At 32.4% G+C, this 121,896-nt stretch overlaps 4 protein-coding genes across 12 annotated transcripts; 3 read left to right on the top strand and 1 right to left on the bottom strand.

Annotated features, from left to right (window-relative positions):
* The first annotated feature begins 2,310 nt into the window (after positions 1 to 2,310).
* LOC143236708 (cyclin-G1-like) lies at positions 2,311 to 24,866 on the top strand. The gene is made up of 7 exons (XM_076475127.1): positions 2,311 to 2,449; positions 8,491 to 8,751; positions 14,349 to 14,486; positions 15,066 to 15,401; positions 19,129 to 19,233; positions 20,412 to 20,632; positions 22,260 to 24,866. Exons 2-7 carry the CDS (start codon positions 8,617 to 8,619, stop codon positions 22,405 to 22,407), a joined length of 1,083 nt encoding a protein of 360 aa, XP_076331242.1. The 5' UTR covers positions 2,311 to 2,449; positions 8,491 to 8,616; the 3' UTR covers positions 22,408 to 24,866.
* A 15,119-nt stretch (positions 24,867 to 39,985) lies between these two features.
* Positions 39,986 to 61,402, top strand: LOC143239142 (uncharacterized). Of its 4 annotated transcripts, none has more exons than XM_076479987.1 (5): positions 39,986 to 40,215; positions 41,935 to 42,100; positions 56,040 to 56,211; positions 56,885 to 57,096; positions 57,992 to 61,402. In XM_076479987.1, the coding sequence occupies exons 1-5, from the start codon at positions 40,127 to 40,129 to the stop codon at positions 58,604 to 58,606; spliced, it is 1,254 nt and encodes a 417-aa protein (XP_076336102.1). In that variant the 5' UTR covers positions 39,986 to 40,126; the 3' UTR covers positions 58,607 to 61,402. The 4 variants fall into 4 exon arrangements, with proteins under 4 accessions (XP_076336102.1, XP_076336101.1, XP_076336104.1 ...); XM_076479986.1 differs by having other exon boundaries at positions 56,882 to 57,096; XM_076479989.1 differs by lacking the exon at positions 39,986 to 40,215 and adding an exon at positions 41,288 to 41,437 and having other exon boundaries at positions 56,882 to 57,096.
* Positions 61,403 to 67,573: 6,171 nt separating this feature from the next.
* LOC143239139 (uncharacterized) lies at positions 67,574 to 100,574 on the top strand. Of its 5 annotated transcripts, none has more exons than XM_076479982.1 (7): positions 67,574 to 67,688; positions 71,279 to 71,365; positions 76,905 to 77,152; positions 77,816 to 78,021; positions 81,743 to 81,858; positions 82,162 to 82,464; positions 96,813 to 100,574. In XM_076479982.1, exons 2-7 carry the CDS (start codon positions 71,341 to 71,343, stop codon positions 96,851 to 96,853), a joined length of 939 nt encoding a protein of 312 aa, XP_076336097.1. In that variant the 5' UTR covers positions 67,574 to 67,688; positions 71,279 to 71,340; the 3' UTR covers positions 96,854 to 100,574. The 5 variants fall into 5 exon arrangements, with proteins under 5 accessions (XP_076336097.1, XP_076336096.1, XP_076336095.1 ...); XM_076479981.1 differs by having other exon boundaries at positions 76,896 to 77,152; XM_076479980.1 differs by having other exon boundaries at positions 76,884 to 77,152; positions 96,854 to 100,574.
* Positions 100,575 to 108,108: 7,534 nt separating this feature from the next.
* LOC143239141 (uncharacterized) lies at positions 108,109 to 113,493 on the bottom strand. Of its 2 annotated transcripts, XM_076479985.1 has the most exons (3): positions 113,298 to 113,493; positions 109,964 to 110,820; positions 108,109 to 109,174 (listed from the first exon to the last, which is right to left on the bottom strand). In XM_076479985.1, exons 1-2 carry the CDS (start codon positions 113,404 to 113,406, stop codon positions 109,988 to 109,990), a joined length of 942 nt encoding a protein of 313 aa, XP_076336100.1. In that variant the 5' UTR covers positions 113,407 to 113,493; the 3' UTR covers positions 108,109 to 109,174; positions 109,964 to 109,987. The 2 variants fall into 2 exon arrangements, with proteins under 2 accessions (XP_076336100.1, XP_076336099.1); XM_076479984.1 differs by lacking the exon at positions 108,109 to 109,174 and having other exon boundaries at positions 109,189 to 110,820.
* Positions 113,494 to 121,896: the final 8,403 nt, after the last annotated feature.

Genomic DNA, 121,896 nt, shown 5'->3' with positions numbered 1-121,896 from the left:
TCAGAGCTTCAACTTATTTTTTAACTGAAAAAGAAAATATTCTGATCTCGCCCGCTCGCCCCTATATTCGACCTTGATACCAATTTACTAGGTATATTTATGCAAATAACTTTTCTTTTACGACAAGCTTTATGTTTGCTCAAACGCCCTATGCTAATTTTCTACATTTCTTACTGCTCTCATGGTTATCTCCAGCCTCCCCGCCCTCTCGCTGATCTTAATGGACAGAATCACTCGAAATTAAGTGGTTATTTTAAGGAGTTCTTCCTCAATGATAAAGTAACAGTTGTCACTTGCTTCACATAATAGATAGCTTAGAGGTGTAAAAAACAGTTCTGACCTTCGAATCAGTACGACGAAGTACTAGTGGAAGACTCGCATATATCAATAGAACAATGCGTACTCAAGGTTGTTAGAAGTGTTTGAAGGACACAATTTTGAAAGACATTATCCCTAGGGATACAACAATCATGACATGAGTTAAAATCCTTCAACATTATTGTTCTCATTTTAGATAAGTGTTTATTAAAAATTAAATAAAAGCTTTGGTGCGGTGATAATCATTAAATTATTTCCAAACAGTCACATAAAAAATTACAAACATCATACGTATCTGATTATTACTGGTTTTATCAAATGTTATAATACACCTAGGACAGATAGATAATTGTATGTAGAACAATTTTTGTAAGGATAATTACAGTGGACGAATAAATGAAGTTTAACATGAGATCCACATTCAATTTAACAAAACATCTAAAATAGTTATGACACAGTTTCTTCATCGATTCTCAGTGAAAACCATTCAATTTTCCATTCGCAACACAGTGTTAGAAGTACAATCATAATGTGACTTATGTTTAAAAGCATACTACTCATCTCGAAGCTTTAACCACTTGACTATTTTGACAAATAATATAAACAGATAGTCAAATTTCAGCGTATAAACATTTTCTGCGTACGTCAGTGTGCATGTATATGAATTATACATTGATAATAAGAACCTGTTATATTATGTTAAAAAAAAACTGTTACAGCAAAACAAGCAAGACCAATGGAAGCATTCGTCATAGCATGAGACAAAACAAAGTTGTTAAACCGAGTGCATAATTTACCATCACTGCAGTGTATGCACAATCAAAACAGCAACAGTTTATCTACTACGTCTGTTGTGAATCTGCATCAAACATAATTGCATTATTTGAAAAACAGTCAGTGGCGGATTTAAAGTTGTATGGACCCAGAGGCTAATAAGTTTGGGGCTTTACAACCCAAGTAATTTTACATAGAATGAAATTATTAATGGGCCCCCCTTAAGACCATGAGTCGATCCCCCTTCTAGTCCCTACCTAAATACGGCCCTGAAAACGACTATGTAATGCTATGAATCCAAAATAATATCGTGTAACCGTAGAATTTGTACACCGACAGTTACAGATCCACATTTAAGGCAACTGCAGATTTGGAACTATGACAGCTTTGATCATATTCTGTCACTACTTTTGACAGGGCCTTTAATCTCTGAACATCTTAACTACTTTATAACACAAATTTGAGGAAATTTGTAACACTAACATCGTAATTTTGTTTTACTTTATACAGATTTATATTTCAAGGAGATACAACACTAACATTAATAAGTTCGCTAACACAAGTCAGTTGCAATAAATAAATTCATAAATAAATAAGTTTGTAAATGAATCTCGGACACTTGTCTTTAGATATTTTACCAGTTAATGAAGACTATTATAATAAACTATTTCAGATCCTGTAGTGTTCAGCAGATAGCGCTAAATTTGGTAATCAGTATTTACATCTTGTTGTTATTCGTAAAGAATCAAAAAGGTTGATAGATATGACTTAGGTGTTACGTTATTCTGATTGAACAGCAACCAAGAATGGAGAGCTAACAACAAATTCCAAGTGACTATTACTATGTTATTACGCAACATTTCAAGGAAGAATTCTATCATAATCTGCGTTCAATACCACCACCAACACAAAAATGATAAGTGTAATTCAAACACACCCTTAACGAAAAATTATTATAGAAGTTACTATCTACAGCAAAAATCTGCATGCCAAGTTTGTAACTAGTAACTAGTTTGTACGCATGTGCACAATGAGTAAAAATTACGTCAGCTCTCGTGACTACCAGCTCGTTGCATATTTTGTTTATTTGTCTATTTTATCAATAATATTGTGAAACAGTTATGTTCTTCTACAATTTAGATATGATTACTTAATTTCTTCTTAACTGCTAAGTATTATATTATTGGTGAAGTATATGGTTTTACAATAATGTTATTAATTATGCACTATATTTTGACGCAGTTATCTGTCGAATAACTCAACTATTGGTACCAGCGGAATGGGATTCTATGTTTAAGGTGACTTTATTGTCAAACTCGAACGTAGAGGACACAACAAGTAGGAATGAGATATTATCGTAAGTAGAATATTTAAGAAATAAACCTCGTCGATGTATTTTGTTTCTGTAATTAAGTGGACGGTATATGTTTTAATTACGTTTAAAGCCGTTTTGACTTTTTTTAAATTAAATGTTTAGTTTTTATTCCAAGATTTGGGTTGTACAATAGTCTTAACAGTTTGACAGCTGTGATTAAGGCCTAGGTTCTGGAGAGAAGCTGGTTGGTAAATTCAAAATATTTCTCAACGTCCAATCAGAATAAGAGATCCCTGCGCTTATTTCAAATCTCGAGTGTTGTAGAATTTAAAGTGAAAGGTTGCAAGAATTATTATTAATAGTACTACTATTATTGTAATGGGAGATATGTTCATCTTGCATAAAAATTGCTCTGAGTACTACTACTGCTTATAGTAGACATTATAGCTATCTGACTGGTAATGGGTGGGTAAAATAAAAAGGTATCAAAACTACTGTTTTTGGAATTTTTAAAGTTTTTATTGAATGTTTAGAAAGTATTAGCTATTGATAAACTCAATTCAAGCCTACAACTGAATCAGATTTCAAGGTAATACAAGAGTAGAAATGGGTAGAATAATGGCCATATCCATCTTCAAGTTACATCATGTCAAGAAACAGTGTTGTGATTTTACCCATACATTCCTACCTTGTTTCCTTAATGTTGGTGCTTTTATTCCCATTTCATAATTTTTTATTTAATATTATTTACACTTGTAAATTGTATTGATTCATCACACGATTTTATATAAATATAGTCAACTACAGAATCCTTAAGTCAAATGTAGGTCTAGAGAATTTATATAGTCAGTGCTTTTTCTGTTTATCTGATACAGCTGCAGGCTGATTGCAGTGTATGGCAGTAAGTAACTGTGCACCTACACATTATGTAAAAGCTGGTTGTTATTTTGCAATTCATAGATCATACTTGTAATCATACAATATGGCTATTAGTGTATTATGAGCTCATTAGTAGTGTTGTAAAATGATTGTTATCAAAGTTTTAAGTAAAACTGAGAAAAAATGTTTAAGCCAAGATAGCATAATTCAGTTATGTTCATTTAGATTTATACAAGGTGAAGCAGGAGAAATTTTTACCTTCCAAACAAAGTTAGTTAAGTCAGGTTAACAAATTTGAGGTTTTGTAAAAGTTGTTTTTACTCTACTTTGTTTGATACTCAGTAGTGTGTATAAATTGTTTATGGAGTTTCATTTACATGCTATTTACAGTCTGTTTGAAATTTTAATTTGTAATGCACATCTGGCCCATTTCTACCAACATACTTACGGATAACTCGGTGTGACATCTCACATTTTCAGGGTCAAAAGAATTATCAAACACATTCAGCACTTTCAGTCTGGACTCCTGATTGCAAAAGATGGAAGTAGTAACATTTACAAGTGACTGATCATCAAAACTTACTGATTAAATATCAGGATCATTAATGAACTACATTCAACTAATTGATTGATCTTGCTCAAAACGGATCTTATTTTCAAATTTTCTTTTAAAGACATGAAAGGTTGTCAATGAGATGTTCAAGATTATTAAGAGCATTACTAGTATTGTCATATTGTTTTCATATTAAATTATGATAATGGTAGAATAATGGGATATAAAGATAATTCTAGCAGTGTAGAAGTGTTTTGCTTAAACAGTTGTACTTTACTAGTAAAGCTAGTCAATAAATGTAATTTGTTAATAAATCAATAAGCTAATAAACAGATTATATTTGACTAATTTATTATTCCAAAGAAATGCCTTAATTTACAAATTACATTTTGATACTCAAAGATGACAGCACAGATAACCCTTTGTGTAGTTTTGTGTTTGACAAACAAAGACATTATTTCAATTCCTTGAATAGTTGGAATAGTCACAGATAGTACTACTAAGAAACCCTAATTTTGATAAGTTAGTTATTTTCATGAGTTGACACTGTTTAAGTTGAACAAATGAGTTAATTTTGCAACACAATCTTTACAGGGTCGGTCAAAATGACTGACTTGATAACCACAAGCAACCATGAAAGTGTACGTGTAACTTTTAATCTCACAAGTATATTTTCAACAAATTTGGATAACTTAGTAAATATGTCAAGCATTTTGTGTACATAAAAAAGCAAACAATATTTAAGTACGTTTACTGAAGATTTGTGGGTGAATTTAAGTAGTCAGTTTCATGCCACACTTACTAGGTTAAATGCAGAATCATTTTGTAAAAATAAATTTTTCATCTATAGTCTTTAAATTTCATATCTTACCATAAACCCACTAAATACATTTTTTTTCCTTTGTAAAACTAAATTTCATTTTCTCTATCCAAACACTATAGGCTTGGCCTATTTGACCGATCTTGTTCCCACACCAGAAAGTATGAAATAAATTTGAATTACACATTTTTTTCATTTTAGAATGTGCACAATGTATAAATTACATTTTTAACTTTAAAACTTAATAGTTTTTAGTGTCTTTTTTTAATTTAAAGTTGAAACTTACCTTCCAAGATTAGAGAAATAGCTATTCATTACATTGGACAACTGTGTGTGAAAAATGGATGTTCTTTTGCATTACATAACCACACTCATGCTTGGCATGTGATTATCAATTATCATAAATATTTTATTTATTTCATTTAAAATTATTTAAGTTTCTAATTTTTACATTTTAGCTATCTTTACCATGACAGATAAAAATTTATGTTAGAACAAGTGAGTTAGTAATACTGTATGAGCTCAGTTATGGATTGATCTCATATAAGGTGACCCCCATTTTGAGAAGAGAAGAGAAGAAAAAAAATCAAGTGCCTTAGCATCCTTTTTAAAGGTTGTCATATCAGTACTATAATTGAACTGCATGCAGCTGGATTAGTATTAGTGATGACCTTGAGTGAGTATCTGACACTTGTACATGCAAACTTGCATGTATGCAGTCAAATGCCATATGAATATTCAGGAATGTAGTAGGCTAGTGTAGGAAGAAGTAGCCTATGGTTGACTGCAATTATAAGGTGACTATGAAACTTGCAGCTTCATTATTAATCAGAAGTGTCACCTTATAATTGGATCAATACTTTGTGTGTGTGTGTGTGTATTTTGCACTTGTACACCCCAAAATAACATCAAAGCTTAGTCTTGATTCAAAGTTATAATAGGATCTCATTTTTTAACAATTTGAATATTCAGTTTTAAACATGAAATACTTTCATGCACATAAAATGTCTTAAAATAATTAAGATAGAAAGAAGGACTTAACATAATTCCCATACCTGGTTAAGTAGAACTCTAACAGTGGCAAGGAAAAAAATTATACTAAAATATTAAATTTCACTTAGTTCAAGACCTTTAGAAACCACAACTTTCTTCACTTTTTACTGGTTACAAGTCACAGAAAAATGTGGTGAATATATGACAATTTTTGAAAGCAAGATATGGTAAGTGGAGGTTTGGCAGTTTTATTGTCACAAAATGCTTAAGCAAACAATTTCAAACTTTAGGAAATCATACAACTGTAGTTTTTGGTACTTGTGTCTAAACTGTAATATATGTTTAACTGCTATATTGTTATGTATGTGAAAGTTTCTTAGCTGAATGCAGTAGAACAAACAAGTAGTAAATTCTGTCAAACCCTCATGAATGCTTTGCCCACTTTCTATATTTAGCCTTGAGCTTTGCACAAACTACATGTATTTACTAGACACATTTATAATCATTAGAAAGATCTAATTTTACACTGTGATCCAACAATAGTTATTTTGAAATTGGCATCAAGTTGTCATTACTAGATAGATGCAACTACTTATACTATTGTTGGCTGCTTTGTTCATGATAGAGCTATAGTTCTTTTAAACCTAAATATGGTATAGTTATTGAGACAATTAAGTTGTTTTCAGATTTTTCTTTTATACTTTAGTTGGGTATGCATTTTTTGTTTTAAAATTCATATTTTAAAGGTTTGGTAATTATCTAAATATATTGTAATGTAATCTTTTTACTCCACAAGTCTTAGAACACAAAACATGTACAAACTGATTTTTCCAGAGGCTACAGTTTTCCTGCAGGGAAAATTGCTAAAACCAAATGTTAAATTGTGTGTTGTGTATGTATATATATACAATGGATTTGAAACTTGAGTTATATTAAATAAAACCTATGGATTAACAATTTCAAAAAATTCAGCTTCATTACAGTTTGATATTAAAATATTTCGTGCCAGTGGTTTTAAAAATTGTAAAACTACATTCATTATTTTTCAAATCAAAAAAATTAAGTTTATAAAATAAACTTAACAGAAAATTTCTTGGAGAACAATCATAAAAGAACACCGTAGCAACAGTAAAAAACTACAGTAAACAGAGCAAATCAGGGATCATGTAGACATTTGTTGACCAGTTTGTTTTCCTGTCAGAAGACAAGATGAGACTGAACAGGCCACACATGTCAGGATTTAGTTTCCTTATAGATTTCTGACAGTTTGCTTCATTTACTGCAGATTTTGAGTATTCTTAAAGAATACAGGAAAGCACAAAATCATAAGTAAATTGTACAATAAAGGTAAGCAGTTTGAGTTGGTTCTTAAAAAACATTCACAATACATTCTATATTTCAAAGCTATAAATTTGAACAAATATCACATAAAAGAAATAATATTTACATGATCTGTAGAAATATTCCAAAACTTCATACAATTTCATCCCTTTTCACAGTTTAATAAAACAAACTATACAACAGATGTTTTGAATCAATATAGTTAAACAATGTGATCAAATCAGAACTAAAAACCTAAACCTTTGGGAAATCAGTCCAATAAAAATTAATTAAAATAACTTCAGTTAATACACAAAAATATAAAATCAATAAATAAAATACTTTAGATTGTGTTGAGTTCCATCACTGTTAATATTTTCAGAAATAACCAAAAGGCAACATATCTTATGGTTGTTTGTCCAACTCCTGAGATTCAAGGTAGTCCAAAATCCATATCATATGCAACACTAACAATGCAAAATAATGTTTAAGTGTAAAACTATCTAAATATACAATATAAGAACTATTCCAAGCACTGTAACATAATGAAATTATAAAAACTGGAACATACTATTTATAAAATGGGAAAACCGTGTTATTTGCTTATAGTTTTATATTGATACATCTTCGACCTAACCAATATATACACAAATCATACAAGTGTCATGTATTTGCATTCTGAACTATGGCACATTCATCAAGCAATTACAAGAGCTTTTACAACAAAAAATTTAGTAATTACAACAATAATCATAAAAGCTGTTTCACTCTGTTACAACTTTAGTCAGAGTAGACATAGTAGGTTTGAAAACTTAAATTAATGGATTACAAATGCCTGTGGAAAGAAAAGTAGACAACATTGCAACTTCTATACAGTCTTTCTTCAGATCTACACAAACAAAAGTACATTAAATGGTAAATGCCACTGATTTTTCAAGTTTTAAACTAGAGCCTTATACTATTATAATCTATAGTAGCACAGAAAATTAAATTTAGTTTATAATATTTATCAATAATGTACTGTAATTAAAAGTATTCAAACTTTCAGGTCCTTTTTTTTTTTTTTGTTTGTTACATTATCACTGTCAATTATGTCTCACTTCTGGCATATACTCTCCCCTTATGGTATCACAGGTTATTAGTAAAAGCAGTGTAGTAGTAAAAAATTATAGATGGATATGTTTCCACTATTGCATTTAATTTGGATTATGTGCAGTGGAATACAATTTTGCTGAAAATAATGGTTGTATGATGCATGACTTTATTAGTAAGAATATTTTTCTAAAGTTGATTTCTAATAGCATGATGTATGAGATAATTTTAATTGAAAAAAAGCAGCAGTACATATTAGTTTAGTCTACAGAAATGCATTATTGCTTTTATGAATGTTTGAAAATCAGTTATCTGCTAAGGCTATGACACGAAGTAATTTAACACTACAAATACTACGTAATTGTGATTTACAGTATTAAACTTTATTTTGTCCAAAGTGAAATAATTTTTTTTCATTTCATCTAGATTTTAAATTGTCTAAATATTAGAAAAGTGAGATTTTACCATAAAGAGTACCATGTACAGAAGATTGGTGTGAGAGTATGGCTTGTGAGGCACTTGAGAGGGTGGAAGGCCCAGAATCTCTAAGGAATGGAGTGGAAAGAGATGTGTGGAGGAGTGAAGATTTGTGGAAGAACAGTTGGACAGACATGGAGTTTATTAGACAAGATTCTGAAGGAGGATGAGCATGTTTGCCACCAGTCATGCAGGTTTCAGGCAGAAAAGGTTTGTGCATAAATTACAATATTTTGACAATCCTTTAGGTACATAAGTAAGCCATTTACTTGTTTGGCAAATCCATACAGTAGTTTCTTCATATGCTCAAGGTTGTTCAATATGTATTTTATAGAGAAAGCCCACAACTTGATACCTTACTTGTTCTTATATTATTTAAAGGTCTGTTGTAACAATGGAGTGCAAGTTTTATATGGTTAACCCCATTCACTTGGGGAACAGTGGGTTAAAGTGCACGTCACAAGCTTTTACCGAGTTGCATTCATAATTTCATTAAACAGCTTTATTATAAACATGTCAGTTAATTGGCATCAAAGCCTAGTTCCTGGTGCACGTTTTAAATACCAAGTTTGTCTTTTAGTTCAAAAGGAGTATGTGAAAATCTAAATCTTTACTTTTCTGTCATGTGTTTGGTTTGCACTCTAATCACTTTTGGTTCAGTCATACAGCTTCTTTAGTACTTAATTTGTTAACCACTATCAAAATGCCTATTGCCATAGAGCAACTACATAATGGAGTTTGAATATCCTGCTGGAAATCAGAATTGAGCACACATGATCAATAGACTAAGCCTAATCTGCATAGATGATGATCTCAGCTACTGATTCGTATCCAGCCTGACATAAGCTGCCACACAAAACATCTGTATAGTTAGTTGGAATTTGTTTAATTTTATGAGAAAATGGACCCAGTATGGTTGTGTTTCACTGTTTTCACACTTGAAAAGACAATTTAATTTTTGTAAGTTGATGATGTTTCTAAATCTGAATTACTTGATGATTTAATTCTGATATGACTGGAAAAAGTATATGCCTAAAGAGTTAGGCACAGATTAAATGTATTGACAAGAAAAATTAATTTGATAGTGAAAGATGATAGGTTAGAAGAAAACATTTGTTTTGTAAAGTCAGTATTTGAATGGTATTGGGATTTTTTTGTTTATAGCTTATTTATAAAGCCAGATAAAGTTTAGTAATGTATGGGGATTCTATTTTTGTACCTTTTTTTCTTTTTTTTTTTTTTAACATATTTGAAAGCTCCATGAATAATTGTTTGGTCTATCAACATATTGAGAAAAAAGGTAGGGTTATTAAAGCATGACATCAGAGTACAAGGAGCCTCAAACTGAAGTCAGTACTCAACTTCTTGTAAATAAAATTAAATCAAATGGGGAAAATTATAAACTTTAAGTTAGGTAGTTGTTGTTGTTTTTTTAAAAGAATTTTCCTCCTTGATCTAAAGGATAACAAGTTCTTAGTAATAATAATCACTTCCTTGAGAGTGTATTATTCATTCTTTGATTTTGAAGCCTTAGTTTTGTACATTTTTAGTTTAAATCTTAATATGATGCCACATCAAGTAATTTGCTTACTAATTGGTTGTATTTTTAACGTATCAGACACAAATACATTGTCCCCTCAAAAATAAGTGAGGCAAAAGCTGTGTATGCACAGCCCAAAGATTTTGTGTAAAAGTATATTCTATAATGAGTGGAAAATAACTTGCAAAATTTAAGATTTAATTTAAGACAAAAAAAATAAAGCAAATTTAAAAAAACTGTCATGAACGCTCACAAAATGCGCATTTTAGGTCACCTTATCCCTGCTGTCCCGGATAGTCACATGGCTGCCAAACATTCGCAATGATCTGACCATTGTGTCTGAGAGTAAAAATATGGGAAAGTCTCACGATCTATTTTAGTTTGGCTTCACGAGCAAGACTAATGAATCAGAAGACAATATTATGGAATTCTGAGTGAAAAAACCCAAGCTTGTTGATCCAAGCCCAAGTGTTAAAGCAAAATCTGTTACTGTTGGTACTGGCACTAAGCCTACTCGTCGTTTCCAGGATGAATGGAATAGAGGCCGACCATGGCTGGAGTATAATAATGCTACCGGACTTATGTTTTGCTCAATTTGTTGGGAATATGACCAAAGTAGTGGAAGGCAGAAGAACACCTTCATAACAGGATCTCCCAACCTGAGAGCAAGTTAAGGAGCATGAAAACAGTCATGCCCACAATCTAAGTTGTCAAGCTAAGACAGCAAAAGAAACACCTGATTTTACTCCCATGATGAAAGAATTGAGCGAACTTAACCAGACTGAGAAAGATCTTTTGCTTGTGCTGTTCAGGACTGCCCTTTATATGGCTTTGAATGCCAAACCATTCAGCGATCTTCAAGAGCTTCTGTTGCTGCAGGAGCACAACTTTGGTATGAACTTGACAGAACATTATGCCAATGACAAACAAGCAGTTATCTTTAAGAAATATATTGCAGAAACAATTAGAATTAATGTCAGATCTCGTCTGCACACCTCATTCTTTGGCATTATGACAGACGGCTCAACAGGCACTGCCAACATTAAGTAGGAGATAGTCTATGTAAGATACTTGGACAGTGACTGTTTCCCAGTAATCCACTTCTTGTGTCTGCAGTCAGTTGAGAGGGCTGATTCTGAAGACTTGCTACAGGCACTTAGTTCAGGTAAAGGTTTCTTAATTACTTTGGGATGAGAATTTTCTGGATTTATCCTGAATTCCTAATTAAGAAAAATTAAAATGTACATTTGTGTTTTAATTCAGGGTTACATAGTCATTCCATTATTAATCTACATCAGTGAAAACTCAAGCATTTTTCAATTGATTTAAACCAAGAAGAACCATGTATTTACCACTGACAGAATTGGAGCTTAACCTAGCACAACTAGCATAATAGATAATGGAGCAATTGAATTTTCCAAAGTACAAATTTACATTTTGTTGTTTTTTTTACAGAAAGTAACTAATATTGGATACTAATTTTTGTACTTGCAGCATTGTCCATATATGGCAAGTTTCCCAACTGGCTTCAATCAATTGTATGCCTGACAGCTGATGGGGCAGCTGTCAATTTTGGCACAAATAAAGGACTTGTCAACAGATTGAAGGTGCAAAAACCTTATTTATAGGGATCCACTGTGTTAGTCACAGATTGGAACTTCCAATTGAGAAGGCCATCAAGGACATCCCTTACCTTGACAGTTTCCAAACCTTTTTAGAAAACCTATGGAAGTATTATGACAACTCGCCACAGACTGGGCTGGCCTCAAAGAAGCTGGTAAAGCCAACAAAAGGGGCAGGAACCCAGTGAGTTGCCTACAAAGAGTTCACTCTGGAGTCAGTTTCTCATAACTGGCCAGCTTTAGCAGAGCATTTGTATCAAGTAAAGCTGCATGACAAAGGGGAATGTGAACAAAAAGCTGCAGGATTATACAGTACTTTGACAAGCCTTAAATTCATCCTGTACATGGACATACTCTTGGCAGTTCTGCCTGTTTTGATATCTCTTAGTCTCAAAATGCAAGACAATTCTGCTACTGTGGACATTGTTTCTGACAAACTCGCTGTTTGCAGAGAGAAGCTTGGCAATCTGAATCATCTTGAGAGATCCCAGAAAATTGTTAAAGAGCTCACAATATGTGAACAAACTGGCAAGTGGTTACTTAGAGGAAAGGTGATTACTATTAGTTGTCAGACAAGGGCTCAAAAAATGCCACAAAAGATTTGTGACTGAAGAAACTGCCATCTTCATAGCTAAAATTGTCTCATATCCGAATAAAATATTTGAAGAATTTCATAAGGATTTTATTCATGCCTTTCAAATCTTTGAACCAAGCAACTGGCCTAAAAGCAAGGAAGCATTGTCATCTTATGGCCATAATAAGCTCCAGACACTATTGGACCACTTTGCTCTGCTAGAAGCTAAGGGTTTCAACATTGCAGCTGATATTTGCCAAGCTGACTCACATGAGACACTGCTCAAAGCCACAAGATTTGCCAAATCAAGTGAGTCCCTGGCTAGTAGTGCAAGTGGATTGTGGGCCCACGTGTTAAGTCAAATTACTGTTGAAAATGGTAAACCTTTCCCTGGATCAACAGTGTTGGCCTTGGTATGCCTCATGCAGGTCATTTCCATGTCATCTGCTAAACCAGAACGTGGATTTTCCCAGATGGCAGTTATTAAGGATGACTGGTGGTCCGAACTAATAAATGATTCTCTTCATGACTTGATGACAATAAAATTAGCTAAGAATAAGACCTGTGATCTTGCAAGCACAGAATTACTGTGCAAGTCTGTAGAATCCTGGTGGAAGGACAATAAAAAAAACCAGACAGTTTGTGAGTCCACATAGAACTTGCACACGTAGAGACAATAGAGATACTGAATCTACATCAGCCGATGTCTTAGTGCTGGATGAGTAAATCTACCAGTTTGATTGATGTCATTTTTAATGGATACAAGGCTTGTTGCCACTTGCTTTGAAATAATGCTTCAGTACCATAAATAAAATAATTGTTTTATATAATAATTTTCTCCACTTGATTTCTTGTTTTGGGTAATGTCTGGTGAGAATTTTGAGGTGTCTTGCTAAAATTTCAAATGTCTGGTAAGTTTCACTGTCCAGCAGGACATGTGTCCTGCTGAAATTTTAGAATATTTCTACCCCTGGTATACATTGTGTGTTTTGGGACTATATATTGCTTATGAGAGAAATGATACCATTGATGACATTGATGTTATAAACTGTGGGTTTAGAGATGCACTTTGGTTATAAAACACATGCAATATTTCTTATTTCTGTTGCACAAGCAACACAGTTTAAAAATGCAGTCTATCAATGTAGGTTACCAGTATGTAATCAGAGTGGCTAAGGCTATCAGTTTGTCATATCAGTCAATAGTGGTTACTTGATATTGTCTTCACTTATCATATTCCTTTCATAGGTAATAAAATCCTAGTTGTTAGTGTGTATCCTGATTATTATTGTCCTAATCTTGTGCAAAATACAGAAAATGCACGCTTGAATTGTCGAAACTGCCCAACACCATGAAGCCCCAATGACTAGTGCAGGAAAAGTCATTATTGAAAAGATGAAGATGGAAACCTGTGGTGCAGACTTTACAGAACACTCTAGTTAACCTTTTTCATGCTTTAGTTGATGTTTACCAGCTTAAACAACCAGTTTTCTGTTCTTGCATCTTTCTGAATATGGGACTATATGCTGTATTTGGATCAAGAAAAATAAGATTTTATTACATGTAAATAATTAGCAGAGAATATTTCCTATGGATATTCTAAATTCTTATCAGATATTTCAGCCTGGTATGACAGTCATTTTTCTCATAACATCAGCTTCTTTTATTGCGGGCCTGCAATATAAAGCAAAAGTTATAGATAACACCTCAGAATGAATATATTGATGGAACGTGTATTGCCTTATAGAATTTCGTAACTTCAAATATTTTTGTCAATAAATATTTTATTTTGACTGTATTTGTTCTATTAGATGCATTGAATAGATACAATGAAATGTTAATCCAGTTTTAGGCAGTTACTTTTTGTATACTACTGAATCTGTGCATCCAAACTTCATTTTATGGAAGAAGTAACTATATTGTCTTTGCTATTTAGTATACTACCTGAGCTAGTCTTAACTGGTTTTAATACTCAGCATTTGTAGTTAAACTAGTTGGTCCCATATTTCTTTAACAGTCACACATAAAGTATATCTTTGCTTTTAGTATTATTTAGTGTTTCTATATGTAGGGAAAAGAACTGGTCACTGGGACTATGAGGGACAATGTGATTCAAGTTTTGAAGTGTCTTAAGGTTTGGTATGATCTTCCATTAAAGGTATTCATCATAACTGTTCAGACGATGGACCTGTTTCTTGAAAAAGTTAAGGTAGGAAATGATTTTGTTTGAATAAACAGCTATTCACTGTTATTATTCACAAGAGATTCAGCTTGGTTTTAAACACATGGGAAGAAATAGTCATGAAAATAATTAATGACTATAAATGAAAGCTTTATCAAGTTACAAGTATTTGTCTGTTTTGCAGTAGATTTTATTAACCTAACCTTTCAGATACCAGTTTTTTATTTTTGCTTTTCAAAATTGTTTAGTTACTACATGGCCTGAAGTTGTTTACTATTTGTTGTAGCCCTTGTTAATGTTTGGTGTGTTATGGTAGTTAGAACTTGATATGATCCATAATACATGTATTTATTTAAATATTTGCTAACTTGTCAAAAGTATACAATTAATAATACCTTTAGATATATGTTTTTGTTTCTCAGAGCATCAACTTAGGTTATTCATGTTCATATTACAGTTAAATTTCAATTATTTTGGTCTAATCATAAAGACATATCTGGTGTTTACCTTTCTACTTGTGTTATCAATATTTAAAGAATTTATGTTGGTGTGTAGTATAAGAAATGTAATTGTATCTCAATTTATGTACTTAAACTGAACTTTCAGGCTCAACCTAAGCATCTATCGTGTATTGCACTAAGCTGTTTGCACCTTTGTATGGGATGGGTGGAAGAAACTAGCAAGATACCTCCTTCAGAATTAATCAGGATCAGCCAAATTACTTGTAGCACGAGAGACTTGCAACGAATGGAAGGAATCATTATCCAGAAGCTAAACTGGAAACGGGAACCTCTGACATCTCTTGATTTCTTGGAGCTATTCTATGCACTATACTGCTGTGCTACTCAAATAACAAGCAAGGGAATTAGCACATTTTCACTAAAAGAATGTACTCAGAAACTTGAAGTAGTGGTATGCAACCATAAGAGTGTCTCTCTTAAGGTAAGTTATAAATTGTTAAAGTGAAAGAAAAACATTCTAACAATAAGATATACTTATTTGATAACTTTCTGCTTCTGAAAGACTTGGCAGCTAAGAACAGTATTAGCTAATTTATTCTTAACTTTAAACACCCCTTTGCCATGTAACTATAAAAGCTCTATCATATTACTCTCCTTTTTTGGAAGGCAAGGTACATTGTAACATAGTATATTGTGAAATTTGCATTATGTTAAGTTCTAACAACTGAAAGTATAATTAGAATGAAGTTCTGGTAGAAGATTGTAATGGATTTTACCAAATCATATTGGTTCCCTTCCAATCTGTTTTCAATAGTTAAATTTGATACTTTTATGTGTAATTGAAGCATTAACACTAGACAGTACAGTTTTTAAAATTTTGCAATGATTAGCATAAGTTGAACCAATTTATGACATCTAACTGTTTTTAATTTGGGCTAATCTGTTGGTGTAGGTTTGAGAGAAGTCTTTATTGCAAATTTAATTATAACTTCAATTATTTTAAATGCAATAAAAATTCAAAGTATATTCTCTAATCTTTACAGTTTTTTATGTTAAAATTATAACAATACTACACAATGACATCATGAATTTTACCATACATAATCGAAATTGGGTCAATTGTACATCATAATTTAGTAATATTCTTTTTTGTTTCTACTTTTGACTAGTGCAGTCTGCAAAGTTGATTTCAGGTGTTTGCTCTAATGTATGTACATTTACAAACAATGTATGTGCAGTAAGGTAGATTCTCCAAATGTTTTAAGTTTGCAATTTTCACTTGCCTATTTTTGGAAAGTGTTTAAAAAATGTCTGTACATCTTTCAAATGTTTTCTTGATGCAGGTCTGGTGTCATATAAGAAAAGTTAAAGCAGCATTTTGATTGAAAATATCACTGATCTGTATAAAAGCTCAAATTTTATAAATGCACTTTTGTATATCAATTCCATTACATTCATGAAAAAAAAGTTTGAATATTGGACAAAGTAATGGTATTCATATTAATGAAAATGCATTTACTTTGAATACGTAGCCATTCATGTTATTCTTGATGACGAGAAACTCACTTGAAATATATCAGAATGGTTGTTATAGGTATTAACACTATTATTGATAAGGAGAAAATAACTGGTACGGGTGTGTTGATGATACAACTGCTGGATTCGCATCTACAGAACACACACTTAGTTTTTTCAACCACGTTAACTTGATACATCCCAACATTAAGTTCACCTGTGAACAACGAAAAGCTAACCAAACAGCATTTCTTAACCTCAACATCACTAGAACTGATACATAATTCAAAACAGAAATCCACAAAAAAATCACTCATACTGGATTATACATTCCCTGGGACTCAGCACATGAAACAGAACAATAACTCAACTAAGAACCCAAATAAACACAGCCACAAAACTATGTTCACCTGATAAAATTAACGATGAAATCAACAAAATAAAACAACACTTTATCAACATCAATAAATTTCCTCAGAAAACTGGAAAAAATTATATGCAGATAACACCCAAAAACAAACAATAAATCCCAAGATACAACAAGCTACAAAAATTTATACTGCTGCATACCACATGTTCCTAACATCAGCAAAAAATCACCAACATTTAGAAAAACATAACAAAACACAACATTCCAGTAAACCCCAAATTTATTCAAAAACCAGGTACAAAACTAAAGTCCATACTAAGTAAAAACTACAATGCGATAACTTCCATGACTTGTATATTGGAAAAACAAGCAGGAACACGGAAAATGGATTCAAAACACCACCTTCACACGTTTTTGAACACTGCAAATCAAATAAACACAACCATAGAAAACACCCAGATATTAAGTTGGGAAAGAAATGTAAAATCAAAAAAGCCCTACTTATACAGCAACTAAAACTGAAATTAAACTAATATAAAGGAACACCTTTATACCTATACTAATTAATAACCTAACATTCACTTGCAATGCCCCCTACAGTCCTGTACTCGTTTATACTCTCATCCCTAAGATGTGTCCATCAACGGTCACATTCAAATTCTCTTTCTTAACCTGAAGATGACCTAAGAAGGTCAAAACTTTGTTCTGTCCTTATCAATAACAATGTTAATACCCATAACAACCATTCTGAGATACATTCATATTATTGACATTTTTTAATTATGCATAACTTGTGAGTATTCATAAAGCTGGGAAAGTCCATTTATGGTCTGTCACAATTTCTGTTTGGTTAAGAAACTCTTAAATCAACTTGTGTAGAGTCAAACCATTTATACTTTTTTTTATGGGACAGGCAACATTTTTTGAGGGCCATTGACTCCTATTTCACCACTAATTTTTAATTTTAAGCTGCCTCAGTTTTTGAATGCCCAAACCTGAAGTAGAAGTCTAATGTTATAGCTGGGAATTTAAAATTTTTAAAAAGTAATCATGTTTAGAGGAAACTCTTTAAATATTCAGAAATGCACAAATACCATAGTATTTTATATTAATACTTGTTAAACATTGCATTTCAAATACTAATGTCAAAGTTGCTTAGTGGTTACAGCTCTTGTGTGGATGTCTCTCATTCAAATCCCATACATGTTTGGTTATATAATATTTGTGAACGATTATATTTACAGCAAACTCTTACCACCATTATTGACTAAATTAAGAAGTTTGGACATTGGTTGATATTTGAATTTGAACATTTGTATGTTTACAACATCCACCTGCCTCTGTTTTTCATTTCACTTGAACACTTCTAACATCATCTGTGAAGTAAATTCTAAATCAGGATTCTGAATAAAGCTAACAATAGTTCAGAAACAGTTCAAGAAAGAGTATGTTGTCTAGTGAGAGAAGAAACTGTAGATAGACAACAAAATCTGGAAACATTTAGCAAAAATTATAACTAAAGTGGAGGGAAAGCTGTTGGCACTGTCAAATGAAGCTCCTGAAGTAAGAAAATGAAAAAACATTGATGCTAAACAACATGCAGATGATTCTGGCTTCCAATTTAACCCCTATTGTGAACAGGTACAGGTCATGAAATTTGAGTTTGAGAGTAATGGCAAGCAGGAAATGTTACTTAAGTCAAGGTGAAGTTCAAGAACGTGATATTCAGAGCCCCTTTGGTGCTTACAGATCAACAGTTTAGAAATATTTTGGGTTTCTTTTAATGAAAATGGTTTGACAAAAATGTGTATTAGCTGTACATGACAATCTTTAAATGTATGGGTGGACATAATAAATATCTCAATGCACATACTATGGCATGCAGAAGTTGATTTAAAGGAAGCATACAGATAACTAGCAAAAGAAACTATGTAAGAAAACATTTGTTAATGTATTTATTTTTTAACAGTGTGTGAATACTTTAAGTGCAAGCAAATGGTGTATTTTTTATTGGTAAATCAGTCTGCTTTTATTGACATGACTGTATTGATCTAAAAATGTAACAACTGTGTAACAACTATTTTGTGTATCATGTTATACAAATTTTGAGCTTAGTGTATTTTTCATCCTTAAACATGGGAAAGTCTTGTGAATTAACCAGTCAGATAAAAGTAAAATACATAGTTAGTGTTAGATATAACTACAGTTTTCCATGAAGCTTGAAATGTTTTCAGATGGTTTGATATTGTGTATAATTATTAAACATTTTATTGTGATTTTCCTCTCTCTCTATCTATCTATCTATCTATCTTTTACTATCTAGAGGAGTATTGTAGCTCTAGCTGTCCTAAGCAATGAGATAGAAAACCAAGAAGACAATACGTGGAATTGGAAGGCTTTTATAGCAGACCTTCGAACATACTGTAAGGTATATATGGTTTCATGACTGCAAAGTGCATTAATAAATGTAGGTTATACTTTATTGAAATTAAAAGAGAGGAATGTACTTGAGGTGATTACAAATATAATGTACTTCACCATAGAAATTAAATGAATAAGCAATGACATGACTAAGACATTTGACAACATTTTACAAAATAAACCTGTGTAACAGACATAATCTTTCAAAACATCACATAAAACTAATCTGTTAATACTTGTGCAGTTGTTGTACTTCTAATGATTTTGAATTCCAAAAAATTATCTCAAATTTTTTTTGTCCTGAAAATATTGGATTTTTTTTTCAAGTAATGATTCTGGAAGAGTACTGAAATGTCATTAGAAAATGTCCCTCATGAGATAATCATTTTTTGATATTTTAAGTTCTTTATGCAAGGAACAAAGAAGTCATAATATCAAAAAGTTCATAATCAAAATTTATTTGAAGTTGTATAAACAAAATAATATGTTTAGTTTTTGAAATTTAAATGTGGTTATTAGAATCTGATTTGCTTATATTTTGAATGTTCCATTGTGTATCTTGAGAGTATTTGAATCCTACTGATTGGGAGTGTTTGAGGCACAAAAATGTAAGTTTAGTCCAGTATGGCAGTTTCTAGTCTTGGAAACTTGCGTTGGTCTCCTGGAGAGATCAGGATTTTTCTGTAATATCTATACTAATATCCTCAGATTTTTTTTTCAAAGCTTTTAATCACAGAAATTTCATACATGTTAACAGAATGGCTACTAGATTTAAGCCATTGTAAACCTTTATTTTTCCTTTATCATTCCATATCGTTTGCGTGTTTGTAGTAATGAAAAATTAAAATCCCTCCAGTTAATTTTATTAACCATTAAATAGAAGTTGAAAATGATCACTAGTACAATTTCTTTTTTCAAAACTTTAAAAATTTGAGACTAGAAGTACATCTTGTTACTCTTTTAGACCTACCAGTTATTTAAAATGCTCTATTTAGAAAAGTGTATTTTAAATGGATGTAATAAGAAACCTTAAGATCTGTGATTCTTAGTACCCTACATCTCTAACAAACAAGTAAATATTAGAATGTATTTATATTGAGTTTATCTCCAATGTGTGTGTATTGAAATTATGTAGAAACTAAGATTGTATTAATTTTTAAAGTCTTAGTTTGTTTGAAATTACAGATAAAACAAAAAGAAATGAAAGCTGTAAATGCAACTGTAAAAAGAATACTGTCTATCTATAATCAACAATGCTGTTTGCCTGATCCATTAAGACAAAGACTTTCCTGGAAGTTGTCTGTACGTACTGTGAGACACCTGAGATTATTTAATCGCTGGCGGTTTAGTCAGTTGGCTCCTATTTGTGAGCATCAGCCACTTTCATCTGGAACTGACTTTTCAAAGTGAGTTGAATAATAATTTATATACAACTCAGCAATGGTATTACTTGTTAATTGAAGAGAGCCACAGTTGCCTCTAAAAACACACATGCAAAGAAATGTTTGCCATGCTAGTTATGTCTGTTATGTCACAAGGCACAGCAATAAGTAATTGCTCAAAGTAACTTTGTAGTTACTCATAAATGGACACACCACTCTTGCTGTAAGTAGTTGAACCTGATGTTTTTTGTAAATACTAAAGCATGTATACTTCACACACATGTATATATGTTTCATGTGCCAGATATTTCATTAACAATAATTGGATTGACTGGGAATCTGTACTACTGGAACTTATCAACTGTCAACGAATCCAATTTCAAGACAAAAAATCTTTTAAGTATAATTGTTATTTCACAGATGCTTTAATATCATTCTCAATATATTTTGCAGGTGTATAAGTAGTTGTGAGAAAAGATTCACTACCAGAAGAGACTTGAGTTTAAAAATAATTTACAAGTGGAAAGTATTAAAAAATGTAGTTAGTACAACCCTCTAAGAATTTCCAGAAAATATTGAGAAATTATTCATTTATTCAGCTTGAAATAATTGTGTGTGCTTCTACAAGATAACCTGTTAACAAAGTATTTGTTACAGTAAGATTTTCTTTTTTAAATTGAGTAATTTTAACAATTAAGTTTTATTTCATCATAACTTTTGCCTGTAGTACCAACTAAACACATGGATACAGCAAAAGTGGGGTTTTTTACTCTTATTTCAATAAAATCTAACATATAAGCCCATAACGTATATCTTATTTTGTGGTACAGCTCTTCCATGTCTTGTGTTGTTTTTTTTAACTCTTCTGTAGTGTTAATTGTATCCCCAATCATGCCAAGTTTGATCCTGTGTGTATGTGTTGGTGTCAAAATACAAATATAATGGATTTTTACAGTTATTCAAAATCTCTATCATTACACTTGAAATCAAAATGTAGTCAATGAAAAACTTGTAAGATTTAATTTCTTTGTTCAAAAGTAAATGAAACTTTCTCAGTACGAACTCGTGTATATGAAATAAGTCTGTGCTGTAAGTTGTTCAGCTTATGTTTTATTACTTCAACCAAATATGTTAACAGTGCCTAACCAATTACAGACTTTAACTTCACATTTATAGTATATAATTAGAACCTCTCACCTTGATTTGTTGTAATATATTGATATATTCAGCAAACTTACCAGATAATACCTCTCCCTCTAGCTGTATTTTTTACCACAATGTTCGCGTCATGTACTCATGAAGAATAATGAAGCATCAGTGTTTATATCTACAGAGTTTTAAAATGTGGGTGATGCACATTAATAAAGTATGGTAAACTACAAATAATTTAGGGTTGGTCTATACAAAAAGAATAGGTTGTTGGCTGACATGAAATGGTTTAATGCGAGATGATCACTATGAATAGAAGAGTTTAACTCTTAATAAAACATTTAAATTTTTAGTTATGGCTTGTACTTAAGTTTTAATTGATCACCAAATAAAATATATTGGTAATGTAATTTGGAATAAAGTACTTATATAACTTTTTCATAAATAAGGTAAATGATTTTTACAGTTATTGATAATTTCACTTTAAACTTTTCTCTTGTAGTTCCACTGATAAAGAGGAAAATGAAGCAGCAACACCTGGTGTTACAACCCAAAATGTGTGGCAAAGTTGTTCACTTCCAGGAAGTGAAAGCTGTTCTACCTCTTGTGTGGTTCCCATTGCAAACCGGTTCCTTGTTCATGCTGGATAAATGATGTACCACAAATTGTTTTATGAATATTAAAATAATTTTGTTGTTTATTTTAAACAGAGTATGAGCTTGTTTTTGTTAATTTCATTAGTCTGCAGATCATCTGATTGCTTTGATTGTTACTTTGGAATTATATATTTATGACAAAGAAATCTGAAATAAATTTTAATCTAAGCAGTTTGATAGCTTTTACATAAATTGTTGCATACATGCATATATACTCTTAGTCATTTTCATGGCTTTTAATAAAAAAAGTCGTTTTTTTTTATTCTTCCTATATGAAAATGAAACCTGATTTTATTTTTATGCTACTTAAAATGTTTTATACTAAATGTAACAATATTGTAAAGTTTCATTATGTTAATATTGTACAGTTTTTATTATAAATAACTTCAATTTAAAAATTCTTGAAACTTAGACATTTATATTTTGTTTTACTCTTTAGAAACACCTACGTTTTAAGTAGTTCTCATGACAGGTTGTTATAAAAACAATTTTCCCCCACATTCCTCTGAAATTTGGTGTGTAATATTATTGTTGTAGTAATATTCTTGAGTGAAATTTGTCATGTATTTTATATGAAAGTCCTTGCCCAGTAGCTTAATTTAATAACTAGTATTTTAGCATGCCAGACTTGTTTACTAAAGGTTTAATATATATATTGGTTTCATTTTTAGTATTCAGTAGCTATAAATAGACTGAATTTTATTTAAGTATGCAGCTTTATATTGAGAATTGTGAACTGATAAATTACATTTAATAACTACCAGTATTAATGCATGTACTCAAAATTGTAACTATAGAAAACAAAATACACTATGTTGCTGAATGATCATTTTGACATTTGTAGAGCATAATTTTTAGTGTCACAATATTGAGTGGGAAATATACAAGTTCTGCAAGATTTTTCATTTGTTTGAATGGATTTTGTATTCATATGCAATTCTAAAGTTTAAGAAATACACATTTGTATTCTCTTGACAATTAATTTGACCCTGTAATGGTTAAAGCAGACTGCTTGGTACTGTACAGTGTGCTTGATGTAAAAAATAAGTGGGAATTACCCCTGAGGGGTTACAGAAAGGAGGCTGTGAAGATATCGATGTTTTAGTTACAAGGGTACACTTTAGTAGCAGTTTACTAAAGGTGTGTGTGTTAGGTTTATTGTTTAGTCCTATTTTTAATATTTAATGCACATACAGTGAAGTATTTGTGCCAGTGTAAACAATTAGAGCTTTAACATAGCTATTTCTAATTACTTAGCAAGAAATAAAGATTTTACCAAAGTGGTGCCACAAGTTGTAACAGTATTGTGCATGATGGAATTTTCCTTGAACAGAGTAACTATTTTTTTTGTTTAAATCCGTTTTTTTTCCCCCACAGCAGACAAAATTTTCATTCATAAATTCAGTTGGAAAAACAGAGCAGAACTATATGATCAATTTGATAAAGGCTATCAAACTTGTTACATGTGAAAAATAGTTTTAAAAACATGCCGTTCTTTTTTATAAAAAGAAACGTTTTTAAAACTTTATCCACTGCTTCACTTGTGTATAGCAACACGTTTTCAATTGTGAATGTTGTACATTTGTTTAATGTTTAGGTTTTACTATGTTTATTTTAAGCTGTTCCTAAAAACTGTTGCTTGTAAGAGTTGCTATCATTTGAACTGTGTTGTAAAGAAGGTTGAACTTTCTCTGACATTGTTGTTCATGGCAGTTGCCTGAATGTATTTAGTAACATTGCTTGTAAATGCACATTTAGTATTAGTTTGTAATGGTGTTTGGATATTTTCAGTTTCTAACTCTTTTTCCAGATTCATTATTTTTCTTGTTTAACTTGTATAAAACAAATTACTTTTTTCTTGTTTATAGTCATGTAAAGTTTAAACGTGCTGTACAGTATAGACAAGAACTTGTTTGTTTGTTTTTTGTGTGATTTAGAATACTTTGTGTTTCTTATGTACACTAACCAGGTTTAAATATTATAAAAGTCTAAGTTTTATCTGTATGTTAATATATCATCATATTTGTGAAACATATTAATGATTTTAGTTAAATTAAGTGAAAACTAATGGCTTATTTACTTTAGTTTTTGAGCATAATTTGGAACATAACACTTAATACATGTTCTAGCTATTGCAGTGATTGAGTTGCTGTGTTTTCTTTTATCTCTAAACCCAAATTATTACACGAAGGGAATGATGTAAATTGATATAAATACCAATTTTGGAATGTTTTTAATATATTCATGTAACAAGGTTAGGATATAGAAGACTGAGAATCAGTTCTCTGTTTAGGATTTGTGTGAAAGACTTGTATACGTAAGATTATTTTCATTTCTTCCTCAATAGTGAATTATTTTCACTGAACAAAATTATTAATAATTTGTAGCCTTAAATCAATAACAACAAACTATCCAGTTCTTAAAAAGTGTAATAAAACAGAAAATAACATGTTGGACGTTGTGGCATTTGTTTACTTGAGAAATCCTTTCTTGCCTGAAATGTTAATCACTTTATAATATTTTGCCTTTTTACAACCCATAGTGGAGGTACTTTTGGGCCATAAACCTATCTGTGACCTAGTAAGTAAAGTTGCCCAGTAGATAAAAAGCTATAAAAATGAAATGTGTCAAAAAAATCCCCTTCATTTTGATTGCGTACTAATTGCATGATATTCCAGTTTGAAACTTTTTGGCATTGCATCAAAACTATATCAGTTTTGAAATAACTTTAATTGCTTCATTTGACAAGTTTCTCGTAAGTATGTTGCAAATCACTTTGACTTATCAATATTCTCGTAGGCCTATTTTGAAAGAACTTCTGCCATCAATATCCATATTCTGTAATTTACATGTAACATTTTTTTTTTTTTTACGGCAAATCGTTTCCGTTGATTAAATATGCAGATGTGCACAAATTACACTGATTTAAAGATAAGTATCATGACACACAGTTGTGTATTGTATAACCAAAATGACCTGCGGGGCAGTGTTGTTAACAATAGTTGTAACATATGATTTATCTCGGACGTTATGTTATGCACCTTACGTATTACGATTTCAGATAGTTGGAAATTTTTATTTAAATTGAATTTCGATATACATCAAATTTATTATATTTGCCATTGATACACTTTTCTTTAACACATTTTAATATACAGACAACAATACAATTTATAATATTGGTTATTACGAATAGCTATTACAAAATTTATCTACAAGAGTTCTATAAATAATACTGGTGTTATATCTGGTCTTGAATTGAATATTTTATCGACGGTGTACGATGAACGAATTAATTTTGAGTTGGTATTGTTACACTTAGTAACTAGACAGCTAGCTCGCTATTTTTGGCTGGCCTCATCCTATTTACAAGCTGACATTTTTCCAGTGAAGATATCTAGTGTCGTAGATATATTAAAGTTCAAAGTTAATTCACTGAAGTTAAAAGGATAATGTTTGGAATTTATAAATATTTCTGGTCAAGCATCAGTAGTTTTTGCACTAATAAGCGTTAATCACAGTTATAGCTTCCGGGGTTTATGGTATGCTAACTATCAAACCAACAATATTCTGAAAACTGTCTCTTGGCGCGTCGATTTATAAACTTTAGGCAAGATTCTCGAAAGATCAGTTGGCAGCACTTTTGTGAATACACATGTAACAATACAAGTTACATATATTTCTAAATGTATATTAAACCGAGACAAACATATATATTAAAATAAATATGTAATCTTAAATTCGTTATATTGCTCAGCAATTTTCTACGTTTTTTGTAACTTAGACTATGTTAATCTAAACTATCTCATATTTTAGCACACCAAAGTTGAGGCAGTGCACTATCAAGATCTCTCAAAATTCGATTGAATTTCTTTGTTCTTTTTCTCAATGATTAAACTGGTAGGTACCAGAGGATTGGAAGTTAACCAATATGCTTACTTTTGTTAAGAGAGGGATAAAAATTGTCCTTGTAATTATATACTCAGTCTTTAATCAGTTATGGGAAATATTTTGGAAAGTCTGGTAAAAAGATACTTTGCGAGTCATTTTAAAAAGTTAAAAAATTATCGGATGGTCCACGTAGTTCCATTGAGCTAAAAGCTTGCCTTATAAATATTGACATTCTTTGAATAATTGTTGCATATGTAGATGAGGGTAATTGTGTGGATTTGGTGTATCTGGATTTTCAGAAATCGTTTAACAAGAAGCCATACAAAAGGCTTGTAAAAAATTATTCCCGAAGGTGTGAGAGATAAGTTAGTAAATTGAAGAGACGAGTGGCTATATGAAAGAAAGCAAAGGGTTAATGTAGATGGAGTTCAGTCAAACTGGATTAATGTCTACAATTCTAGAAACCAGGTTTCGATACCCATGTTAGGCAAAGTACAAAGATCCCATTGTGTAACTTTGTGTTTAACTTTAAATAAACGTTTTTATTAGTAATATTACCGACACTTATATCGACAATTGTGTCGTCACAATGATACGTGCCTATCGGCAGTTCTAAGAACAAAGTCACGTTATATCGTTATTTACTCATTTTAATTTAATCTTGTTTTGATATGTTTCGTATGTGAAACATTATACAAGATTTATTTTGGCCTGTATTTGAAATGTATGTCCATGCTAAATTATGTTGTAATGATTATAAGAAGTACCACTACACATAGTGTCTGGCGAAATTACTAAAAAAATATGTACCTATGTTTTAAAATTTATATATCTAATAATTTTTTCGTCTATAAACTGTTCGCTAGTCAATCACATTTTAGAATCACTTTTATAAACAAAGTAACGAGAAAGAATGTATATATTCTGTAGCCAGTAGGCCATTTATATGCTATTATTTACAATATAAATAAAAAAATTAAAGTTAACAAATCTGAAAATATATATATATATATATACTATAGAAATGGTTTATTCAAACTACTACTATTTGACTTCAGGTTGTTACCAAGAATTGCATATGGCGGAATCAAAATAGGGATTTTCAGTTTGAATAACTGATGGCTCCAACCTTTTTTTTTTTTCTTACTTTTTTATAATCTCTACTTGAACGTTTTTAAATTCCCAATTTTTTATTAATCTTCTTTGTCGGCTCTTTTTTATGCTCAGCTACGGACAAAGGATTATTTGACGAGGTACCAATTTTTATACATAGTAACGATAATAACATAGCTAGTAGCTAATTGATACAGTTCATGATGATTCATTGTAACTGTTCACCATTTGATCGCATTAGTTCGAGATGTAGAATGTTAAGCTGCAACTGGAGGTTGTCGTGGAGATTTTTTTGAAAATTTAGTGAGAATTTGTAGTTTTTTTGTGTAACTAATTCTCTATATATAATGCATACCAATGGACAAATGTACACCTAGAATGAGATACAACCCTCAACACGTGCGTATAAAATTTTACCATTAAAAAAGTAACCTTTTCAAATAAAACACATACTTCTAAAACATCGCTTTAAGTAAACTTTCGTGACTTTTAAAGTAATTATTCTACGAATTGTGTATAATAAGATTTAATATTATGTTACCTACGAATAAGTGTAATAAAATATAATATTATGTGTATTGATTTTTTGTTACTCCTTCACTTCATACGTAATATAGGGGTTGGCTTTCTAAATACACCTATTGTTGTTGTTTTGAATTAAGCACAAAGCTACATAATGAGCTATCTGTGCTTTGCCCACCAGGGTTATCGAAAGCCGGTTTTTAGCGTGGTAAGTCCACAGACATACCTCTAAGCAACTGGGGGGCTACACCTATTGTATATTGCATAAAGCATTGAGTGTTTAGATGTTACATTTATCTAATGTTGATGTATTATTGGCTGGTAATGCCTATTTAACCCTGTACTTAAGGTTTTTAAAGGAACATCAAATGTTTGTAAAAAAACAACTAATTACAAGGGGTTATGATAGCACTAGAAATATGACGCTTTTTAGCTTATGCAAAATACGGAAGAAACAAATCGTTTTTTTTTTAATACCCGTAAGTTCTTCGCTTTTCTTATTTAGCATTCTAAAGAAAACGGTTTGGGTGCAATATACCAAGCTGTGTTTGTTGTAGGCTGGTAAAATAATAATAAGAAAAAGAATTACAAGCGAGTAGTTTTGAGCGCATTTGTTACCGTGTAAGTCTAACATGGACACTTTTGTTGTGCATTTTTATATGTGTACAGCCTTAGCAATCAAAAGTAAAAATTTTAAAGCGTTATTTGAACTGAATCTTTACTGTTTAAAGTGCTTTCACTTGAACGTTCTGTTAGGGTTTTGAAAAATTCCTTGCGATTCCTATTATGAACCACGATAGTAGTTTACGATACACTTCATAATCAGAAAGCATAGTGACCTATACACTCTTATGCATATATTTAACAATCTAGAAAGATATGGGCAATTTGAGATATTTTGTATATGTTTATACAGAAATAAAATAAATGGACTTCACAAGTGAAAATAACAAAGCAAACTGTCTCTGACTACAAAATAATATTACACTAACTCTCCTAATATATTCAGGTTTTAGTTTTATGTCCGTTCTTTATCAGAATCTTATAGAGCCGAAATAATTTCGGACACGTTAAAACTTCACTAAATTGAAAGTGCCCAAGCGACTCGGCCCGACATGACCAGGTGGTTAACGTACTCGATTCGTAATCCGAAGGTCGCGGGTTCGAATCATCGTCACACCAAACGTGTTCGCCCTTTCAGCCGTGGGGGCATTATAATGTGACGGTCAATCCCCCTATTCGTTGGTAAAAGAGTAACCCAAGAGTTGGCGGTGGGTGGTGATGACTAGCTGCCTTTCCTCTTGTCTTATGCCGCTAAATGAGGGACGGCTAACGCAGATAGCTCTCGTGTAGCTTTGCGCTAAAATTAAAAACAAACAAACCCAAGCGACTCAACGGTAAGTCAGGGGTTCATAATGCTAAGAATCAGGTTTCCATTGCTGCGATGGATAAAGCACAAATAGCTCATTGTGTTGTTCTGCACTTATCTTAAACTTTTAAAAAATCTTTAAATGCCTTTTACTTTTGTATGTTGACTATCAGATATTAGCACGAGTAACAATGTTTTGTCACTTAATGAAAAACGGAAAAAGGGCCAAAACAGGATTTATTATAGTCATAAGTCATACAATACATTAAATTTCCTAAAAAAACTGATTCATACAAAGATATCACAAAAAACTAGACATGAACGCTAGAAACCGTGTTTCTTGCTACTTGTTATGTGTGTGTATATATATATATAAAATGTACTACAGTTCTTGTTTGCAAATATTTTCGTAGTCCCAAGTTAAAATACAAAGAACCAAGTGAAACAGCTAAAATTCAAGTTGCAATCACAAGATTTATTTAGGTATATACGTATTATACCAAGACTCTAAAAAACAAGATATATTGTTGTGAGCTATATTTTAATATTCTAATTTAGGCGAATGAAAGTTCTAATTTTGGCGTGATATAATGAGCGTGTGTCGTCTTGAATTTTCTTGAGACGTAATGATGATGTAGAATGCCTTAAACTTTTATGTTTTTTTAAGAATAGTGTTGAATACTGAGAAGTTAGGCTGTTACGAGATACATTATTTTGATATTTTCAGTTAAAAGAATATTCTGAATAAGTAAATTAGCATTTACACTATTTAAAGTGAGGTTCGGCAAGATATGATATTGAAGTCTGCCAAAACTAAATGAAACTGTACTACAAAATAAATTAACTGGATAAAAAACTGCAAAATATACAATGAAACACTTTTTATTTATTTAATATAAGTCAATAGCATGGATACTTCAACATACAGAGAAAGATTTGTTTGTTTAGAATTGAGTACAAAACACACAATCAGCTATCAAAACTCGGCTTTTAGTGGTGTAAGTCCACAGACATACTGTTGTGCCACTAGAAAGCACGGATAATTGACAGTTGTCTTTATTGGAACTGTAGATTGATCGAGCTGGCTATGCTCCTTCATAACTTAATTACAAGCTAACTAACTCACTCTAAACCAGTGGTTCCCAAACTGGGGGTAATTTAACAATTTATCGGGGGTAATGGAGGGGTGACAGAAAAAAAGTTAAAATTCTGAAAATCAAGAAAACATTGAGGTAGCTGGTATTAGGATTAATGTTAAGTTAGTCTTAGTATGTAAAGTTGTAAATTAAACCTATTTTAAGTATGTAATAAAGTTAAACCAAATAACAATAAACATTAAAAACTAATATACAGTAGTAGAAAAGAAAAAAAATATGTATCTAAGTGTGTGGTAACCTAAAAGTATTTTGACAAGTATGCTTCAGAACACAAGTCACTCAGTAACCCTGATGACTCATCGACGTGTCCAGTACGCGTCACTCACTGCCTGAGGTTGCCTCTATTTCACACTGTCAGTTTCTATGTGAGCATCAGCCGAGGTAGACAAAACCTGGTATGTATGTGTACTGCCCTGTGCAGTATAGTTAGTATTTACCTACTATTACATCATTCCTATGCTGAATAAGCTCTTTTAATGCTATCTAGAATACCATGAAAAAATAAATAATAAGTTCACATTGTTCACACTTTTTTATGCAGTTTTTCTTTTTCTGCAGATTAAACAATAAAATGTCTAAAAGCGCACCTACTCTGACGCCTTTCTTCGCTATGGCTTTGTGAATTTACCTTCTGGTGGAGAGGATCCGCCACAATGTGTAGTATGTCACAAAGTGTTGACAAATGAAAGCCTCAAGCCATCAAAACTCTCAGCTCACCTCCAAAAGTGCCATCCAAATCTTCAAAATGAGGATCAGGCTTATTTTCAGCGCCGAGCTGTAGCACTGAAGAATATCCAGTTCGGTTCATCTGGAATTCAAGCCCAAAAGCTTCAAGCTGCGGTCGAAGCATCCTACTTTGTTGCATATAAAGTTGCCGAACAACAAAAATGCCACACCATTGCAGAGAATCTGATTCTGCCTTGCGCATACGAGATGGTAAGCAAGGTATGTGGGGAGGTTCAAGCGAAGAAACTGAGTGTCATATCTCTATCAAACAACACAATCCGCCGACGAGTCGATAACATGGCATCAGATATTCTGTTCCAAGTTACAACAGAGATCAAGGAAAGCTTATATAGCAAATTCTCCTTGCAATTTGATGAATCGTGTGACGTAGCCAGTTGTGCTGTTCTCCTTGGGTTCGTTCGTTACGTCCACCAGGACAAGATCAAAGAAGAGTTCCTATTATGTGAAGATCTGCTGACAACCACGAAGGGAGAAGATATCTTCAATATCATCAACAGTTTCTTTACCACGAATGGATTGGATTGGAACAGCGTTCAACAGGTAGGGAGAGATGTTTATATAAAGTCTAGATTAGTATAAATACAATGAATTACATGGCATATAGTCATATAGTTTTATTTATTGTACAAGTAGCTGTAGTGTAGCTAATATTTTATACATAATTCACAAAAAAGTATCGTGCCTGTCGTACTGAAATACTAAAGTACCAAAATAAATTAAATTAAATTAAAACCATATAATTATAACGCAAAAGATAAGTAAGAATGACTAACTGACGCAATCTATAATAGTTTTTCTTTTTTAATCTAGGTTTCAGTCGATGGAGCACCGTCGATGATGGGTCGTAATCGTGGATTACGGGGCCTCATACAAGCTGTGAATCCAGAAATTTCTGTAGATCATTGCATCATTCATCGGTACTCTCTTGGATCAAAAAGCCTGCCTGGTAATCTGAAATTAGTGTTTGAAGATGTGTTGAAAATCGTCAACTTCATCAAGTCCAGGGATGTGAATTCGCGCATATTCAGGGAGCTGTGCAAGGAAATGGGAGAGCAGTATCAAGTTCTGCTCTACCACACCGATGTTCGCTGGTTGTCACGAGGCAAGGTTGTACGTCGAGTCATTGAGCTCCGAACGGCTCTTCAGGAATTTCTGAAACAAGAAGAATCTCCTTTTGCTACCAAGTTCACTGATAAGGAGTGGCTTGCTCGACTTTGTTACTTGGCTGACATATTTGCGGAGCTGAACAGTGATAACCTGCAACTCCAGGGCCAAAACACGACTGTCATTGATGCCCATCACACTGTGACTGCATTTCTGGGAAAACTGAGGCTCTGGATTCGACGCTTGGAGAAAGGAGTGATCGCTCAGTTTCCCACCCTAGACCAGTTTGTTGAGGAGAATAGTTATGATACTGGATCACTTTTACAGACCATCAACAAAGAGATGAGCGACCATTTGAAGGGGCTTGAAACAAGCATGCAGCACTATTTTTCAGAGAGTGACCTAAAAACAGCCAGTTTTCAGTGGATCATTCATCCCTTTTCTGTACCTGATGAGGCCATTCATGATGATGATTTCCCTGCAAAGGAGGAGTGGATCACAATGCGAGCAAATGAAGCCTTGAAAGTCAAATTCCAAAACCAAAATGCAGATTCCTTTTGGATTTCACAACTAGCTGACTCGCCAACTCTGTCCAAGAAAGCCTTGAAGTTGTTGGTATCATTCTCAACAACGTATCTGTGCGAGAAGGGGTTCTCAACCGTGCTGGGGATGGAAACAAAAAAGGGGACTCGCTTGAATGTTGCAAACGATGCCAGGCTGGCACTTTCAACCACAAAGCCAAGAATTCCTAAACTAGCTTCAAGTATGCAACTCCATCCATCCCACTGATGTTCTTGACATCTTTGGCAATATTCATTTGAAATGCACAATGATCAAATACAATAATTAAAAGTGTAATTTAGTGTAAATAAATTATATAAATAAATTGTAAATAAATAAAGTGCAATATATCTCTAGTTTAATTTAGCCATATATATCAATGTTGAAAACATTTTGTGAAAGGAGTAACATGCTTAATGTGGCATGTTAAATTGGGTAACAAGCTGAAAAAGTTTGGGAACCACTGCTCTAAACAGTGTCCCAGACTGACTAAATCTATGTCACATAGCTGGGTCGGTAACGTCAGATTTACCCAAATTAACTAACGCTACCCATATCTATTCAAACATGCTATGTTTTTAAAGGAAATGAAGGCATACACTACTATTTTATTTTTATAATTTAAATCACAGATATATTTTAAAATGCTCTTGGCAATAATTATCACTTAGCAAAACACATATGAGATTGTGAAAAGATACCTTGTGACACAATCCTCACATGCATTTATAATTTGTGCCTTTCTTTAGATTTTATAGGAGTCAAAGTCAAAAATATTACAATCTATATAATAGGGAGCTTCATATGTAAACGTAACATTGAGTTGTTCTTACGGATGTTTTGATTCACACAGTGCATATAATTGCATATATTGCATATACTTAGGTGGTAAACTTCGAATATCACCTAACCAATCACTGGATGATAAAGCGTCGCTTTAATGCACAAGGTACAGCTTCACAACTACACTTCCACGAGTACACAACGTGCTGTCTTCTGGGGAATGAGAAAAGCAAAAGAAAGGTAAAACAAGAGCGACTTTCTTTATGCAAATACTGTACCTATATAAAAATTCCTATATGAAATAAGAAAGTAGAAAATGTATGGTATGGCCTGCATACCACAGTAGGGCATATGCGATAACTTTTTAGTCATTTAGGGAGTTTAGTTACAATTAGTTCACTGCCACCAATTTAATTTTGTGTTAAAACAAAGCAGAAAGCTTGCAATTAAGTATCTGTTTAGTTTTATTTGTGAGTTAGGCCTATCGATGAACATGGCCTGTAGAACTCTATGTTATAGTTGAGGAGATAAAACATTATAATTACAATTAAGTTTCCAACAATAGAAACGGTTACAACAATATTTAAATATTTACAATTTTAAAATGCTATAAGACTATAGGGCATAAATTTATCCTACCATACGACGTTTTTTGTTCAGCAAGTGTTATTGTCCAAAGCATGCTGACCTTAAATGTCTTGGATGGTTAAACATACATGTACATTTTTCATGCCTTACTTTATCTCTTGAAATAATGCTTTTTATTAAAATGCTTCGTTGCACCAAAAAACATTATATGACAATTTTATTTTATAATTTCTTTATGAGTTGTCGAAATAAAAGTTTAAACTACGTGACAACCCATAGCCCCGGCATGGCCAGGTGGTTAAGGCACTGTTAAGATGAAGTGTATTCTTTTCTACAAGTTTTCTTTTTTATCACAAGTGTTCCATTGTTTTCTTTGTTTTATTAATGTTTTTCGTGTAATTTGATTTAGATACTTACCGCTAACCATTACTTCTTTTATATTTTCTAATTCATTTTATACCTTTTGTTGTAATTTTTTAACAAGGTGGTATCTTGCAATGTTTTCTCTCCATATGATAATTATTTAACTAGTGTTTTATTTCATGTATTTTTGTTTATACCCCCTCTTTGAGGTGGGATGAATAAAGAGAAGAAAAAAACTAGACTCGTAATCCGAGGGTTGCGGGTTCAAATCCCAGTCACACCAAACATGCTCGCCCTTTCAGCCGTGGGAGCGTTATAATATGACGGTCAATCCCATTATTCGTTGGTAAAAGAGTAGCCTAAGAGTTGATGGTGGGTGGTGATGACAAGTTGCCTTCCCTCTAGTCTTACACTGCTAAATTAGGGACGGCTAGTGCAGATATTTTATAAATGGTTTGTTTGTTTTTGCTTTGTGCATGATTTTCAAGTCCATAGATGTCACTACTTACATAGCTCATATTTGCGATTGAGATTTCTACAAAAGGATAAAGTTGAAATTAAAGTACGACTAATATTGTTTCTTTTTACGTGTTTTTGAGCATCTCTTCTGTTAATAAAACAATGCATAACAATAAACGAAACAATTAACAGCAATGTAGAATACAAACTCCGAGGTACTATCTATTGATACTCGTATGAAAGGGAGAAAAGACCAAAAACGATATTTTTAATGTCTGCCATGAATACAACTATATTCTACATTTTATTTTTTCGCAGACACACAGTTGTTCATCGGAGGGACTGTAATTTAAGACTTATCCGAAAGAAACAGAAAATTGTTAAAAACATCACGCTTTAAATAAGTATAATAAAATTACAATTGTTGGACATTGTTGTTCAAATTTACAGTTTTGCTTCATTAAAATAAAATAAGTTGCATGTAAAAAGTAACTTGCTGTCTCTTTCTTTTACATATTACTTTAATTTTATATTTTTTTTCTGTAAACATTCTATTTCTTTCATCTTGATCTTCTAAATTGTGAGTTAGCAACGTTTCATCAACATGTACTTTAAATAAATACCTTTCTGTTTCCGATAGTTGAAGAAGATTGATGAACCGCATAAAAATGTGTATTTACGATATCTAAGTTTTGGAACCTTAGGCTTGTTATAAAAACACAAAATAATACACACACAAGGTTGACAATAACGAAAACAAATCGCTTTTCTTTGTCTAATGTGAGTCCAAGAAATATACATATTTAATACTGGTACATTTGATAGATGGCAGCACAAAGAGTAGCATTTTCAAATATTGCAACTAAATAGGCTCATCCACAAACGTGTACGGAAGGTTTAGTAATAAGCTATCTACTGTTAAACTGACAGAACTTGTCATTTTTTAGTTTACAATATAGTGTATCAGAAAAAATGTATTTACGTAACTACACATAAAATAAGCCATAATAGGAACAACCTTGGAATATGTGTACTATAAATAGCGAGTATAACTCAGTGTGAATGATGAACGTTCGAACATAAATCAGGGGTTCGATTCCCCTCGGTGGATTCAGCAGACAGTCTGATGTGGCTTTGCTATAAGAAAAACACAAACACAAAAACACTCTAGCATAAAAGGGCATGGCACTGATAGTGGAATTGAATTCATATGATAAACATTTGTGAAAGCAATACCCTTATTTACGGCGTGTTCAACATTTGATTGTACCTAGCACCCATGCTGCGGGAGGAAGAGGTCAAAATTGCATCTGACCCTTCCAGGTCCAAAAAGGGGCCTAACTCCCGATGAAACAGAGTCAACAGCAAATACATGTGTGTTTAAACTTTAGATAAAATAAAAAGCGCACCAAAACCATATATTCTGACACTTGTCAATCAGTAATTTGTACAATCTACAGTTTAACGATATCTGACAGTCGACTTTTCAAAATACAATGTGAGATTTATATAAAATGAAAGACCAATTGCCCAAAAATATAGTAAATACATACTAAGTGAGATCTTGTAAAAAGGTTTACATATATATAGAATTGGTATTTTTTCCGTGCTAATTTTTGTTTCGAAAACCATCTCATGTAACGTTTTTTTACGAAATTGCATCTAATATGCTTAATTTAGAGGTACTGTCTTAATCTTCAAGTGATTCTTATGTTATTTCTTAACAAGTTTCCTTGTATAACTCACGTAGAGAATTTTTTCACTACTCTTATTTCGTTGGACACTAAGTTATGCTAATGTACCATCCACTCCGCTACGATAAATGGGTCAGCCGTGAGAATATTTATACAAATAAATCATTAATATACATTTATATTGTATACAGTATATTCTCTCAAATATATCTGTTCAAATATTTATACACAAATACAAATGACGTCATTATTACTGCCGTGTGAAACATAAACAAAAGTGTAGCTGTAGTAAACTGTTTAAGTTTGTCCACCTCAGTTTTCAATACAGTTGTAGTTACGTTATAATAAAATCACAGTTTTATTTTTAAATCAACATTTAAGGGTGTTTAAGTTAGGCTATATTTTTAAAAACTTTTTTGATGTTTTATTTTCAAAAATTCTTGAGATTCCGTTTACTTTCATTGCAAAAATTTCCAAAACGTTTATTTGTTTTAGCGAAAAGCCACTTTGGGCTCTTTGCTATTTCCACCACGGATTGGAGTATTGTCAGTCCGTAAACTTCCCGTAGCCCCACCGAGGAACACTTGAGACCCAAAAAATACCTTTCATCAGCTTTTGTCGTAACTGTGGAGTTTCGAAGATAATTAATCACCGTCATTACATTTTCTCAAAACATAAAAACTGAATCCCTGTCATACCAAACATGCTCGCCCTTTCACCCGTGGGTGGCATTATAATGTAACGGTCAATCATACTATTCGTTGGTAAGAGTAGCCCAAGAGTTGGTGTTGGGTGGTGATGACTAGCTGCCTTCCCTCTAGTCTTACACTACTAAATTAGGGACTGCTAAAACAGATAGCCCTCGAGTAGCTTTGTGAGAAAATTCAAAAACAAACAAACATAAAATGCGTAGTTCTCTTAAAGGAAGTCTGGCGGATAATAATGCGTAGTTATATCGATCCACCGTGTTTCAAGACTTTTATAATTGATAAATACATTTCATGAACAACTAGTAAACTTCAATGATGCGTCATTTGAGGACTTCCAGAGTCTCTTCACAACTCTTGCGAAAAAATAAATTATGCGTTTGTATTCTTCTTGGGAAGTTACGTACGTGAACATCTGTAAAGTCTTTTTGTTGAAACTGTAGGAGAGAATTAAAAATTCAACTAAATATCGATACATAGGTATAAAGAATTATTACAAACATAATTACTTCCATTTTTGATAGAACATTTGTCACAATATTTTAATGATGATAAATAGTACATTGTGAATGAGTTCATGTTATTAGGCCCGACATTCGAGTCGTAGTCCGAGGGTCGTGGGTTCGAATCCCCGTCATACCAAATATGCTCGCCCTGTCAGCCGTGAGGGCGTTATAATGTGATGGTCAATCTACTATTCGTTGGTAAAAGAGTAGCCCAGGAGTTAGCGGTGGGTGGTGATAACTAGCTGCGTTCCCTTTAGTCTTACACTGCTAAATTAGGGACAGCTAGCGCAGATAGCCCTCGTGTAGCTTTACGCGAAATTAAAAAAACAACGAACAATCATGTTGTTATGGGTAAGCTTATTGATTGTCTTACTTATGTGTAATTTACAAAGAAAAGTGTAAACAAGTTGTTTCACGTTTATCTCAGTATGTTTCACATTTATTAGATTACAGTAACGAAAAATTATTTATTAAACAATTAACAAAATATGAAGAAAAATAAACAACTACGCTACATGAGTGATACAGTGTAAGACAAAACAACTTAGATTCTGAAGTTTTGAATGTGATTAATTTGGTTACTAATGTTTATTTTTAGAACACTACTACAACAAGAAAAATGATATCAGATCATAGGATTGGCACCTTCCCAGAATCATTAAAAATGTGTCAAATGGCGAAATGTTTATCTCTTTTATATGTAAACACTGTTATACGAATTACAATAATGCAGCGTTTCACATGTTGTTTACTGGTTATTTTGCAATTCCATGCCACAGTGGCGTATCCAGGTAATCTGAGGAAGAAGAGGAGAGGGCAAGTCAAATGTCAGACCTGCCTGGCTTCGAAGCATGCAAACGTTAATGATGCGTGACCAGTGCCCGTGTACGCTTCAATGGGCACATGAAAGAAACATTACAGTTAATTCGAAAATATGTTCATTATATTCAGTTTTAAAAAGAAATATTAACTTTAAAGCAGCATTTTAGTGAAAGTTTGATTAGGAAAGTTAAACGTCAGTCCACTGTTTGAGAACATACATTATACCATCAGCAGATAGAAGAGGCAAGAATACGCTTCTGAACTTGCAATTTATTTTAATTAAAGATATAACAAATTCACTAATATTACGTATATTTTAGCTCTAAATATATGGTGAGTGAAAATGAACGGTTTTTGTTACTTCTATCTTATATACTTCTTGAATTTTAGCAAAATGTTTAAAATGAAATGAAAAACATGTTTTTCACTTTGCTGTTATATTCATAACTTTAAGACATTAAGAATACTTCTGCAAGCTATTATATAAATAAATAATTCATATAACCTATTTTATCAACATTATCATTTTTATCTATATTAATACTTATACGCCTTTCGTGAATTCGTTTAAAATTATACACAACACGTTCGGATAAATACATAGTTAGAAAGCCATGAATCGCTTCGTTTTATTATTGATTGGCATGACTACAAGAAACAAGTGCTAACCTCCTTGAGAAGAATCCACCTACTAACGTTTAATACACGAGCCATGTTACTATTGGACGTATGGCAGGAAATACGTAGTAAACTTACTATTAAGAATATGAAAGTTATACTTGTATTTCTTCAAACTTTTTCCCTAAAGCGAATTACCAATAAATTTGAATAACTTAAACAATGTATTTACATCTATACTTTAGAATTTTTATAGCTTTTTTTATAAATAACTTACTTAACTGGTTTTTCTTAGGACTATAATAACAATGTTAAGCATATTCTCCTTACCTCTGTCTGCACACATGATAGGAATAATTCCTACGCTGAACCACGCGACACACAGCGAAGACAGCTGATCAGCCAATAATTCTATTCTTACGCAACAAAAAATAGTTCATAAAGTAACCAAACAGAAAATAGTGAATTTGACAAAGCATGTTCACAATGTAACAATACTTAGAACATTAAAATATAATCTCACTTATATAATTATACAGAAACTGTTGATGATTAATGACTATAGCTTTATTAGAGTAAAGCCGGAATAACATCACACCATGCACCACGCTTTTCCCGCCAAACGGTGTTGCGTAGCGAAGGAAGCTGGTCAGGGTGATCACGTACTTGGGGTAGGTGTGTACAAAATCAGAAGTTGTGAAACTGAGAAATGGCTTTATATTCTCGCAACAGTGAGAAAAGACGAATATTCAATGAACTAAGGAGACAACAAGATGAAGTTATAGGAGGCATGTGCAGGTAAGTTGCGTAGAAGTAACGTAACCATGCCGTTATAACTTAGTTACTTACTATAATGTAACTACAGGCTCCGCCGGTATTTCCTGTTGGTTTTGTTGATTGTGAGAAGTGGCGTATTTCGGTAAGGGCTGGATGAGGTTCAACACCAGTGCCCATTGATAATTTTATTCTATGTGAAATTACATGGGATGTAGAGCCCAAAAATTATTAGTCCTCAAAACTTTTAAATGTCACTAATTGTGATTGTGAGCTGTTAATTATTATTCAGCATGCTTAAACTTGTATTTACATTAAAACTGAACGTGAACTTTCCATGCAGTAATATTATTGTGCTATGTTGGAATAGATAGAAAATTAATTAATTAATCATTAACTTTATATTAAGTTATAAACGTTAAGTTCAATGTCATTAGAATAAATAGTTTAGTAGACGGTACTATAAAAATATAACTGTAAACTGAAATAATACTATTATTGTTAATCTTCCTGGTATTAGGCCAGTTAAACATTGCATTCAGCATAATTTTCATGTTTCTGTTGAATTGCAAACAATAAAGTAAATATAATAAACTGCTATATCATACTGTTAGTAAACTTCAGGTATTTTTGGTAATGCTAGATTAATGTAATATAATAACAATAACACTAAAATTTTAAATACGAGGTGGGAATTGTAGGAATTGTAAATATAACTGTTTTATCAAAAATTAGCAAAATCAATGTTCCAAATAAAGAAACGAATATGCTGAAATAACCATTATTTAACTACTTTTATGATTTTATAAAATTATTTTTCGGTTAGTAGAAATATGTATCGTTAAATGGCGGTGTGTTCAGTAGTGGACGATATTGTTAGTGCTACGCACATCAGTACTGCTAATATACGTTAACACGTAGTTAGTAGCACAAGCGGGTTGTATGCTCTCTGAGATTCCCACTCATTAAATACACATATACATGGAGTAGACGTACAATAGCCAAAGAATATTTGGCGTAAAGCCAAGTTCATCTGAGCGTCAAGTGAAGGACCAGTTTGCTGTCTGGTGTCTCGTCTGGCAGCTGCGAGGACGACTAGTGAAAAAAAAAGACGTGGTAACTGAATTAAGCTACGGTAAACCAGAAGGCACATGGCGAGTTATTTAAAAAACATTTTTTCTTTCCCATATGGAGAAAACTCGATTTACGAACAAGCGTATTTCTTAATTTGACAGAAATAACAAAGGTACTCACTAAAAAGAAACTCATATGTAAGTAATTATAAGAATATAGACGTCGTTTCATCGTCTGTTAATGAAGTGACTGATGCATTAGTTGGTACTTTTAATAATGGTAATTTTTATGAAAAATGGATTCCTCTGTTTTCCTCAAACAACATAAAATTGTTGAATAAGTGACTCATCAATAAAAATAATAGTGCCACAAAACGCATCATATCACAGTAAGGTTTTGTTGATGTAATTTTCTGATCATTATAGCTATTACACAAATTATAAGAAATTCTGGATTTCTTTATGTATTATTATTAAAATGTGAGAAATGTATGCTGACGAATTATTTTTAAGGTGTTCCATTTTATCATATGCCGAACGTTTTTTCTTCATGTAATCCCAATTTTTTTTTTATCTATCTCCAATATCAATTCTATAAGTGTTCAAGTTGTACTGTAATTGTTCTCGACAGGAAAGAAAGACGATATTGATATGCCTCTATTTTTGACAGGCTTGGAAACAGGCCAATTTCGCCGAAGTCACAAATGGAGCAAGAAAAAAGGATCCGCCGGGAAATAGCTAACAGTAACGAAAGACGTCGAATGAAGAGCATAAATGCCGGCTTCCAATCTCTTCGTCAGTTGTTACCGCAGCAAGAGGGAGAAAAACTTAGCAAGGTATTAGCTATACAAGAATAATATATAGTGTAATTCACGCTAGAATTCACTAAACATATATGTATATCTTAAATTCACACAGAATCACGAAGATTCATATTATGTACATTTAAGAACAATGAGTTTTGGTCTTTTGGGCTATCAAAATTTAAACGCGAATTTGTATTAAAGTGTGTGAACCGTAGTGTAGAGATAACAGACCAATTGCTTGTAAATCCTCCTATATCGTTTGCTACATTTTTAACAAAAATTTTAATTGAAAATGGGCATCTTAAATCTTCTAATGTTAAGTATTATAATTTAACCCGGACAAGCCTACAATTTACTACGTTACCTATTACAATATGAAATAGCCTGAAACTTTCATTTAACTTATAAGTTAATTGAATGTCAATATATATTAAATTTGCGATATTTGCCAACAAGATTGATACAGATTTTTTTTTCATAACAAATATATTTTAATATACAAACAATAATACAATTTATAATAACGGTTATTACAAATAATGATTTATACACAAAAGTTTTACATACTTCCATACGATATCTTTTTGTTTGGTCTGGAACTGAATATTTTATCGACAGTTCACGATGGGCGAATTCATTCTGAGTTGATATTGTTACACATCGCTTAGTGGCTAGCTAGCTAGCTCTCTGTTCTTAGTTGGCCTCACGTGTTTGTAAGCTGACTTCTCTCCGACAGAGATATCTAATGCCCTCTTTAAAATACTAATGTCCGAAGTTAATTCACTGAAGTTAAACGGATTATAATGTTATAAATATATAAACGTTTGTAGTCAAATATCTGCAGTTTATCACAGTTATAGCTTCCGAGGTTTATAGTATATTAACTGTAGCAAACTAGCTATTAAAACTGTCTCATGGTGCATCAATTTATAAACTTTTAGGATGTATTTTCGAAAGTTTAGTTGGCAACAATATTCCAAGATACATTAGTACTTTTATAAAATATATATTGTTGATTCTTACACTCGAGAATCTTCTTTTTAGTGAATAAGCGGGGCTTAAGTAATACACATTTAACAATACAAGTTGCATGCATTCCTAAATATATAATAGAAAATATATTGCATCTGAGCAAAAGTTTTATCTTTTATCCAAACTTTATATAAAACGACATATGCTAATATGTTTTAGAACTTCATTACATATGCAGATGTTGGGGATTTTGTAGTGAAGTTATTTGTGATGACGAGGAACATTAAGTAAAAATGTATTCCTAAGACTGCTGGTATGGGTATTAAAACTTTAATTAAGATAAAGTGCAGAACAACGTTTTGACCTTTTCAGAACATCTTCAGGTTAACAAAGAGAGTTTGCAACCAGAAGATGACCTAAGAAGGTCGAAACTTTGCACTTTATTTTAAAGTTTTAATACCCATACCATCCGTCTTGAGAATACGTGTAGTGAAGTTAGTAGAGAAGCGTATATTTAGGCTAACTAGAGAGTTAAATTATGTGTGTTACTCCTTTTCTTTTCTTCTAATTTGTGTAATCAGGCGATTCAGGTTCAAATTCGTCGAGGTCACATACTGAAGATATTTCGTGCAATTACCTCTTCAACGTATACCACGTTTTATCCTATGGATGTTCGCGCCAATGGGACTGGCATCCTACCAAATCAGATTGGCTTGTATTTAGTGCAAAGAATGAGGTTTGTCTGGTGTACCAGTGTTGTTTCGTTTCCCAAAGCATTGCTAACACAATGTTTCTATGGTGATAAAAACAATTTATTGTTTATATGAATATTTCACCTGGTAAACAGAGTAATGTTAATAAATTTTTCATATACATTTTTAAGTTTTATTTGTGTTTATGAAAAGCCGACAGATATTTCTTCTTTTTGAAAAATGTAAATACACTGTTATACTACAATTAAACTAAATTATCGGAAAAACTCACTGTATTTCATTGTATGATTTGTTTTTTAAGGCGTTTTAAAACGAGATATCCCCAATTTGTGGCTTAGAATAATCTCTTTTCTTCATTTCTTTATTTGATGGACTTCATTATCCTGACGTCTCACCTATATTGTATTTACAGCACCAGATATTAAAATATTAAAAATAAATTTAAAAGACTCAACGTAACTTTACTGCCATCAGTAAGTAGTTAAGCAGTTTTGGTTATTATAAAACAGGAAATTAAGGTTATATGCATTTCCTACTGTTAGGGAAATAATGTTTTAAAATAACGTGTATTTTTTATGAATGTACATCAAAGCCTCAGACAGTTCAGAAAAAAATGAACATTGTATTCTCGAATTGTTTTTTATTATATTTTACCGATACAACTTTAAGTTATGTTTTTGGCATAAAAAAACTTTGTGTATATAAGAGACTTGTAAACTATGTAATTTTGGTATTTTGAGTTATTAGTAAAACCGAGCTTTCAAAATCTACATGATTTCATAAACATACGGTATAACCTAAACCACTTTACCGCTTCATTTTTTACCATATGATGTGTCATCGTGAGTTTGTTAGTGGTAAGCTTTCTTATCTAGAATCGATTGTTGGTGTTTCGTTGTCGTAGAATTACACTTGAACCTTAGGTGTATCCCAAGAGTGACGGTTTCATGCCACTGTTTTGTTCTAGTATTCGATGTGTTGGCTGTGGGTGTTGTTGACTGCCTTCTCTACAGTCTAACAGTTCAAAATTAGGAATTGGAATGTGCAGAAAGTATTTTTGTATCTTTGCGAGAAAATTTTGAAGCAAACATAGGCCTAAAAACTTTCTAAACCAACATGTTTAACAACGTTTGTTGAACTTAGCATAGAAGAACCACTAGTTTTACAAAAATATATAACAAATAAAAACCTTATGAACTAAAAATATTAAAGAAACTTTTCTAAGTGTTTAATCTTTCATTAGACGAAAAAAATGTGTGGTTAATATATTAAGTCTTGTCTACTTTCAGTCATATCTTCTTATTAATATTATAGTCTAAGTAAAATAAGACCCAGAAAATAAAAAAGTGTATTTCTGTGTTTCTAAATTTTCTTTAAGAAGAAAATTATTAGAGAAGTCATTTCCTCAAATACAATTTTACTTGTATATGTTTATATTTTTAGGCAAAATTCACCACAAGAATAGCCTTGTCTTTCTCAGATGAATTCTTCGTTATACACTGATACAGTTGTTTTTCTTAAATATACTTACACCTGTATATTTGTGAAATTTCCAAATTGTTATCGCTAGTAAAAAGATAGGAGAAGGGTGAGATAGGTAGAATATTAATAAAGTAAGAGAAAATGTAGCGTACTTTATTCGTCTGAGTGTTAATGATAAAACACAAAAAGTGATCACAATGTAGGTCAGCCATGTGACCCGGTACTTCCGGTGAGACAAGTTCTAATGTTGGTGAACTGGAAATTATTCATAAACATGGGAGATGTGTATGTATACGTTTTGATTGAATGTGTGTGACACGCACAATTGAACGTACTAAATCTGCCAATAACTGCTTGTATTTGATGTGACGTCTTGTCGAAAGCCAAGTCCTGAGTAAACATCAGGCATTCATTACTGGATATTTTACATGGATCTTATCTCATAAGTATGGCAAATTATAGTCGGAACTGGAACCGACCAACATAATACAGAAGCACAAGAGATTCGATGACGTAATATGGCATCCAAAATCAAGACAGAAATTCAAGCGAAATATAAGATTCTTCATTTTAACTTAAGTTGGACAGTAATTGACACTTTTCTGTACTTAATTTACTGTTGAAGGTTTTATGGCTCAGGTTCATGTCTTTTCTAAATCAACTGTGTAAGTTTATCCTTTGCAAATCATTCTGTATAAAATTGAAACCCAGTTTGTTTTTATATCATTACTGTACAGTGGCATAACCGGGACTTGAAGGTTTGTTGTGAAATTAATAAAACACTCTAAAGAACTAGTTTAGAGCCCTAAAATTAGTCAAATATCGCTAAATGAGAGATAGAGAAGTACTAGCAATTTTCAGGTATGGGATTTTATGTTTTATTAAGTGTAATCAATAAATGTGAAATTACACAAATCTCATGAATCGTCTTTCTCAATGTTGAGGGGCAATTATGTCTGATTTCATCATTCCGTATCACAGCAAGCGATTTTCTAAAATATGCATTTGGTGTACAAATTAGCACAGTTACGTCGCTAAAACACAGTAGCAGTTTGCTGATGAACCTATACAGTATATACCGTGCTTATACATGTTTATCTTGGTCCAAGGATATTCAGTAAAACATGTATTGAAACTGTGTTTTTAGGTGATTTAAATTCAAAAAAGTTAAAACCACCGGAAGTTATGTAGGCCTAGTTTTTCGCCCGAACTTCGTCACAGGTCTGAGAACAGTATCTCAGTATTTTACATTTTTTTATTTTTTCGGTTCATTTAACTGAATATGTATCCATGTGCACTAGCATTCTGTAAAAAATGTCAGAACTGTCAACCACAAGTGTCTTCTGACCGCCTTAGAAAGGTGCGGAAGGTCTTTAGTTCTATGCACAAATCCTCAAACCATTGAAAAACGTCCTCGTTCCGTCATTGAGGTAAAGCGCAGGTGGTAGCGGTGTAAACTCTATTCATCAACTGGTGTACTCACCACCGGAAGTATCCGCGACTGGAAGATCTGGTTACAAAAATAGTTTTAGTTCTTTGCCCTGAGGTATTGAGGATATTGTATACACGTGCGCGTGTACCTGTGCCTTCAGCCAATGAGAAGCGGCTGCTCGGCGAAAGCCAAGTAATGATTAAATCGCCCTAACAGCAGATGGTTTTCAGAATGTTTTTTTATCGTAGTTGTTACGATTTCAATAAGTATTTCTATGTGTGTGTGTGTTCTTTCCGTTCTGCAGCTGCCGATGTGATGTTACGAATTACATGCTAACTTGTATGGGAACATCTTTGCATGCACGTTTAAACATGCCAAACTTTTTTTTATCTGATTAGCTGATATAGAACCAATAAATATAAGTATATATTATAAGCTGACGTAAAATACGTTTATACACATAACCCGTAGCGAGTAGTGCGAAAGAAAATGTATAGGTACGTCATTAAGCACCTGTGTTTTAACAAATAAGTAAAACATTTAGCAGATTTACTATTATATATTTAGTTTAATATTAATGTTTATTTTAGTTAAATATATAAATTGTACCCCGCTGAGACAGCTGTGAATATTCGGATTTACAACTCTAAAATCAGGGATTCTATTCCCTTCGGTGGACACAGCAGATAGCCCGATGTGGCTTTGCTATAAGAAAAACACGCACACAAATATATATTTAGAAATGCGTGTAACTTGTAGTGTTAAATATGTGTTGGGAAATTCCCACTTATTCTCTAAATTTGTAAAAGATTCTCAAGTGAGAGTATCAACAATGTACTATATGTGCAAGTAAAATATTGTTGCCAATTGAACTTTTGAGAACCTCGCCTAAAGTGTATAAACCGACGCGCCAAGAAACAGTTTTCATAATACTATTGGTTTTGTACAGTTAGTATACTCCAAACCTCGGAAGCTGTAACTGTGATTAACACTTATTAATCGGAAAAGTATAGATATTTGAACAGGAATGCTTATAGGTTTCGAACATTACAAACCGTTTAACTTCAGTAAATTAATTTCGGACGTAAGTATTTCTACGAGGACGTTAGATATTTTCGTCAGTGAAAAAGCTCACGTGTGAAGAAACTTGTTAGCTTCCCGTCAAGCAAAGTATTCCTGTGTATCAACATAGAATTAAATTGCTCATCGGGAACCGTCGAGAAAATATTCAGTTCCACACCGGACAGAAGACTTGGTATTGTTTGTAAGCTTAAAACTTCTGCACATATCTCATTATTTCTTATAACTGTTGTTATAAATCGTATTATTATTTGTATGTTAAAATATATCTGTGTCAAGAAAGCAAACTGTATCAATCTTGTTGCCAAATATAAATTTGATACTTGTCGACATTCAAGTTGACTTCTAAATTAAAATTTAAGGCTATTTGACATAGTAATACGTAACATATTAAATCTGAGACTTGTCCGAGATAAATTACAATACGTAACTTACCTCAATTATCATTGTAGCCAAAGTACTTTCACGGCTTTCTCTTAATGTACGTTAAATGGCTTATATTTTTGAAGGTAGAACTAGTCATTTATGGCAAAATTGTTGAAAATGTTTTAAACATTTTTACATTTAGAAATAAGGCATTTTTTATGCAGTTTCTAGTGCATAAATATTATCAGATGATTACATTAAATTAAATTAATGAAAGTGAATGGTAAAGTTCTACATTACCTTTATAAACATTGTTATTCTATTGTAGCTTTTATTTTCCACACAGAGTCCTTGTACATGAATATTGTAATTGGTAATAAGTTGGGCAGGATGTGACCTAGTTATTAGCATACTTGTAATGTGAGTCTGAAGATTCATAAGGTTCGTTGTACAAAAATGTGTTTCGCACGTCCGTTATAAGAGTGACAGCTGAGTTATTTGAACCTTGTTATTCTATAGGGTGGCGATGGGTAATAATGACTAAATGCCTTCCATCTACTTTATCAATTCATAGTTATGGTACAGAGATAGCCCTTGTGTAGGTTTGTAGAAAAGTTTAAAAACAGACAACTAAATGCCAATGATAATATGTATACTAGTGTATAATCAGAAATCTCTGTATTTCAGTAAGTTTTGGAATAAATTGAAACTATCAGTAATTTAAACAAAGGCAAAGAAAAAACATCCTAATCCCGGGTTGGATTTAAAAAATCTGTCTTTATATGGATATATTCAATAAATCGATGAATGGGTGTATTTTATATAACCTTTAAAATGTTTCCGTCTCTGCACTAAAAATTTGTAACGGTTTGGCGTCTTCCTAAACATAGGTATCTGTGATATGTTTGATATCACTAACGGTTGTGAATATGTTTGGAACCAAAGTGATGATAATTGATTATTCGTTCATTTCATTACGTCTGATGATAATTTCTTATACTAAATCACTCAATACCTCTTGATTGTAACTATTGATGAACTTTCGTCGGTATCATTTCATGTTATTTCAGTATAATATAGCCCGAGGGGAACAGCTGCGAGGTAGTGTGTTTGTGTGAAACGCTTGTGTTGAAAGACCGACCCGCTGTTAGATTTCCTCGTGATAGCTAAAGAACCGGTATGTAAAAAGCACGTGACTAAAAGTTACACAGAGTTAATTCTATAATTGTTTTTCGAATATACTGATTTAGGCTTCAAAACTTATAAAATGGCATACAATGAGTAATAAATATTGTCAGAATTTTTTTTTTCAGGTATATACTCTATTGCGACTATTGAAACAATTTCATGGAGGTAGTGTTATTCAAAGCCAAAAAAAAAACTAATTCTTTTTGAAAAGTTGTCTATGTTTATATTTCAGTGTTCATAATAATGATTTATTATTTCATTATTTTACATTTTCATTACTTTTAACTTTTATCTTTTATTTTTCTTTCCCATGGAAAACCAGACGTGTTTTGGACACTGGTCTGATACTATATTTGAACAAAAATAAAAGTTTTAGCAGTCACTGTTAAAAGATCTCGACAATGTAACATTACATTGAACCTCGTTTGCGCGTATTTGGTGAGTTTACAGTCAGACCGATGGCAAAACTACAAGAAAATCTGATATTAAAAGTATCATACATTTTTTTACCCTTTCTTTAGATGAGGTTAAAGGTGAAAAGTAAAAGTTCAAACTCTCGAATGTAAAAGAGAAGGGGGAGTTCGTAACAATAAATTTAATAAATTAAAATTTGTTTTAATATAATGTAATCCGTAGTTTTTAATATGGCGGCTCTTGCTCTCTTTAGTAGTAAAACAAACAGGAGGTGGTTAGCAGTATCAAGTATTAAAGTTCAAAACACTAGAGCTGTTCATGTCAGGTATTACTATTTATTTAAAATATTCCAAAAGTTGAAACATACCAAAAAAAACAGAAAATGAAAATAAAGCAAAAATTTTAACTTTAAATATTTTATGTGTCTTTTTCTGTTTCGTGCACCACGTACAAAAAATACACTATGCAATGTATCTGTTAATGCTCTCCGGAAATGTTAATTAAAATTTAAAGAAATTGAAATTTTTCTCTATTTTGCTAGGTTAGGCTAATTAGTAAATAATTGCATGTTTTTAAATAGAAATATATATTAAAAATTAAATAAAATATTTTCATAGTTTTTCTCCTTTAAACGGCCCGTTCCGCTAGAGAGAGTTAGAAATGAATGTATTATGTGTTAACTCTCACTCTGTACCACCACATCAGTATTTACTTTAAACGTTCTGTTGAGATCACGTGTTGAAGCTCGCAAATATTGGTTTTACAGAAATTATCAGTAAAAATGCTAGGAATCTGGCCCGGCCGCACCTTGCCCTAGATTCCGAACATCGTACACGGCTTAAAGACAATGAATGGTAAACAGACGACGTGGGGAAACGTAGTGCTTGGGTGTTTGTTGTTGTTGGTTAATATATTTTAATTTTAGCTTATTCCCAGAAGTGGTAAATTTTGATTACGTTAAACTTGCACTGTTACAAGAATCAAGGAAATGCGTACAACTTATTCAAGATATATTTGCATTATGTTTTGTAACCTTGACCCTGTGTGACGAGATCAGGAAATTTTATCCCACGAGACAGAAGAAATGAGGGGAGTTGGTTCCCATAACTCACCAAAGTAAGATGCATGCGTTGCGGGGAACAGGAGGCGTGAGAACAAACCCTTGGTTTCTACCTTCAAGAGTCTAAATATCTCTATATTTTGCATAAGGGCGGGACGTGCAGTGTTTATGTGTGAAGAGAATGGGTGATGGAAAGTTGGTTAATTATAGTAGTAATGTGAAGCTATATCAGTGTTATGAAATTATAAATAAATTGATACTGTTGGTTACTGTTCGACAGCAGTAGTTATTTGTATAAAAAAAAAAAAAAAGCTCGATGTTTTATTTCAGGTCTTAAATAATAAATTTGAAACATTATAAACAAAAACTTGTGTGTAGAATTATACACGGACTGTTCTCTACCTGAAAATAATTTTGATTTATTTGCGAAATTCTTGTCTTCTTATCTGAACTTTAATCGCATAGTAATGTACATTGTAGGCTTCGCAAGTAAAAATATTATAACGTAGAGGGCAATTTGTGTGTAATTTTACATACAATTTACCTACGTTGTAAGTCTTAAAAGGAAGTTTGTAACGTGTTATAAAATGAACAGTCATCCACAGCCCACAGTAATCTCGCCAGCTTTCAGTTTTTTATATATATATAACTTAAGTCAAGAAGTGAATCAAAGGTTGTTTGTACAGCTATTCTTCACATAGCTGAATTAAATATACCAAATAATCTTATAGTTTTGGCATACACCATCTTGGCTTTCTCCGTTGTTTTGAAAAATGAAAAAGTTCATTCCAGTTATACATGACAAAGTTTTATACAGTTGTTATGTAATACCTAGTTGGCTACACATGAAAATCACGGATCGCCGTAAATTGTAGTAATATATTTTGTTATCACGCCCCTGGCACGAGCAGCTGACTCATCTTACGTCATTAGAATACGCCCAGAAAAATTCTTTCGGCTCGCGTAACTTGACATCATCAGCAAAAAAATTGAACGCCCGACGTTTTTCACCGAACTGTGTTACGCTTCCCCCTCACTACAACTTGTAATCTGGATTCATTTTCGGGTTGTTTTCAAGGCATTTCTTTCTGTAAATTTTACCTAAATTTATAGTTTAATAAATTTATATATGTGTGTTTATACAAACAGAGCATTGGTAAAGATGTTTAAATGCCGTAAGAAACGGATTTATTAATTTAAATATAATCTTTTATAAGTTTTTGCTTTTGTTAATGAAACAGGGTTGAATTATCCATGTCGTGCAACTGGATTTCGAACCGGATATACGCGTTAGTCATACGTGTAAACTCGTGACTATGATGGCGCCATAGTTAAAACTGTTATTCATTATTCAGGAAACTGCTCTATCAGAAAATTGCCACGTGAAAACTGAACATTTTGAACTTTTAAAATAATATATTATTTAGTATGACTTTGATTGCTCGAATGTCGCGAACTTTTGTTTCGAGTTATTTGTCATTTGTTTTTGTGTTGTTAAAATTGGTAGTTGTTTACTATAAATATATGTTTACATATACTGTTCTATTTAGGGTAATTTTTTTTTCCGTTGTTAGAAGTGAAAGTGACAGCACCAGTTACTTGCTTAAAGAAACTCAACATAATAATAATAGTCGCTTTGGTCGACTATTTATCTATTTTTTTAAAGTATTCCAGTCTTAAGCGAGATGCTTAATAATCATTAAACGATCACAGGATTTAATAAGTATACAAGATTCTGTTAATAAGTGGATGTTTTATATTTTGCTATTACACTAAATTCCAGCAACTACAACCACGTTTTTTTTCTTTAACTTCATATCTATCGGTATCAAAAGTTAAGAAATTTATGGACTAAATAGAAATTATTAAAATGACCTTACTGATAGATTGGTAAATAAAGATAATGAATGCAAAACATGTAAAAGTGCACTAATACACTGTACACGTGATTTCAGCGCCCCCTTGTGGGAAGACAAAATTGTTACAAGTTTGTGGTAGACCAAAACCAGAGAAAGCCCCAGTCGAATTTAATTTGAAGTATTTAAAGTTGTGTAATATGTGGTAAATCAGTAACACTGTAAAAACAGAACTACAAGAGATAACTTATTTTTAAGAAAGAAATATCTGCTTTAACTAATTCGTGTGAAACGTACCTTGTAACAGGAATTTTTAGAAGATGAAATTCTTCATGCATTCATACATTTTTAAAATTGTTATACATGAATTAGTGAGGAAAGGATTGTTCCAGTAGAGAATGACTTGACGTGAATGTATGTTTGGCTATAGAGCATGGGTGTTTTCGAAGTGAGTCATTGTACAAAATCGATTGGGTTTTGTTCATTTGTAAAACGTAGTGATAGTTCTTTGTTCGTACCATGGTTGTGTTGTAAATATATGTTTAAATAGACAAAGCTTTTATTCATTCCTTTTGTGTAGTATGACATCTATAATTTCCATATGTTCTCGAGAAAGAACTGATTCATTTCATTCAGGGGCTTAACCTGCATGTACTTGATAAAGTAATGTTGAAGTGTTTTCATATATATATATATAAAGTGTATCAATCTTACGTCATACTCCCCCCCACCCCCCTTCTCTCTTTTTCTTGGAGCTAATTACTTAAAGTGTTGCGCTTGCTTTACATACAGGTGGCAGCGATAAGAGGTTGTCGGCGCTGCTTTAAAGTTTTGACCTGAACACAAAAAGTGTCCATAAACACCGCTTATATTGTAACTTTGTTGGAATAGAGCCGATAGGGTTGAATGTACCTTTAGCATACTTGTTGCAAACTTAAAAGAATGAAAATATTTCTATATATGTCTGTGTTACGTTCAGCTGGGTCCGTTGCCATTGGCCAACGCGTTTCAAGTAAGCCTTGAAGTAACACCGCCCCGTGAGTTGGAAGACTCGTGTCTCAAGAGGGTAAAGGAATGTGCTTGGAGCGAAATGTGGGCCGCCAGCGAAAAACCGCATCCGGGTGGGTAAAGTTTCTTACGGTTGCTGATCTCGCGTGTTTGGAATTTCCACTTATAAGTAATCTGAATAATGTTAGCCGGTATCACGTGACTTCGTTTAAAACATCCCCTCATCTCAAAGTTCACGCTACTGATACTATTTCTCAATATTGATTTACGTACGATCCTCGTGATAAGTGTGAAACGATTATTCATCGTTTTAGAATAGAATGATGAGAAACGAATGAATAAAGAAACAAAGTTAGTGTGTAGAAAGATTCGGAATTATGGTGTGTTATTTTTTTACTTAGCTCGTTTGATAGTTTATGTAAACTAATTGTGATAGTAATATAATTGCCATTAACACCTTTGGAATGATTCTTATAAATACATTTTAGTATTTGATCCTTATTTTGGCAATAATTTTGTTTGTTTCATTTTAATTTCGCGCAAAGCTACACATGGGCTGTCTTCGCTTGTCGTTCCTGATTTAGCAGTGTGAGACTAGAGGGAAGGCAGTTAGTTTAATACCACCCACCGCCAACTCTTGGGCTACTATTTTACCAACGAATAGTGGGATTGACCATAGTATTATCACGCACCCACAGCTGAAAGGGCGAGCATGTTTGGTGAGACGGGAATTCGAAACTCGCGGCCCTCAGGTTACGAGTCGAGCGCACTAACCACCTGACAACATTGAGCCCAAATTGTTTTAGTAATGCAACTTTGGCGAGGGGCTAAGTTGTTAATCTTTATTATCACTATCTATAGCTCAACGAACCCTTAATTCGGTTATATATAAATACATCTCTGAAGGTGTTTTGGTTCTATATAAAAACGTCTCTGAAGATGTTTTGGTGTTTTCGGTTATATATAAAAACATCTCTGAAAGTGTTTTGGTGTTTATTCTTAATCTAGGATGTTTTTTCTTCTTTCTAATGGAGGGAACTTCGGAGTGAGTAGCTATTATGCACAACTTTTAGTCAGGAAATGACACTATAATGTTAAGAGGGTGAACGAGAAGGATGGTTTCCATTTAGCCGTCAGTACTATATTTAACGTTGATTTAAAAATTTTATCTTTCGTTTTTATTTTCCTGTTCTTAAAGCCATTTAGTGGAAGCACTGAAGTATTAATATTCATAAATCATAATAACAGTTATTTAGAGATGTTTGACTCGTATTGGACATCATGTGCGCATTTAATTAGATTAGCATACACTTTTTGTGACTTTTTTTTTAAGTTTGGTAAAAAAGAAATAGGTAATCGTACCTTTTTCTTTCCTAGTTTTCTAATTAAATCAGTTTCTGATTTGGGATATTTATTGTTAAAACTATTTAATGTCTCTTGGAGGTATGTTTTTCAAGTTACTTACGTTAATATATTTTTAAGAGGGATAATTAGATGCGTTACACTACAATTAATATTTGAAACTAGATTTAAGATGTGTATTTATTATTTCTTCCCGTCCAATCACAGCTTGAGTTGTTGAATCTTAAATTATTTTTAACCGATTTTTGAAAGTCAAGCCTGAAAAACTATGAAGTGAGGAGACAGGCTTTTGGTGCATTTTACTGAAATCGGTGAATAGTTTTTTGCTACAAGTATATTAGTCTTGTGCTATGAAAATAAAATAAAGATTTACTTTAACCTAAATAACATTTTAACCTTCCGCATAACCAGTTTCTACCTTCGCCAACGAAGGTGGACGTAGGTTGTTTTTGCCCATGTTTGTTGAAGGAGGCTAGATGAATTTGGATTATGGCCCATATTAAAAGTTTTCAGGTTTTGAAGAGTAAAGGTCACGGTAAAGTCATCAACAACTGTTAACACGGGAACCGATCTTTCAGACTGTTTTTGATCTGTAACTCGGTTAAAAATGATAGAAGTTTGATTAAACATGACGCACTTACTTCGAACATTGTCATGTTCTTAAAATGGTCCATATACATTATTAACGACGTACAGAATTTTGTAATTTGTGAGGGCCCAGTATGATCAATATAAATGAAACAGTATAAAATATCTTAAAATATGTTTTAGAAACTTCATTATTGTTAATATGAAGCAAATAAATGAAAACACGTATACATAAAAGCGTAAATATAGGTTTCTTATATTCCAGGATACTCTTGAGAAATCTGAAGCTAACATGAAGATAAAACAACATTAGATTCAAGCTTGATGTTTGATACGTTACGGTAGTTTAGTTGCGTACCTAAAATGCCCTATGATTTGCTTTTAACAGTTAGGTAACTCGTTTTCTGCTTTGACATGAATTAAATATTGTTTTATTTTCATCTTCCAGGCTGCCATATTACAAAATACAGCTGAATACATCTACCAACTGGAACAGGAAAAAGCCCGACTACTGGTTCAGAACTGTCAATTGAAGAGGATGCTGAACTCCCAGATGAACGTTGATAGTGATGGAAGTAGCTCTGACTCTCCTTTACCAAAGCGCAAGAAGACTGAAACAGGTACGTATGTTTTAAAAATAAATATGTATATATTATTATATAACAAAGAGACTTATACCTGTGGTATAGAAAGAACATCTGCCAATTAGCCTTAATTTTGAGGATAATTTCTCTTACTAACTTCCTTTGGATTCAACAAAACCCAAAACCTTTATTTAAAAACGCTTGTGTCAAAAGAGTTTTTCTTTCTTTCTTTTTTTAAAGCAAATATTTGACAAAGCATATGTATGTGTACAGTAAAATAAGTTTCCTAATTCTATATTACATTTTTGAAAACAGAGGATGAGTTTTAGTGTTTAATATATATGCAGGACATTCATTGTTAATCAGTTTATCAGTATGAATCAACTTTAAAGATACATGAACAAAGTAGACAAGTAACACTAAAAATTCATACAGATTGATTTAATAACAGCTCGGTATAGTAAAACCCAGTGGAGTAGCTTCCGTTTCTGTTTAAGTAAATTTGTGTGTTAGAATATTAGTATTTTAAAGTTTAAACTGTTCCATGAAAGAGACGTTTGTTAAGTTAGTCTGTGTGAATTAAAAGTAAAATAACATGCTCGTTTTCTTTAAGTGCAGTGAACTGACTGTAAGGTTTAGAATCATAAAAATGACAAACATCTGAAAGATTATTTTATAACTCAGTTATGTTTATTTATTATATAAGCAGTAGAGTCTTCAGATGAGGGAATTGGCAGTATGAGCCCCAGAGGTAGTACTACTAATGTGACAGAAGAAATGAAACAAGAAATGATTGACCTGCAAGATCGAGTACACAAGGAACACCAGCTGCAAATTATACACGAGAAACAAGCTCAGAGTTTGGATATGCAGATGTATGCTGATCAAGTTCTAGGAACTATTGAAGAACATCTGCCTGAGGTGACTGTTTTGTTTTTGCTGTTACTTATTTGCTCTTCAAATATTCTTCACATTTGATCTCTGTGGCTAATAAATATGTGATAAAATAAAGGTAGTTTTGCTGAGATTGATTTTACTTGTCATTAGTAAGTTTTGTATATTTCTGACATATTCCTTGGACAAGAAACAAACAAAAGTGTAAATGATTTTAAAATTTATATTTCATATGCTAGATTAGAATTTACTGAGATAGTTGATTGAGCGAGCATACAAGCCTGGCTTAGTGTCTTACTTAGAAAACCTATCAAATAAAATAAAAACAATGTTATTATCTAAAGGAAATACTTCAGTTATGTTCTTAAAATATCATGTTATTAACCTGAGAATTAGTGATGGATCAAAATTAATGATGCCTGCTTGTTAAACATATTTGTTCTAAGCTATTTAAGCACCAAATTGTTTGTGAATTCTTAACTTTGTTGATCGAGGTACCCAAGCATACACTGACAGCATTCAATAACATTTGTATCTTTTTGGTTGAAAACTATTCCAGACTGTTATTATCCCCCAAATTAAGAACATTGAAATTTTATAAGATGTGGTAATAATTACTAGGAAAGTATGAAGTTATAAAATTATTGGTTTAAAGAGTTAATCCTACTAATTACTGATGGGGTCCCTTGTTTATTTTACATAGAAAATGAGGAATTTCCCCCAGAATTTTTAATTTGTTTACAATGGATGTAGTAAAGGCAAAAATGTAAAAGTACTTAGTATTATGTAATATATGGGCCTCAACAGTAATGAACAATGTGTAAAAACAAGTTTAAAGGTTATGTTAGTTGTTATGAATGCTATTCATTAAAGTAAAGAAAAAAGTGATCTTTATAAATAATATATTAATCACAATTTGCAGAAAACAAAGATAGAGCAGCATTCTTCCTATCTTCTAAACAAGGAACATCTTTCCAGTCCAACAGCTGGTCTCTCCCAAAATGAGAGTGACTCATCTGAAGGATCAGTTCCTCTTCCATGTACTGATATACCAGAAGACTTGTCAGGAAAGGCCTGTACTGTACTCTCATCTCATTCCAGAGATATAGAGATGGCATCATCAACACAACTGTATGTTGTGGATTCTTCTATTCTCACATCCAAGCCAATTCCTCTTGTTTCCAATGATGTTTGCATCTCTCCTCTAAAGCCTGCCAAAACCAAAGATCTTACCCATTATACTACTTTATCTCACACTTACCAAGCAAACAGCACTTCTCGCCAAAATTTGGAGACAATTGTGGAAGCAATTCGCCACCTAGAGGGTGACCACATGTTTCGGGATGATCCTGAACCTTTTATTATACCTAAATCTGAAAGAACAGTATCAGATGATACTTCTCCTGATGAACTCTCAACTAATTCTTTTCAAGTTTTATGTGAGACAACAAAAAATAGTGCTCTTCATAGTCACGTTTTTCATTGTTCATCTAACATGCAGACTCGGCCAGGCGTCATCGTCACAAATCATTCATAATTACTGTATTGAATTCTTGTCACTTTTGGGGTCATGGTTTTCATCTTTGCTGTTGTAAGAATATGTTCATCTGTATAGTTGCCCACATTCAAGAGCTTCTTTTAGATGTTATAGCCTGAGTGTTGGGTGAAAGTGCATTGATTTCATATCATTTGTATCATAACATTCAATGTTTAGTTTGCATTCTTTACATGTACCACAAAGCTTGATTGTAATCCATTAGTGAAGTTGTGTATATAATTTATGTTAGTGCTTCACAAGAAACGTTTCTGGAAATTCTGGAAAGTAAATATCTAAATTAAACAATCAAAATTTATGTTTGCACTATAATTTTTTTCTGGTTTTTACTTGTTCAATTTATGCATATATTTATAGGTATGAATATACTTAACATGATGATTTTGTGCATTAATTGATCAGTTGTTGTGCATATTTAAAGCTCTTACTCTTTATCAAGCCAGATCTTTTAATTATTATTTTTTCATAACAGTTGAACTATAGCGTTTTGATCCCCAGTTTTCTTGTAATGTGTTTTAAGAGTCACATATAATATATGTGGAATACAATCTATTGATTTGTTTCCTAGACTATTAATTCTGATACTATCTATTTGAACATTCTCACACAGACAAGCTTCATTTGTGCATAAAATAACTGTTTTTGTTAAGAACACTTACAGGAGTTTGATAGTCAACAATTGGATAAATGTATTCTAATACAATATCCTGAATTTACATTGAAATTAGTTTTTAATTTTTATTGCATGATATTCTGGCATTTAATTTATGTGCTTAAAAATATACAGGTGAAAGTGGCTATTATAGAAAGTTTTTTGATATTTTGGATTATTGATCACTTGAAGCAGACAGCTATTAAGTTAAGGTTTTTAGTAAAAATGATTTTTCAACTGTATGGAGATAATTTGTATGTGAATGTGATCTATAATGTATAAATACACAATTTACATGTCTCAAGATTCACATAGAGTGGTTATTTTGTTTCTGTCTAAAGGAGTTCTGTTTATACTGAAAGGAACTATAAGATAATTATTTATGTTTTAATGTTTTTATGGCTTTACAGAAAATACAAATGACTCAAGTGTGTAAGAGTAAACATAACACACAAAATTTTGATGTATTAAAGGTGTAAAAAGGTGTATTAAATACATTAAGAGTTTTGATATTTGTCTGGAAATTGGAATAATTGGTATCTGAAATGCTTAGAAAAAACAAACACAAGTGGTTATGATGTATATTGACATTCTTGCCTGATTTGAAAAAAAATTACAATATTTCAATCATTAGTTCAAAATTTTATGAAATAACGGCAGGTTTTTTTTTCCTTTCTTAAGCTTTTCAAAATTTTTATTAACCTGATTATTTGGCTGTCATTTTTATTTCATAATGTACAGGTACAATTTGTATTGGATTTTTGTTTTTGAAGTACGTTTTGAGAAAGACTTCAGTATTCAACTTGTACCTTCAAGCGTTTTGAGGGAAAAAGTAATTTTTCCATTTCTTAAACTGCAAAATATTAATCAACTTATTGCTTATTCTTTGAGATAGAGATTTGCATAATGGCATATTATTAGCATGTTTTCAAAGACTTTTAGTTCTGCTATATATAAATTAATCAATTTATTAAGCTGAAACTTTGTTTTGTTGTACTCTCACAAGTTGAACAAAGCAAATAAGTATGTAGTTATTGTCCATTTTGTGTACTTTCTAGAAAACCTTTACAAAGACACACTTCTTTCTTTCAACTGCCTTGAAGATGTTGTATGAATAATATCTTAGCCAGTTTGCATTAATTATCATTGCAAATGAGCTGAGGTTTGGTTAATCAGATTACCTCAGATGGTACTCCCTGGAGCCCTATAAGCTTTCATTTCTCGTGTAGTCTGTTTTAATTATATATTTTCGTCTATAGTATCTACTGAAACATATACAGTGTTTTTTGGTTTTCATCACTAATTAACTTGCTGGTTTTTAAGTGTCTTCATTTTATAATGTCAATACAATTAGTGAAGAAGGAGTAAAGTGCAGACACTTACTGTTTTTTTTTTATGAGGGAAATTGAAAGTCCATTCACATTCTTTTTTGTTTTCCTATAAATTATTCTGCTGTCACATAACCATGCTTTATAGTAGATTTTAAGTTAGTTTTGTTTCAGCCTTCTTTAATATAAATAAGCACGTTATTACCCTTTCAACTGGTGTTAATGAGAATTTTATGCAGTTTACTGTTATGTGTCATGTTTGTGAAATTGTGTTCTCATTGCTTTAAAAATATCTGCAAATATTTGAGGTTATTTAAACCTATCTCAAAGTTAAAATGTTTTGGATATAGTTCTGTGTATAGAATATTTCTGACCTGAACTAAGTATGGAATGTAGAATAACATAAACCTCTAATTCCATCTTTTTCTTTGTCATATTTTCACCTTATGAAAGTTTAAAGTAAAAACAATGTTGTATAAATCAGAAATTTTAAAAATATTAAACCTATCTATTATTTCCAAAAATAAAGTGCATATGTCACTTTTCAAGATTTTTTCTGTCTGTATTGTTTAAACACTAAAAAATATGAATAATTTTTATGTCTTACATTTTATCTCATAAACATACAGTTGTAAAAAATTACTTTAATCATCTGGTTACTGGATGGAGTTATGTTTTGTTTAATATCATGTACATAATTGCCTTAAATGATATTACTATGCTGTGCTTTTTCTCTTTAAATTATATTATCACTCATCTTTGAAGTATACTATTAAAAAAAAAGCTTTTTGCTTGAAATATTGTTCTGAGCACATTTTGTTTTATTTATATAAGAAACTGTCGTTTTCCATCTTTCAACTACTTTGTTGTTTATTTAATATAAAGAATATTAAAAAAAACCTGATTGATCAAAGTTAAACAAATCAAGTATCAAAATCTGTAAGCATTGATTTCAGCAGAACCCTTTAAAAACGGTTGACCCAATACCATTAACAATTTTAAAGATCGTTTCCTAATGCTTCTCTCCCCTGCTGGGACAGTGTGAAGTCTTCCGATTTACAACACTAAAATCAGGGGTTTTATTCCCCTCAGTGAACATAGCAGATAGACTGATGTGGCTTTTCTATGAGAAAACACCCACCCCTAATGTTTCTGTGAGATTGAAATGTTTGTAATCCAAGATAAAAATATTATCCACGTTTTTTGTTAACAGTGTAATAAATTAAGTAAAGGCAACTCACAATCATTTTATTCGGTAAAGCAACTTAGAATCTGTATGGTACATTTTCTTTTAGGAAATCTTAGTATTAAATCCCTGAAATACAGTCATGAAATTAATAGTTGTTCATATTTACTGCTGAACTTCATAGATTGCATCTTATGAACAATGATTACTACAGTAAGTTTATGATATAAAGGTGTTTTTAAAAAAAGAAAGTAGAAGGTCAAACATGAATACTTACTGATAGGTGGAGAAAACCCATGCATTTTTGAGGTAAAGAACAATGTGAAATGAAATATTACAAAGTTCATGTTCAAAATAATTGTATGATGAGCTGATTGCTAGAAAGTTATCAACATACATCTTGGAAAGGACAGAGTTACGATTTTTAAAAGCTAAGTTTCTTAGGTAAATTGAGTAGTGTATCTGACCACTGATTTATTAATTTGAATGAGCAATTAATATTACCTTCTGACCTGATCAAAACTAAGCATTATAGCTAGTAATGAACAAAATATATTGGTTATCATGGTTGAATGCATTATTTCATCAGTTGGGTACCTTTGATGTAGACCCATTAATATCTTTCAAGTTACAGCCAGCTCAGATTATACTAAATATATAGTTTTTCACTGTTTTCTTATGATTTTTTATTGGCTATTTTTATCAAATCGTTTTTACTCATATTTTTTAAAATTTGCTTTGTTCATTTTCTGAAAACGCTTAAGTGTGGCTTATTTGTTAGCATATTGTTCTGTGAATCCGAGGGTTTCGAATTCAAGACGTGCTGCTACCTAACACTCTTCGCACTTTCAGCTGTGGATGGGTTATAACATAAAACTAACCCTTTATTTAGTTAAGAATAGTCCATTTAAGTTAAATATTCTTCCAACTAGTCCACAGACCAAAATTAGGGATACATTTCAAACACTGTTGGCGTGAACATACAGCTCTCGCTTATCCCTCTTTGATTAACCTATGTTAAGGGTTAACGATGAAGAGTAAAATGATCTAAAGTAGATCACTCTCTGATCAAAGTGTAGATTGAATTGGACATCCTTTGAAGTTATTCTCCTAAATTAGACACATTTTGGATTAGTACGCTCATTTATTATTAAGGGTACGGCTGTTTGAGTCATAACAGTCTCAAACGATCTTGTTGTTTGCTAATTCCCCCTGTACACCCCCTGAATTCAACACTGATCATTTCACACAGGAAAAGTACTGTTCTATCATTTCCCAGTTCAGTATCAAATAATATTATTGAATTTACCCACTCATTGAGTTTAGCAAATAGCTGTTTTCATTCAGATTTGGTATTTTCAGATTAGCGGATTTGCCCCAAGAATATTAAATAGTTTTCCGCTCAAAAATGGGAGAATGGTAATAATAAATTACAACGTAAGTCTGAATTTAAGCAAACTATCTGAATGCAAACAAATAAATAAATAGACCACAGATAATGTGTTATACAAATGAGAGCAGTATTTATTGAAAACAGTGGACAAACACGGTGTGATTACTTGCTTTCTGAACACTTTATGATCACCTACTACCGAACTTGCAAGTTGATAAGCTTGTGTGTTTGTTTTTTTTTAATTTCGCAGTATTTACGCTAGTCATCCCTAATTTAGTAGTGTAAGACTAGAGGGAAGGCAGCTAGTCATCACCACCTACTGCCAACTCTTGGGCTACTCTTTTACCGACGAATAGTGGGATTAACCGTCACATTATATCACTCCCACGGCTGAAAGGGCGAGCATGTTTGATGCGAAAGGGATTCAAACCCGCGACCCTCAGATTACGAGTCGAACACCTTAACCCACCTGGCCATGCCGAGCTTAGTTGATAAGCACTTTATCTTCCATTGAGCTTTCTTTCCGTCATCCAAATCACTTGATGTTTTTTCATAGTACTATTTAAATTTAACATTTCTTACTAACGGGCATATCGAATTTACCCATAACAACTACTGCTCCCTCACATGACTTGTCATTTTCATCAAAATAGGGGAGGTTGTAACATCTAGCTATTACCTGCTCTACCAGTGAAGGACACTGCTGTCATTGACCTTCGTGCACAACATGCACTGTTACAGGAACATGCTTGGTGAGAATTACAAAATAATAAAGCTGAATAAAAGAAAGTCAGTTTAATGTTTTCCTAGACAATGTATTATGTAAAAACTACATGTATCAGAATATACGGGATATTTCGATTTCTAGTTTAAAAATAAGAATTTGAGAAATGCGTTATATATCTACGTACCATCCTATTTTACTCAAATGTGTATGGAGATAAAATTGACAGGTTTGTGAAATAAATCTATGTACCAATGCACAATCTTTAAAAATAAAGTGTTTTCCTAGATGTTTTAACGAGTAGCCTTCTACACACTTGAAACTTTGGCTCAAACAAAACATCTGAAATACCGATGTTAATAATGCAGGCGGTTCGTCAATATGCTATTGCAAGCTATGTTTTCAACGTTTCGATTTAGTCGTTTGCTAAAGGAAGGTACTAACACGATAATGATGCTAGATTTAGTACTAGAACATCTAAAGTCTCTCGAAATATCTACAAACAAGGATGTATTTATGAGATCAGTGTAGCATAAAGCTTCGTTCGTTCAGTACCAGTCGAAGTGAAGTATTTATTGAGAAGTCATCAAGTGGTGGTTGAAAATTCAGTGAAGTATTCAATGTGTCAAAAAAAAAAGTTGTTGATCGAGAGGAAACTGATAGAATAAAGTTAATAAGTTAATTGATTATTTTTGTTAATCAGTATAGTAAATTATATTTAACTTTATTAATGTAATATGTATACACTAGTTTCAGAGACCAATTTGGAAAGTTTTTTTGTTTTCTTTCGGAACTAAGGCCTATAACTTTCGTCAAAATAAACGTAACATGTAGCAAATTTTATTGTTTGTTTTGGTATTATGCACAAAGGTTTCTAGCAGTATACGTCCGCAGACATACCACTGTGCCACTGAGAGGCAAATGTTATTGAATAAATAAATTAATTCGTTATTATTTAGCATTATTCTTCCAAAGTAATCCAAGAGAACCCAATGAACGTCAAAAGTGACAGAATACATTACAACAACACTATTCAAATCTGAACAAAGAATAAATATATGTATTGCTACCATCATGAACTATACTTCCGGTGTGCTTAGAAGCAAAGAAACCCCGAGTGCTTAACATAAAACATTGAGAGTTTATGAATAGATGTTACATTAACGTTTCACAATTCAGCTAGTATACTTTTACAAAAGAGCAATACGTCGAAAATATAATTGAGATGCTTATCTAAAATATAATTATTGATGCGCAACACGAAATCGTTCCCATGGTAGTTACTTTTTGTTTTCGTGATATGACTACATAGTTCACTGATTCACTAATTTAGTTGTGCATCTCACCTCAGCATGACCTTCTGAAGCCTACTTAGACACTTGATATTAACTTATGTGTGCGACAAATTATTTGGTTAGGTATTACATCAATTCTCCATAATTTCCATGAGTACACTAAATTTACTCATCTTGCTCTTTTAACCATGGCTAAATCAGTTAATGTTGTTATTATGTTGAATTTACTCTTCCATATTAGTGATACAAGCCCGGCTAGATGGTTAGGACGCTTGACTCGCAATCTGAAGGTCGTGGGTTCAAATTCCCGTCACACAAAACATGCTCGCCCTTTCAGTCGTGGGGGTATTATAAAGTTACGGTTAATCCCACTATTCGGTGGTAAAAGGGTAGCCCAAGAGTTGGTAGTGAGTGGTGGTGACTAACTGCCTTTCCTGTAGGTTTACCCTATTAAAGTAGGGATGGCTATCACAAATAACCTTTGTGTAGTTTTGTTCAAAATTTAAGGAACAAATAATCAGTATATTCTTTTTAAAATAATTAAAGACAGTGTTTTAAACATTTGCTACTTAACACACACACACATATGTATATATGTTTATATGTCCTCCGCTAGTATAGCGGTATGTCTATGGATTTACAACGCTAAAATCAGGGGTTCGATTCCCCTCGCTGGATAGCCCGATGTGGCTTTGCAATAAGAAAACACAAACACGCATATATTTATATATTAATGAAATTTTTTCAAATAATTTTATCATTCGACATGTGACTGTAAAACACATAACTTTGAAATAGAACATCAACATGAAACCCCAAAGTGATCAATCAAACAAAAGCACAGCTGACACATGTTAACAACTCACGTTAATAATTAAGAAGAGATCGAACATTAGTTCAAAATAGCAAGTCGAAAATGATACAGATTAACGGTCTTACATGGTTAGAGTCAACGTTTATAAATTATTTACATTTACTCGCTGAAAACATTGAAAAGTTTAATCTTCCGACATATTAGTAACAATACTATTTATACATGTAGATCACAGGATTCTTAATACGTATAAATAATTCAGGCCGGTACAAAGATGTGTTACAAACAAAATCAGTTGTTAATTTCAAATTAAAACTTTAGTAAACGTGTTTCTTGAAATCAATTACATGAAATTTTGCTAAGGAGTCACTTTATTATCTAATGAATATTAGGTTAGATAATATAATTTCAAACTGTTCACGACCCGTACTTATTAAAACCACCCAAAAAATCGTATCTAATTATTTAATTAAGTTGCGAATAATTTGAATTGAAGTATAAATTAACATTGCTAAAAAGTTTTACCTTTTGTGTTATTTAGACTGAAATCTATTGTAAAATATCTCAATATACAATCTTAAAAGTTTTTTAATGACTTACGTAATAATATTCACGATGTTAGGAAACACATAGGTTCAAGAAATAAATTTAATTAAAAATACAATATCCTATAATCCGAGCGCTTTCGCAAACGATATGGTTATGACTTATCGTATTTTTATGCAACAACATGATAAGAAATTGTCAGTATGCATAATATAAAAACCCATTGATGGTTAAAATTTTGTTGTTGCTGTTGTAGAAACAAAGCTAATAAACTACAAGACAATAAGTAATACGAAATAATTTGGCAGAACAATAAATATTAGAAACATAAGTTTTTTTATTTAAATTTTGATGTTCCCACTGGCTCAACAGCAAGTATGCAGGCTTATGACTCTGAATTGGCGTTTCTATAGCCATGGTTGGCAAACCACAGGTCAAAATTAGAAAAGTCTAGCACAGTTAATCTTCAAGTAGTTTTTCGCGAAAATATACAAACAGAAACCTTATCTCTTAAGTATCATACCATTCTAAAAAAATGGCAAATTTCTTAAACAAGCAAAAAATAAAATAAAATAAAATAATTTGGTTTGTGTTTTTATGTTCAACATTAAATGTTTCTATCGATTTTGCGAACGGAGCTTTGTTGAGAAAAGAAAAAGTTAACAGCTTAAACATATTTTTTTCTCAGTCTCCAAAGTGAGTTTCACCAATTAAAGTTTCTTTATTTAAAAAATAACTAAAATGTTCATTTTTACACAGCTAATAAATTATATTTATGAAGAAATATGAGCACTGAATTTGCGGTTTAAACCTTTTTGCGGGAGATTATAAAGAAATGCTTAAATTTATATAATAAATATGTTATTCTAATTGTTCTAAAATAACATTTATAATGCTTATGTTATAAACATTGTAGCTGATTCAAAATAAATGCTATTTTTAATTCAAGATTACAAATCATAACATTTCCTAATTCATTAATTTAGTTTTTGTATTTCAATAAAGTTAAAACGTAGATGGCGCTGCACGGGCTTGAAATTTGTAACATAGGAAGGAAATGGATCTATTAAATTGTTTCTGGCGCTAATTCTACAATGCTAATTATATACTGAGAAGGAAGGGTAAGGTAAGTATTAGAAAAGTAGAACATTTTGAACTAGTTGTTGAAGTAAAATGCTGTTATTTACAAGCCAATGACACTTTAGTGTCGCAGGGTTGTGTTGCTTTCCCACAACACAGGTGTCTATACTGAGTATGCAATTTACAAATTTAGAAAACAGTTAATTACTCAATGAAATTGACATGTCTTGTATCTGAGTATCTCAAATTTATATGGTGTAATTTATCGTCTGAAATTAGTTGTTCAACAATTCCGCTGATATGTTCAAGTATATCTGGCACAAATATTTACTTATATATTAAGCTATTAGTACTAGAAGACTTAACGTGCATAATACTGTTTAATAGTTATTAATACTAGTATTAGTTATTTATTCTACACTTACTTGTTCCACATTTGAAAGGAAAAGAAACAAAATATTTTAAAATAGCCATAGCACACCTTGTCCTTCTGCAACAACACACTTGGTTATAACAATTAATACAAGTTATGGACAATATGTAATCATATGGCTCTTCTACTTCTAGACTGTCCTTGAAAATCCATCCAAGACAAAGTAAACAATTCAACCTACCATTTTGTTTTTAAATTACAATTATTCTTTCAGTCATAAACTCTTATAAGATGCCATTCTTCAGTGTTGCAAATGGAAATTTAACTTCACAAGCTAATCATGTTTTTAGTATTACAAAAATAAAACTTATTGGTGCTTAGCATAACTTGTTTTTTCCAAATTATAAACTTTGGAAATATCGAAATTGAGAGTTGTTTTTAACAGATGAGTGTATTTGTTTTAAGATTTTATCTAAAAACAAAACAAAGACTTTAGTCAGAAATATTGCAACATCAGTGCCAGCAAATGACAATGCTATACCTAAGGTAACAACACCAAATAACTGGCTTAAAGTATTTGGGTTATTTCAAGTATCAGAGTTTCATATGTTTGCAAATTGATGACTTGATAGCCCATTTGTTATTTTTCATCTATGATTTTTTTCATACTTGCAAAGAAAAGTGCAATGGTTTGCACTAGTCATAAAACTGTAAAGAAGTAGAAGAGGATAGCTTAATTATGATGGTACATTTTTCAACCTGATTTGCAAAATATTTTTTAAAAGTAGGAAAATGGAGCTTAAAATATAGCTTGGTTAGATAGGTTAGGACACATGAAATGTTGATGCTCCAATTAACTAAGAAGGCTCATCCTCCAGGATGTGCAGGAGAACATGAAAAACTTCTCATTATGAAAAGTTGATGAAGATATAAAACATTACTCCATGTTAGAATAAACTTTTTCCCCAATGTCTTGATTTGCAGACAGTAATTATTTTCAAATACTAAATATCTGACAATCTAAATTTGAATGTTGATGAGGTTCAACAACAGTTGTAATAAATGTGTAAGTAATATAAAGTTTGATATTGGAAGCTTTTCTATGAAAATTCTTTAACAATTACAAATTATGAAAATTCTAGAAATACTGTATAAGAATTATTCACTTTTGGTTTAGAAAAAATAGTAAAACATCCAAGAAATGCAAAAGGTACATTACCTTTACAAAATAAATTTATCAAAAATTTATGAACAGTAAAAAGTTAGATATTTGAAAAATTGTAGTGAAATATAAAAGCAATTGAGATTAAATTTTGACAATAATGTCCTGAGTATAAACAAAAACTCCATTTTTTTTGTGAACCTGACGATGACAGAAGAAGGTCGAAACATTGTTTGTTCCTCTACATAGATTTTTTCAATCCATACCAGCTGTTTTTGCATTGTTGCAGAAGGAAACCTCTGTGGTGAAAATATGTAAAATTCATAGATTTAATATTAAAATATAATAACTAAAGTTTTCCTTTCTTTGAACAAACTTTAATCCAAATACTTCAAGGATGCTGGAACAAGGATAAATTTATGAATAATTTTTAATAATTAACATATCATTGATAATAATACTTTAAATTGTTTTTTGTTTGGTTTCAATATTTTTGTAAAACTTTTCAATGGCTGTGTACATTAGCTATTCCTCATTTTGAATTAGAGACTAGAGAGAAAGAGCTAGTCAGCAGTGCCACACACTAATTGAATGGTGAGATTCAATCATCACATGCATCTACAGTCACAAAGTATGGAGTGTAAAGTTATGTTAATGAGATATGAACCAAGGACTCTCATATTTACAATATAGCATAATAGCTACTAGGCTGTGTTTGCTCATATTTTAAAACCAAATAAAATATTTACACAATATTATAGGATGTAAAGGAATCTTCAAAAGTGAAAATTTGAAGTTTTTATATGTAATAAAATAATGTCACTGATATTTTAAAACCTGTAATGCTTAGAATATAAAAATAAATGAAAAGTACAAAGCTAAAATGACACTTTATAAAACTTCAAACTATATTACTAAAAAAGCTAATGTTTTGAGTATTTTTTTACTAAATTAAATAGATTAATAATTGAAAAAAAAATTTTGTATAAATTTGAATCTTTTATTTTAAACTCTTTTTTAAATTCAGCTATAGATATACTATAGCTTTATTTAAATATATATATATATATGACACATAGTATAGTGTTCTGAGATTTACCTTTTAGTTATTGGATAGGAACCACAGAATAAAGGGAGGCTCATTATATAATGTTTTATGGAGTAAAGTCTGAAGTATCTTGAAATGAGTCACTAGTAAAGAAAGAGACCGATCACATATTTAAATGCAGTTAAACACTCCTTATTCTCTGCATTGACAAATGTATTTGAGACCTAAAGGGAAAGTGTATTTTGTCAATTTTTTACTGGAGTGCATTATTATCTCAAAGTAGCTATCCGTGAATTTTCTTGTCCTTAATTACCTTGTCTCACACTGAGAAACCATTGCATTATATAGGGTATGTACTGAAATGCCATTCTTCTTAAGATACAGGCACCATCCACATTACTGATTATCATGCTCATTGTAAAACAAAGGATATTGTATCCCTGAGACATCACCTGACATTCCATTGGAAAGTGTCACTGTTGCTTTCTCTACAGCATTATTATATTTTAGCATTCTTTTTTAAGAGCAAAGAAATAATACCAGTCAGACAGGATTTACAATGCAAATCTCACCCTGTTAAGAAAAAGTAAATTATCTTTAAGAGTTCAGGAGATCCACCATTCAGAATTCCTTATAAATTCACATCATTTTATTAAGCATTTCATAAATTCACAGCTCTTATAATAGGACAGTGTATTTATTTTAGAATTTGGTCTCTAAGTAAATTTGTAGTAAGTTACAGAATAAATTTCACATTAGCTGTAATTATCTTTCTTTAGTTCTTTATGTATTAGAAATATTGTATTTCATTTGAAAAAAAAAATTTAACCACTTATGACTAACATCATGCAAATTAAGAATACTTTCTGGTAATCATTATTTGTTGTTCTTTGTCTTTGTAACTTCATTGAGGTCAGTTGAACTATACCTCTGTTCTGCATTAATACTAGTACTAAATATTGAATAAAAGTGCAACTTTGCAGTTTTTAGTATTCAAAGAATGCAAGATATTTTTTAACTTGTTACTTATTTGTGGTGATAATTATTTTTCAGGATATTTTAGCATGACATCCCTTCACATATGACTTCATGATAAATTTTTATTTGCAAAAAGGATGAACACAAATAGAAGAGAGTCAGGTAAGTGAAACTGATTTCTCTCCGTATGGAGAACAAAAAATGAGAGCTCAGTGTATGATACTTGAAACATAAATAGAATTGCAACTTGCACTAACAGATATTTAATTATATAAATACACACCTACTGCCAAATTATCTTACAACTTTATACACTTTGGTATTGTTAGGGTAAGTCAGTGACACAGCTGACACTTTCTTCTAGTACATTTTTCTTGTTGTTGTTCACAATTGTTATCATTTGCAAGCTTATCCTTTATTTAAAATATTTTTATTTCTTCAACTGTGTAAATTATCTTAATTTGTGATGATGAGAAACCCACTTGAAGTAAAAATGAATTACAGGAGGGCTGGTATGGATATTAAAACATTAATTAAAATAAAGCACAGAACAACATTTTGACCTTCTCAGGTCATTTTCAGGTTAACAAAGTGTTGTTCTGTGCTTTATTTTAATTGAAGTTTTAATACCCGTACAAGTCCTCTTGAGATACAAATGATGCTAAAGAAATGAGTTCCAATTCCCTCAATGAACATGGTACAGGCACTCTATTCAGTCTAATGCATAACTTTGTGCTTTACAACAAACAAAGAAGTCAGCTGTTAAAAATAAGTTAATAATTTTGATAGTTTGTAACCCAGTTTTAAGCGATTCATAGAAAATTGGTTCACATTTCTTAGATCATTCAAAAGTAATTCTAAAATGTTATTGCACAAAGATATAAAGAATGCATCCATAATAATAGTTATATCATTTGTTTTACTGTAAAATATCTGTAAACATAAAAATTCTTTGACACTCCAATTCATTTTATGTTTGGAGAAAAAATATTGTCTTCAAATATTCTTTTCAAAAACTGATTTCCAAAGAAGGCAATCCTTAAACACTAAAATGTAAAACAGTTTTATAACAGTGTCCCCTTTTTTGTATGCAGTAATTAGAAGTAGCATGTATCTTGGCATCTTTGTCTAATGGGCATTTCATTTTCAGTTTTTTTTAGAAGATATATTCATTTACATTGCAATATGAGAATTTCTACTGCCTTTTGAGTAGGAATAGAACAATAAAGTAGCTTCTATATTTAAAATTAGTCTTAACCTTTAATAAACAAAACCAATTTATATTACTGTGTCCCAGAGAAGCTTAGGTTTAGTTTTAGTTCTAGTGCTAATTACACTGCACAACAATTTTTTTTGAAAAGTTTTTGCTGATTGTGACAGGTACCTAATAGGTATGCACAAATATAGTTTTGGTTTTGCTTCATCACGTAGGAACTCTGACAAATAGACAGTTAACTGTTTACCGGCAATAACATATTTAATTGTGTTTGTGTTTCTAATACGCTATTAAGTTCAACATAATTAAAAGACAAGGTTCACAATTAAAAGGTTCACAAAGACCTGACGATGACCGAAGAAGGTCGAAACGTTGTTCGCTCTTCTATGTAAAAGTGTTTTCTCAGCCCAAACGAGCCGTTTTTGCATATAAAATGCCCAACAGTGTTCAAGAAGCAAAAACATTGTTGGGAAGTGTTATTTTCATCATCCATTTAAGGGCAAGATAGGGTTGCTTTTCGTTTTCTTCTTTAAAACAGTCATTTTCTTGAAGACTAAAATGTAGGCAATGACTTTTTTTAATATTTATAAAACAGGCATTGTTTGAGGAGGTAATAACCATATCATTATTAAATGTAACTGGAACATTAACATTAAGAAACAACAACGACTGCTTTTATTTATTTTGTTATAAATAAATAAGGTAACACATGGCTGAACTGCCTACGATAAAGTTTATTTTGTAGTTGTTTTGACGTTAATTTAAATGCCGAAAGTTAGTGAAACAATAAAACCAACGATCTAATAAGTGATTTTTGTAACGTTACGTGGTTGGTGAAGTTCATCGTTGAAAACTTTTCCATTGTAACGCGTGGATGAATTTTTAAAAGTTGAACGAGAACTGTATTAACAAAGCCCTTTAAAATCACATGCTTCTTAATATGAACAATATACTCCTCGTTGTGGTCTAACATACTACAGAAATGACTTTTTTTTTTTTTTTATGAAAGTGTCACGCTCGAGAAATATTATTGAAAAGGAAATATAACGTCAGAATAATTTGTATACATCATCAAATTTGTTTTAACTTAAATTTTTTTTATTTGTCAGCATATAAATAATAATAATAAATACAGTGAAAGACTTTCTTGAGTATACAGTACAGGTAACAAACACTAGATAGCGCTATTTAAAATTTAATTGGGGGATCTTGTGTAGGTCTAATTGCTGGCTGTAGAACCTCTTGTATTTTTCATAAATGAAAATGAAATATATGGCTTTGCATGGTAATGCACTGTAGCTTTTTAACAGTTTCGCATGCTTTGTTTTTATTAACTGCACATGTGTACCCAATAATAAAAATTTTGTAAAATGTACTACATACAACTCACTGCAAGTTATATGAAAAATTTAAATACAACTTTTTCGCGGCTTTGAACTCTTGTGCATGAAACTTGTCCATTAGTAACAGTATATTATTCCGTTGTAATTCCGTAGTTAGTGTTGTAATCATAGGTTGGCTTAAAATGCGAGAAGCACTCGTTATGGTAAAAAAAAAAGTGAACTATTGTTATTGTTTTAACTAATTTTGAAGGGAAATGATGAAAATTATGTATATGTGGTTCACTTATTTTGGGTTGTTATCAGGAGGAGGTAGTTGGGGGTTTGCGAAATACGAAAAGTTGTTATGATAAACGTAATCGATTAATTTTTAATATTTAGTATTTCGTTCGTTTTCCAGCAAACACAAATATAAAAATTCACTTGTATAATTCCACACAGAACTACAGAAATCAAACAAAGTCAAGACTGCTATTAAATAGTCTTTTTAATAGTCGTTTATAGTCTTTTTAAGGAGATGTGACTTAATCTTTATATTCATTTATGCGTTTCTGCCGGAAAAGAAACCAATATATATTTTATTCATTTGTGCTCTTACCCACGCATGTGGTAAGCGTAAGATAACGGATAAAATCCTCAAATACATCAGTCTAATAATAATTAACACTCCTACGAAAAGTGGGGCCTAATAGGCCCCAGAGCAACTTGAAAGGTTATTAATATTAGGCTAATAACTTTGTATTTAAATGAAATTGCCATTTAAATCCATTAATGAATGGATTAACGAGATTCCCACTGTCCCTATCTACTATCTAGCGAAACCACAGCCTGGGGAACGGGCTTGGAGAAATCAGGACTAGAAACGTTTCTTCGTAGGAGTGTTAAACATATTTTCCATATTGCATATGTGGAGCGAGTCTAGTTGCGTGGGTGTAAAGACAGATGGTATAACACTTAAGGTGACCTTGTATCAGTGCCTGTCAGGAACCAGCGCCAAGGGCATCGTCATTTTTGTGACGCGAGAACTAGCGAAGCGCTCGATTCTCGCACTTGAATAGCAGTCGAGTGTAGCGTCATTAGTACTTTAATACGTTCGTACATGTGTCGTTGGCTGAACGTATTGAGTATCATTTACAACTATAACTGTTACGTAAAGAGCAACGAAAAATAGTGGTAAAGAACGCATTAATATTGGGAAAACCATGAAGTACGAACATGGACTAACATACGTACAAGTTTTAATATTGATAGAAGTAAATTATTTTCTTAAGTAAAAGGTGTTCACAAAATATTTCTGTACAATATATATATATATATATAAGTTAATGTCAAATCTAGCAAGTAGAAATGCAACAGCAATAGGAAAACGTTTTGAAACATTTCTACTGGTCATTTCATTGTTTAACACTAACATAATTATAAAAGTTTTGTATTAAAATGTTGTTTGGATTTCTTGTTAATAATTAATTATTTAGATTTATTAAGAAACTTCTTATTACAATTTTTTTCAATAAAATTACTATTAATTGGTCTTCCATGGCAGATTGTAATATTTAAATTATTCCTTTTCAACACTAAACTTTGTTTTGACTATTTGATATGCTGAATATCTTTCAAGAGTAAGTCTTTCATGTTTTATGAGCTTTATCAAAAAATGGTTCACTTGTCATTTTGGCTTGTTGGTTTATTTCAGTATCTTGAGTAATGGGTAACAGGAATATTTGGAAATGTTTGCCCCATTAAAATTAATAACTTGCATCTCCTGTGTTTATGAATGCATGATTCATCAGGAACCTAACTTATATACTGTATCTTAACTATGTACAGGTGAAATGTCTTATTTTTTGTTACTGGCACAAAACTTGTAAATCCAGCTTCACTTCTGTTACCAATTGAACACAATTGTCATATTTGGTCTTAACCTTCACAAGCTTTTTGTTTGAAGTACATTAACAAGCTATTATTTGTTTCATGCCTCACTACTTAATAAAATAATAAAATAAAACATATTAACTGATACATACAATAAGTTATATTAAGAAAATGAGTATGCTTTTAGTTTTACCAAATTACTTTTTCATGTTTTTCTAGTCTAGACATAATACTGCTTGTAACATAATTTTACCAGTAACAAAAAATACATTAGCTGTATTAAACTATCATATTCTGTAATACAGACTATACAGTAATCAGTAATGACAAATAATTCTGCTTGCAATTATGATTAGACCCATGACAATAGTGTTGGTGTATAACTTAAACCTACTACCATTAGAGCAACATGAGTAGTGTCATCAGTAACAACAAATAGCTATAATCATTAATCCTTAATACATGTTGCATGCCTAAAATATAGCACTCTCAGTGATATCTGATGTCTAATGCTCTTATAACTATAGTCTGTGAGCAATATACTGTTTACCTGTAATGCAATAATAACAACAAGTAAACCTATTAACACAGTGGTTCTTAACCTTTTTGGAGGTACTGAACCCCAGATGTTTTGTACTTGCATTCACTGAACCCTTTGTAATTGGAAAAATAAAATGGATTTTTTTCAAATTCAAAACATAAGTAGATATTTTATGATGCACGATTACTACAGTCACAAGTCGACTGCTAAGTGCACGAAGTTCCCTGTAGTACAGATATTAAGGCCAAGTGATGTGACGTGATCAGCCGCAGCCAATGATGGCCAAGTGGAGCATGACGTCACGAATCATAGGAGTGGGGTAAAGGGAATGGACACACAAACAGTGTGTGTGTCTTGACCTCTGCCGAACCCCTGGGGTTCGATTGAACCCAGGTTAAGAACCACTGTATTAACATTTATACATAATACAACAGACTGAGTAACATCAAATAAAGCTATTTTTACTTAGAGATATTGCTTAGGAAATAAAACAACAAAAGAAAAAGAAACACCCAGAAACTAAACTTTCTGATAAGTTTACCAGTGAATTAGTTTATTTTTAAATATATGTATAATAAAATCTTCTCTAATAACTTGTAAGTTCATAATGTAATAATACCAATTTTTTCTGGGATCATTTTAAAGATTTTGCTAACTCAAATTGATTATTTGAAGTAAACTGTAGAGTTTACATTTTTTAAATTGACATAGCACATGCTTTAGCACCTACAGATGATGTTTCTGATGACCTGGAAAGGAAAAAAGAACAGACCAAAACCAGTTTTCTGAAGCCTTGTAATGATGAACAAAATATTAAATTTTCATTAACTCAGATGGCCTACAGAAATCAGACCCTGAATATTGAATCTTCTAGTTTGATCGAATCACCTGTTGTATCTGCTGTCTTAATTTCTCATGGATTGTTAGAGAATGGGCTGCATTTGTTTGAAAATTCCGGAGTTAAAATTAAAACAGAAACAGTAAGTTTTGGTAATTTTAATTGCTAATTAATTATGAAGAGGGTGTGTTTCTTCTGTTATGGTCACTGTATGATCATATAGTCATGGTGTAAAATTAACTATCAGTTTATTATATTTTTATAGTCAATAGCTACAGCATAGGGATAAATGTTATTTTTTATTTTCATAAGATTAAATGTCACTTCTTTTAGCTTGTTAATTATTTTTGGTTTTTTAGAATTTAATAAATGAAAAGGGTTTAGTGATTTAGACAATTGGAGATTAATAATTTTAATAAAATGTCAGTAAGTAATGGCAGTGTTCTTGTTTAAGAAAAATATCTTAAAAGAATATATTTATTTGGGAGTAAAAAGTAGACTTTTAGTTAATGTAGATTTTCTTTGTTTTAATTTTAGAAGAGTTGATTGTAAAAAACATAATTTAATATTTTTAGAGCTCCTTACTGTAACTACTCTTTATTTATAATCTACTTTGTAAGTTTACCAAATGTATTTGTGATTTTTCAAAAAATTATTTTTCTGCCTGTGATCTACTTACAAAAGAAAAAGGCCTTTGTTAGCAAAAGTAGAACAGCTTGCAAGGAGAGAAGTATTGATTGCATATTTTTCATAACTTTATAAAATGAAATTCTAGGTGTCTAAATAGGATGTTGGATATTTATAGAAATTTACTGATGAAAGTAAAATCCATCAAAATCAACACAGAGAATCATCCTACAAATGTCAATGGTTAGACTGTGAGCAACTATGTATTGATCGAGATGAACTAGCTGAACATGTTAATTGGAATCACATCCAACAGGGCTCTGATGCTGAATATCATTGTCAGTGGATTGGCTGTAAACGACAAGGGAAAGGCTTTAATGCTCGGTAAATTTTTTTCACAATAATTGATTTGACATTTTGTATAATAAAATTAAACTGTATCTGGAAACTTCTGTTTTTTTAAACTTTTATAACATAAAACTTTCCAGACCAACCAATTAAAATTTCAAAGTTGAGATTAAAACACTAAACTCTAAGACATCATTATAATGATTTTATAGATTGTTTTATTCTTGGCAAGCTAAGGCTTACTAATGTGCTTACTAATTCCAAATCCAAGGATACTTATTATAATTAAAATACTGTTCAACACTTTCAAATTTTAATAAATGAAATATGAAAAAATATTTAATTGTGAGATCAATATACTTCATTAGAGCACATTTACTTAGCATTCTAAGGATAAATATTTGGAAGAAATTGAAATAATGAGTGTAAAATTCTGTGTGAATTAAATTTCTGCTATGCTACTTGCTGAATTTTTTTATTCTGATGGAAATAAATACTTTGTAATATTAAAATGATAAATTTAGTGAATTCCTTTTAAAATAATGTTCTGCTCATATATTATGAAAGAAAATGTCAAGATTAAATGGTTTTTATGAAAAAAGTATTATATTGAAAGTTTTTAAAGGGTAATTGTGCATTACATATATATTTATCATATCAATTCTTTTCCAACTCATGATTTTTCTTTGTTTGAATGAACTGTTTGACAAATGTTAAGTAAAAGTATCAAATAACCTACTGAGAAGAGATTTAGTAGTTCTCTCTTTATGTTGAGACTGTATTTATGTGAAACTGTACATCAAGGTTAATTGTCAAAAAATAAACTTACCCAAAGTAAAATACTGAGTATAATTTGTACCATTTTATAGCTAAATGTAAATATATGTGTACTGTGAGTCATGGATGAGGATAGACTTGTATACTGAGTATTTTGTTTATAGTTTGTAATTGAAGTATGGGAGCAAATGGTAACTCTACACATTCTAGACTCCTGTGGTGATTTCTATTCATTGGGTTTTACAATCAGCTCTTTCTGAGCTTCAGTCTGAAAACTGATAATAGTTGTTCAGAGATTGATTTATTTTGAAATTTGGATCTTTGCTTGAAGTTTAGTACTTTGTGATTGAATAAAAAGTAATTATTAAATATAGTCAATTCAAAACCAGTTACTGATTTCTTATACTGGTACTGGTATATTAGATTAGCTATATCATTTACAGGGTTAATTTTTAGTTCTTGTGTTATGCAAGTTGTGTGGTTTGATCAGAAGTTATTCTTAACCTTCATCAGTACACATTAAAATATTCACCTTTCAATACACCTGAGGTCCATATGGACCCTGCATATATTTCATTTAAAGATCATAATGTTGAATCTATAATTAAATGTTGAAAAGTTAGCATGCTGGCTTCTCATAGCATTCTACAGATAAACACTAAGAATGACTGGGTACCACAAGTATATAATATGAGATTTATTATTATAAAATGTGAAATTTACTTATATCCATTTTCTCATATTTGGACAAAAATTGTCATCATTGACATATATTTTGATAATATATTATCAAACTTATATATTAGCTAATATATTAACTTCTTTAATTGACATCTTACAATTAAAACTAACAAAATACTGAATGAAGAAGCAGATTTCTTGAATATGTATGAAAATTTTGTTTCAGAGCTAAACTAATGCCAAATTTTGGACAACTTGTAAGCAATACTTACTTTGAGTGAACATAAAGTGTTTTTCATATCTTTTACTAGTCATTTTACAAACACTCATCACATCATACACTTGGTGTGGAGTGATCAGTGCAGATGTGGTTTGCACATGCTGTACAAGTTTGATGGACTTTCTTGTCTGCTATTTTTGGGAAAAGATAACATTGTATTTTTGTTGCTGAAACATTATGACTAGCATGCTGTCTTGTGTCAAGCAATCCAAGATCTGCGAAGGCAGATTTGAAGCCATTTTGCATTGCACAGGGGTTCTGGAGATGTCTCTGAAGTAGGTTGTTTGCATTACTTTACTTCAGGAGAGATCTAAATATGTAATCACTGTTTATCACAATGGATACCCTCTGTGAGTCCATACACACAATGCCTGATGAAGACACAAGCTCCAAATCTATATATTACTTAGAGTCTGCACAGACCCACACAACTTTATATTCACAAATATTACTTGACTGCAAAACATCAAAAGTTTTACTATTCTTGTGTCAGAGGATGATAATGTGACAATTACATGAATATAAATAAAAGTATAACTGGTCAATGTAAAAATATTCATTGTTGGGGTCCATATGGACCCCAGGTGTACTGATGTAGGTTAATAAAGTTGTTACTATCTAGACAAGAGTCTCAGTTTTTTCAGATTAAGCACTACTTTACCTTGTGGGTCTTTTGTACATGGATGTCCATTATTATATTTTTAACCAGTTATATAACTGCCATTTTGAATGATTTTTTAAATTAAAATAATACAGTTAAAGCTTAATTCTGCTTGATACTTTTCATGATGTTGTGTATAGCATTTCTTGTAGCTCTTTTAAACTCATAAATACTTATTTCAATCATTTAATTATTGGAATAAGTATATGTGTGTAAAATACCTGTAATAAATTTTATGTAGCACTATAACTATGTTTATATAATGCAATGTTCAATAAATAAGGCTAGATTAAATTGTAGACCTGAGTTTTAAACTTTATAAAGTAAAAGTTTATATGTAAGATCAGGTTAGTGTTAGACTAATGGTGTAAACAAAACTTCTGATTCAGCTTATTGTTAGCCTAATCATTCAGCTTTACCTAATTCTAGTTGGATGTCATTTTTTGCAGTATCTGCTTATAATTAAATAATGTTTGTTAATTGTTTAAAAAAATCAGGTGGATTGATGAAAAGAAAGAGACATTCTGTTAATACTTGGACTTGAATTTTCAGTTACACGTAATTGCTAGAAAATAGCAAAAATAGAGTATCTAATTTTGAGGGAGAAAATGAGTTAAAATGTTCAACTGTACAACATGCTTTTTTAAACTTTTAACAATGCTTGTTTTATTTTGTACAGTTTTTTTGTTATAGTCAGTGTATGTCAATGGTGTTAGTAGCATGGCTGGATGAAAAAGATTGTGGTTAAACTATTAGACTGAAATTGTTTTTTATCAAGGATCAACTTTTATTATTCTCAATGGTAGTATCAATGAAAAGGAAATTCTGGATGAAACTAAGTTTATACTGTTAAAATATATTATAAGAATCTGCTGAGTTTTGTCAAGCTGTCTTTTTACCAACTTACCAACCTTTACAGCATTGTCAGTTTGTTTTAGTATTTATCACAGTTAAATGTCCTCTGATACTTCTTAAAATGGTTCATTTAAAGAGTCATAATTTGTTATTAAGGTATTTTAAATATACAAAAACATTCAAAATAATTTCAAATGGGAGTTGCACCATTAGTAGCTTGGTACCATAACCAACATGTTTCATAAATTGTGCATTTGATTTTGGTGTTTTTATAAAGGAACAACAGAGTAATATCACACAGTAGCTTTTCTGTAGACCATTCATAGTGGTAGAATATTAAAAGTTTCTTCCTTTCTTAATTGTTGAGTGTTTGTTTTTTGTTCAGAAGGTAACTTCCTTGTTTGATTAAAAATAACTTAATAGTGTATTTTATATTTAAGAGAAGATAATATTTAGTATACTTGTTTGTTCTCTTACAAATTTATTTATTTTTCTGTGTTAAGGTACAAGATGCTGATGCACATGAGATGCCACACAAATGAAAAACCACATGTTTGTGCATGTGGCAAACGTTTTGCAAGACTAGAAAACTTAAAAATTCACATGCGATGCCATACAGGTACAGTAATCAGTTATATGCTTTCATTATACATACTCTGTGTAGTATTTACTTTTAATTTGTTATGAATAAACTTGGAATAATACATTGCTACATTTTAAAGAAGACTCAAAATACATAAGCTGCTGATCAGAAATCCCTAATTTGTTGAACTTTAAGTAATAGTTTTGCATTTTACATGTTATAAAAAATATGAAATAAAGTAAATGAAATAGCTATCATACTGAACTAATTGTAAAAGACAACTGATTTCATTTCATTTAATAATGGTTTGATTTTCTTTAGTATTATTTTTTTCTGTAGGGGAAAAACCTTATGTGTGTCATGTAGAAGGATGTGGCAAGGCTTACACTAACTCTAGTGATAGATTCAAGCATACACGAACACATTTTGTTGAAAAACCTTATGTATGTAAAGTGGAAGGCTGCAGCAAGAGGTACACTGATCCTAGCTCTCTTCGCAAACACCGGAAAACCTGCGGACACTATCAAAATAACACTGAACAGAATATTCACTTTGAAACTCACAAGCTAGAAAGTTATTCTGACAAGAACTCTTCAGAAATTAAAGTTGATAAATCTTGTACTTTTCTCACTGGTCATCAAGGTAAGGTTCCTGTTAAGCCTAAAGTTACTAAACCTGATGTTCTCAGGCCCAAATCTGAAAGATCTGGTGTTAAGTGGAAGCATCCTTTCTCAGAATATTCATTCTACCTTGAAACGTGCCATAAACTGGATAATGAAAATTTCAGATATTCTAATACCAGTGATAAAATGACAGCAGTGTATTCTTTTTCACCAAATGAGGTTTTGCCACTTGATCTTAGCACTACAAATAGTGAAAATGTTAATTCTTCTGACACTGAAAGTCACTTGCAATCATCATAAGACTGAATGTTTTAAAAAGAAGTCAAAACAGATAGTAGTGTTTTAAGTGAATCATGAAGATTTGTTTCTTTCAGAAAAATAACAAAATGAAATCTTTAACAAAGATTAATGAAAGATTAGCACTTTGCAGTCATTTGATAGCCTTTGTAAAATGTTTGTCACCATATATATTTTAGACTGAAGTGTACAAGGTGTACAGAATGAAAGCTCTATTTTATGCTGTAACTATCTATGTTGTTATGATCAAGTCAACTTGTAAAGTTAACAATGAAAAAAGTAAACAGTTTTCAGTTGACTGCTTAGTGACGTACAGAACCTACTTTGATCAGAAGTTACTGGTAGTGCTAAGGTTAGGGTTTGTAAAAAAGATACATTAAGTAGTAAAATCTTTTTGTCTTTTATTTTTTATGCAGTTAACACATGGGTTTCCTTACTTTCTCAGCATGAGACCCACCAGAATACTCTACATCCTTATTGAGTCCTTCCACCCAGTGAATCTATAAATATTGAGTATTTTAACAGTATCATGTATTTTGTGCATATGCTACAGTCTCCTTGAGACTTTCTTGTAGCCCCCAGTTTGGGAATCACTGAAGTAAAAGACAAGTATATGTACTTCAAAAGACACATGTATGACTGAACAGATATGGAATTCTTAATACTTTGTAAAAGTCCCACCATAGCTACAGATGCATATTAGATAACACAAACTGTGAACATCAGAAGAAAAATCATACCACTGATTTTTCAGATTTACCTAATACTAATAAATAGTTTAAGTAACCAAATTGTTTTAGAAAAAAACATCCTATTTTATTTCTCAATAAAGAAACAACAGTTTAGATATACACAGAGCTTAAAGTGGATTTGCTATTTTCGGGTAATATGCATTTGTAGCTGTTAGTTTTAAAACAAAATATTTAATTAACATAAGTTATGTATAGACAACATTTTGTTTTTCCTGGTCTCTAAATTAAGCAAAACACTATGTGCTTGTAAGTGATTAATTCAGTTGTTTAATCTACGGAACTAATAAAACTTGCTCTCTTTTTTTGTAGATGAAATTAGTGAAGAATTCTGTAGCATGTGCATTCCTTCCTTTGTAGCTTGTTACATTACAAAGATTAAAGTGTAAACTGCTATTCAAAGTTACTGATATGTAAACAAGGTGCTCATAGCATATATGTAGTTTGCTAAATAAGGAACATGCAGTGGGTACAGGTTATAACTATCAGTGAATACTAGGGTAACAGTTTAAAGTAAATGTTTTGGCATGTGGAAGTTATAGGTAATGCCTGATAAAGAATACAGATCTAAATTTATGTGTGACCACAATTTGGTCATGTAATGAAATCTTGAAATTCATTTGATCTTATAATTTTATAACATCATTCACATGAAGTGATATATATATATTACTATTATTAGTGAAGAATCTCTGCTTTTTATGTAATTTTATAGTAATTACAAGGATAGAATTTTTAAAAAACTTAATATTTTAAATACAACAATATACTGACTAATCCTACTTACTATTTAAAAAATGGTGGTTTATAATTTTGATTTTTACTCTACAGTAACATGACATCTTAATATATATATATATTCTTTTTTTTGTATGTATTAATACAACCAAATTTAGGTGTGTAGCACAGATATAGAAGTGCTTATGTTTCTTCTGGTGGACAAAACAGTCATCATAGAAAATGTATTATGCAAGTTACAGAACATTGTGCATATATTCTCCCAAGTAAAATATGTTCTTACAAAAGATTTTTACATTTGAATGATGTATTAAGAGAAGAGTACTAAAAAGATGCTGTTATGACTGAATGTTATCAGTTTCACCACAACTAGTGACAGGATACAAAACTTTTGTTCACTCTTTTTTGGTTCATGCAAGTAATGATCAACATAGAAGTTGTTGACATAATTCAACACACAACTGACCAGATGCGAAACTGTATGTAGTCAGAATTGTTCATTCATTTTCAGTAGATTTAGTTTTGGCTGTTTAACAAAATATAACACAAATCATAAGATCTATTGTTTACAAACATACTCCTCTTCAGGTATTAAGTAGAGGTATGACATTTCTGAGAAGATTTGTCTGGCTTTCATTTCAACTTTATGCAAAAGCAAATAATTTTGTAGTATCTTAAGCTTTTGAAAAATATTCTATTCAATGAACTCTGCATGAATTGAATAAAACAAAGCCAAAAAACCCTATACTACTGCAATTTGAAATTGGATGAACATAACTGAAATTGTTACATTACATAGCTATGATAGAAAATATTGGGAACCAGAGCTAAAGTTTATTTGTAAATAATTTCTTTTTGTGTCATTGACAAAAATTATTATTAAAATGGTTCATAAGGAAAAAATGTTGTTGTATATGCTCACATCAAACAGGTTAGATAAACAAATTCAAATGGGAAATCTGCAATGGAGAACAGTTTAAAATTTGAGATGTAAAAATGAATAATCACCTCTCTCACAGTATAGCTTTGTTTCCTTTTTAGATTGCTCATTCTGCTAAAAATATTTGAAAGCCACCAGTCTTTTTTAAAACTGTCTAATCTCACATAAAACAACATGAATTTGGAACACTGCAAAGAACAAGAATTCACAAGCGTGAATGTAGTAGAGCCCTTCACCAATAGAAGTATGATGCATGTCCATGTGTATTGACTTCCTTTACATCTATTCATGTGAATTCTAATTCTTTATCCCAGCACTGTAGTGCACTGATATGTTCTAAATTTGTTGTTAAGATCTTTTAGAAAGGAATACTTTAATTTCTCAAGTCTGTCTCCCTTCCTCCATTATCAAGGATTTTCATTTTTTCCTTTTCTTTCTCTTTAGATTTTTAACAGTGTCTCTGTTTGTGTCAGTGGGCTAAAGTTGCTTGCCACCAATCTTTCCTAACTTCCTTTGTTCTTCTTTTGTTCCAGTTTTGCCCTTCCATCTTTGTCTCTTGCTCTGGTTCTTCTTTCACTCTCAATTCTGTTCCTGTTTTCAGAATTTCCATGTCTTCATGTTCCACTTCTATCTAATGTCTCACTCTCTGGCCTAATCACCAGTAGCCATTTAGTTTGTTCAAGACCTATAAGAACTCATCTGTTTTGGTTTATAGACCTATGGGCACATTTCACTACTAACAGATGAGTTGCTAAGATTTTTTTCTGCTTACCTTCAGTGTGTAATGGGAGGGTATTAAATTTGCTGGAGGAACAGGCCATTGAAAAAGTTCATGAGCTCTTTCTGGATTTTACTTCCATTTCTTTGTTGTTCCCCAAAAGACCATTTTCTCAAATTCAATCATGGGGATCACATTTTCCAGTATTGTGCTCTTCTTTTCAGTACAATGTTTACCCCTTATGTTTCTCTTTACATTATGTGGGCCTTTGCTCAATGTCATAGTCTGGGTCTATGATCCCATTTCTATATGGATGACTGGCTTCTCCCCATTTCCAAGAGGGGAATGTCCCAAATGCACTTCCTTTTTTTTTCACAGATCTGCTCATTTGGGGTTGCTTGTGAAGATTTCCAAATCTTTCTTCACCCCAACCTAATATCTCATCTACCTGCTAATTCCCCTCAACTCTCACATCAGCTTTGCCCAACCTTCTCCCACTCATTTATGGGGACTTGAGCATTTGGTGACCGAAATTCATACCTCACCTTCACGTATTGTATGAGAGGTTTTATTTCTTCTATGCTCCTGGTTTTCTGGAACTATTCATTCCACTTGGCCATGCATGTGTCCCCTACAGTGATTGTTGTGTGACCAATAGAAACTTTCCAGGGGTTCACTACCTGAACTGATCATCCTTCTCTTCAGGAGGATATTGCTGACTGGCAACATTACTCCAACATCACATTCACATTTGGTGTTCCCTTACTTTCACCCAACCTAAACTTTACCTCTTTACAAATGCTTTTCTTGATAAGGAGCAATTCTAAATAACTATCTAACTTTAGGTTCTTGGACCCTAGAGAAGTGTTTGCTACATATCAACACTCTTGAACTGCTCATTGTCCATCAAGTATGCTTTTGTTTCCTTTCTCTGCTTGTTAATCATTTGATAATGATCAATTCAGACAATTCCACAGTTCTATGACATATCAACTACCAAGGAGGCATATCAAAACTTTCTGCTTTCAGATATTGGACTTATTCTTGTGGTCCCATTCTAGCTGGGTGAGTTTAATATAGCCTGTTCTCTTTTGGGTGCACTGAAAATTATCTCAAAATGTCTTTCTTCATAAAAGCATGTCATTTTCATAGAACAGTCCCTGTACCCACAGATCTTCTATTGGATCTCTCCCAGACTCGGATCTCTTCAAATAGATGTCATCACCACTCCCCTCTTCCCTCTTAATTTTCTGTATCTTGTTTCTCAGCCCTTGCTATTGATGCTCTCAGTCAGGACTGATCCAGTCATTTTCTGTATGGCTATCACCCTCTTCTTCTCCTTCTTTGAGCCCTTGCTCTGATTTGGTGGTTTATTACTGGCAAGACTAACCTTGACTTCTTGCCCAAGCATCCACCTTCCCTTTCCAAACATTTTCTCTCTTTTGACCCATCATTATGCTACAGAAAGCCTTTTACAACTTCTTTTACTCTGGTTTCTCTCTTAACATTGTAGACTGGATGTCAACATTGGTTTTATGCTATTTATGTTTTTCAATGATGTTTTGTTTTACCTTCATTTCCTTTTATGAATTTTACTACATTTACTTTACTTTTACCTTTTTACCGGATATTTGGCTAATTTTTATTACGATTTTGCTATATGTCTTTTAACACTTTTCTAATTTTACCTTTTGATAATGGCTGTTATGACAACATAACCTGGAACCAGGACTGGAAAGGCCAACTTCAAGTGCTGGTGGTGGTTCTTGTACTTACCTGTTAGTCTTCCTGGTGGGTTATGATCATTACCATTTTGCTTGAGAAAGTCCTTTACAACTTCTCTTACTCTGCTTTCTCTCTTAACATTGTAGACCAGGTGTCAACATTGGTTTTATGCTTTTTCTATTTTTCAATGATGTTTTGTTTTACCTTCATTCCCTTTTATGTATTTTACTACATTTAATTTATTTTTACCTTTTTACTGGACGTTTGATGCAGATAGCCTAGCTGCTTTGTGCCATAAAACACTAAATCAATCAATCAATCAACTCTCTGTACTTATGTAAATGCTTATTGTCATTGAGCTATTCTTCACCATTTCCCTCCTGGCTGAGTTATTTTACAAAATATTACCTCCTCCTTCACATACATATTTGACCATGGCTAGTTTGTCTATCGTTGTGGGTTATTGGTTGGTGCTGTTTTCTGCCTTCCACCTTTGCTGACACCATTTAATTTTTTCTTCACCTGTTCTTACTACTATCTTTCATTTTTCCCACACTTACAGACCATTTGTAATGGCTCCCTCCATCATTTCAACTATTCTATTTGTGAACATGACTATTCAAAAGTTAATATTTTTTTAAATCTGAAAATATGTTTCTGAAAGATACCTCTTTACACATTTCCACCAAAACCTCCCCTCTCTTCTGGTGTACTTTTGTCATTGCCTCATCAAAGAATGAGAATTCACAAGCACAAATACAGAGGGAGTCACTGTCCATGGAGGTATGTTTCATGCCAGTCCTATTGGTGACTGGCATTGGTAAATGTCATCTACTCTATGATGACATCATTATGCAGTGGTGAATGTACGTGGTCTCATGAGATTAAGTGGGAGTTTTCACAAGATTAGCAGCTTGCAAATCTTTTGTAGAATGCATGATCTTATGAGTAAAAAAACTATTCTGTGTGTTATGTATCTTGTCAGAAATATATTTTCTGATCAGGAAAATGTGAACTGTAGTTTGGCATGCAAAATTCAAAGTTTTTAACAACATTTTCAACAGTGCATTTAAAGATTTTTAATGTTTATTATTGATGCATCAAACTGTTTGTGTTATCCATAATTTCATTGTAGGAGCTTGTAGCTTGAGAACATGATATTTCATCAGTATTTTTTTTATATATTATCAGTTTACCTCAGTAGATTGTTGTGCTCAAATGAAAATATTCAAAATTATTGCTTATTTATTGTCATACTGTTTCACTGCATTTAATTCTATCACAAATTGTAGTTTTTCTCTTTGAAATGAAGCTATTAGACTGTTAGTTTCATGCCAGAATTTAGTAATTCTTCTTACAGTTGCATTTAAATGGATAAACTCTAATAATACATGTAAATATGTTTTTGTAGAGCTTCTTGGAAAAGCTTATTACTAATATATTAAACCTATGGTTTTTCAAAATTAAGTCAGCATTTTATCATAAACATTATTTTCCTATATTTTTATTTTATCATATTTAAAAATGCTTGAAATATTTGTAAGCAGGTGAAATACAAGTGATCATATCTTGTGTAATCTCTTGTGTTGTAGTTTTCTTATATGGTGCAGAATTATGTTCATGCAGGTAATATTGAGGGATTTTGCATATTGTCTTCCTTGTACATGTAAGTTCCATATAACTAAATAATGTTATGCAGATTACGGTTGCCAGGAAATGCTGTATATCTGTTGTAGACAGATTCAGTGATCTTTTTCAGGTTTTAGTTAGCTGATATGGGGATTTGAGTAATCAGTCATAAAGTGAAGAAACACTGTATTATAAAAACTTCAAAAGATTTCTGCTGGAGGCTTGAATTTTTTGTTTCTGGAATGCTGATTTCTGTCTGAAGTACTAGTCTATCTTCCAAACTTTTTTTTGTAGTTCAGTAAAAATGAATTGATGATAAGAGGAAAAAGAAAGATCATTTCTGCTATTACACAGCTCAAGGTAATTTCAGGGATACCAAAATAGCATAAATCTTTCATGATAAATATTTGTCTAAAATATTTTTTAGTAAATAAACCACATATTGATAAACGTATAAACAGTTTGTATTTTTAAGTGCAAAACTAGGAATTAATCAGTTTTCTGAAGAATCTACTTGCTGCCTTTTATTAGCTGCCACTTATATTCCAGAGTGTTTTCTAAATCACTTTCTTTGGTATATTAGGTAGAATGGTAACTGTTGTAAGGAGATCCATAAGCCATTCTAAGTTGTGTAACTTAAAATTTAAGTTTGAATTTCTGAAGTACTTTTTTTTTAAATTACAATGTGAAGTTTTGTAACCATCTGTATAGTTGTGAGAAATCATTCTAAGCATCAGTATAGTGGTAAAATCTATATAGTTGTGAGAAATCTTCCTGAGCATCAGTATAAAATCTATATAGTTGTGAGAAATCTTTCTGAGCATCAGTATAGTGGGGAGAAGTTTCAATGAATATCACTATTTTTTGAAACATCAATAGCAGTGAGAAATTTATTAAAAATATTGTTGTAGTATTGAGGTATTAAGCAAACTTCAATACAGTGATAAGATGTAAAATATTAGCACAGTTATGAGAGAGCTCGGTAACCAATGAAATGATGATGAAACATCGTTAAAAACTACATTTTGGTGTGAAATCTCAGTAAATCTTCTACAGAGATGTGATTTCTGTTAATACAGAAATGAGAAGCATTTGTAAACCTTAACATAGTAGTATGAGTTCTCAGATTCATTTCAAAGTGATAAAACATCTTGCTATAAAAATTTTAAGAGAAATCTCAGGTAAATGTCAGTACTGTAGCAAAAAATCTCAACATAAATATGAGGTTAAAAAAATTTAAGTATATAATCCTATCATATTCTGTAATAACCTATTCTGTGTTCACACAGTGAAGTTTCCATGAGGCCATGTTTTGGTATCAAGTGTAAACCTGTTTTCATATAGCACTAAAGATACTGGGATATTGAAGCATTAAACATATTTTAATGTTATTTCTTGAAAAATCATGTATTACATTAATTGAGAGGGGTTTGTTTTCTTATAAATAATTCAGTAAATTAATTGACAAATGTTTGTATTTACACAAATCATTCATTAAAAGAATTTACTCTGTTTAAAAATAATTCAATAATATTATCAACAGTTACTAGAATCAGTAAATTTTCCAAGCTTGAAATTTATTTTTAAAGCTGAAATTTACTTGGTAGTTAAGTAGTGTGCACAGTTTTCTATGAATCAATTTACTTAGCTAAAAGAGTTAGTTGTTACAATTTAGGAATTCAGGAAAGAAGTATCTTATGTTTATAACTAATAAATTCATTGGCCATTAATATAGAAAGGATCATAAACTTTTCAAAGCAACACTATGGATTGATTTCTAATACTGTTTGAAAAAGTAGCAAATAACTCAAGTACACTGCTCTCTTTTTTTTTAAGGTTTTTAGATACAGCGTAGCAGCTCGCAGAATGGCTTCAAATATTTTTTTATTTTGCTTTTCATGTATAAACTTTTAACTCATAACTTGTTATCTCTTGAGTGATTTGAGATTTAATTATGGTTTTAGACTCATGAGGTCAAACCCTTTTGATTTGTTCATTTGATGATGCCATAGGTCTTGTAGAATAATTTACTCTAATCCTGCCCAAATTAAATTTCAGGCTAAACTGATAGAGATCCTGATGAGAAATAAAATGAATTTAGTGTATGCAAGCCCTACCCTTAGTATTGCTATCACACAAAAATATAGCTATTGAAAAAGGGAAAAAAAGATTTTGTAGATTAAGTTTAATTTTGCATAAAAGAATTTCAGATGCTGTGGTTATTGAAGATTCCCTTTTGTTTATATTTAATGAGGATGTAATAAATGAAATAAATCGGTAGGTAACTAAATAATTACAATAATGAAGTTTACTTTTTGTTAATTCTAAGTGCAAGTAAAGAAAGCAGTTTGTCTAAATTACTGAAAAAAAAATTAAAATGAAATATAGACTAGAATTGCAACTTTGTCTGTGTCAGTAAAAGCCAGTTTGGCCACATTTATACTAATGTCCTAGACTCTTTAATCATACAGATTGAAAAAAGTTTGTTTTCATATTTTAGATAAAATTTCCAACATTAAAGAAGAGGGTTAAACATTAGTCCATAAACAGGATGTATATAATTAACTGGATTAACAGTTTCACTAAAAATACATTTTATTTCTTTCAACAGTCAGTTTTTCAAATATGGGCAAACCAACCTACAGTGTAAGAACTTATCCAATAATTATCAAATGAAACCAAACACAGGGATATGTCTAAATATGTATATATAATCTGAGAGTTGCTACATAGCTAGCTAAGTTGTCGAATTGTGGTATACTTTTAAATCACATGACTCTATTGTCATGTTAAGGATCATTATCTAAAAATAAAGCAGAAATCTTTTATTATTAGTTGTTCTAGATTTTGTTGCTGATGTTTGGAAATCTTTGAAAGAAGTAAAATACTTAAATTAACATGATATTGGTAGACAACAAGTCCAAATGCTTGAAATCAGTATTAAATAGCTTGTAATTCTTCACTGTTTAGTTGGCAGAAAGATAAATGAATGGTTACAGTTTATGGGTTCTAAAGGAAATAATTCATATATGTTCACACAGAAACACAGTTGTAGGTTTCAGAGAAATATTAAAATTATGAGAATACAGAAATAAATGCATATTTCTATTTTGAATATTCTAAGGAAAATAATGTATTACATATACAGAAACAATTTTTGTTTTTGGTTTCAAGAAAAACAATTTAAGTAGTGGGTATCCAGAGACATTTGTAGATTTGTTTTTGAAAGGTTTAAGAAAATTAGCTAAAACTGTGTGTGTACAGAGGCATAACTGTTGATTTTTTTTTTAAAGAACTTGAGGGAAATAGCTAAAGTAATGCATATACATAAATATAGTTACATATTTATTTTTCTAAAAGTTCTAGTAGAATTAGCTAAAATTTTGGATGTAAACAAATAGTCAGTAATCAAATTATATTTGGTAGAAAAATAGGCAGTAAAAAGTTAAATACAGGAATTTTTTATACATATATAAGTGTATATAAATATGTTTGGTAGCAGTAGCATATTAAAGGAGTATATAGTTTATGACCCAGTGTAGGAATGTTGTACAAATAAATTAGAACTAATTGCTAACCCCACAGTAGCTCAGCAATATCTCTGAAGGCTTATAGTGATAAAAACTGAGTTTCATTACTCATATTGTCACAACACACGTAGCTTGCTATTTTGCTTTTGTGCTTAATAACAAACTAACTAACACAAAGTGTTAGTTCTGTAAGTTACTGACCAGTCTGACATAAAAAAAAAATCAAATGTACATCTAATGTTGAAGATTCACCTTTATTTAATGTGATTGATAAATAAGCAAGTTTAAAAGGTATTTTAATGAAAAAGGTTCACTGATTTACATCCAATTGTTTTTAATGGAGCTAACTTTCAACCCCTTTTTTTGTTGCAGTTGTTTTGTTTTTTCTTTTGGTCATTATAAAAGTATAGGATTATATAATAATTAGCTAAAAATAAAATATCAAAGCATATATAAATTATTAATATACCACTAGGCTTAATGAACAAAAGAAAAAAAATACCTTCTACATTTAAAAGTTGAAAATAACATTAAAGTGATGATAACTTCTGAAGAGGGCCAAAAGCTAGATCCATTAAAAAGCAAAACAAAACTGGATATAACATATTAACGTGGTGTAAATCCATTTTCTTTATGTGTATAACCTATTATCAGTCCTTCAAGAAAAGTTATAATGAAGCTAATATTTTGATTATTTTGTATGCATAAATAAGTTCCAAATTTACCTCCATATGTATTACAAATACAGGGAACTTGTTCATAAATGTATCTGAAAGTCCAAGTCCATTACATAGTGTATTTAAGTGTATTTTTTGGTTTGCTGATCCAAGCTGTATTGTTGAACCTTGAATAAACATAACTGCAGTCCACAGCAGAGGATTTAGCAAATCAAAGAATATACTGGGCTTTTTTCAATTTTATATTCAATGAAATGGAAAGAAATGTGTAATATAATCATTAAACAGTTGGTACACTGTATAATAGATTAAATATAATGCCATATTATTATTCACTTGCCTAAATTAACTTAAGTTACTATATGGTGAAATAAAAACCTGTAAATATGACTGAAGTGTTAAATAGTTGAGTTATTGTTTACTTCTTTTTGGCAAAAAAGATAATCTTTCCAGGATTTTGTTTCTTATCAATGTAGCAACATCTATATTGAGTTCACCATAAGTATTAACTAATTGTCATGTGCCATTTTTGGAACATGCTTCACTTAAAGCCTGTGAAAAAAAAAAGATTAATATTTACTATTTACAGAAGTGAAAGATTTTATGAAAACAATTGTTTACACATGATGCTCGATCTATTTCCAAACACGTAGAGAACTTAAAAATACCTATATGAAACAAATATTAATGTTTAGAAATGTGTGCAATAAATCTGGCTTTTAAAACACATCCATCACTTTAACTATGAATTATTTTGGTTTTACTAATCAGAGAAATATCCTATTTGATTTTACCTTAATTCTGAAAAGGAATGGTATGTGGGAGTAATGTTGTGGTGCTTTATCAGTTGGTGGTCTAATTCTCTTCTTTGTAGTTGTTTTGTTTTTTTATCTAAACTTTCTGTAATGTGTACTCAGAATTTCAATAGCCATAAAGTTTTTCATTTGCACATGCTTTATGTTTGTATTATGCAAATATTGAAGCTTGGTTTTCATAAGACCCAGTTGAATGCAATGTAAAGTTAAAAGCAATGTCTATTTTCTTAATCAAAGAGAAATTCTGTATAGTGAGCTAAGAAAATCCATTCTGTCCATATTAATTATGAAATTCATGTAGAATTTTATTTTGTTGAGCTTTTAGAAATGTGAAGATTTACTCTCATGTAGGCTATAAAGGAAATAGTTGAAATCACATGATGTTGTTCATTACGTCTTATTTGTTAACACAAAATATACATACAATAGCTAATTTTTCATTATCTGTTTAGTTTTTTTTTCATTTCTTTTTTCTTAGTTTATCCCACCTTTTATTTCTATAAATTAACTGGTTTCTGTAAACATTAGAATAAAACTATACATCATACTCATCCAGCCATATTACTATTACTAAAAGTGATTTGGTCTAAGGAGACACAGGTTTCTTTCTTACTTTTAAAAGGTGGACTACTCAGGTACTAAGGATATCATTTTGGAGGAGAATTATGTATCTGCAGTAATACTATTTTTTATATGTACATAATTATTTGTCTCTTTTACAGTTATTTCAAACAGTCCAGGTTTTACATACTGTAAAAATAATTTACTTATTCCATTAACTTTTTCACTGTCATTCTGTCTTTATCCTATACAGTTTTAAGTTTGATTTGCATCATGACTGAATGATATTTTAAACCATACACAAATTTTACTGCAAGTTGATTTTCTTTTTCCCATTCTGAGCCTGTACACAGTTGATCATTATTTAGTGGTGTGTTTTTAATATTATTTTCTTGCTCAAAGAAAAGTATGCATGTTATTGACTTAAATTCTTCCCCTAAAGCTACTCAAAATTTAGTGTTTTACTTGAATCTTCCAACTGATTCACACTTAGACCTTTGGTATGTCATCATCAGAATCAGATTCTTTAATGTCAGTGCACATTTCTTTTAATGTATTAGTTGTGAATTTGTTATTGCCAGTGTCCTTGGTTTATTCTGTTCATTTTCTTGTTGTATTCTCTGTAAAAGCTCAGTATATCAAATCCACTATTTACATTTATAGAATTTATGATTCTAATCATTATAACAATATTTTGAAGAAACTACAGTGGAACCCTTCTAAGCAGCCACCCCTCAGATTCGGTCACACCTTGAAAGCGGTCATTCAATCACAGTTCCTTTTTTTGTGTACATCATCCCTAATTATGTACAGTGGAACCCTTCTAATCAGGCAAGTTTGTCTCAGTCCCAAAGGTGGCTGCTTTAGAGGGGTTCCACTGTACATGTAAGTGCAGTAACATTTTTGCAAAAAAAATATCATAGGAGGAATTCAATGTTTTCATTCAAAAATAGGTCAATTAACATAAGCGTGAAACATTAATTTTTAATATGTATTAAACTTTTAATTACAGTTCATAGTCAAATTGTTTTTTTATTTTTTAAGTGTTTCTTGTAAATGAAATAATGTCAGGCAAATGTGGCACTGTTGGTTGATCAGCATGTACCCACCTTGTCTTTGCCACTCGACACACCCTTGGAGGCCATAGCTATCCGTGTTTCCTTGAGTCATATCATCACTGTTTGTTCTCTCTACCTGTTGCCTGGAGAGACATATGATCTTTCAGAACTTAATGCTCTCATTGAACAGTTGACGTCTCCCTTTTTAATCCTGGGGAAGTGCTAATATTGATAAGAGGGGTCGCTCTGAAGAGCGTACGCTCTCTGATCACAACCTTCCTCTTTTCAATACTGGTTCTTCTACTTATTTTCATGCACCTAGTCAGTCCTTTACTGCTATTTATCTCTGAATTTGCTCCCCTTCAGATAAATGAAGATATATGAGTAAATTATTTTACATTTGTAACAGTTAAGTCTGTATATGCAACATTTAGCTGTTGTAATTGTAATATATTCTAAAGAATAGCCTAAATGACATTATAGCAATTTATCTCTTAAAATTTTATTACGTATACAAAAATGAATATTACTTTTCACTTGTAACAGTTTACAAGTGAAAAGTACATAGTGATCTTGGTTAACCATGAGGAACAATGTCTTCAGAACTTAATTTCTGGCCAATTTGTGGTGGTGCTTTCAAAAAAATATTTGCTAGCATTTACTGTATATATAATTTGAAGGAAATAGCTAAAGTAATGCATATACAAAAATATAGTAACATATTTATTTTTTTAAAAGTTCTAGTAGAAATAGATAAAATTTTGGTTATATACAAACTTGATAAAATTATATTTTGGAGAAAATATATATCAGCAGTATTTAGCACAGTACAAAAACTTAGTACACCTTCTACGAAAAATGTAACTTCAAAAGTATGGTGTTTATGGACACAAAACAGTAATGTTCATATTATGTCCTTCGATTTTGCAGTTTCTACATCCATCTTCTTAGGCTTGTCTCTTCTGTCTTAGGCTCCTTTACATTTTTGTTGTCATTAGAAGATTAGCTTTCCCGAAGATATAACATCAGCAGAGCAAGGTATATATCTAATATGATAATACTTTTAGTAATTCTAAGACAATGACATGAAAATATCACAACATGAACAATAATGTTGATATTTTATTTGTTTTTGATACTTTATAAATTCCTAAAGCAGGTTGTTCAGACAATGGTTATTTAGCTGTTTAAAAAATTTTGCAGCCATTTTTTTCATCCTCATCAAGGTATAGGAATATAGAAACAGCAACAAGAACATCAAAAACATACATTATATAGTCACTGATAGGGTTTTGCTTTTTGAAAGTTTAAGGGAGAGTTGCAAGGGGAGAAGTGGATTTGTCAAGAAGACATTTTGAAATTAAATGATATAAACTCTGGATATAAAAATATTATGTTACTCAATACTCAACATTATGACTTTACAGTGTCATTGGGGTTGTAACTTATTAGCTAAAGCTATAACCCTTAGTGAAGATGTAAAACCAAAAATTCAAGCAATAACTAGATAAAAAACAAAACAAACTTTTTATTTGGAACTAGAGATACTGATGAAGATTTTATTAAGAGTGAAATAAAGTACAAACTATTTTTAGATATTAACACTTTGTATATTTGACATTTCTTTATTCACTATGTATTGATATTAAACAAAAATATAGAATGTATCTAGATGTTTTTTTAGAAAATGTTTTTATATGAGGAATATCTGTATTCAAAGTATCTTTAGTAATCTATTTTAAAGTACAAATTTTTAAAATATAATTTAATTTTTAAGCAACTGTATGTGTTTGTACATGCAGTACAAAGTCTGTTCTTGACTTTTTTTTCATTAAGTTTACATTTTAATGAAAAATATTCTAGTTTATGTAACGTTTTTCAAAACTTAGCAAGGTTCATATAAAATTAGTTAAACTTTATAATGTTTAAACCATATCTGATATTAATGAGCTCATAGTACATGCTGTGCTTTTATCAATTAACAAAAAAAAATGATTTGTAGTTATTCGTTTCATGCAACAAGGTAAATGCTGCATTTTTATTTTTTTAAAGTTTGATTGAACTGTAATTTTCATAGGTTGTTTACCAAACTTGCTGTGGTTTAGCTGTTACAGCAACAGTGCTGTATGTTTTGTTTTGTTTCAATAGTGTAAGATTTTGTAGTACATGTTATATATATATATATATATATTTAAATAAATATGTTTTTAATGGACTTATAGTTTGTTTGTATAAAACAAGCATTTATCAGTACTAATGCAAAAATCTTTTTTGGCAAAGAAAACTAGTTTTTTTTAGCCTCACTTCATGATGTAAAAGTATTTATTTTAATAAATCTTAATATTACTTGAACTGTTATCAATACTATTACCTGCCATTCCTTGACATAGCATTTCTGTGATGTCAAGAAGATTAATCATTTTAAGTATTTACAACTGTATTCCTAACAAAAGTAATTATTGGTAGTTTCAATATTTTAAACATATATTCAAAATTAAACATTTGCTACCAATTAAAATTAACAGTATTTAAAGCTATACAAAAGTGGCAAAATACTAAATTAGGTACACTGATATCATCAGAGACATTCGATATACAGGTATCCACGGTTCATGGATATTATACAAATACCAAATATTTGGAGTTAAAATAGAGATGCTGAAAAGTTTATTAAAGATGAAATGGGGTAAAAAATGTTTTCAGATATTTACCACTGTTTTTATATTTCATATTTCTTTATTCACCATATATTGGAATTAAACAAAGATATTGAATATCCATATACATTTTTCCACAAAAAATGTAGTAACTTCAAATGTATGGTGTTAACAGACACAAAATTGTAGATGTTTATATTATGTCCTTCGATTCTGCCATATATACATTCATCTTTTCATGTTTGTCTCTTCAGTCTTAGGTTCCTCTTCATTTTTGTTGTTATTAGAAAATTGAGTTTTCAGAAGATTCAGATCCACTTTTCAATTAATTTTCCCAGATATATAAACGTATTAATTCATTATCATGACATGAAGTTTACAGTTTATAATGAATGCAAACTGATTATGATTTGTTGAATATTTTGCAAAAAGTTATTTTCCAACCAAGGTAAGAATATAAGAAAAATCTATTTAATTAGTTTTACTAACTATGAAATTGATTTTTGGTTCTAACCTAGGTGTGTAACATGCTCTGATCAGAAGTTGGTAAGTAAAATAGGTGCTACTTTTTGAATAGCACTACACAAATTGATTTTTGATATGACTTAACAATTTACCTTTGAGAATAAAAACTTTATTTTAGGTCAAACATTTATGATAAAAATCAAGAAACTGCAGGGTTTTTTTTCACTTTCAATTTGTCACATTTTTTGGTCTCATGATTTCTAATACATCAACAGATTTCAATGTTTAAACCATAAAATTTGATTTTAATTGTTAGTTCATCTTATTCTGGTATTATCATTCTCAACCATTTCAGTTTAAACTTCAGAATTTTCAAGTAATTCTTCATTTCTGTAAATTTGGCTATCTCATCAGAAGATTATTTTTTTAGAATATTAATACTAAATATGAAGTCAGGTAGTCAAAATGGAACACATTTGCTAATCGTTATTACTCTGTATTATTTGGCCAAAATTCTTCAATCATGTACTATGTGCCAGTGAACCAGTTCTCTGGATAGTACTTCTGTTTTGCACTTTAGCATGCAAGGAACCTGTATGGACTGAAGAATCATTTGATCACTGCAGTAGATAAAGTAGGCTGAAGATGTTTGCACATACAGTACTGAATGGAGATCATCCATAAATAAATTTTTACAATATTAGGGCAAACAGTTTCTGACTTTAAATCATCATTTAACCTGCCAGACATTTCTACAATAAATTGTTTGGCTCAAATTCCTTCTTTCCTTCTTATCAAATAAAGTTAATTTGTACTCTATGGTTAACAGTATCAGGTATAGATTATGACTTACTCTAAGTGGGATGCTCCATTGACAACTTTTAAGTACAGAGAGAAATTCTCAAAAACTTGTGATCTAAAAGGAGGATTGGTAAGATTTGTGACCAAAAGTAAGTTTCAAAATTAGTACTTAAGTGGTATCTCATTGAAATACATAGAAATAATGGAAATTTTTGGCACCAATTCAGGTCAATGGGCACAAAAAACAAACTTTTTATATCCATTAATTATTAAAAGTAATTTTAGCATATGTGACCACCCTTAGTACCAGATAATGTAAATTATGATTGTGTTTAAGTCTTATCACTTTTTACAATAGCATTTCTGAAAGAAAGAAATGTAATAATGATAAAAGTAAATGCCAGAATTTCCTCGTCATTGAACATAATGCAAAACCACAGTTTCAGTATTTTGTAAGAGGAAAACATGTTCATGCAGTACTTTGTGACATACCAAAATACCAATTAAAGAGGCATTGGAATACATTTACCAAGCTTCAAGAAATTTATGTCATTATAATGTGGCAAGATGATATTCAGAGGTTGTATGTACTATATTTAACTATATTTAACCCACCATGTCATTAAAGTTCATGTTGACATATTTGATCATGATCTTGTTGAAAACAGTTCTGCAGCTTATTTTTCATTGCAAAACACCTTGGCATAAGGTTATCATGGACAAAATTCACTATTTTTTCCTGCAGGCTTCACATAAACCAACTAATGTATGAAGATATGGTTTATCACCACCTGTTTCATCAGCCAGATCACACAGGTGTCTGCTGGCTTCACTGTTCTGTCTGTGTATGGAAGGGTATGAATACTTGTTTTGTTATCTAGCTGCTTGAAGTATGTGGTTTTTGGATGGATATATTGTGGATGCAACTTGTGTATAAAGACTTGTGTTGCTTTTATAGATGGAGATAATGCTTAATTATATTGTGTACTACTCCATAGGAAGCTTGGACATCTTTTTGACCTTTGTTTTAATGGATTTTTCACCTGTTACAAGATGCCACATTTTGCTTACCATGGCTGGAGTACAAGTTGTTGCAGGTCTCTTGCAGTGTGGTCTTGGTGTTCCAGTTGATCCATATTGGAATGCTGTTAAATACAAGGAGTTTCATAATTTGCAAATTCTAAATACCCAGTCTGAACATGTAATTATGATTTGAGTGTCTGATATGGAAAGGTAAAGAACTTGTTTTCTCTTGAAAAAAGAAGAGTAAGAGTGGATATAATTGATATATTTAAAATTGTTGAGGGAATTGATAGTATTGGTTTATTATTTTCTTTTGGTATATAATGGTGAGAATGGTAAGACAAGGGAACAGAAATTTTGGCAGAGTAGGAGTCATCTTCAGCTAAAATATTTTTTTCTAACAGGTTGATTGGTCTATGAAACCTGTTCCTTTCAGATGTGGAATAAGCAGTAAATTTAAAGGAATTTAAGGGAAAGTTTGATAAGTATTTTAATGATAAGGGCTGGCTTTGAGTTTTTTAATGTTGAATTTCATTCAGTGGATAGGACTACCTTGATGGACCAAAATATCTTGTTGTCCTTTACTTATATACAACCCCTCGGCGTGGATTCCTGTACATGGTGAGGGGACCTTCAAGGGAAGGCTCTGTTCTTTCATTTTATCTCTTCTGAGATATAAACATCCACCCACGTGTTTCCCGTGCTTGGTGACCCATAAAGGGGGAGGAGAGGATCCTGGTGGTTGAGGGGCCCAACCCCTAACACACCACTTTGGCCTTGAATTCCTGTAGATGGACGGCCTTGGGGTGGCCCCCCTTGGTCAGTCAGCTGGTCCACTTGGAATAGGGTCAACCAAGTACCAGTATTGGATGTTCTTAACAGGTATTGTGAACATTGTATCTGATACTGGTATTTGGGTGTAGTGCTCACGAAACACTGGCATTGCTGCAGTGTCCTTGTTTCGCATTGTAGTGTATCCCCTCAGAGGGTTCCATGGTAGGTGGGGTCAATGGGCCCCGAAATATTCCTTTGTTTATAGATCCTCCAAATAAAAACTCGAATAAGATAGTGAAAAAACAGTTTATAGATAAACAACCACGTCTTGAAGATTTTGAGCAGCAATCTTCAACATCTGTAACACCTGTACCTCGTTTTCTGATACTACATTCTCTCTAAGATAAACCTTTAGGGCAAATGCCTCCCTTTTTCATTCAGAATGGACTAGATGGACCTGCTGGCTCTCCAAAGTCAGTAAAGAAGCTTTAATCTGGTGACATATTGGTGGAAACATCCACATTTCAACACAACGATCTCCTCTTGCATTCAAAGGCGATTGAGGATATACCTATTGAAATTACACCTCACGCTACTTTGAATTCATCATGAGGAGTTATTTTTGAGAGGGATTTGAAGAACATCCACGAGTTGGAGATTCTCGCTGGTTTTTCCACCCAAGAAGTTGCTGCAGTGAGGCATATCTCTACTTGCAAAGATAGAATTACGATGTCAACCAATGTCCTCATTCTGACATTTACATCACATCCACCTGCCACCATCAATGCAAGTTATCTTAATTGCAGGGTATGACCATACATTCCAAACACTCAGATGTTTCCAGTGTCAGCAGTTTGGTCACTCAAAGACGTCATGCCGTGATTCTTTGACGTATGCTCGTTCCAGTGGCAAAGACCACGATGCCTACGAGTGTGAAATGGACACTCGTAGTGAAATTGCGTCAATTGCAATAGCTCTCACCCGTCCCAATTTAGTTCTTGCCCTAAATGATTGGAAGAAAAAGAGGTGCAACGTTAAAAAACGATTCAAAACATTACTTTCCCTGAGGCTCGAAAGTTACTGTCTACCACTTCTTCTCGGACATATGCTGCTGCACTTTGTTCCACTACTTCAATGGGAGTGCAGACATCTCTCTGTGCCTCCAAAAGAATAATTCTCAAAACAAATGAAAAGCCTTTTGACCTCCATGGTTAAAAAAGATGATGAATCAACTTCAACACCCATCTCTGTCCATCACATACATTACAGCAAATCTCAAGATCCACTTCCTTTGGTTCTGGGTAAGAGCATTTCCTCGGATACATCTTCCACATCAATATGCAAAACGATCATTCGTTCACGTCTTCAGTCACTGGAATCCTCTTCCAACAGCAAAGATCTGCCCAATTGACCCAGGGCAGAATTCGTGGAGCTCAATGGACCCTCTCGAATAAAGACAGTAACGAAAAAATACGTGGGCGTAAACAGAAGCGTTTTCCACCCAGTTTGCCTACACATAAATAAAAATGGCCACCTTGATACAATGGAACTGTTGAAGTTAACATTCTAATCTGGATTACATCAAAACACTGATTGCTTCCTACCATCTTGTATGTCTTTTCTTACAAAAAACATTTCTGAAACCTGCGTGGAAGGGTGGAACTGTTGGTTGATCAGCATGTGCCCACCCTGTCTTTGCCACTTGACACACCCTTGGAGGTTACAGCCATCCATATTTTATGGGATCGTACCATCGCTGTTTGTTCTCTCTTTCTGTCGCCTGAAGAGACCTATGATCAGTCAGACCTTGGTGCTCTCATTGAACAGCTGCCATCTCCCTTTTTAATCCTGGAGAATTTTAATGGACATCATCCCCTATGGGGAAGTGCTGATATTGACAGGAGGGGTTGCTCCATAGAGAATATGCTCTCTGATCACAACCCCTCTCTTTTCAATAGCAGTTCTTCTACTTATTTTCATGCCTGCCATACGGCACGGAAGGCTAAAAAACGGGCCTGGGATACTTTTCGTAGGTATCCCACACTCTTGCACTGCATCACTTTTCAGCAAACCTGCATACATGCTTGGTGGGTAAGATGTCAAGGCCAGAAGGAATTTTGGATCAAGTTCACAACCAGCATATCTTCTACCACTAGTACCAAAGTCATATGGGACATGATTCGAAAGATCAGTGGGCAATATAATTCTGTCCCCTCTTGGTCTTGCTCTCTGATGGCCAAGAAGTAGCTGATACCTGGAGCATTGCCGATACTCCAGGTGAAAGCTTTTGCCGGGTATCTGGCACTTCTGCCTCTTCCTCCACCTTGGTGGACATCAAGACTCAGGCAGAGTAATCACCTCTTTCCTGTCGAGCTGATTGTTGCTATGACTATAATCATCCCTTCACACTGGTGGAACTCAAACTGGCCCTTCATTGGTCTGGCACTTTATCAGTTGGACCTGATGATGTACACTGAAATGCTGCACCATCTAACTCCTGCTTCTCTTGCCATTCTGCTGATTGTGTTTAGCTAGATCTGGCAGGAGAATATTTTTCGTGATGCCTCGTGCCTGGATATAATCCTACATTTCTCTAAGCCTGGGAAGGATCCCAAGATTCCTTCAAACTACCGTCCAATTGCTTTGACGATCTGTCTCTGTAAGACCTTAGAGAGGATGGTTAATGCTTGTCTTGTTTGGTTCTTCGAATCAAACAACCTCCTCTCGCCCACCCAGTGTGGGTTCCGACGACAGCACTTCACCACAGACCACCTGATTCAACTTGAAACGTCAATCAGAGAAGCCTTTCCCAAACGACAACATCTGGTATCAATATTCTTTGACATTGAGAAGGTATAGGATACAACATGGAGATATGGCATTTTGCGAGACATCCATATATATGGGTTATGTGTCCATTTGCTCATTTTTATTAAAATTTTTTTTAATGGACAGGAGATTCCAAGTTCGTGCGGGTTCGATTCTTTCCCGTTCTTTTCTACAGGAACTTGGTGTCCCTCAGGGCTATGTTTTGAGTGTCACGCTTTTCAATATAAAGATTAATGCCATCACTGAACAACTCCATCTCACTGTTGCAAACGGGCTCTATGTTGATGACTTTCACATCTCGTGTCAGTTGTTGAACATGAGATATATTGAGCGGCAGCTACAGACTTCCCTCAATTGTTTACTGAAGTGGACCACAGCAAACAGCGTAATTTCTCTCTCTCTAAAACCATTTGCCAACTTTTGCTGCCAACAGAGTATTCACCCTGATCGTGAACTCTGTATCGGTGAAGTTGTGCTGTTTGTGGTTCCTGAGACAAAGTTTTAGGGTTTATCTTTGACTGTAAGCTGACCTTTATACCACACATCAAGCAGATACGAATCAAGTGTACAAAAGCACTGAACATCCTCCGTGCCCTCTGTTCCACCAGTTGGGGAGTGAATCGATGTTCTATGCTAAATATATATCGTGCTCTTATTCAATCGAAACTCGGCTATGGATCACTGGTCTATGGCTCTGCCAGGACCTCAGCCTTAAAGATACTGGACCCCATTTATTATCAAGAACTTTGACTCTGCATTGGGGCTTTCTGCACTTCATCAGTTCAGAGCTTATACATAGAGTCTCATGAACCTTCTTTGCACCTCCACCATTTGCAACTGTCTTTACTACATGCTTCGAAACTTCATTTCTTACCAGAGCATCCCACCTGGGGTTGCATTTTCCTTCCTCGGTGGGCAATACTTTTTCAGAACAGATGTTTTGCCATTGCTCCTTTTGGCCTTAATATCCAGGCATAGTTGGATGAATTGAGCATGTCCTTGGATGACATTGCTGTATCCACTGATCAGCTTATCCCACCATGGCTTTTTATAGTCCCCAAATGTGACCTATCTTTAAATCATTAGAGAAAATCAGACACTCCTGATTGGAAATACTGTCTGTTATTTGCTGAACGTCTTTGGAACTATCCTTCCATTCCATGGTTCTCCCATAGTTTGTTGTTTGGTGGTTGTGCACAGAATCCCTTCTACAGTTTGTATTCACTGCTGAACTGTATGCCATTTATTTTGCCCTGGATCACATAGAAGCTAAGCAGTATTCAAACTGCACTATTCATAACGACTCACTTAGTTCTCTACTGGCCCTGAAATCACTTCACATTAGTTTACACCTTGTTCTCGGTGATATTCAAAACCGACTGGCCCATTTCTCTTTAACATCTACTTCTGTCCACTTTTTCTGGATGCTGGGCCACGTTGATATTCGCGGGAACGAGTCCGCGACAGCGCAGCTAAATCTGTTTGCTCTGGCACTGTCACCGCTGTGCCTATTCCATACATGGACCATGGTGCTGTATTCAAGGCGCGGGTACGTGCCAGTTGGCAGCCGACTTGGAGTGAGCAACGTGAAAACAAACTTTTCCAAATCAAACCCTATATTGTACATTAGTCGTCTTGCTACCATGATGGCCCGGCATGGCCAAGCGTGTTAAGGCGTGCGACTCGTAATCTGAGGGTCGCGGGTTCGCATTCCCGTCGCGCCAAACATGCTCGCCCTTTCAGTCGTGGGGGCGTTATATTGTTACGGTTAATCCCACTATTCGTTGGTAAAAGAGTAGCCCAAGAGTTGGCGGTGGGTGGTGATGACTAGCTGCCTTCCAAATGCTTCCATAAGGATCAGAAAGAGGAAGTTGTTCTAACCAGAATACGCATTGGTCACAGTTTTTAACTCATCGTTTTCTTTTATCTGGGACTGATACACCAATGTGTTGTCTGTGTGAGACTCGGGTCACAATAAGCTACATTCCACTTTCTTGCTGTCGTTATGACTCAACGACACCATTTTAAACATGTTCTGTCCTAAGCTGTGTCCACAACGTTAAACAGTGTTATTGGAAATGTTTTTAGTTTTTTAAAGGCCATCAATCTTTTTAATGCCATTTAATTTCTTTTAATTTATACATTAGACTTTTTAAAATCTGATTCCCTTTTAAGAATCACAGTCCATCTCGTTCGATTTGAAATTTGAAAATGGCCGTAACGTTAAATAACTCGAAACCAGGACTGGAAAAGCCAACTTCAGGTGACTAACACTGCTGCTTGAACTACCCGTTAGTCATCTGGCGAGCTATAATTAAAATTTTGTTGCAAATATTTTAAAACTTTTATTACTTTATGAAAATGGCCATAATGTCAAATAACTCGGATCGAGGACTGGAAAAGGTCAACTTCAAGTGACTGACGGTGGTTTTTGAACTTATCTGCTAGTTATCGCAAGTTATGATAATTACAACTATGCTACAGAAAGTCCTTTACAACTTGTATTACTGTAGTGCTGTAGTATACTCTTACCACTGTATACTAGATGTAAATATTGGTTTTAATGTTATTTATGTTTTTTTTTTAAATTTTGTTTTGTTTTACCTTAATTTTCTTTCATGAATTTTACTAAATTTACTTTAATTTTAACTTTCACCGGATGTTTGGCGCTGATAGCCAAGCTGCTTTGTGCCATAAAACACCAAACCAACTAATCAACTCCTCAAACAAAACTTGGTTTGTCTATGGGTAAAATATCTATGTGTCTTCCGCCTTTCGAAACGTCGTCCTCTACACTTGTGTCACCACAACAGGCAGTTGCCGTCCATTCTATAAAGTTTCATCATGTTTAAATGATTTGATAGAAGCGTGTGTGTTTTCTTATAGCAAAGCCACATTGGGCTATCTGCAGTGATAGAAGCTTTCATTGAGTACAGTCTAGAGAAAACTTAACAGCTAAGACATAATTGTCCAGTTAAAAGGACTGCTGTTAATGCTAAAGCAAATCGCTACACTGTGCTTGTGTTTGTAAAATTGTTTACTGAATTTTTGCATATTTATGTCTAACCTCTGTTTTTTATTAATATGGCTGTAACAAGCTATGAGGACACTGTGGTCATGTACCCACCCACTCACATAGCTTGAGATCCAAATTTAAAAGTTGGCTCAGATTATGTTGTTGCGCAGAAACTCGGGGATTCATGAATTGCCCCTATAGTAAATAAATTGGTCGAGTTTTCTATTTTTCTGCTGACCTATTTCGTTACTCTTAAAGGAAATTAGTTTTACCTGAGAAATACCATAAAGGTATGAAAATGTTACACATCCTTTCCAAAACTGATCAATTTAAGGAAGCATTATATTACATTACTTATGTCAAACAATGTCAAAATGTAATTGTTAAACACCACTTCCATCGCGAGTGTATATCGACTGTGGTTGTCACATTACTTGCTGGTTTGCATGCTTAAAATCGTTTTAATATAACGTAATTAACACTCTGTAGCACTATAAATATGAGAGATAAAAGACTATTTAATAATTTTTTTTGTATATGGCTTTGTTTTATTTTTGCAACATTCTGATGTGTAATGATAAAAATTTGACTTCGTGATATTAATATATTTAAAATAAAATTGTTCCATTAGTTGATGGTAAAAATAACTTGTTAACCACTATTGTGCCTGTCGTATCACAACCAGTTTGATAATTCTTGATACAGAACAAAAGTCCTCGGTGGCACTAGATATAGCAAATACAGTGTAGTTGATATGCTAAGACATTCGTCCTTACTTTTACTTGTATGCTCTTATAATTGCATGCAATGAATTTCATTTGGTTCGAGTTACAAGTGGCTTAGCAGCCAATAAAAAAAATCTAGTATCGATACTCAAGATTAATAACAAACTTTGGAACCGGGGATATTTTTAGGCTCGTGAAGGCTACTATGAAGGACCACTGCATTATTGTAAGTTTTTTGGTTTTTTGTTTAATTTGGCTAGGAGCTATCGATCTATCATATAATGCCTGCAAGGAAGGTTAGCTTAATGCCTAATGATATATATCTTATATTGCTGATGATGATTTTGATAAGTTAATACTTCGTTGCCTTATCAAATATATGAACGAATTCTTGCTTGTTTCTTTAACCCACTGACTGTTAATTGTCGCATAGGGTAAGGTTTGCCTCTGAAAATTGAGTGCGAGTGACCTGTTAAATTGCATGTGTGAAAATGATAAAATAATGAAAATCCAAGCTAAGAGCATGAAACTACCACGAATATTTCACAGGTTGCAACTAATGAAATATATTATCCATGAAATTAAAGACAAAGTAATGTATAAAACGAAAAACGTAAAATCATAGGGAATCCATTTTCCAAGTTTTGACAGCTTTCCAAGCTGTTGCAGATGATGGTGAACTGTTGAATGAGTTGAAATAAGCTTCTGTGCTAGTTCTCCAACTGTTACAGCACAATCTTCATCAAGTGCAGCAAACAACAAGTCATCATTAAATCGAACGAGGAGACCTGAACGTGGCGTATCATTTAAGCTGTTGTTACCTGATCTGAACTTCTGAAACCACCTTCGACATTTTCTTTCATTGAGAGACTCCGCACCATAAACACCTTGAATGTTTCGTGTAGTTTCTGCTACACTATTACCTTTTAAAACTCATAACGCATTATATATCTAATGTGCTCAGACACATCCATCTTCATAATGGTATATTTGATTAAGGATCTGAAAAAGTGGAGTTTGGTTAGTTTCTTTTATTTATCTGAACATTTTTATACACGTCCTACTACATATTTTAGTCATTAAAACCTTCTACAAAGACAGAAATGATGATGCACTTTCTGTATTAAATTTTTGGACATTACTTACGGGATAACCTGATACAAACGTTTCGTCATTAAAGAAGACGCAGATCTTGTAGGGGTCTGCGGCTGAACTTTGAGTTACCATTATTTCCCAGTCAACAAACACTTTGAAGAGATGGTAATACGTGATGTGGTACTTAAAACTAAAAGTATTCAAACTCATGAAAAAGAAGAAGATTAACTTTGTGAGTTACAAGTCATGAAGTTTTTATTATTATTAAATAACTGGTACTATACTGTTCTCTTTTATGTACTGATACTCACAGGAACTGAATATTCTATACTAAATTTTGCACGTTTTACTCTAGCTTGTAAAATCTTAATGTTACTGGAAACTTCACTGACTGTAAGACAAGTAAATTAATATTATTAATAACTTTTTTTTAAACTATTTTTATTGCGAGTTAAAAATAAACAAACTCGCAAATTTATCATTTGTTTCGCAATTAAAGGATTATTTCTGTTTTATGTGAAAATAAAACAAATTTACTAATTAACATTTTATGAACTAGCTCAGTAGTTAGACAAGATTCACAAGAGTTTATTTGTACACAACATCTCACTACGAATAACTCAAGAGTTTAACGTTTTTAGATCTATCTTAGTTCATTTTTAAACGTTGTTGTTTCTATCACTCTAACGATCTTACCAATTCTTCATCGCTAATAGGAGGCTAAGATTTTGTCATAGGCACTCTAGTGGTCTGCGCTGATGGTTCGGCCAGTTGTGGCCCAGTAGTCGGAACTGGTGATTTAGCAATTCGAAAACTAGAGTTTAGCAGGGATGGGTCAAAGAAACTAGAATAATTGATAGTCACTGAGGATTGCGAGGAAGTAGTGATTACTTTTAATGAGTCCATGCTGAATAGAGATAGCGTTTTTGGTGATTCTATTTTACAAATGGAATTTTTTCTGGATAGTAGAGGTTTTGCTGATTCGTCGGTCCCCGTTGGCCGAAATTCTGCGGTTAAAAACTTCCTTCTCTGTCTGACCAAACTTGTAAAATTCTTCATTTCTTCATTTCCTGACATTGACCACTTGTCAAGAGAGAAATGCCTTCCCTTCCACAGCAGTCGTTCTGCCAACCAACAGAAAGAACCAAACAGAAATAAAAAAATGCCTGATAACGTGATAAAGATAATGGCATCCCATATACTGAAACAATTTTGGAATTTAACTGAACTAGGATTCTGCATAATACTGGTGTTAGTCTCGTTTTTAACTTTATAGTTTTGTGAAGTCGAAGCCCACTCTTCGTCTGGTACATTTCTAAACTCGCTATTAGTTTCAACAAAAGATATATTTTTAAAACTTTGCTGTGGTGAAGAATTTGCGTCTTGTAAAGTTGAGGAGTGTGATAATTCAAGGGAAATCCTAGAATTCGAAATATCATCGGTAACTGGTTCAGCAGAATGTTTGACTCTGCTGGACTTTGCACTGGCAGCACTATATATCTCTGATGTCGAGTTCCAGACGTCGAAGAACAATTTGTTAGGGATCTCAGTATCTGTGGATGATAACCAAAGCAAAAAAGGTCATACTGCATTAAAAAAAGCAACTTTCTTAATACCAAGTTAAGGCTAAGTACTCATAACTACAGCTCGAATAAACGTAGTAAAATGTGTATTGAAATTTGTCACAGTTTTATTTAATCAAGTAGTCGCCTTCCCACAACTGTCTGCAGGCAGTGAAGGGTGATATAAATGTGAGATGTTGTGGGCTTGAGAACTCACATTTCGTTCTCGTAACTTCTATTTCTATATGTATTATTTCTATTGCCATTCCTTTATTTTATTTCTTTATATGAAACTAGTGAATGGAAGTTACGATTGATAGACGGTGTATCCCCAACATAATGTGGGTCCTACTTCTCAGTCACCTCCAAAACCTAGGGTACATTTTATATTCCACATTATAGTTTGTACCTCGGAATCCTTTCAATTAGTGCAGCGTTTTTTATTTTTGTTTCGACTTGTTTTTTCTTATGACAAACGTATGTAATACATGTGTGTGTGTGTATAACATAATTTATTCTTTACGTTGCAGAATTGGGCGTGGCATGGTGTTTAGTTCTTTGAATCCTGTAAATTCAAGTTATCTTCACGCTTCAGCCTAAATTAGGGGCTTTCAGTACAGAAAGCCCTCGAATATCTATCTGCAAAAACAAGATTATATAGTATGGACAATTAAGCAGTTTGGTTGCAAGTAATTTAAAAAGTGTTTAAAAATCCCATCATCATCCAGTGATGTGGGGGACAATTCGTTGTCAATATCTGAACACGCATCTATAAATTAGCGCCCAGTATGTGTACTTATAATTAATAATGGAAAAGCACTTGCTTGTCTTGCGTTTACTCCCTTGTCATGTTCTTGCATTTTACAGGAACTTGTATTGAAAATGATGTAATAAGTGCGAACCAAACATGAGAAAGTTAACATTTAGCTTCAAAAGTGATGATAGGATTTTTAAACACTTTTTAAATTATTTGCAACCAACCTGCTTAATTTTCCATACTATATAATCTGTACTGAAAGTCCCTAATTGTAAATCCACAGACTTACAACGCTAAAATACTGGGCTAAAAGTGGTAAAGCGCAGATGGCTTATAATGAAACTGTGAGCTACCAAACAAATAAAACTGGATTGAGTACACGCGAAATCAAGAGAACGGTTTTTAACTAACGATTTAAACTGGAACTCCACAAAGCCAAAGTAAAATTAGAGTTTAGATGCAATATACCAAATCCAACAAAGATGTTATTATTTATTATGCCTCTCAATTCCATGAAGGAACATGGGACCGCAATCGCTTGAGGATTCATTAACAGGCTGGCTTTTTAAGTGAGTAGATTGTTAGCCTACCGCACAACCCCCAACCCGTCACATTATAACGACCTCACGGCTGAAAGGGCGAGCATGTTTAGCGCGACTGGGAGACGAACCCACGACCCTCCGATTACGAGTCGCACGCCTAACGCGCTCGGCCATGCCGGGCAACAAAGATGTTACTTATCTTCATTTATGAATATTTAACAAGTTTATTCCAAGTATGTTGCTCTACAAACACCTCGTACATGTAAATAAATAACTTAATGATCAGGAGGGAAATAAAAAGAAGCAGAGTTTTAAGGTGTTAATCAAAAGTTAATGTACAGTATTATAATTCTTAGAGCACGTACTCGCTTCCTTTGAAGAAAGGAAGTAGGAAAGACTTATCTGAAGTTGCAGCTTGGGACTGTTGTTGCATATGTATGAAAACATTCACAAAACCAACACTGGACGTAACCTAAGCATCCAATAAGTCCGCAAAAGTTAAATATATCATGTTTTGTTCACCGAGTTAAATATTTATGAGCCAGATGTACAGACCAACTAAAACAAAGACTTCTTAAGCATTTTACTAATTCGTCTTCTCTTAGAATCTACAGTGACGTAGTCAAACTACTGCTAGGCTGTGTGTTTAAAATGTAATAATTTTTTCTGAATTTTATACACGTGTCAGATTATAAAATGAGACGAATTATTAAACACACAATATCAACACGCACGACTTCCAAAATCACATATACACAAACGATATTAACACGCACAACTAAAAGTTTGTAGATCATATATACACGTAAATATCAACATGGACAACCACAAGTTTGTAAAACCATATATATACACGTTTATTTTAGAATTTCGCACAAAGCTACTCGAGGGCTATCTGTGCTAGCCGTCCATAATTTAGCAGTGTAAGACTAGAGGGAAGGCAGCTAGTCATCACCACCCACCGCCAACTCTTGGGCTACTCTTTTACCAACAAATAGTGGGATTGACCGTAACATTATAACGCCCCCACTGCTGGGAGGGCGAGCATGTTTGGCGCGACTCGGGCGCCAACCCGCGACCCTCAGGTTACGACGCGCACGCCTTAACGCGCTAGGCCATGCCGGGCCCTATATATACACAAACACAAGAATGATGAAGAAAACCATTACCGTTTTGAGTATTCCTTCGACGAAGCTCAATTTGTACCAACAAAACAAACGCAATACCCGCTAGAACAAACAAGAGCACACGGGGAATTACACGTGTCGGGTCAATCATCCTTAAGAATTTCGTCTCAGAATCTGCAGTGTCTTAACGGAACCCAATATATTCCCATACATTCACAGTTCCGCAGCACGTGCACCTAGTGGTGGCATTCTGCAAGCAAACTGTATTGCTACCACAAATTAAAGTAGAACACCATTAACTAGTCCTCAAATAAATATATAACAGAAAAATAAATTAAAATTCCTCTTAAAATTAAGCTATTTCTGTTTTTTATATCTGTTGTATTTCTGTTAAATATGTTTTCTGACATTAATATTGTTACAGTTACGACAGAAAGTGTTCCTATCCCTGCGACGTGATTAGTTTCTTCCTCATAACTTTAAAAGTATCATGATTAGGATAATGAAAGTAGAGTATATTATAAATATTATTCTAACACACATTTACATGACTTTTTATGTAAATTGAGCGACAAATAAACTGTTTATAAACAACTAACCAAACATAGGAGGGGCAGAAAGTGTTCGTGGGTCTACTTTAATGGTCAGTTGTGCAGCCTTTCAGGTGAATTACTTGGCGCAATTTCTCCTCATAGCCTTCCATGATAGTTTGACAGTACTCGACTGGTATTTTCTTCCATTCTTCTTTACAGAAGGCGTCCAACACTTGCAAGTTTTTCGGGTGACGCTGATGAACCCTGGTCTTCAACTCATGCCAAAAGTTTTCAATTGGGTTGAGATCGAGTGACTGCGATGGCCACTCCAGAACGCTTATATGGTTTCTCTGCAACAAGGATTGCACATATTTCGATGTGTGCTTAGAGTCATTGTCGTGCTGGAAGATCCAACGACGACCAAGCCGCAAGTTCCGATCATCTTTCTTCATATAAATGCCTAATATATCAACGTATTCTTCTTTTTTCATGATTCCGTTGACGCGGTGAAAGCTGCCTACACCAGAAGAGCTGAAGGAACCCCATAGCATGATCGAGCAACCTCCTTGTTTAACTGTAGGAACGGCGTTATTTGGAAGATTTCGTTCTTCCTTCCTACGGAAAATATTGCGAACATCATTGTGGCCGATAAACTCTATTTTAGTCTCGTCTGACCAAAGAATACTCTTCCAATAGGTAAAGGGTTTATTTACATGCTTTCTTGCATACCTCAATCATGATTCTAAATGAACAGGCTTTAAATATGGAGTTTAAAGAAGACGGCATGCTTTGAACACAGAAGAACGTAACATGTTCGTAACTATAGAGGTGCTTACTTCAACCCTAGTTTCCCTTACCAGTTTCTGTATGTCATTACGTGTTAAACTAGGGTTCCTACTAACTTCTCTGAGAACCTTCCTCTTGGTTCTCTCTGGACACCCCACCAAAAGTCCAAATGTACTACCGGCAATTTAGCGCCGTCTCCGTCATTATCCGCTGGCTAAATTCCAATAATTATGAACCCAGTGTCTAGTTCTGAAATGGTATAATGTAGTTTATTCGCCAAACTAAACAAATTTTTTATATCAGTTTTGTCACGCGTTCTGAACTGTACGAACACTTTCTGCTCTTCCTATTTTTGGTTATTTGTTTATAAAAGTTTATTTGTCGTTTAATTTACATAAAAAATTATGTAGATATGTGTTAGTATAATATTTATAATAAAACATACTTCTATTAGCCTACTTGTGATACTTTTTAAGTTATAAGCAAAAAACCACTCGGGACGCAGGGGTACGAACACTTTCTGTCATAACTGTATATACTCTTCTGACTTCAGTAATTTGTATATTTTTTATTTAACAACAACAGTAAAACTAACACTGAACTAACTTAAGATACATTTTCATAAACAATTTGTCTCCTGCTGGGGCAGTTTGTTTTTGAATTTCGTGCAAAGCTACTCGAGGGCTATTTGTGCTAGCCGTCCCTAACTTAGCAGTGTAAGACCAGAGGGAAGGCAACTAGTCATCACCACCCACCACAAACTTTTGGATTACTCTTTTACCAACAAATAGTGGGATTGATCGTCACATTATAACGCCCCCACGGCTGAAAGAGCGACCATGTTTGGTGCGACGGGTCGAAGCCACGACTCTCAGAGTACGAGTCGAACGTCTTAACCCACCTGGCCATGCCGGGCCTGCTGAGACAGAGGTAAGTTTAAATAATTGCTAATTAAAAATCCGAGGTTCGATTCCTCGGAGTTAACATAGAGCAGGTGCAACTTTGTACAAAAAAAACAACGTCAATTAACTTTGCATAAAATAATTCCACTGGCTAAAATTTGGATTTTAAAATTCCTGATTATTTGCATAACTGATAATGTTTACGTCAAAAATAAACTGTATAAAAATAAAAATAGATTATAATAAGTGCAAGTATAAAATCAGTGTTTAGTTCACACTTTTCTCTATTCTTACTTCAAATATATATTATTGAATCACAATTAATTTAGTCTTTTTACACGTCGAACTTTAATTGAAGAAACCACTGTCCATATGCAATTAACTAAATTTAAAAATTATTTTGTGTTTTCAAACAGATAAATATCAGACTTGAGTCGATCATTTATCAAGATTTCATACTATAGCTTATTTTTAAAACGATACGTTTTTTATCATTCCGGCTTTGACACTCATGGTTGGTAGAGAAAAGATATTCCATTGTGTAGCTATCTGACTGATCTTACAAACAGTAAATAAATAACTTATCATTACTGGTGGTCTGTTTAATCTACCTGGCATTAAGTTATTAAATCACAATTGGCTACACACAAGAAATAATGGTAAAGATGTGGGTTTGTTTGATTTTTTAATTTTGCGCAAAGCTACATGAAGGTTATCTGTGCTAGCCGTCCCTAATTTAGCAGTGTAAGACTAGAGGGAAGACAGGTAGTCATCAGCACTCACCACCAACTCTTTGGCTCCTCTTTTACAAACTAATAGTGGGATTGATCGTCACATTATAACGCCCCCACAACTGAAAGGGAGAGCATATTTGGTGCGGGACTTTATGGTCTTGAGCGCCTATGTTTGTTTCTTTTATGTAGGAATAGAAGATAAATCTGATAGGTATATCTCTACCATTTTATGGGTTCTACTTCTGCAGATACTTCAAATATTAAGTTACATTTTATAACTTACTTGTAAGGATAACTGTAACACCTTGTGAAAAGGAAAGTTTAACTCCAATACCCAGATTAATACGCCTTACTTTAAATTCACAAAATAGGTAACAGTTTTAGACCTATTGTATCCAATATTATGAATTAAACTTATAATGCACTAACGTTCATGTATAAAATATTCTCATTGTTTAAGAGATAAAAACAATTACACAGTTAAGAATTCCTTTTAATTTATGGAAAGAATTGAACATATAATTTCAAATAAAAATATATTTTGGTACAGTTTGATGTTGTGTCAGTGTTCAATAAAGTACCTGTGAAAAAAGTATTGCATGTTTTGAGTGCGTTTGTGTTTTTCTTATAGCAAAGCCACATTGGGCTATCTGCTGAGCCCACGGAGAGGAATCGAACCCCTGATTTTAGCGTTGTAAATCCATAAACATACCGCTGTACTAGCGGGTGGCCATGTTTTGAGAAAAAAAAACCCGAAAGAAAATAAGAAATCCGTTATAGACATAATGGATATGATTAACTTGGTAGAAGTATGTGTTGAAAACTTTTTTCTTCAAATTAACAACAAAGTTTATAAACAGAAAGATCGTTTTGTTTTTGTTTTTTTTTTAATTTTGCGCAAAGCTACATGACGGCTATCTGCGCTAGCCATTCCTAATTTAGCAGTGTAAGTCTACAGGGAAGGCAGCTAGTCATCACCGCCAACTCTTGGGCTATTCTTTTACTAACGAATATTGGGATTGACCGATACATGATAACGCTCCCACGGCAAAAAGGACCAGTATGTTTGGTGCGAAGGAGATTCAAACCCCACCCTCATATGACGGGTCGAGCGCTTTAACCATCCGGTAACGCTGGGCCACAAACAGAAAGAAGGTTTAGCTGTCGTTTCTCCCTTATTTTATTTCCGTTATTATGTGATTTGTTTATGAACAGTTTTGAAAGCGACGCGCAAGAAAAAAGCGGATGAAAAACCTAAAGTATGGTTAAAGTATGTCGATAACACATTTTGACACATTTGTGACTCAGCGGCTAGTTATAGATGAACTAGTTAATTTTGCTAATTAGCTACTATAATAGCATTGATAATGCTATAAAATATGACATTGAGACAAATGGTTGCTTACGTTTTTTGGATGTTTTAGTGAGTAAAAATATGGATAAATTGGAAACTACCATTTACCGCAAACCGTTTCCTGTAATTATTCCGTTACACCTTATCATATAAAATCTAAAAAAGAAAAAAAACCTACTGTTTTCACTCTTATGTGGATAGGATACTAAAATTAGGTTGTGAACAGGATTATATTAACGATGGCAAAGTTATTGACAAAGTTACTAAAAAAGGTCATAAAGAATGTTTGGTACTATTATTTATCCTAACAAATAATGAAAAAAATTTACATCAAGTGGAGTTTTTAGTGATATACAAACCGATAAAGAAAGTCAAATTCTTAGTAGAGTTAAAGATAAAATTGATTTAATGGAAAGATTTGGTGTATATAAATAAATATGTGAATATAAAGTAGCTTACATAGGACAGACTTGAAAAAATTTAAAACTCAGAATTAATGAACACAAAGAAATGCTAAAAACAATAATATTACTATTTCACCTTTGGCAGAACACATCAGTGAAACTATACACACAATTCGGGCCCGCTATGGCCAGGAGGGTTAAGGCGTTCGACTCGTTATCTGATGGTAGCGGGTTTGAGTCCCCGTAGTACTAAACATTCTCGCCATTTCAGTCGTGGGGTGTTATAATGTTACGGTCAATCCCACTATTCGTTAGTAAAAGAGTAGCCCAAAAGTTGGCTGTGTGTGGTGATGACTAGCTGCCTTCCCTCTTATCTTACACTGCTAAATTAGGGACGGCTTGCACAGATAGCTCTCATGTAGCTTTGCGCGAAATTAAAAAACAAACAAACACACAATTCGATGGGAACAAAAATGTTATTTTAACACAATCTGGAAATTTACTTAGTATTAATATAAGTGAATCTATCGAGTTAATTGAATATACAGAAAAGCAAATTTAAATTATTAAATAATGTTTTGGGCCCAGCATGGTCAGGTTGATAAGGCACTTGACTCGTAATCTGAGCGTTATAATGTGACGCTCAATCATACTATTCATTGGTAAAAGAGCAGCCCAAGAGTTGGCGGTGGGTCGTGATGATTATTTGCTTTTTCTTTAGTCTTATACTGCTAAATTAGGGATGGCTTGTGCAGGTAGCACTCGTGTAGCTTTGCGCGAAATTCAAAACGAACCAAATAATATTTATCTAATATGATAATTGGCCTTCTTGTATTTATATAGATAACGGTTATATTTTGCAAAACATTACACTTTTGAGGATGAAATATTGATATGCAGTGCTGGCCAAAATCTTAAGGCCAAAGAACATAAAGAACAAATATGCATTTTGCGTTGTTAGACTCAGTTACTTATTTGAGTAGAGCTTCGAAAGATGAAAATAAGAAAAGGGAAAATAAAAGTAAAAAACATTTTTAGCATATAATAGGGAAAATGTGAACATTATGAAATTAGCCTAAATACTAGCTGGTCAAAAGTTTAAGACCGTACTGAAACAAAGCATTAATTGGTAAACACGTAACGAAATTTAGTCATTTTTGTTCAAGTATTAGCGTTGTTAACATCTCCCACTGACATCTCCTGTGTTACATTGAGTAAAAACATGGCAAAGGCTAAAATGTTGACAGAGTTTGAACGTGGCAGAATTGTCGAGCTGCAAAAGCAAGGTCTCTCTCAACGTGCCATCGCTGGTGAGGTTGGGCGTAGTAAAACTGCTGTTGCAAATTTCTCAAAAGACCCTGAGGGACACGGAACGGGAATTTCAAGTGGTCGGCCCAAGAAAATTTCGCCGGCGTTGAGCAGAAGGATTCGATGTGTTGTCGGGCAAGACACCACCCGATCGTCGAAACAAATTAAGGCCCTTGCGGACGCAGAATGCAACTCAAGAACAATAAGACGGCATTTATGAGAGAAAGGCTTTAAAAACGAAAACGTCTTCAAAGGCCACGCCTCCTTTCACACCACGATACATTTCGGTTTAACTTTGCTGAGAAGCACCAAACATGGGACGTAGAAAAGTGGACGATGGTTTTGTTCTCTGATGAAAAAAATTAATCTGGATGATCCAGATGGCTTCCAACGTTACTGGCACTATAAAGATATCCCACCTGAGATATTTTCTACACGACACAGTGGAGGAGGCTCCATCATGATCTGGGGTGCTTTCTCCTTCCATGGAACAATAGAGCTTCAGGTTATACAGGGGCGTCAAACAGCAGCTGGCTACATTGGCCTGTTGGAGAGAGCATCCTTATTGACTGAAGGCCCTCGCTTGTGTGGAAATGACAGGATCTTTCAGCAGAACAACGCTGCAATCCACAATGCCTGCAGGACAAAGGACTTTTTCATGGCGAATAACGTGATTCTTTTGGACCGTTCAGCGTGTTTGCCCGAACTGAACTTCATTGAAAATGTTTCGGGGTGCATGGCAAGGGATGTCTATAGTAATGGACGTCAGTTCCAAACAGTGCATGATCTTCGTGAAGCCATCTTCACCACTTGGAATAACATTCCAACCAGCCTTATGCAAACGCTTATATCGACCATGCCAAAGCGAACTTTTGAAGTTATTCGCAATGACAGCCGTTTTACTCACTATTGAGATTTATTGTTGGGCATTTTCTACCCTGTTTAGGACTTTTTTTTGGTATGGTCTTAAACTTCTGACCAGCTAGTATTTAGGCTAATTTTATAGTGTTCATATTTTGCCTATTAAATGCTAAAATAGTTTTTAATTTTATTTTCCCTTTTTTATTTTCATTTTTCGAAACCCTACTCAAATGAGTGGTTGAGTCTAACAACGCAAAATGAGTGTTTGTTCTTTATATTCATTGGCTTTAAAATATACGTCGAAACGTGTAGAGTGTACGAGATTGTTTTCCATTCTCATCGGCTTTTTAGTAATTTTAATAATGTATCGTAGGTTATTGGTGTTTTATTGTACTTTTGAGATTGGAAACTATTTTACTTTTAAAATATTTTTTATTAATCGTTGTTTTAAAATAAGAGCTAGTTTTTGAACATTGAACGTTACATGAGTGCCAAAGAATTTTATAAAGTGCACTGTGTAGCTTTGACTTAAAATAAAACCTATATATAAAATATATGTTGTTAATAAAATGTTATACTGAAACTCGTACATTTCAGTTCTTGTGTAAAGTTTATCAGTATAGCAAAGAAAGATGTATTCCCTTTGCTGTGAGGGTGTTTATACACTTTAAACATTCCAACATCTAACTTGTAACTTGGTGTGTTATTTTTTACTTCCTTTTTTTTTTCATGGTCTTGGACTTAGAATATCTATTCATGTATCAAAATAACAATCCACGAGTTCGATATTATATGTTTATTTCAGTAGGAATGCTTCTGCAATATTTCAGCCAATGATACTCCAATTTTTCATCGTTGGATTAATTTAGCTATCTGTGGAACTTCTCACTTTATTAATATTTGACATACCATTTTGGTGATAGTATCAACTAAACTGGCACAATTTATAGAAATATGTTAAAATTATTAGTTTTGTTTATTTTTCCTGGTGCACAAGATTTCCCACATAGTCAGTCAGGGTTTACTAGTTGGAGGTTTAGGGAATATTATGCTTAAAAATAATTTATTGTGTTTTTCTCCTAACTACGACCAAGTTCACTGCCAAAAAAATTGAAAATGTCAGTGGTATATAAATGCACAAATCACAATCTTTATTACACCAAACAAAGGGAAAACATACACAATACAAAATATACATACAAGCAAAATCAACCGTATATCTCATTACATAGTGAACTGTATTTTCTGTAAGAAAATATGGCTGTTTTCATGCTAGGAAATTCATGTCTCATGTGCACTGGAGAATAAGAAAGTTAGATTGTTTACTTTAATGATTCTCTACATCCAAACCTACCTTGAAAAAATATATATATACACATTCACTTAGGGTGGAGCTAATACATGGTATAGTTCTATACCACACACCTTCTTCCATTTTTCTTTCAGGTCATTCCTAATACTAAAATTGCAAAAAAGTAAATAAAAAAAAAATCATGCTTCAATCACGTGTTGCTCAAAACATCAAAATTATTGACTACATTCCCATTAAAACTACTTGCCAAACAAAATTAGCTGGTAAAAAGGCAAAAACAAAGTACCAAAGAGCAACAGTTAAAAAGGTTATCCAATTTGCTTTATAAGAGGGTGGTTTAATTAATTCACTGTGCTCACAAAAAAAGAACAAGGGAAGACAACCTTTATCGAGAAAGCACATACATGAGATAAAAACACTTTAACAATTAAAACATATTATTACCCT

Source organism: Tachypleus tridentatus, chromosome 13 (genome assembly GCF_004210375.1).
Source record: "Tachypleus tridentatus isolate NWPU-2018 chromosome 13, ASM421037v1, whole genome shotgun sequence".
Taxonomy (NCBI): Eukaryota; Metazoa; Arthropoda; class Merostomata; order Xiphosura; family Limulidae; genus Tachypleus; species Tachypleus tridentatus.
Note: the sequence above shows the minus strand (reverse complement) of the source record. Positions and strands in the feature narration are given on the sequence as shown.

Bases quoted from the DNA above. Each gene is read 5' to 3' on its own strand.
- LOC143239139 (XM_076479979.1), top strand. From the start codon at position 71,341: ATGAACACAAATAGAAGAGAGTCAG. The intron at 71,366-76,883 runs GTAAGTGAAACT...AAATTGACATAG, and splicing joins CACAAATAGAAGAGAGTCAG to CACATGCTTTAGCACCTACA. The intron at 82,465-96,812 runs GTAAGGTTCCTG...TCGATTTTGCAG, and splicing joins TTTTCTCACTGGTCATCAAG to TTTCTACATCCATCTTCTTA.
- LOC143236708 (XM_076475127.1), top strand. From the start codon at position 8,617: ATGGAGTGGAAAGAGATGTGTGGAGGAGTGAAGATTTGTGGAAGAACA. The intron at 19,234-20,411 runs GTATATATGGTT...TTGAAATTACAG, and splicing joins ACCTTCGAACATACTGTAAG to ATAAAACAAAAAGAAATGAA. The intron at 20,633-22,259 runs GTGAGTTGAATA...TTTCTCTTGTAG, and splicing joins TCTGGAACTGACTTTTCAAA to TTCCACTGATAAAGAGGAAA.
- LOC143239142 (XM_076479986.1), top strand. From the start codon at position 40,127: ATGGCTTTATATTCTCGCAACAGTGAGAAAAGACGAATATTCAATGAA. The intron at 40,216-41,934 runs GTAAGTTGCGTA...TATTTTTGACAG, and splicing joins GTTATAGGAGGCATGTGCAG to GCTTGGAAACAGGCCAATTT. The intron at 42,101-56,039 runs GTATTAGCTATA...TTCATCTTCCAG, and splicing joins AGGGAGAAAAACTTAGCAAG to GCTGCCATATTACAAAATAC.
- LOC143239141 (XM_076479985.1), bottom strand. From the start codon at position 113,406: ATGATTGACCCGACACGTGTAATTCCCCGTGTGCTCTTGTTTGTTCTA. The intron at 110,821-113,297 runs GTAATGGTTTTC...TATCATCCACAG, and splicing joins TCGAAGGAATACTCAAAACG to ATACTGAGATCCCTAACAAA.